This window comes from Erythrolamprus reginae, chromosome 7, assembly GCF_031021105.1.
Source record: "Erythrolamprus reginae isolate rEryReg1 chromosome 7, rEryReg1.hap1, whole genome shotgun sequence".
Taxonomy (NCBI): Eukaryota; Metazoa; Chordata; class Lepidosauria; order Squamata; family Dipsadidae; genus Erythrolamprus; species Erythrolamprus reginae.
In genome coordinates this window covers 43,305,249-43,449,427 of record NC_091956.1, presented here as the reverse complement: position 1 = coordinate 43,449,427, position 144,179 = coordinate 43,305,249, and the positions used below count along the sequence as shown (strand labels likewise).

General features: G+C 41.9%; 1 protein-coding gene across 8 annotated transcripts; it reads left to right on the top strand.

The window, feature by feature from the left end:
- The first annotated feature begins 53,870 nt into the window (after positions 1-53,870).
- On the top strand, positions 53,871-113,078 carry AADAT (aminoadipate aminotransferase). Of its 8 annotated transcripts, none has more exons than XM_070757435.1 (14): positions 53,871-53,961; positions 54,365-54,485; positions 55,026-55,194; positions 58,144-58,276; positions 59,681-59,755; positions 61,012-61,221; positions 64,366-64,431; positions 65,147-65,229; positions 67,293-67,389; positions 73,231-73,292; positions 74,592-74,656; positions 78,007-78,113; positions 78,228-78,329; positions 112,626-113,078. In XM_070757435.1, the coding sequence occupies exons 2-14, from the start codon at positions 54,419-54,421 to the stop codon at positions 112,635-112,637; spliced, it is 1,248 nt and encodes a 415-aa protein (XP_070613536.1). In that variant the 5' UTR covers positions 53,871-53,961; positions 54,365-54,418; the 3' UTR covers positions 112,638-113,078. The 8 variants fall into 8 exon arrangements, 7 of the variants coding, with proteins under 7 accessions (XP_070613536.1, XP_070613530.1, XP_070613533.1 ...); XM_070757429.1 differs by lacking the exon at positions 112,626-113,078 and adding an exon at positions 86,097-86,332; XM_070757432.1 differs by lacking the exon at positions 112,626-113,078 and adding an exon at positions 85,438-86,332.
- The last annotated feature ends 31,101 nt before the right edge of the window (positions 113,079-144,179 follow it).

The window sequence follows — 144,179 nt, the reverse complement described above, 5'->3', positions numbered from 1 at the left end:
ACATGTGTTTGTGTAGAGGGCCTTTATCAGGAATAGTAATCTGGGTTCCATGTTTAACTTGGCCAGCTTCTTCCATAAGATGTCTCTGTTTATAGAGTCAAATGCTGCGCTAAGGTCTATAAAAGAAGTAAATAAATGTTTGCCATCAGTTGTATATTTGGTAATAAGATGATGTAACACAAAGCAGTTATCTATTGTAGAATGTTCGTGTCTGAACCCGGCCTGTTCTTCCCCAATTATATTTTTCTCAATTACCCAGTCCTCTATTTTCCTCAAGAGATGTTTTGCATACATCTTAGCTGTTATATCGATCAGGCTTATGGGTCTATAGTTTTTTGGATCTTCCTTGTCTCCTTTTTTATGTATGGGAACTACAATGGAAAGTTCCCATCCTGCTGGGATGTGGCCGGTCTTGTCTATGTATGTAAACAGGCTTGCCAATAGTGGAGCCCACCAGTCACTATGTGTCTTAAAAAGTTCAGGAGGCAGGAAATCCTCACCTGGTGCCTTACTGGGTTTCAGTGACTGTATAATGCATTTAATTTCTGTCACTGTAACAGGTTTCCAGGTAGGAAGATTATCAAGGATCCGGGGCTGAGTCATCATCTTTCCTGAGTTATCTTGCTCAGGGGTAGCAAATAAGGTGGTATAGAAATCCTCCCAAATTGAGGCTGGGATGGGAATATCAAGTAGGAGCCTACGCTCGTTCAACAAGCCAGATGCAAGATTCCAAAATATAGCTGGGTTGGGCCCTTTTGCTGCATTTTCAAGCTTAGACCAGACTGCGGCTGTATATTGAGCTTTCTTATTAGCTATTAGTTTCTTGTAGTTGCGTCTGAGCTTTAACATCTTTGCATGTTTACTTGGTGTAGGATTTCTTTGGACCAAACGCATGACTGCTCTTAGTGACTTTTTTGAACGAGAACACTCGAGATCGTACCAATGTGATCTAATGGACTGTCGATTCCTGACTGGCAAGTTCTGTATAAAAAAGTTTCTTAGTGTGCTACACAAGTTAGAATATCCAATAAGGATTCTGTTTGGGTCTTGAGTGGGTGTAGCAACCATTTTCACCCAGGATTGGGCCCTCTCAGAGTTCATAAAACTAAAAATTGCCTTTGTATCCACCTTGCACCAATTGAGCCTCCTGGCTTGCCTCACTTCAAGGTTAGAAAGTAGTTTCTTGTCATGTGCTGTGGGTGGTCTTAAATCAGATTTGACATAAAAATTAACTGCAATTGGTTGATGATCACTATCTTCCCTTGTATAGATTTGGATATCTGAAAAGAAGTTTGATTTTTCCATTGAGACACATATATAATCCAAGACACTGCTAGACTTCCCAGCATGGAAGGTGAAGGGATATATAAAGCAGCTGCTTTTGCCTCCTAGTATGTGAAGGTTACATGTGTATGTCAAGGAGATCAGATTGGAGCCCGCCGCGTTCCTTTTAGAGTCTCTGGAGTGCCAGGGTGGGTCCTTTGTCAAATAGGTCTCCGGAATAATGCCCAAGTGTACATAGTCTTGCAAGGAGGCACCCACCCTAGCGTTAAAGTCTCCCAATAGGATCACAATGGCTTTGTGATATTTTATATTTATCTCCACGATTGTCTTTTCTAATTGCACCCAGATGTCAGGGGAAAAACATGGGGATGAAGATGGGGGTAAATATGCATTTAGCAGCACTACTTCAGTTGATTTGTATTTGAATTGAATAGCTTGGAAGTAGTAGGGGTCTTCTCTAAGGGCCAATTGGTGCCCTTGCCAGCCCATCTCTGCCTTAGCAAATACACATAATCCCCCAGAGGCCCGCCCTTTTGACTTAAATTTACGAGCGGGTGTAGACCAGGCTCTAAAGCCTGTTAACTGGGCTTCTTCATCACTGGTGGTTAACCATGTCTCTTGGAGTGCTATAATGTCAAATTTGGAGAGGAAATCCAATAGGTCTCCATCTGACATCCTGTTCTTCCAACCGGATATATTCCATGACAATATCCGAATAGAACTTTCTTGTTTTTTTTCTAGAGGGGTGATTAGCATTGTGTTGGGGTTCATAGATGAATGATGTGGCTTATATAGTCAATCTGCAGGTAAAATAAGGTCCAGCATTCCTTCAGTGTCTAAAAAGACACATTGATTAAAATTTTGTCTTCCTTTATCTTTCTCTTGCTGGTGAATGAGGCCAGAAACGCTGAGTAGAGGCTTACATGTGCCTGAGTTGTTGGAAAGGGCATCACTTTTTAAGTGAGCTTGGCTACAGGTGTCCATCTCATATTCCTGTTGTAGCCCACCGGCAGACTCTGATTTTGAGGCCCGGGTTATTAAGCAATCAGAGTCTTCCTCTTGTCTACCAGCAATATCTAATGTGGTCTGCATGCCTGAATTCATCCTAGCAAGGGAAGGGACATTAATGCCAGCAGGATCTTTCTCAGGACCGTTGCCATTACCTGTAGCAGTTGGTGACACTAGGTCAATTAGTGGATTGACTGTATTTTGTGTTGCCACTAGGGTCTCTCTCAAGGCATCTAATCTTCTAATAATATCCATTTGCTCCAAATCTGTCAAAGTACCAAATGTTTTGGTCAGACTTCCCTCCAATGGGTCCTCTGTATCTGGACCAACAACTCCCAAGGGAATAGTTGATAAAATACCCTTGTGATTGTCTGGGGTTGAATTGAATCTTTTATTCTTTAAAGTGACAGTACTCTCTGGGCTTGTTTGGTTTAGGAGTGGTCTGAGTTCCTCTGAGTGGAACACACGCTTTGGGAAGATTGAAAAATGACAGAGAAAGGGTCTCATTCTAAACAGCATACTAGAGATTGTGGGCTGCCTAAAGGTAAGTAAAATTCGCTTGCAATCTCTACTGGGTGAGAGCCATTCAGCCTTCTCCAGATCAATCAGCCTCCTTTCACAACGGAGTAACTGACTTAGGGATAGGATGATTGCTTTTTTTGTTCCCCAGCGTCCTCTGTTTATACTATTATTTGATATTTGTAGGGTGATTTGCTTGGGTTGTAAATAATAGTTGTAGTTCAAATGCCTCCCTTCCTTGTCTGTGTAACCTCTAAGCACCCTTTTCTCACCCTTAGCCATCTCCGTGGTCTGCAGTCTCCGCTCATCAAGTTGATTTTCAATAAACTTCACGAGGGCCTCTTTTAACGAATCAACCTTTGCTTTAACTGTGGTCAGCAGTTCAAAGATGGAGAATACGGTTTGTGCTGTTAGCAAGCTTTGTCTTGATAAGAAGTCAATTATACTCTCATTATTCAAGTTTGTCAAGTTTGGCTTCTCACCCCCCTCTTTTGAAAGCTCTGCAGCTGGGCATAGGACAGGAATCTGTTCAGAGGTGAAGGAGGGATCCTCCTCCTCTGCAGAAGAAGCGAGATCTATGAGATGTTGGCTTTCGATCTCTGCTTGTTCGTCCCATTCCAATGCCTCCTGTTCTCTTGAAGAGTTGAAAGGTGTTAGGTTACTCACAGGGAGGGGCTGCCTGCTTCTCAGATAGCTGTCGACCTTCTGTTGTTTCAAAGGCTTTGGTGAAGTTTGTGATGCAGAGTATGTGCGTTGCCTCTTCTTGCTTTTTCCCATGTTAGTTAATTGTGAAAACCTCCGGTGCCCAGCTCTCCTTTTCTCTGTCTTGCTTCTCGGCCTCTTTTTAAATTGTATAATTTATAAAAAATTATTTAAAAAAGCCAAGAGGAACTGCTGCAAACACATTCCACCCGGTATGGATTTTAAAAAGTTTTTTAAAAAATGAATTAAAAGTATAAAATATGTTGTTAAAATGTTAAAATGTAAAAATGAAGTTAAAAGTTTAAAATAAATTAAAATTAATTTAAAATTTAAAAATATAAATGAGTTAAAAAATAGAACCTGTTTACTTTTGGAGGAGCTCTTTGGAGTCAGTGCTGCCTGTCCTCCATCTTGGCTCCTCCTCGATGCACGTACCATGCCACCTTGATTGCATCAGCGGATCCCGCCCGGCTGCTCTGTTTAGGGTGACCCGCTCCCTTCTATATCAGGGGGGAGTTGGGGAACCCTTGCAGGGCAGTGCCGAGGAATTTAACTCGTTTTTCGCTGATAAAGTCGCTCGGATCCGAGCGGAACTCGACTCCAATTGCATAGCAGTATCGGCTGACAATGAGTCAGTCGAGGCGACTGGGGCTAAACGTCTTTGTCCATCTGTCTGGGAGGAGTTTGACTTGGTGACACCTGATGAAGTGGACAAGGCCATTGGAGCTGTGAGTTCCGCCACCTGTTTACTGGATCCGTGTCCCTCTTGGTTGGTTTCGGCCAGTCGAGAGGTGACACGGAGCTGGGTCCAGGAGATTGTCACCGCCTCCTTGGGGAGGGGGTCCTTTCTGGCTCCTTATAAGGAGACACTTGTGCGCCCCCTCCTCAAGAAGTCTTCCCTGGGCCCAGCTGTGCTTAATAACTACCGTCCAGTCTCCAACCTTCCCTTTATGGGGAAGGTTGTTGAGAAGGTGGTGGCGCTCCAACTCCAGCGGTCCTTGGAAGAAGCCGATTATCTAGGTCCTCAACAGTCGGGTTTCAGGCCCGGTTACAGCACGGAAACTGCTTTGGTTGCGTTGATGGATGATCTCTGGCAGGCCTGGGACAGGGGCTTGTCCTCTGTCCTGGTGCTTCTTGACCTCTCAGCGGCTTTCGATACCATCGACCATGGTATCCTTCTGCGCCGACTGGAGGGGCTGGGAGTGGGAGGCACTGTTCTCTAGTGGTTCTCCTCCTACCTCTCCGGTTGGTCGCAGTCGGTATTAGTGGGGGGTCAGAGGTCGACCTCTAGGTCTCTCCCTTGTGGGGTGCCTCAGGGTCGGTCCTCTCCACCCTGCTATTTAATATCTACATGAAACCGCTGGGTGAGATCATCCAAGGGCATGGGGTGAGGTATCATCAATATGCGGATGATACCCAGTTGTACATCTCCACCCCATGTCCAGTCAACGAAGCAGTGGAAGTGATGTGCCGGTGCCTGGAGGCTGTTGGGGACTGGATGGGTGTCAACAAACTCAAACTCAACCCAGACAAGACAGAGTGGCTGTGGGTCTTGCCTCCCAAGGACAATTCCATCTGTCCGTCCATTACCCTGGGGGGGAACTATTGACCCCCTCAGAGAGGGTGCGCAACTTGGGTGTCCTCCTCAATCCACAGCTGACATTGGAACATCATCTTTCAGCTGTGGCAAGGAGGGCGTTTACCCAGGTTCGCCTGGTGCACCAGTTGCAGCCCTATTTGGACAGGGAGTCATTGTTCACAGTCACTCATGCCCTTATCACCTCAAGGCTCGACTACTGTAACGCTCTCTACATGGGGCTTCCTTTGAAAAATGTTCGGAAATTCAAGATCGTGCAGAATGCGGCCGCGAGAGCCATCGTGGGGCTTCCCAGATTCGCCCACATATCTACAACACTCTGTGGCCTGCATTGGCTGCCGATCAGTTTCCGGTCACAATTCAAAGTGTTGGTAATGACCTTTAAAGCCCTACATGGCATTGGACCAGAGTACCTCCGGAACTGCCTGCTACCGCACGAATCCCAGCGGCCGATAAGGTCCCACAGAGTTGGCATTCTCCGGGTCCCGTCGACTAAACGATGTTGTCTGGCGGGCCCCAGGGGAAGAGCCTTCACTGTGGCGGCCACGGGCCTCTGGAATCAACTCTTCCCGGAGATTAGAACTGCTCCCACCCTCCTTGTCTTCCGTAAACTACTTTATACCCACCTGTACCGCCAGGCATGGGGGATTTGAGACATCTTTCCCCCAGGCTTATTATAATTTATGTTTGGTATGTATGTGCTGTTTGGTTTTTAATTATGATAGGGTTTTTAGCTTTTTAATATTAGATTTATGCCATTATAATATTGTTTTTATTGTTGTTGTGAGCCGCCCCGAGTCTTCGGAGAGGGGCGGCATACAAATCTAATAAATGATGATGATGATGATGATGATGATGTGAACACAAAGGTCATTTATATGGAGAGTGTTGGTCATAGTACACTGCCTTGAGGTACACCACTGTTAACAGGAAAAGGATTAGATAGGGCCACTTGTCTGTTTGATAGAAATGCAACTATCCAGTCATGTAAGAGTCCAGAGATGCCATAGTACTTGAGTTTTACAAGTAGTTTATCGCGAACCACAGAGTTGAAAGTTTTACAGAAGTCAATGCAAATTGCTTCTATTGATTTGCCCTGATCGAGATGTGTAGTCCATTTATTTATTTATTTATTTATTTATTTATTTAATTTATATGCCATCCCTCTCCAATGACTCAGGGCAGCTCACAACATGTCTAAACAATATACAGTATACATATCTAAAAATCGAATTAATATGGCTAAAATGTCTTTCAAAACCCTAACAACATTTAAAATCACTCATTCCCATTCACACAGCAAAGCATACTTACTCTCGTCAGCCAGGGGGCAAAGGTCTAATGGCCCCAAGCCTGGTGGGACCATTAAAGACCTAGATAGGTCTTTAAACTCTTACGGAAGGTGAGGAGAGTGGAGGCAGTGCGAATCTCTGGAGGGAGCTGATTCCAGAGGGACAGGGCGTCTGCAAGGAAGGCTCTTCCCCTAGGTCCCACCAAATTACATTGTCTAGTTGATGGGACCTGGAGAAGGCTGACTCTATGGGACCTAACCGGTCGCTGGGAGTCATGCGGCAGAAAGTGGTCCTGCAGGTAATCTGGTCCGATGCCCTGTAGGGCTTTATAGGTCTTAACTGACACTTTGAATTGCATCTGGAAACCAATTGGCAGCCAATGCAGTCCGCAGAGTGCTGGAGAAATATGGGTATGCCTTGGAATGCCCATAACAGCTCACGTGACTGCATTCTCTACGATTTGAAGTTTCCGAACACTCTTCAAAGGTAGCCCCACGTAGAGAGCATTGCAGTAGTCGAACCTCAAGGTGATAAGGGCATGAGCAGTGTTCCCTCTAATTTTTTTTCGGTGTGGGTGGAAAAGTATAGTGTCTGAGCATAGAAGTCTAAATAAATAAATAAGTAAATAAGTAAATAAGTAAGAAAAAAATTTCCCTTCTTTTTTATTAAATAAATTAATAATAAAACAAAAACAAAATATATTACTATTAAAACTAAAACAACCAGCAAAACCAAAAACACAACTATTAATAAATCCATGCTTTAAACTCTTCATTTCTTAAATATTTATCATAGTATTATAGTAACCTAATAATACTATGAAAATCTATCTGAACACCAATGCATCAATTAATATACAGTAATACCTCATGATACGAACTTAATTGGTGCAAGGAGGAGGTTCATATGACGAAAGGTTCGTAAGACGAAACATTGTTTCCCATAGGAAACAATGTAAAGTCAATTAATCCGTACAACCAAAAACCCCCCGCAAAAAAACGGCTTTCGGCGACTGCTGGGAAGCCGCACGGCTGTTTTAAAAGGTGATAGCCGGCCTGGGGGGCCCGGGTTCGGGGGGCTGCTGGGAAGCCCCCCAGGCCGGCTGCGACCTTTTAAAACAGCCGCGCCGCTTCCCAGCTGTCTCCTGAAGCCGAACGCCAAAGCCGAACTTCCGCGTTCAGCTTCGGGAGACAGCTGGGAAGCGGCGCGGCTGTTTTAAAAGGTGACAGCCGGGCTGAGGGGTTTCCCAGCAACCTCCCGAACCGAACCCGGGGTTCAGAAAAATTTTGCCTCTTCTTACGAACTTTATTCGAGTTACGAACCGGCGTTCGGGAGGCTTCTGGGAAGCCCCGCCGCCCGGCTGTCACCTTTTAAAACAGCCGCGCGGCTTCCCAGCAGTCTCCGAACGCCGGTTCGTAACTTGAAAAAAGTTCGTAAGAAGAGGCAAAAATTTTCTGAACCCCGAGTTCGTATCACGAGTTGTTCATAAGACGAGGGGTTCGTATCTTGAGGTACCACTGTATTTCCATATTTACTTTTCTATAATTTCATTCAATATTTCCAAGCTCAATTAATTTTCAGGCACTTAGCATTTACTATTATTAACTTTCATCAATATTCTTCATTTCCAAGTATATTTTAAATTCATAATGCAAAGTCATAAAATCATACAGTACATATCATAAACCCCTTATTTATCCTATGTATCTTCCATTAATTTTACCTATGTAATTCTATATAATTCTAAAATTCGAATCCAATTTTACGAATTAATACATCCTAATATTAAACAACAGCTAAATATATCTTTTACCATCATTCTGTAGTCAATCCATATTTAATCATCAATCATCCCTCCTCAAATTTTTACCACTCTTGCCAAAGGGAAAAAACCATGTTGTTTTTCAGTAGCCTGCATTTTTCTTTTGATATTTATTTTTCTTTCTAATTATAAGTTACCAAAGGTTTTTATGCAGCTGAGAGACATGACAATTAAAGTATATTAAGAAATTGGATGATTGATATTGTTTTGCTGATCTTAATCTGCAGTAAAGATATTTTGGTTTTTAAAAAACCCACCATATTTTGCCTCAGAGAATTTCAAAATAAATTACTGTGTGCCTATAACAGTGATCTCAGAATGGGGCAACTCTGCTAAGTATCAAAATGCCACTTAAATAGTTGTGTTAGTTTCAAACTAGATTTTGATTTTCTTTCTCTCTCTCTCCCTCCCTTCTTTTCTTTCCTTCTTCTCTCTTCCTTCCACTTTTTTCTCTCTTTCTCTCTCTCTCTCTCCCTTCTTTTCTTTCCTTCTCTCTTCCTTCCACTTTTTTCTCTCTTTCTCTCTCTCTTCCTTCCTCTCTTCCACTCCCTCTCACCCTCTTTCTTTTTCTCTTCCTCCCTCCATTTATATTTCTCTCTTCCTTCCTTCCTCTATTCCTCCCTTTCTCTCTCCCTCTCATTCTCTCTCTCTCTCCCTTCTTTTTTTCCCTTCTCTCTTCTTTCCACTTTTTTCTCTCTTTCTCTCTCTCTTCCTTCCTCTCTTCCCCTCTCTCTCACCCTCTTTCTTTCTCTCTTCCTCCCTCCCTTTATATTTCTCTCTTCCTTCCTTCCTCTATTCCTCCCTTTCTCTCTCCCTCTCATTCTCTCTCTCTCTCTCCCTTCCTTCCTTTCTTTCTCTCTTCCTTCCACTTTTTTCTCTTTCTCTCGCTTCCTTCCTTTCTTGCCTCTTTCCCTCCCTCTCACACTCTTCCTTCCTCTCTTCCTCCCTCCCTTTATATTTCTCTTCCTTCCTTCCTCTCTTCCTCCCTTTCTCTCTCCCTCTCTTCCTTCCTTTCCTTCTCTTCCTTCCTCTTTTTCTTTCTTTCTCTCTCTTCCTCCCTCTCTTCTCTCTTTCCCTCCCTCCCTCCCTCTCCCTCTCTTTCTTTCTCCCTCCCTCCCTTTATATTTCTCTCTTCTTTTCTCTCTTCCTCCCTTTCTCTCTCCCTCTCCCTCTTTCTCCCTTTTCTCTCTTCCCTTCCCTCCCTCTCTCCCCTCCCTCCTTCCTTTCTCTCCACTTCTCTTTCCCTCCCTTTCTTTCCCTTTTCTTTCTTTCTCTCCGCTTCTCTCTCTCTCCACTTCTTCAGTGGGCAGCCAGCTTTGCTGGCTGGTGCATGGCTTGAGGCTGGTGCCGCGGGGGGGGGGGAAGGAGGCAGCACCAGGCTCATTCACTAACAAGAAACAGATGACAGTCTGTTGTTCCACTCCACAGCTTCCTCGCCAGTACTACCTCAGACTAACTGGTCTCACCCCCCAGTCTTGGTAATGCCGGTAAATATTCATATATGGGGTGAGGGTGCACATGATATAGTTTGATATTTGATATTTATTGTATTAACCAAATTTATATGGCTGCCCATATATCTTGTGAATCTCTGGACAGGAAGAAAAATTTAAAATGCTGTAAACATCCCACCCCCACCCCCCAAAAAAATAAAATATGGAATGGCAACATTGCTTCATTTATTTGTTCTCTTCTTTGTCTGTTATGGAGGAGCTGCTGCTGGTTCTTGTGATTGGGATGTTACATCAGGTGTGCATCATTGGAAAGTGAAGTGTTGGTTTGGGAGGGCTTGTGTGGGTTGGTGGCAGGTGAGTACTATCTCTGGTTAGCTGTATGGTTGGTTTGGATTCTGAGGGGTGCATAGGCTGGTTGTAGTAAATGTGTCTGTTGATAGAGTTGCTTATGGTGTACCAGACTTTGATGAACTCATGAGCATGGTGAGTGGAATGATTTTTGTGTTGCTCAAATTGAACTGATGCTGTTTGGGTTCAGTGTGGGTAGAGATTAAAGATCTGGGATTGTGGTGTTTGATTGCCAGCTAGTGTTTGGATTCTGAGGGGTTCATAGGCTGGTTGTAGCTTAATGAGTCTGTTGATGGAATTGCTTGTGGGGTGCCAGGCTTCAATGAACTCATAAGCACGGAGGTGAGCTTACCAAAGACACCATCAACCCTCAACCAATCGCACAAGTCCCCATAACCAGCACTTCACCTCCCAATGACCCTCACCTGATGTAACCTCCCCATCACAAGACCTGTCAGAAGACTCCCATTGATGACTCACACATGACTAATCACAAACCTATTACAAGATCCTCATATGACACACCCACACCTGACTCAACACAGGAGCCATCACAGGATCCAAATTTGACATGCCCTCACCTAACCAATTGCCAAGACCTGCTGACCACACAAAGTCCTAAACATTCCCTAAACTCTGCTGAAGATGTTATCTAGCTTAGTAACAAAATATTCGGAATGAAACCCACAAGCTCAGAGAACAGATCTCGCCCAAATCCTACAGCTGAGTTACGGATATTTGCTACTATCAAAGATAATATACCTATTTTTCTTTTTCTTTTTTCATTAATTCATTTTGTTTATTATTTGTTACTTTTACATAATCTTCCACATGCCATGATCATTGCCAGACAGGCCTATAAATATTGACCTCCCATGACATCTTCAGGGAACTAAAGCTTTCATATAAATTCCAGCAAGATGGTGATGTCTAAAAGTCCAATTTATTTTACTCTAATTCCAAAGCTATGAAAGCAGTACTCTTGGATTTTTGAAGAGAGTCAATAAGTAAGCATTGTTCTTTGCACTTTTGCTCATATGCCCAAGAAGCAGGTTCTTTTCTTCTTCTTTTCCTAAGATACAGTTTCCTTGAATAGGATTCAATGTCAAATCTGGCTTTTGAAGAAGCAGTTACATCAATGGACATGACAACATCTGAGAAATTATTTAAACTTTTCATGGGGCATGAGAGAATAATCTACAACCCCCATTCAAATACAGAGAGCTATTTCAACCCTAAAAATTTCATCTGATGATGCTTGTAATTTTAAGATTCTTGTAATGTTAAAAGTAATAAATTGCAATTGATCATAACTTCCTGATAAAATTGATACCATGAAAAAACCCCCACTAAAATTAAGAGGTTAAATCAAGAAGAAGCTAAAGATAAGACAAATGAGAAATTGATTTCAGCTTAAGCTATTCAAGGCAAAACGAGATATAAAAGGCTGATGGACTGTCAAGGAAGCTTTCAAACTACTCAAGGACAAGCACACAAAAACCCCCACCCTCTATTTAATTTAATCTAGAACACAGAGTTTCTAAAAGAAGCCACATCAAAATGTGTTTGCTCCCTGTTTCAGATATACAGTGCTGAAGTTATTGAGGCATCTTCTAAATACAAATACTTTCAGTCTCCAGATCAAACCATGACTTACGAAGAGAGATTGTATGAACTGGGCATGGATAGCCTAGAGAAAAGGAGGTCCAGAGTGGACATGATAGCAGTATAGAGGTATATGAGGGGTTGCCACAGAGAGGAAGGGGTCACTCTATTCTCTAGGGTCCAAGAGCGCCGGACAAGGAACAACGACTGGAAGCTGACCAAGGAGAGATTCAACCTGGAAATAAGGAAGAACTTCCTGACGGTCAGAGCAATCAACCAGTGGAACAGCCTGCCTGCGGAGGCTGTGAACTTCCCAACTCTGGACACTTTCAAGAGGAGATTGGACTGCCATTTGGCTGGGGTGCTATAGGGTTTCCTGCTCAGGCAGGGGGTTGGACTTGATGACCTGCATGGTCCCTTTCAACTCTAACAATAAATTAAATAAAATAAATAAAAATCATATTATTATTTAATCCTTTTAGGATAAGATTGTGAAAAATAAATTGTAATTATATTTTAGAATTTCCTTTAAACCCTTTAACTTTTAATTTTGCATTGGAATGTACGGTCTATTTAGTATTGTTAAATTATTTTTAGAGGGTTTTTAGAAAATCTAATTACAATGCTTTTAAAATTCTATTTAAAAACTTAAAAAGAAATTTTCAGTTTTTTTCTCTGTGCAATAGAGAATGTGCAGACTGAGGTTTTGTTTTGTTTTTGCTTTTTTATTTGCAGGGGGGGGTCACTTTTGTTTTGTATCTTGATATCAGTCTTGAGTCAGGATGATTGTCTGAAAAAGTCCATGAAACTTTCTTGGAAAGATTTCAGAAATGATTTTCCAGTATCTGCTTTATAGGGCTGACAGTGACTGGCCATTGTCACTCAGCTAGCTTCCTGCCTAAGGTGGGACTAGAACTCATGATCTCCCAATAAACAATTTGCTGTAAACAGCTTTGCATCATTGCTTGCATGCCTGTCTTTTTGGAACATGTGTGTGATGGCATAGTGCATATACATATCGTGATGACTCATCACTGCTCTCATCAACTGATTGATTTTATGTCTTTCTGGAGTCTGCCATAATAAAAGCAATCAAACTCAATTTCCCCCATAAATTACAGCCTTATACTATGGTAAATTAATAGTGCTCAGTTACAAATTATCTTGTCAGCCAACATTCTATCATCCATATACTACCTATTAGGAAGCATATGCTGACACATTCTCAGGACAGTCCAATTTAATATATTTTGCATTACAGATTGGTTTGATTCTCTTTTCTTATTTATGCTGCCAGTAGTCACAATAATGAGATAGTCATAACTTATTAGAAACTATAACATCCTATTCAAATGCCACATATTGACTTCAATGATTTTTGCACAGGGAAGAATGACACAAACGAAGCAAATCCGTGGAATTGAAGTAATATTAAACCGGACTCTTGGGGGGGGAATGCCAGTCAGCATGAATTAGTCTGATGTAATATCTTTATTCTATAAACATTTTTTGATGCATAAATTAAAATGCAGGCTCCCAAGATCAGACCTGTCTTTTAAAAACCCTCCCAAAGTAAGCAAATATTTTAATTCATGGTCTAAAATTCAGTGCAGGATAAATTAGTCAACTTATATTTGTAGGGACATGCATATCTAATGCTTTCTAAATATCCCGAGCAATCAAATTTATCATGCCTTCAATACAAAATCCCAAAAACCCAGCCTCTTCTTAAAGGACAATGAAACTGCTGTAGTCATCCTCATTAGTGTTTAATGCTGTGCCAAACAATCAATTTTTAAAGATTCTGAGAGAACACAAAATTCTTTTCAAACAGCCAAATTACTCCACATTGGAAAACTTCCTTTAATCAAAAACAGCTAAATGCTATTTCATCAAGAACCATTGGCGGACATTCTTTATGAAAAAATAACTAAGGCCAGTCTTTAATATAGACCATCTGTCCTGTGTGTGAAGAAATATTACTGTTTAAAGTTGATAATAACCTTGCATTAAATCCTGAAGTGAGATGAGCATTTATAATTGCTAGCCATCTTATACACATTTCACAGAATGACAAGTTTGTCAATTGTTTATATTACTTAATGTCTGTTCATAAATCTATGCTTGGTCCCAAAGTCTTTTTTGGAATACAATGAGATATCAAATGCAATGCTGCACATCTTTTCATTATTGCCTAAAAAGGGACTGGTAAATTCAGAAACTCATTATTCAGAGATACATTTCCTAAATCTTATTTATTCCCAGCCTGTATTTTTCTTTTCTAATGGACAATCTGACAATTTTGAGTTTAGTATTTAAAGATTTATTTCTATTACATAAATGTGAAGCTGCTCAGTGGGACAGACATTACATGTTTAACTAGGAACTTAATGGTCATTGTTTCTTTCTCTACCCTATAAATAGGAAAGCACATCAAATAATAGTCACAAAACGTTGATAGGAAGGAATTACTGCAGTAGTGGATGCCATACAGTAGGGCAGTGGTCCCCAAACTATGGCCTGTGGGCTGCATGAGGCTGCTGAGGCATTTATCCGGCCCATGGGTGAGTGACAGCACACCAGATTTTACACCTCCTTCCAGTGCCGCTAACAGTCCTTTGCTGGGAGGCGGGGACCACGGCGGTCAGGAGATTGCTGTTGGGGCAGCAGGGGCTCACTGACGTCAATTTGAGGAGGGATGATTGATTATTAAATATGGATTGACTATGGAATATTGATAAACTATATATATTGAGGTGTTGTTTAATATTAGGATGTATTAATTTGTAAAATTGGATTCGAATTTTAGAACTATATAGAATTACATAGGTAAAATTAATGGAAGATACATATGATAAACAATACTTACTGTATGATTTTATGACTTTGCATTATGAATTTAAAATATACTTGGAAATGTAGAAGATTGATGAAAGTTAATAATAGTAAATGCTAAGTGCCTGAAAATTAATTGAGCTTGGAAATATTGAATGAAATTATAGAAAAGTATAATTTATGTAAATATGTGCAGTGTGCATAGGGATTTTTTCATATGTTTTTTTTATAGTCCAGCCCTCCAACAGTCTGTGGGACAGTGACCTGGCCCCCTGTGTAAAAAGTTTGGGGACTCCTGCAGTAGGGTATATAACATTTATTTGCTAGAAGACAAAATGATGAGGATGATAGTCATCAGTTTTCTAGCTTCCCATGATACTCTTTAACTAAGACTGTACACACTTTTAAAAGTAATTTGATTCAACAAATCTTTGTGGGAAACTTTGCTTTAAAATTCTTTGTGATGTCGGCTCTCACATCTAAATTAGCATGATCAACTTACCTCCCTTATAGGGGGAAGATTACAGGGTTATTTTAAGTTTAAATTGTACAGGGTGAAAAATATGTTTGCCCAGTGTGGAAAATTGAACATATTTTGTGAGTCAACTATATTTATCTAATTATACTGAGGTGTAAGATAAACAACATTCATAATTCAGTTATGCAATCTGGTTCCATAAGATATAATAAAGGAGCATTTGTCAGAATAGACAAATCATATAGAACATACCTACCAGTAGCTGCAATTCATGGAAATTACAAGATCAGAGCCAGAAAATACTCATAGCTACTAAGAAATAACAGCACAAGAAGAGTGTTCCATTTAACAACTTGGATAGGCTCTCCTTATCTTTTTAAATCTGTATACCTGTAACCCCTTTGAATCAACCATCTGAGGCTAAACAGACACATATGTTTCTAAATAAAGTCAGTTATAAAAACTCCATAGATTTAAGAATATTTGCACATGGCAATAGAAAAGAAAAGCCTCATCAATGTTTTCTTTTTTCCCCAAGGCCTAAATATTTCCCAGACAAATTAAGCTTTAAAAGAAAGAGTCTATTGAGAGGAAGTTGACATTCATTCAGATTAGCGAAGGGGCTTATAGTTGCTTATCTTAGATTTCATTGTTAGTAAAATGCAATAGATGGTAAAAAGCAATGAACCATAATGATTTCTCATTTATGGAAGGCTGATTACTGACAATTAATGTGTATTAAACAATAATTGGTATTACTGATGATTGCAAGAATTTTCACAAAGAAAACATGCAGCTTTCATTTTTATGAACATTTTTCATTCAATTATTTTGCCTTACATCACACACATTTCTAAAAGTTCTGATTTTTAGAAAGATCAATGGAGTACTGGCTATGTATTTTTTATTTCTAAGATATCGCCATTTATTCTTTATTATTTCATATATTTTTGTGGATTTAATAAGAAATATTTCAAAATTGTCCTTTTAATCCATCTAATAAGAATGTCTATTCATTTTTTAATAGTTGCTAGGTCAAAATTCATTCCAAAAGAAGTATGACCATATAAATATTATCTAAGAAGTTTTACACAATCAAATCATAAAGAGATTTACTTTTTTAAAAAAGTTATATTTAATGTAATCATATTTTTAAACACTAGGGGCACTTGTGTTCTAGGGAGCAGATTTCCTGTTTCACAGTTTCCAGTTCCCTTGTTTTTTGCTGGATTTTTCATTGGGAAGAAAATGTTTGCCCATTATGAAGATTTTGCCTAATCAATATTGAAAAAGAAAATAATAATTTCATATGGTACAAGTGAATCTTTTTACTCAAAAAGCAATCTGTAGCATTGATGCAAGGTGAACATTTGCTTTTGTGTATGAACAAAAGAGGGAGGAGAGAGTTAGCATAAGCAGAATTGGAGTAGGCAGCTCAGCTGAAGTCGGTATATTATTTCTGCCTCAATCCTCTTTGCAGCAATCAAATGACATTTGCCTATTAGACACCCTGCTTGATTGTTTATGAAAAAAACAATCAGAAAGCTCAAACTGCCCAAGGAGCTGCTGATACAGTTTTACAAAGGAATTACAGTATTCATTTTGTCATTTGAACTTTTGTTTGGCACAGCACCCAAACAAGATAAACACAGGCTTCAACGAATAGTTAGAACCATGGGTGAGTTCCTCCCAGTTTGGACTTGTTCACCTGAACCTATAGCGACTGGTGATGTCATGATGACATCACCGAACTGGATCAGTCGGTGCCAGTCTATGGGTGTCAACATCTTTGTGTGTTATTTATTTATTTATTCAATTTTTTCCGCTTTGTCTTCTTCTGCACATGAACAGAAGCCGAGTTTTGTTTCTGGCTTTTTTAAAAAAATGGTGGGATGTTGCACTGTGCATGCATGCATGCACAATACGCACATGTGACCACAAGACATGGCCACACAGCATGGGAGGTAGTGAACTGGCAGTAAGGCAGTAAGGTAAGTTGGAACCCACCACTGGTTACAACTGCAGTAAAAACAATTGCTATCCATCTGCCTTTCATTGAGGACCTGTATACTGCATGAGCCAAAAAGAGGGCTGCAAAAATATCTACAAAGATCTCACATCCTGGACATAAACAGTTTTAACTTCTTCTCCCAAGACAGCACTATAGAGCCATGATGGCAAATCTATGGCATGCATGCCACAGGTGGCACACAGAGCCATATCTGCCAGTACATAAGCAGTTGTTCTAGCTCAGTTCTAGTGTACATGTGCATGCCGGTCAGCTTACTTTTGGCTTGCACAGAGGCTCTGGGCGGGTATTTCCAGCCTCTGGAGGGGCATTTTTGCCCCTCCCCAGATTCCAAGAAAGCCTCTGGAGCATGGGGGGGCAAAAAACAGACCTACAGGGCCCAGCAGAAGTCACAAAACCGGGCAGTTGGGAGAGGGGTCATGCATGGGGAATGGGACAGCACGGGGAGGATGTGGAGGGCATTGAATTATGGGGTGTGGGCACGCATGTGGATGCAATAGCACGCACATGCATGCTTTTGGAACCCGTGCCAACTTTTCCCTCATGCCATCGCTCTGCTAAACAGCTCATTCCTACAACACTGTCTTATGCCCTGCAATGCCAAACCACCTAGCAGGGCTATATTTCTACTATCCTTCTCATCTTTCCTATTACATTTCCTTCCCTTCTTGTGACCATAACTTTGTTGTTTGTATCATATGATTTATGTTGCTTGCTTATTTAATAATCTATACTATTACTGAATGTTGTATCTTATGATTTATGATTATTGTATTTTATAGCAATAGCAAAAGCATTTAGACTTATATACTGCTTCACAGTACTTTACAGCCCTCTCTAAATGGTTTATAGAGAGTAAGCATATTGCCCCCAACAATCTGGGTCCTCATTTTACCAACCTTGAAAGGATGGAAGGCTGAGTCAGACTTGAGCCTACTGAGGTTTGATCTGCCAAACTGCTGGCAGATGATCAGAAGTAGCTTGCAGTACTGCACTCTAACCACTGCACAATCGAGGCTCATCTCTTATTATCATGATCATGATTTATCACTTGTTGCTTGAAGGTACTGTTACTGTTAAACCCCTCTACTGAAGAGGCAGGAGACGGTTACATAACAAATACATTGAGAGTTTATGCACTGGAGCCAAATTGCTTGTGTGTCCAATCAAATTGGGCAACAAAATCAAAATCAATTCCAACAATAAAGAAAGAAGCCTTTGGAAAACTCAGCGGTATAGAAAGTTTTCATCATATTATCATGGTGTGGTAAGAAATCTACAGTACTGTATATTAGATTGCTTTCTAGCATTCTTAATTCCTTTTGTGTCTTTTCATTGCTTCTTGTCCTCCTCCTCTTCCTCTTTCTTCACCAGCATGAGATAACAGAAGCCAACAAATCAATCAATCTAAAATCTATTTTAATGAGAAGCAACCAGCCAATAATATATTTTAAACAAAATTGCCTGCTTACTTTTCTTCATTATTTTAAAATTAACTAAAAAAAAACCATACTTCCTATTGCAAATTTTCCATAATTAACAGGGGGGAGGGGGGAAATGTGTCCCCCTGTTTCTCACTTTCCCTGGCACACATACACAATCTGAGTGGCTCTTGAGACCAAGAAAAGAAATGATACATTTGCTTACAAAAAGGAATATACAAAAGGAAAGGTAAATATGTGCCCCAGAATACTGTTACAGGGTCCAAGCTGGGTCAGTCACACAGACCAGAGGTTTAGTCTTCTGAGCTTTCTGACTTGTACTGGAGCCAATCCTCAGGGAACTTCTCTCTAGCAGAGTGTGTGCTTTGGCCTATTCTATGTATGGTATTTATATGATTCCTGTTGTATGTGGCTTTTTAGATGTTGATTGGGGTATTGATGGCTGTTTATTAAATCATTGATTGTTTTTCCCTTGTGCTGCAACAAACAACAGCCAATGAACTAATAGCCCACCATCAACACCCCAGTTAACTTATGAAAAGCCACATACAATAGACATCATAAATATCACATACAAAATAGCCTAAATCAGACATTCTGCTAGACATTCTGCTTGAAGATGGGCTCCAGCACATCCGAAAGCTCAGAAGACTAAACAGTCCTGGTAACTGACCAAGACTGGATCCAACAAAAGGATTATAATCCTTCAGTAGGGAAGGGAGAAAAAGGCAAAGGGGATCTGGAGCCAAGTGTTTTGCATATACTTGGCAGAAATCCTGTACCTTGCATTGTGTCAAAAATTCATAGGGGGAAAACATATTTCTAATAGGAAACATCATGGAAACACAAAAGTGACCTTTCAAGAATTCTTTAAGTTATAACAGAATATAGAGCTAGATATATTGACCGCCAAAGGTAAATGGATATGTTTCTTTCTTAATTACATTTTTCCTAAAAATCGATGTAGGGTGTAATTAATCAAGAGGTGTGATTATGGATCAATGGGATCCAACTACAGTGATCCCTCGATTAGCACGGTCTCGATTAGCGCGAAACGCTGCAACGCGGTTTTTCCAAAAAATATTAATTAAAAAATAAGTCCGCGCTAGTTCTCTCTCTCTTTCTCTCCCTGTTGCCGGCGTGGTATATGAGAGAGAAAGAGAGAGGCAGAGGTCGGGCGCATTACCGGGAGGTGGAGGCGGCGTGGGGACGCTGGGTGCCGGGGACACCGAGGAGGGGGTGGACGTGGCCTCTCAGCTGCAGAGCCAAACAAGGGCGGAGGCAACGGCGGAGTCCGGCGCTGGGGCCATGCGGGGCCGCTCATCCAGGGGGGCGTGGACTGGCAAGTCGCCCTCCTTTCTCTTTCTTTCTCTCTCTTATACCACACCGGTAACAGGGAGAGAAAGAGAGAGAGCGGAGGGCACCTTGCCGGTCCACGCCCCCCTAGATGAGCGGCTCCGCATGGCCCCAGCGCCGCCCAGGCAAAGGGGAAACCCCAAGATCGCTTGCCGCTTGCCGTATTGCAGCGAAGGAGGCGAAGCAAGGCTCCAAGCTGCAATACGGCAAGCGGCAAGCAGCAAGCGATCTTGGGGTTTCCCCTTTGCCTGGGCGGCGGGAAGACCAAGGGAAGGTTCCTTCAGCCGCCCAACACCTGATCCGCTCCGCAGCGCGGCAGCAGCGAGGAGCCGAAGATGGGGTTTCCCCTTTGCCTTTACCCCATCTTCGGCTCCTCGCTGCTTCCGCGCTGCGGAGCAGATCAGCTGTTGGGCGGCTGAAGGAACCTTCCCTTGGTCTTCCCCGCCGCCCACACGCAAACTCCACCATCTGCGCATGTGCGGCCATGAAAAAAATGGCGCGCATGCGTAGATGGTGTTTTTTACTTCCGCACCACTATAACGCGGAAATCGATTAGCGCGGGAGGTCTTGGAACGTAACCCCCGCGCTAATCGAGAGAGCGCTGTATTACATTATTAACCCATAGATTCATTACAGTGGTTTCAGAGACCAGCAGTTCCCTTCGTATTAACAATGGGCAGTTATTTAGAATCCAAAGCACCGCATAACACTTTTTTAATCTTTTGGTGCAATGCTGCCCTCCTGTGAGAGAGAAAAAACACATCTGGCACTGTACTAGTTTTCAAATTACATTTAGTTCAAAATTTTCTGCAGATACAAAAATTGAAAGCAAGTCAAATCAAATCTGCCTTTTTGACATAATGCTCTATCATTAAATGGTTATCATAGAGATACTAACAGATTTTCTGAATCTCTCTCCAGATTTGGAGTTTCTAAATTTGCTTAAGAATAATTTTGCACTCTAAGGTGAACCCAGCAACATTTATAAGCCTGGTTAAAACCCTGTGGAATTTACTGCTAAATAGTATGATTGCTTTGTTAAAACTTAGCAATGTGTCAGTTCCTCACTTTTTACGTATAATCATGTATATATATGTGTATGTATGTACAGTATGTATATATACATACATACATACATACATACACATATACAAAACATATACATATACATAGATATATAAAAAACTTACTTAATTTTCCTCTTTTCATTTTATTCGTTATGATTGGCGTTCACAATGTTATAGTGAAACAGCATTAATTAGTTCTTTCCCCTGTATAATGTGTAAATTGGACTAACATAATTATACTGGGAATGAAATTGATATAAACAGCATGGACAATTAGGCATCATTAAAGTCATATCAATTAACATTTAGACCAACAATATCAATTCATGACAATCACCATTAACTCTTATAAGGGTCAGGCGAACTATAAGAGTGATAAAGGTTATATACAAGTTGCAAAATATGTTCAATAAACTGGCTATATTAAGCCTAGAAATAAAAAAGAAACTCCATCAAATATCTTACAGAATGTCAGGTCATATCAGGATTTGTATACCAAACTGTGTACTTGAATATAGCTCAGAAAACCAGGATAACTGTTTCAACAACTCTACACACGGAGAAAGTGCAGATACTGAATGGGGAAAAATGCAACCAACATTTGTCCACTGTTTGCTTGCATGTTTATAGCAGCTCTCACATCCTCCAAATGAGAGCTGCTGTTTATAGCAGCTCTCCAATTCTTCCAAATCAAATGCATAGGATATTTTCAAATTTATCTTCCTAAAATGATATTGAACTTTCCCAGGACTTAAGAGAAGCCTAAACACTTCTCTGAAAAACTCATCACTCTCTTGTCTTCGATTTACAACAGTTTAGTCATTAACATTCAAAGTTACAAAAGTATTGAAAAAGTTACTTATAACAGTTTTTCAGTTATCACCTTGGCAGCATCCCTATGGTCGCATGATAAAAATTCAGAAGTTTGGCAATTGGTTCATACTTATGACTGTTGTTGTGTCCTAAAGTCATGTGATCTCCTTTTTTGACCTTCCGACAAGCAAAATGAGTGAGGAGACTGCATATTACTATAGGTCTTCATTGGACATTCTTTGCTACTACAGTTTCCTAGTGTTGGGTCATCACCATGTTAGACTGTGTGAATGTTCTCACCTAAAATATACATTGTCTTATTTCCCAAATACTGTTATGTTTCTAGAGAAATGAAGTTCATGGTACCAGTGTTCCCTCTAATTTTTTTTCGGGATGAGCGGAAAAATATAGTGTCTGAGCGGCAGTCCCTTTGGGACTGGGCGGCATATAAGTATAAATGAATGAATGAATGAATGAATGAATAAATAAATAAATAAAGTATGGGCATGCGCTATCACACATGAGCGAGTTCTTGCATCCATAATTGTATCCTTTCTATGTCTCCCTCCCTCTTTCCTCCCTCCCACTTTCCTTTCTATCTCTCCCTCCCTCTTTCCTTTCTATCTCTTCCTCCCTCTTTCCTTTCTATCTCTCCCTCCCTCTTTCCTCCATCCCTCTTTCCTTTCTATCTCTCCCTCCCTCTTTCCTTTCTATCTCTCCCTCCCTCTTTCCTTTCTATCTTTCTCCCCCCTGCCTTTCTCCAAGCCCTTCCTTTTCCCTCTCCCCATCCTACTACCCCCCTCTCCCTCCTTCCTATCTCTCCCTCCCTCTTTCCTTTCTATCTCTCCCTCCCTCTTTCCTCCCTCCCTCTTTCCTTTGTATCTCTCCCTGTCTCTTTTTTTGTATCTCTCCCTCCCTTTCCTTTCTATCTCTCCCTCCCTCTTTCCTCCCTCCCTCTTTTCTTTCTATCTCTCCCTCCCTCCCTCTTTCCTTTCTCCCTCTTTCCTTTCTATCTCTCCCTCCCTCTTTCCTTTCTACCTTTCTCTCCCCCTGCCTTTCTCCAAGCCCTTCCTTTTCCCTCTCCCTATCGTACTACCCCCTCTCCCTCCTTTCTATCTCTCCCTCCCTCTTTCCTTTCTATCTCTCCCTCCCTTTCCTTTGTATCTCTCCCTCCCTCTTTCCTCCCTCCCCCTTTCCTTTCTATCTCTCCCTCCCTTTCCTCCCTCCCTCTTTCCTTTCTATTTCTCCCTCCCTCCCTCCTTTCTATCTCTCCGTCCCTTTCTCTCTCCCTTCATCTTTCTTTCCCTCTCTCTCTCCATTCCTCTTCCTTTCTCTCTTCCTTCCTTCCTCTCTTTTTTGCTCTTTCTCTCCCCCTCCTTCCCTCCCTCTATGTCTTTCCCTCTCTCTCCTTCCCCCCTCTTTCTCTCTCTCTTGCTTTCTTTCCCTCTCTTTCTCTCTTGCTTTCTTTCTCTCTCATTCTCTCTCCCCTTCTTTTTCTCTCTCTCTCTTTCTCTCTCGTTCACCACGCCGGCAACAGAGAGAAAAAGAGAGAGAGCCGGAGAGAGAGTGGAGGGTGCCGTTGTCTTCGCCTCCGCCCGGCAGTTCTGCAGCGAAGAGGAAGCAGCCATGCACCCCCTCGCTCTCCCAGGCGTCCCCGGCGCCTGGCCACATGCCACCTCCGCCCGGCCGACTTTTACCTGCTCCGGAGCCGTTTGTCTTCATGGCGCAAAGCCACACAGTCCCGGATCCTGGATCGCTCACTTCTCCGGCCAGCAAGCCGGCTGCCCAGAAAGCATTGCACTTTTTCAATGCGTGGCGCTTTCCTGGGCAGATGGCTTTGCTGACTGGAGAAGGGAGCGATTTGGGAGTCTGGGACTGTGTGGCTTTGCACCATGAAAACAAAACGGCTCCAAAAGTCGGCCGGGCTACCGGGAGGCGGAGCGTGGCTGGGCGCCGTGTCTTCGCCTCCGCGCGGCTCTGCAGCGAAGAGGAAGCAGCCATGTACCCCCTCCCTCTCCTAGGCATCCTCGGCGCCTGGCCACGCACCGCCTCCGCCTCCGCCTCCGCCTCCACCAGCCTGGCCAACTTTTACCTGCTGCCGGAGCCGTTTTGTCTTCATGGCGCAAAGCCACACAGTCCCGGATCCCGGATCACTCGCTTCTCTGGCCAGCAAGCCAGCTGCCCAGGAAAGCATTGCGCTTTTTCAATGCACAGCGCTTTCCTGGGCAGATGGCTTTGCTGACCGGAGAAGAGAGCGATTTGGGAGTCTGGGATTGTGTGGCTTTGCGCCATGAAAACAAAACGGCTCCGGCAGCAGGTAAAAGTTGGCCGGGCGCCGTGGATGCCTGGGAGGGCGAGGGGGTGGATGGCTGCTGTCACCGTCGGGCCGGGCTCACGGCACACCTGACACGAGGGCCCCCACGGAGAAGAGGCCCGCTCATTGCACCCCACACCCCACCCCACGGAGGCTTAGAGGCCTAGCGGCAGGCCGTGCCACCAGCCCTTTTCGTGGGCACACACACACACGGAGGCTTAGAGGCCTAGCGGCAGGATGGCCGCCAGCCCTCTTTGTCGGCAACCCCCACCCACCCACGGAGGCTTACCTTACCCAGCTAGAAGCTAAACAACCATTTGGCTGCCAAGGGTCGGGGCCGGGGAGGAGAAAATCCGGAATTTAAGGGGCGGGAAGAAAGCGGGCCTGCAATTGGCCAGCCCCTTTCTTTCCCACCTTTCCTTAAGGAACTGTTGCTGCCCTATGTTGTAGAGCAGCAGCAGTTCTCATTTCAAATTTCAGCACGGAGGTTGGTCCTCCGCGCTAAATTTGAAATTCCCCGGCTGAGAGGTAAAAACCTCTGCGCTATAGTGCACTGCGCAGCTTAGAGGGAACTATGCATGGTACTCAGTGGACTTTCAACAGTGCTTAGTTGTTCCTAGAAATCCATGATCCATTCATTCCCTGATTACCAATTTCAAAGACAGGCCTTAAATGTTGGTTATGACCTATAAAGCCCTACATGGCATGGGAACAGAATACCTCTGAGACCGCCTTCTGCCGCATGAATCCCAGCGACTGGTCAGGTCCCAGAGAGTCGACCTCCTCCAGGTTCCATCAACCAGACAATGTCGTTTGGCAGGGCCCAGGGGAAGAGCCCTCTGTGGGGACCCCGACCCTCTGGAATCAGCTCCCTCCAAAGATTTGTACGGCCCCCACCCTGTTTGCCTTCCGTAAGAATCTAAAGACTCACTTATGCCACCAGGCCTGGGGCCATTAGATCTTTGCCCCCTGCCCAATGAATGTGTTGAGAGAATGTGGAGTGAATGGAATGATTGTTTTTTTTATGGTTTATGGGGGGGGGGGTTAGATTTTTAATTAGTTAATTGGATTAAGACATTGTGTATTGTATATTTTATATGTTGTGAGCTGCCCCAAGCCCTTGGAGAGAGGCAGCATAGAAATCCAATTAATAAATAAAATAAATAAATAAAATAAATGTGGTAAAAATACATACAATGTTTTCTTATTCAAGTAAAGCTATCATATTGCTTATCATATTACTTTATTCAGAAAACAAAATATTGGGCACATACACAGCAGGTCTAGCTTCTTAAACTCAGATTTAGAGCACTAAATATCAATAAACATTTTAGTGTGTTTTAAAAAATCTAAAAGCTTAGTATAATTTCACATACCTACATTTCCATGTTAATATATCATTCTCCATTCATAATACTCTTGTAATTCTGAATATCTGTCATACTATGAATATTTGCCAAAATTAATGAAAATCCAGTATTTTATAGCCTCACAGTTTTAATAGCAGTTTCCAAAATCTGCATAAATATTAATTGTTCCTTCCCTAATACTGTCATAAATATTTGGGAAAATCTAATAAAGTAGCTCATAGTGACAGTGTTACCTTCTATCGTGCATTGCTTTAATAACTTCCCCTAGGAGTATAGATTAGTTTTTGTTGATATTTTCCAGTAAAGTGATGGAGTCTGGCAGAGTTTTAAATCACAGGCACTGAAAGAACCAAGTAGAAGCAAGTTCCTTAATGAACCTAGCTCATTTGAAGGCTTGTTCAAATTATTGGGGAGTTATAATTGTAGTCTAGATTAAAGGGAATGGAATTGCTGAACCCAAAGGCTGTTCCATAATAAATAGAACAATAATGCCACAGTCATCTCTATATAGTATGTGCTGTAAATATCATTTACTGTTAGTATAGCTTTGATTTTTATACGTTTCATTCATTATCTGTGAAAATGTTTTCTTTAATCATTTTCCCTCCTCTTTCAGTTTATATATAACAGTGAATTTTGCCTTTAACAAGCATGAAATAGATTCAGTGTTCCCCAAGGTAGTGTAATGGAACCAACGCTCTTCATTCTCTAATGAATGACCTCTGCGATTACATCACAAGCAACTTTGTCCTCTTCGCTGATGATGTAAAACTCTTCAACACCACCGATAAAACAACTACTCTCCAAAAAGACCTGAACTTTGTTTCTGAGTGGTCTAACAGATGGCAACTCCAAATCTCAACTAGCAAATGCTCTGTCCTACACATTGGGAAGAAGAATCTCATCTCCAAATACGAACTAAATAATCAAATTATCACAGATAATCCCCACTTGGTTAAAGACCTCGGTATACTAATAACAAAAGATTTAAGTGCCAAAGCCCACTGCAACAACATAGCTAAGAAGGCTTCAAGAGTTGTAAACCTAATCCTACGTAGCTTCTGCTCTGGCAATCTCACACTACTTACCAGAGTTTACAAAACTTTTGCCAGACCCATCCTCGAATACAGCTCATCTGTTTGGAACCCATATCGCATCTCAGACATTAACATCCTTGAAAATGTCCAAATATACTTCACCAGAAGAGCCCTTCACTCCTCCACTCGAAATAGAATACCCTACGAGACTAGACTTTCAATCCTGGGCCTAGAAAGCTTAGAACTAAGACGCCTTAAACAAGATCTAAGTATTGCCCACAAGATCATATGCTGCAACGTCCTGCCTGTCAGTGACTACTTCAGCTTCAACCACAACAACGCAAGAGCACACAACAGATTTAAACTAAATATTAACCGCTCCAAACTTGACTGTAAAAAATATGACTTCAGTAACTGAGTTGTCAAAGCGTGGAACTCATTACCTGACTCCATAGTGTCATCCCCAAACCTCCAACACTTTACCCTTAGATTATCTATGGTTAACCCATCCAAATTCCTAAGAGGTCAGTAAGGGGCGAGTACAAGTGCACTAGAGTGCCTTCCATCCCCTGTCCTATTGCTCTCCTATATCTCCTATACCTTTCTTCTATTTCTATATCTCTTCTTCTATTCTTTCATTGATATGTTCTATTACTATATCTTCTTTTCTATTCTTTCTTAGATATATTTTACTATGAGTATCTCCTCTATAACCTTCATCTTGTATTTTACTATGACAATACATGGAAGATTATGAGGATGAATTTCCCAATGACCCAGCCCGGGTTAGGGTGGTGACCCAGGCGTTGGATGCGGAAGCCGCGAATTGGATGGTGTCATTGCATGAGAGGAAAGACCCTGTCCTCAGGAATTTTGATCAGTTTGTGATGTCCTTCAGAGCGCGCTTTGAGGATCTCCAGGCAGAGAGGAAAGCTAGAACAAAGCTGAAAACCCTGAAGCAGGGAGGGAGATCAGTTACCGAATACACACAGGAGTTTAGGGAACTAATGGCTTATGTGAGCTCGTACCCAATGAATATTCTGATGGAATACTACATGGATGGGTTGGATGATGAGGTTTACTGGCATTGCAGAGGCAGAGCAACCCCTAGAAACTTTAGCAGATGGTTCGAGCTGGCGGCAGAGGTGGAGAGAGATCTCCAGAGAAGCCAACAGGAGAAAAGCCCCCCCCCCAGGGGAGAGAGGGCCCTGAAGAAAACGCCCTGCAGCTTTCCAGAGAAGCCCAAATCTACAGCATGTTTCCGCTGTGGGAAAGGTCACCGGGCGGCGGAATGCTTTGCCAAACCTGTGCTAGGTTGACACCTAGTGGCGGGAGAAAGTCAGAGCAACGGATCAAGAAATCCCCAGAGGCTGGCAAAATTGGAAAGGAAACCGTAGAGGTCGCCCCCCCAAAAAGGGAGGAGTTGGGATCTTCAGATCGTCCTAACATCCTGGAAAGCGAGCCAGAAGAAGCTTTCTCGGTAAGTCCCCCCCCGGCTGTGTATACATTCCCCTAACTATAAGGGACCCTGCTGGATTCGGGCTGTACCAGAAATTTAATGTCCCCTGAGGTGGCGGAAAATTTGGGTCTCAAACTCAAGAATCTAAGGGACCCCATTTCTTTTACCCAGTTGGATGGATCAATAGCAGGGGGGAAGCCCTCCACTCAGGAGACAGGAAATTTAATTATGATAATGGGCTCCCACCAAGAGACTATACAATTCATTGTGGGACCTGTGTTTGATAGTGCAGTCATTTTGGGACTACCATGGTTACAAAAGTGGAATCCAGAAGTTAACTGGCGTACTGGGGCGGTCACTATCTCCTACAAGGGGAAAGAGGAACTGGGATTTGTACTGGCAGAATTGGGAAGCTCTGCCTCTGGTGGAAAAAATTGCAGGCGAGGAAAAAATTCCCAGGGAATATTGGGATCTTAAAGCAGTCTTCAGCGAAAGGGAAGCTGACAAACTGCCCCTGCATAGGACCATATGATATAGCACCTGGGGCGAAACTGCCCAAGCCCAGGATGTACTCTTTGACCCCTGGGGAACTGGGTGAGTTACGGCAATTCATTGACAAAAATTTGGAAAGGGGATTTATACAACCTGCCAGGCCTCAAACGGCGGCCCCCATTATGTTCAGAGAGAAGAAAAATGGCTCGCTACGCCTAGTGGTGGACTATAGAAATTTGAATGCCATTTGCATGCATAATGTGTACCCCCTGCCGCTTAAGAAGGACATGTTAACCTACCTGGCGAAGGGGAAGTTCTTCATAAAATTGGATTTACGTGAAGCGTACTATCGGGTGCGCATAAAAGAGGGAGATGAATGGAAAACCACTTTCAACATGCCATCGGGGTGTTTTCAATTCAGGGTACTCCCTTTTGGCCTACAGGGGGCGCAGGAGTCTTCATGCAACTAATCAATGAGGTGCTACATGAACATTTGTTTAAGGGATGCTTGATCTACTTAGATGACATTTTAATATTTTCAGAGTCCCTAGGGGAACACGTAACTCTGGTCAGGGAAGTCTTAAAGAAACTTAAAGCAGCTGAACTGTATGCTAACTTGGAAAAGTGCGAATTTCACCAGAGCAAAATTGACTATTTAGGGCAGCGGTCCCCAAACTACGGCCCACGGGCCGGATGCGGGCCGATGAGGTCTTTTAACCGGCCCAGGGCGGCTCACGAGATTTTACTGATCAATATAATAAGCTCCCGAATCTCCTGTCCACTCACTGCGGTCGGCTGCTGAGCGAAGAGAATTGGCCCATTTATTTCTCGCCTTTAGGGAGAGAAACTGCCCTATGGCAGAGCAGCAACAGTTCCTCTCCCTAAAGGCGAGAAATAAATTAGCCAATTGCAGGCCCGCTTTCCTCCCCGCCTCCTTGCCTCTCCACCTCCTCCCCTCCACCTCCGCGGTGAGTGGACGCGAAATTCAGGAAAAGGCGATGGCAATTGAAAAACTGTCCACTGAGGGGGGGGGAAGGCAGCTGCTTGAAAACCCCTGACCTCCATCGCCTCCCCCCCTCCACGGCACAAGGCAAGCACACCTCGCCGCTGACACAGGCGGTGGGGACCGCCCTGTCCCCCTTCAGGGCCTCTTTTTCTCCCCTTCCACCACCCCTGTCTGAATGTTGTTTGCCACTTAGGAGTGACCCCCTCTCGGGCTTGTTGTGGATGCGGCGCGGATGAGGGGGAAAGCCGTAAGCGCGAATTAGCAAAACCAGTTCAACCTCTTCTTCCCCTCCTTACCGACTACTGAAGAAAAAAGCTTCGTTGGGATTTTGGCTCTCCACAGAGACTTTCCAAATGTGCTTTTCCGGGCAGCCGGGCTTTTCCCCTCATCCACGCCGCATCCACAACAAGCCCGAGAGAGGGTCCCTCCTAAGCGGCAAACGACATTCAGACAGGGGTGGTGGAAGGGGAGAAAAAAAAAAAGCCCCAGAAAGCCAAGCAAACTTGCTGCAGCCCGCTCGGTTCTCCCCTCCGCCTTCCGCCAAGTTGGAACTCTTTTTTTCTTTCTTCCCCCCCCTCCCCTCTTTGGAGGCGCAGATTTTTTTCCCCTCTTCCCAATCAGCAGGCACGCGTGTAGATAAGTCCAACCACTTCCACCCCACCACCCGTTCCTGCAGGAAGAGGTCGGGCGCGCTACGCGGAGGCGGAGGTGGCATGGGGCTGGGCACTGGGCACCGTGGAGGGCGAAGGGGTGGACATGATTGCTGCCTCTTAGCTGGAAGTCCGGTACTCTCCGCTCTCTCTCTCTCTCTCTCTCAGCGCAGCTTAGAAGTAACAATGCCCAAGGGCAGCAGCGGAGTTTGGAGGCTGCAGCAAAGCAGCACCAAGAAGGACTGTATGTTGGTCCTTTGAAACCGCCGCCGCCTCCGTTCGGATGAATTCAGGGGATTAGCTGGAGAGCCGGACGGGGGCGGAGGCGACGGCGAAGTCCAGTGCTGGGGCCATGCAGAGCTGCTCATCCAGGGGGCCGTGGACTGGCAAGCCGCCCTCCGCTCTCTCTTTCGCTCTCTGTTGCCAGCATGGTGTATGAGAGAGAGAGAGAAAAAGGAGGGGGGGGGAGAGAGAAAGCAAGATAGAGAGAAAGTGAGAGAGAGAGCAAGCAAGAGAGAGAAAGAGGGAGAGATAGAGAGGGAGAGAGAAAGAGGGATAGAAATAGAGTGAGAAAGAAAGAGGGAGAGATAAAGAGGGAGAGATATAGAGTGGGAGAGAAAGAAAGAGGGAGAGGGAGGGAGAGAGAGAGGGAGAGAGGGAGAGAGGGAGAGATAGAAATAGAGTGAGAGATAAAGCAAGCAACAGAAAGAGGGTGAAAGAGGGAGAGAGAAAGGAAGAGGAAGAGATACAAAGAGGGAGAGAGAAAGAGGGAGCGATACAAAGAGGGAGAGAGAAAGAGGGAATGAAAGAGACAGTGAAAGAAAGAGAAAGAGAAGAAAGAGAGAGGGACAGAGAGAGAAAGAGGGAGAGATAGAGAGGGAGAGAGAAAGGGGGATAGATGGAAAGAGAGAGAGAAAAAGAGAAAGAGAAAAATGAGAAAATTATGGAGAGAAAACGAGGGAGAGGAAAATGAAACAAATGAGAGAGAAGGAAGAAAAGAGAGGGAAGAGAGAAGTAGAGAGGAAGGAGAGAGGGAGGGAAGGAAGGAAGGAGAAATGGAGGGAGTTTCTTGATTTAAGTTTAAATTTACTTGTTAATAAAAATGTATAAATACTTTATTACTTAATTACTTCTTATTTTAAATATTGTATTTGTTCCCATTTTGTTTTTTACTTTAAATAAGATATGTGCAGTGTGCATAGGAATTTGTTCATAGGGTTTTTTATAGTCCGGCCCTCCAACAGTCTGAGGGACAGTAAACTGGCCCCCTTTGTAAAAAGTTTGGGGACCCCTGATTTAGGGTATCGCATTTCACATGATGGGGTGGAAATGGATCCGGAGAAGGTAAAGGCAGTCTTGGAGTGGAAGGCTCCACAAAGCAACTGCAAAGCTTTCTGGGTTTCGCTAATTTTTATCAGCAATTTATCCCAGCGTTTTCTCAGATAGCACTACCGATTACCAGCCTACTGAAAACTAAAGGAGAAGGTAAACCCAGACCCAATGGGCCTCTGTCATGGTCCATGGAGTGCCAGGCAGCTTTTGAAAAGCTGAAAAAACTGTTCGCGAGTGAACCAATCCTCAAGCATCCTGATTTAGAAAGGCCGTTTGTGGTACAAGTGGATGCCAACGATGTGGCAATGGGTGCAGTGTTACTACAACGAGATGAGGGACAGATGTTACGTCCCTGTGCGTATACCTCTAGAAAGCTAAGCGACACCGAGCGGAGATGGGCACTGTGGGAAAAGGAAGTGTTTGCAGTACGCTGGGCACTACTTTCCTGGAGGCATTTCCTAGAAGGAGCAAAGCAACCTTTTGATGTGTGGACAGACCACAAAAACCTGGAAGCTTTGAAAACCCCTCGGAAATTATCCCCTAAACAAGCCAGATGGGCGCAACATTTCAGTCGGTTCAACTTCTCACTGCGCTATCTACCAGGGGGGGGAGCAATTTTATGGCAGATGCTCTGCCGAGAATGCCGCAGTACAACAGCGGGAGGCTAGAACTAATTCAATCAGTAATACAACCCTCACAAACTGCTTGCTCGGTGATAACTCGACACCAGAGCGCAAAGAAGACAGATCTTCCTGACGGTCTGATGGCAGACCTGCAAAAGTCATTGGAAACTGATGACTGGTTTCGGACTCATGAGGGTGACTGCACCAAGAGGAACGGCCTAGCTTGGCTGGGATCGCGGCTGTATATCCCACCTGCGTTGAGGCCTTAAATATTGGAAAGAGGGTATGACTCCAAGGTGGCAGGACATTTCACTTTCTTGAAAACCTTGCATTTATTAAGAAGGCAGTTCTGGTGGCCCTCCATGAAAAAGGACATTGAGGCTTATGTAGCAAGTTGCCCTGTGTGTGCAGCTGCTAAACGACCCCCAGGTCGCCCCCAATGACTTTTGCAGACAGTGGTGAGACCGGGGGCACTCTGGAAGGAAATATCTATGGACTTTATTGTGGACCTATCTGAGAGTGGGGGGAATACAGTGATTTGAGTTGTTACTGACCTTTTTTCCAAACAGGTGCACTTTGTGGCATGTTCAAAAATCCCCACCGCCAAAACACTGGCAAGATTGTTCATCATATCGGATCGTGGGGTGCAATTTACCTCTAATTTCTGGAAAGAGTTTATGGGGTTATTGGGTACCAAACAGGGGCTCAGCTCGAGCCACCATCCTCAAACCAATGGGGGGTGCGAGAGGACAAACTCCGTTCTAAAACAGTACCTGAGGTGTTATTTGAACTACCAACAGGATAATTGGAGTGATCTCTTGCCCTTCGCGGAAGTGGCCTATAATAACTCACTACACAGTAGTATAGGGTTCACTCATTTTAAGTTAGTGAGTGGACAAGACTTTGTACCAATTCCTGAACTACCCTAGTATGAGCCTCAGCACCCATCCTTAAAAGATTGGGTGTCGCAGCTCAAGGCGACTTGGCCCATAGTGCGGAAGGCGCTTGATGAGGCTCAAATTGCTCATAAGGCCCAAGCGGATAAGAAAAGGATAGCTGCAGAGTACAAGGTGGGAGATAGGGTCTATCTTTCAACAAAATTTTTGAGGACAACGCAGAAATCCAAGAAATTAGGAGCTAAGTACGTAGGTCTTTTCCCCATTATACAAGTGGTAAATTCGGTTGCAATGAAGTTAGAATTGGCAAAAGAACTGAGGAAAGTCCATCCGGTATTCCATATCAGTTTGCTGAAACTGGAATAGATAAGTGAGTTACGGCCACCACAACAAGACACACACACCCCGCTGCTCATTGAGGGTGAGCAACATTTTGAAGTAAAAGAGGTGTTGGACTCCCAGAAAACCAGGGGGGAAATTCAGTATCTGGTAGCTTGGAAACATTTCCCTGTGTCACATGCAGAATGGGTGGATGAAAAACATATGAATGCCCAGAGGGAAATTGACCGTTTTCGATTGAGATATCCTGATAAACCATAATGTAGTATTGTATATATTTGTGTTGTTTTGTTTTTGTCTTATAGGACTAAAGTCCCATTTCCAGGGAGGGCGAATGTCAACCTGTGCTTGCTGCTGCTGCATTCTTTGCTTGGTTGTCATGGAGAGGGGGAGGGGTAGATATCAAGGGGGGTTGGGATATCAAGGAGAAAAGTTTCAGTTAGGATAAGTTTCGATTTCCCAGGTGCCGGCGGAGACCGGGCAAATTCCTGAGAAGCCCGGGAGGAGCATCTCGGACCACCTGATGCGGCTGGACAGTGGAGATTGGGCGGATGTCCAACAGGGGGGGTGGAAAGGGTTTTTTTAGTATGTGGGTTACGCGCCATTTTCCTCAGACTTTGCTTTGCTTTCAATGCTTCAAGTTCTGATTTTGATAAATTCACTTTGAACCTTAAAAAAAGGACTCTGAGTTTTATTTGCCTGAATTCTGACTGGCAGCCTTGACACATATACTGTATGTATCCATCTATCCATCTATCTATCCATCTATCAATCATCCATCCATCCATCCATCCATCTATCTAGAAGGAATGGAGCTATGGAGGCAGCATCCCGGGTTCGGGGTTTCTGAGGGGAGGCTCAGAGAAACGGGGAGCCGCTGACTCAGCTTGGGGGCACCAAGGGAAAGCGACTCCAGACCCCGAGCCGGACATCCCTCCAAGCGCTTCGGCGCCCGCCGGGTAAGAGGGGAGGGAGGCAGGCGCGGCCAGGCTGGATTCGGAGGGTCCTGGCAGGCAGTATTTGCAGTTCAACCGGCCAATGGGTAGGAGGGGCAAGGAGGACTCAGAACAGTTTCTCCCATACGGACAAGCCACGCGACTTCCCGAAATGCAGCCGAATGAGAGCCGAATGGGTGCCAGACATCTTTTGCCCTCCCTTAACAGAAGGGGCTGACTTGCCTTGGCTTCCCCAGCGAGGAATCGGCCGAGATGCTGCCAAAAGTTTAAAAGAAAAGTTTTGGGGACTTTTAGGAGCTGTCATGGATGGATACCATCATTCCCAACCAGGAGGAGGAGGGTCTGCCTTCCCGCTTAGCATCCTAAGTCCCCTCCTCAAATAGCTCCCACTGCTTTATAGCCGCTAGAAAGCAAAGGGAAAATCCCAGGCACTTCGGCCGGCAACAATGTTCCCTCTAAGCTACGGGGGCACACCTGCGCAGGGATCAGAACCCCCTGCGCACTAACCTTTGAAATGGCGCAAAGCCGTGCCGTCCTGGATCGCTAACTCGCTCGCTCAACTCTTCCTGGCTGTGATCACTAAGATCGCGAAGAGGAAGTTTGGCCCCGTGCAGTTGCCATCCCAAGCAACATGGCGGCACCCATTAGGCACTTCTGGCTAGCTTCACTGTGTCCGGGCGGCATCGGATTGGAAGGAACGAGCCAACCAGCTGAGAGTGAGGTAGGCAAAAGCAGCCTGCTTTTTTCTGCCAGGGTGCCGGCTGTGCTCACTCCTGGCAATGGCCAGGAAGGCAGCTCTGCCCTTTTGATTTAATATTAACCACACTACCACAGAGATTTTTCTCTCTGTGAAAGTGTGGTTAATGTTAAACAAAAAGGGGAGAGCTGCCCTCCTGATCATTGCTGAGAGTGAGCGCAGCCGGACAGGAACCTGGGCAAGAGAGAGGAAGGAAGGAAGAGAGAAAATATATAGAGAAAAAGAGAGAGGGGGGAGAAAGAGAGGGAGAGAGAAAGGGAGGGAGGGAGGAAGAGAGAGAGAAAGAGAGAAAAAAGAGAGGAAGGAAAAGAGAAAGAAAGAGAGGGAGGGAGGAGAAATAGAGGGAACTAGGAAGGAAGTAAGGAAGGGAGGGAGGGAGGAAGGGAGGGAGGGAGGGAGGGAGGGAGGGAGGGAGGAAGGAAGGACAACACCAATTATATTTCTAACTTATTAACAATTATGCCAAAGTGCTTCCTTCTTTCTTTTTACATTTTTCTATAAACCAAGAAAACCTTGTATAGCCAATCAGATGTTAAGAAAGGAAAATTAAAAACATAACATAAACTTATATGAATTTGAGACCCCAAATAATACATTTACCTAATCCCAAATTTAAAAATTATTTCAGTCCATCTAACATTTAGCCAATTAATACTTATCTACATTTCTTACTTAATTATTAATCTTAAATTTCAGTCAATTTGAGAAAAGGAAAAAAAGGAAGAAAAATCTAAGTATTCTCTATTTTCAATCAATTAAAAATAATTAATATCATTAATCTCCCCAACAATTCTAAATTCAATTCCATTTATGCATTAATCCAAATCAGTATCACCTACTACATATCTTATTATAATCAATACTTCTAACATTATTAAAATAGATCAGCAATTCCTAAATTCATATATCTAAATAGAAAAATTTAAATTTAAAAAAAGAGCAAACAAAACAATACTCCAGGTTTAATCAACCCTTCTCAAACTCCAATTTTTTTAATCTAAGTAGAACTTTGAACCAACCCCTTTTCTTTTTTATTTTTTTGTATCCCCTTTTAATTCCCTTTTGCATTTTATTCTATTCTTCCTTCTAGGAAGGAAGGACTTTGTTAGAAAAGGGAAAGGGGTTATTGGATCAAACTTTGGACACTTGACAAATTAGTTATGATGGTGGCAATGTCCCAGGGTTATGTGAACATCTTTTGGGATCTTCTGACAAGCAACTGCAGGGATTCACTTAATGACTCTGGCAAGAAAGGTGGTAAAGTGAGGCAAAAGTCACTTAATAACCATCTTACTCAGGTGATAGAAACATTGGCCTCGACTTCCGGGTGGAGCCCGAAGGAGGATTTTGCGCCGGAGGATTTTGGATCTATCTTTCTTTTTTCTCCTTTTTTTCTGGATAATTTTATTAGAGCATAAGTTAGGCTCACTGTTTTTGGACTCAGTAGAAATTTTTGGACCCCTTTTTCTCTAAGAGTTTTTGATATATCTTTCTTTTTTAACAAAGAGTTTGTTCATTTCAATTACTTTTGGATTAATTTTTATTTTTTCATTTTATTTTATTATTCCATTCCTATACATACAAGTATATTTTTTGAATATTAGAAATAATCTCAAATATATTTTTTTTATAATTTTCTAAATATATAAAATATTTTCTTCCTTGCTCTCTTTTCTGTCCTCTTAAAAGAAACTACCTCTAGTTATTGTTTTTTCTTTATATTTGCCTTTCTTTGAAGAAACTCCTCTGTATCTTTCTCTCTTTTTATTTTTCTTCCTTTTTCTTTTCTTCTTTCCTTATTACCAAATAGTTATGTGCTAGAATATTGGTTTCTTCCTTTCCCCCACCTGATCCCCATTTAAGGAATTTAGGAACTCACCAAAATATTTTTTCTTTCTCTACCTTTACCCCTTTACTCTCTTTCTTTTCTACCTTCCTTTCAATTAAACTCAATAATTAATCACAGTATTAATTGAATTAAATCAATATATTCAATTTTTCTTTTCACCTTTCGCTGCCCCATTTTTCTATAAAGATACATAAGACTCAGATTAAAATATTTTTCTTTTTTAACATCAAATAAATAACAGTAAATTTTGGATTATGAAAGGTTCCCACAGGGCACAGAGTGTGACTTCAGTGACTACAATAACAACGCGAAAACAACCAACTACTCCTGCCCCAACTTCTACACCCAGGACCTCCCCAACCTCATCACCGTTACAACAAAGGACCATACCCACAATGTTAGCCAAAGAGAAAGAAAAAGACAAGCCTACGATGGACCTTGGTCTTCAGACTATCCAAGAAGCACTAGCAGGCATCAAGGCTTTACAAACCCAGGCAAAAACCCAAAGTAACACAGATAAAGAAGAAATGAAAACCTACCTACAAGAACTGAGGCAAGAGATGAAGGAGATGAAAGATGAAATTAAAAAAGAAATTGCAGAACTTCGAACTGAATTAACTGAAGTAAAAGGGAATGTTGCCGAAATGGATGGAAATATAAAAGTTATTCAACAAAAATTACAAGACAGTGAAAAGAGAATACAAGTGACAAAAGGGAAAATTCAAGATGTGGGACAGAGAGTAGAAGAATACGAAGATCGTAACTACGCCGCCTGCAGAGACTTTGACATAGCAATAACCAATCTAGAACTCCACTCCGCACAACATGGCCTGAGGTTTCAAAACATCGAAGAAGAAAAAGACGAAGATCTGCCTGCAAAAATGGCAGAAGTTATGGGAGCTATTTTGCAGTTAGACCCAACAGACCTGGTAAAAGAGATCGACGAAGTCTACCGAGTTCAGACTGGATACGTTAGACGCCACAATTTACCCAGAGAAGTCCATATCAAGTTCACAAGAAGAATTGTCAAAGATACGATACTGAGATACACAAAAAACGAGTCTTACCAACGTAATGGAAAAGAAATTGCGATTCTGAAACAAGTTCCGAGGAGAGTCCGAGAGGCTAGAAGACAATATTATTTTCTTACAAGTATTCTAATCAGAAAGAGCATAGCTTTCAGATGGCTGATACCAGAAGGTTTGACCCTAACATGGCAATCAACGAGAGCGAAAATAGAAAGCGTAGAACAAGCACGATCCTTCCTAGCACGTAGTGGACTGGACAGTACTGCACAAATTCAGATTCAACCAAAGCCTAGCGACGAAGTGTTGGGGGCCACAGGTGGTGGAGGGGAAGAAGCGTTGGTGGTAAGGCAGAAACAACTACAGATCTCACAAGACCTAATTTTAGATACCCAACTTCGAGAACCAAAAGAACCCAAAAGGTACTATAAATAAAGATGATACATGATCTGAAAATATTTTCAGTCAATGTAAATGGATTAAATAACCCAAGGAAGAGAAACTAAGTATTAACTAAACTTATGAAACAAAAAGCCCAGATAAGCATCCTACAAGAAGTCCATATCAAAAAATCAAAAAGAAGTCTCCTTAAGAACTCAAAATTGGGAAAATTATACCCAAGTTTGGCCAATCAAAAGAAAAGAGGTGTAGTAATGTATATTGATGATTATATTGAATCCAAAGAAATATATAATGATGGTGATGGAAGGATTTTGATAGTACAATTAGATTTAGAAATAAAACCTTTAACAATTGTCTCAATTTATGCACCAAATGATAATCAAAAACAATTTTATAAAGACCTACATGAGAAAATTAATGAGTTATCAATTGAAAATATGATAATAATAGGAGACTTTAATGCAATATCAGATGACCAAATGGATTATAATGAGAAAAGAAAAGAAAAGAAAAAAAAGGTAATATTACCGGCATCATTTTGGAAAATGAGAACAGAATTGGCATTAAAAGACGTATGGCGAGAACAGCATTTAAAAGATAAACAGTATACTTTTTATTCCAATCCACATAAGACATGGTCTAGAATTGATATGGCATGGGCCCCTACTCATATAATGGAACAAATAAGTGAAATAGAAATAGAAACAAACACTTGGGCCGACCATAACCCTCTATCCATATATTGGAAAGGTAAAAGGATAATAAAGAATTGGTCAATGAATAGAATTATAATGAAAGATCCTGAATATAAGAAATGGATAGAGAAGGAATTAAAGATTTTCTTAAAAATAAATAAAAATGCAGATACTATCCCACAAAATTTATGGGATACAACCAAAGCATATATACGTGGATTAACAATAGCATTCATAGCAAAAAACAATAAAGAAAAGAAAGAATACCAAGAAACATTAGTAGAAGAATTAAGAAAATTAGAAATTTTAATGCAAAAAGAGGATAAGGACGACAAATTAAAAAATCAGAGAGAATTAATAAGACATAAATTGAGATTAATAGAACAAGAATCAATTGCAGAAAAGATAAAAAGAGCAAAACAAGATTATTTTGAATATGCAAATAAACCTGGAAGATGGCTGGCATACAAACTTAGAAAAGAGAGAGAAAATAAAATTATAAAAAATCTGATGGATTCAAAAGGTACAATAAAACATAGAATAGAAGACAAAAAGGAAATAGCTTCGGAATTCTATAAACTATTATACAAGAAAGAAGAGATAAGCGAGGATTTAATTTTTAAATATTTGGAACAAATAAAACTTCCAGTTCTAACGGAAGCCCAACAGCAAAGACTAAATAGACCCGTTACAGATATAGAATTAAAACAATCTATAAAGAATAAAAAAAATAATAAAGCGACTGGTCCAGACGCAATACCAGCTGAATTTTACAAATTAGATTTAGAAATATTCTTTTCCAACATGCTAGAGATATATAATCAAATATTGACAACAGGTAAATTACCAAAAACCTGGTCAGAAACTTTAATAACCTTAATACATAAGGCTGATACCAAGAAAGAAAAAATTGAAAATTATAGACCTATCTCATTGTTGAACGTAGACTATAAAATTTTTATATCAATATTTGCCAATAAACTTAAAAGTATTATAAACAACATGATACATAGTGACCAAAATGGATTTTTACCAGGAAGACAAATAAAAATAATTTAAGAATAATTGTTAATACTTTGGAATACTATGAACAGCACCCTGAAAAGCAAATGGCACTTGTATTTCTAGATGCTCAAAAAGCATTTGACAACGTGGACTGGAATTTTATGAAAATACAATTAAATAAGATGGAAGTAGGAACAAAGTTTTTTAACATAATAGACGCTATATATTCTGAACAAACTGCGAAAATTATAATAAACAGTGAACAAACAGAAAAAGTAGTTATACAAAGAGGAGTAAGACAAGGTTGCCCAATATCACCATTGTTATTTATTTTGACTTTAGAAGTATTGCTGATAAAAATAAGAGCAGATCAGAAAATAAAAGGATTGAAAATCAGAAAAGAAGTTTATAAAACACAAGCATTTGCAGATGACGTAGTCTTTATTTTAGATGACCCAACAGAATCTATCCTAAATTTAATAAATGTGATTGAAGAATATGGGAAAGTCGCAGGATTAAAAATAAATAAGGAAAAGACACAGATACTAACAAAAAATATGACTGAAATACAGAGAAAACACTTAGGAGACTTATCAAACATGAAGATCACGAAAAAAGTGAAATACTTAGGGATATGGATGACCTCCAAAGCCCTATCTTTAAAAAACGACAATTATTTAAAATTATTAAGTCAGATTAAAAAAGACTTAGAAATATGGAGCAATTTACAATTATCATTCGTAGGAAGAATCTCCACAGTTAAAATGAATATCCTTCCAAAAATATTATTCCTTTTTCAAGTGATTCCAATAAATCCAGGAGCGAAATTCTTTGCCGAATTGAATAAGATAATAAGAAAATTTATTTGGCAAGGTAAAAAATCAAGAATAAAACAAAATTCATTAGAAGACCGTAAGGAGAGAGGGGGCCTGGGGCTCCCAAATTGGAAACTATATTATCATGCCACGGCTCTGACATGGATAAAAGAATGGCTTACACTAGAAAATCAAAGATTGCTTAACCTAGAAGGCCACGACTTGATGGTCGGGTGGCATGCATTTGTATGGTATGATAAGTTAAGAACCCACTCATATTTTAAAAATAATGTTATTAGAAAAGCATTGATAGAAGTGTGGAATGAAATAAAGAAAAATCATTTTTTAGTAATGCCAGAATGGGTTTCACCCCTCGAAGCCATAGTACACCCAAATCTTAAAGGAAAAGGTAAGATTTGGAAATATAGTGATCTGTTAAATAATCAATTAAAATTAAGAACAAAACAAGAGTTATACGAGTTAGGTATAGATTTAGATTGGTGGCATTATATGCAGATTAGTTCTAGATATTAAATAGACGTAAAGACTTACATTTTTAAAAAAGAAAATAATGTCCTGGGCAAATTATTATTCCAAAATCAAACAAAGACAATTGGAAATGTTTATAAATATTTACTAAATCATAGAACGATAGGTTGGATATTGAAAGAGTGGGCCTCCTCCGGGTCCCGTCAACTAAACAATGCCGGTTGGCGGGCCCCAGGGGGAGAGCCTTCTCTGTGGCGGCACCGGCTCTCTGGAACCAACTCCCCCCGGAGATCAGGACTGCCCCTACTCTTCCTGCCTTCCGTAAACTCCTCAAAACCCACCTTTGCCGTCAGGCATGGGGAAACTAAACATCTTCCCCTGGGCACGTTGAATTTATATATGGTATGCTTGTGTGTGTGTGTATGTTAGTATAGGGGTTTTTCTTAAATTTATAATATTTTAATTAATTGGATTAATGTATTGGATTGTCTTTTCACTTGTTGTGAGCCGCCCCGAGTTTTCGGAGAGGGGCGGCATACAAATCCAAATAATAAATAAATAAATAAATAAATAATAAATAAATAAAATATGATCAGTTGGTGCAAAAATTTTGGCAAAGAGATTGATTTAGATACTTGGGAAAAGATATGGATGTATAATTGGAAAATAACAAAATCAATCTCTTTCAAAGAAAATCAAATTAAGATGTTTTATAGATGGCACCTTCCACCATATAGAATCTCTAAAATGTTTCCTTCGGTATCGCCCATTTGTTGGAAATGCAAAAAAGAAGTTGGTACATATTACCATGCATGGTGGACCTGTCCGGAGACAAAAATATTTTGGAATAAAGTAGAGAATTGGATAAATGAAATAACAAAGGAGAAGATTAAAAAATCTCCTGAATTTTTTCTATTGGGTATTTCAAATATAAAGTATAAAAAAGAAATTTACTATTTAATAATACATATATTGACGGCGGCACGAATAACATTCGCGCAGAAATGGAAAGAAAAGACGATACCGAAAGACTCTGAGGTGTTTAAAAAAATTATAGAGTGTGCAGAACTAGATATGATGACTAAAAGGTTGAACAATCAAACTGAAACAGAATTTTATAAAATTTGGGATAAAGTATATGATTGGTGGAATGTTAAAAATAGTATTAAAAATTAAACATATAAGAATAAATGACTACTTAAAAATCATAAGATAGAATTATATAGTTCATATAGTTTATATTATAACTAACTCAGAAGTGTTTATATTATTTTCTTTTTGTATTACTAATAATTTGTTGATTGCTTTTTGATATATATATATATATACATATAAGTATATTATTATTTTTTGTTCAAAAAAAAAATATATATAAAGAAACTCAATCAACAATCTTAATTTTAAAAATCTATAATTAAATTTAATGATAATGTAATCTTCAAGTGTGGCTTTTCTGCTTAGATCTTGTAACAGTTAGAGCTTTTTATATTTTGTATTAGTTAAACTTCTATGATAAGCGGAGCAATAGTAGCTCCTTAAATGTTCAATGTTGTATGTCTTTGTTCGTTTTACTTTGAAAATAATAAAAAAAAATTTTAAAAAAAGAAACATTGGCCTCCATTGGGGTCAGAACAGAAGTCGAGGATTATCTGTCTGACCAGTGCACTCTTTTAGAAGCAGATCAGCAGATCAGGAGTCCATTTTGAAGCTCCATAGAAAACATCTGGGGGGAAGATTGTCCTCGACTTACAATGGTTCATTTACTGACCATTCAAAGTCGCAACAGCCCTGAAAAAAGTGACTTATGCACCCTTTTCACACTTAGGACCTTCACAGCAGCCCAATGATCGCAGGATCAAAACTTTGCTGCCGTTTCATATTTATGCCCATTGCTGTGTGTCCTGAGGTCACGTGACTCACTTTTGTTTCTAACCGATCGATGCCCAGGCATGAAAATGTGGTGCTCAAACTTTGTTTGTTTGTTTGTTTGTTTGTTTGTTTATCTATTTATCTATTTATCTATTTATCTATTTATCTATTTATCTATTTATCTATTTATCTATTTATCTATTTATCTATTTATCTATTTATCTATCTATCTATCTATCTATCTATTTATCTATTTATCTATTTATTTATTTATTGGATTTGTATGCCGCCCCTCTCCGTAGACTCAGGGTGGCTAACAACAGTAATAAAAAACATCATATAAATCCAATACTAAACAACTAAAAAACCCTTATTGTAAAACCAAACATCCCTACAAACAAACATAACATGCATAAATTGTAAAGGCCTAGGGGGAAAGAATATCTCAGTTCCCCCATGCCTGACGGCAGAGGTGGGTTTTAAGGAGCTTACGAAAGGCAAGGAGGGTGGGGGCAATTCTCATCTCCGGGGGAGTTGGTTCCAGAGGGCCGGGGCCACCACAAAGAAGGCTTTTCCCCTGGGCCCCGCCAAACAACATTGTTTTGTTGACGGGAGCCGGAGAAGGCCCACTCTGTGGGACCTAACCGGTCGCTGGGATTCATGTGGCAGAAGGCAGTCTCGTAGATACCCTGGTCCGGTGCCATGAAGGGCTTTATAGGTGATGACCAACACTTTGAATTGTGCCTGGAAACTGATCGGCAACCAATGCAGACTGCGGAGTGTTGTTGTTACATGGGCATTTTTGGGAAAGCCCATGATAGCTCTCGCAGCTGCATTCTGCACGATCTAAAGTTTCCGAACACTATTATACTTTTCCGCCCACACCAGAAAAAAATTAGAGGGAACATTGACAGGAAGTGCATTTTTCTATGTGATTTTATTTGCCTCAGGGCTTCAGGGAAGCTTCCCTGAAACATCTGGAGAAGAAACTGCCTTCCAAAGGCCAAAATCAGTTGCCCAGTGCACACATTTGCACTGAAGCTGAAACATAGAAGTCCAATGTGCCCTCCCATATGGCTCCAAATGCCACCTGTGGCATGCTTGCCATAGGTTTGCCATCACAGACCTAGATGCTAAACCCTGTGCCAAACTATCCAAATATGATTTCATAAATCTAGCCTGGATTATTTAGATTACCAGATGTCAAGTGAAGGAATAGAAATGAACCCTGAGAAGGTGAAAGCATGAAAGCAATACAGGAATGGGACACACAGAGAGAGGGGGGGAGGGAGAGAGGGAGAGAACAAGAACTATAAAGCAGTTGCAGTTTCCTGGGCTTTGCCAATTTCTACAGGCAGTTTATTCTGTCATTTGCCCAAATCGCTCTGCCAATCACAAAGTTGCTAAAAACAGTTGGAAGGGTAGTGAAGCCCAGACCCAGTCAGTCCCTGTATTGGACCATGGAGTGCCAAGTGGCCTTTAAGAAGCTCAAGCAGCTGATTGCATCAGAGCCAGTCCTTAAGCACCCAAACATTGATGAATTGTTTGTCATCCAAGCCAATTCCAGCGTTGTCATGGTAGGAGCTGTTCTACTTCACAAGAATGCTAAAGACTGCAGCCAAAAGCCTATACATCACATAACTCACTGGCACAGAAAGACAATGGGCAGTGTGAAAGGAGGCTTCCATAGTCCAATTGGCAATGCTGACTGAGAGGCAGTTCAATTTAAATTTTATTCGATTTTTATGCCGCCTTCCCCTTAGACTCAGGGCGGCTTACAACATGTTAGCAATAGTACTTTTTAACAGAACCAGCATATTGCCCCCACAATCCGAGTCCTCATTTTACCCATCTCGGAAGGATGGAAGGCTGAGTCAAGCTTGAGCTGGTGATGAGATTTGAACTGCTGACCTACAGATCTAGTCAGCTTCAGTGGCCTGCAGTACAGCACTCTACCTGCTGTGCCACCCTGGCTCTCTAGTTCCTAGAAGGGAGTAAGATGCCACTTGAAGTATGGATGAAACACAAGAACTTAGGGTCCCTAAAGACCCCAAGGAAGCATTCTCTGAAGCAAGTAGGGGCTAAATACTTATAACTCATTCATCTTTATACTTTACACTTGCCTGGAAAGAACTTTTTGGCAGATGCACTCTCCTGGATGCCCCAGTAGAAAAGCACTGGGAAGGAAAGAGTTAAATCTATCATCCCCTCTGAGCAATTGGTAGCCAAAATCTCCAATAGGTGGGAATCACAGGGCAACCTCACCCCCCTTTCAGTGCCTGATGAGGATTTGACTTTTCAACTAAGAGAAGCCCTATAGGAATTTACTCCTGAAAAAGAGCTTTTTTCCATGTCCATATGACTGTTAAGTTGAAGGACAAGAGATGTGAAACAGATATCCAAATTATTGTTTACTAAGGTCAAATTCTTTATAGTCAAAATTAGCCTAACTCTTATGAATCCTACTAGAAAGAGGTACCAGTGTTATAAAACTAATTATTTTGATTTTTAATGTTTTAAAGGGCACGTAGATTTATTTGAAATACCTGCACAAGTGCCAACAATATCGCTGCAGGAGGTGAAAAGGCAAACAGTGAAGGAAGACAGGAATAGGGGGAAAGAAAATTTGCTCCATGCTATTTTAAAATGAGATACGGTTCACTATGCATAACAGAACAGTCTGCACACATTCAGTAATTCAGCTTTTAGTATTGGTTAATTGCCACACCTTGGACTGATATTGTTGTGTTCTTTTAAAAGAAATATGAGAAAATTGCTGATTGGTTAAGACGCAGCTAGTTCTGATTGCCGCCAAAAATAAACGGTTGTCAGTAAGAAATTCCCGCGTGTAAGAAAAGTATAAATAGGGCAACGGATTAGCCCTTGCCCTTGTTGGGAGTTACTGTCGAGAGGATCAGTTGGTTGTTATGTCTTTGGAAATAAATATGCCTTAAACAGCAAGTCTCCGGTGCAGTGATTTAACAGTGGCGATGAGGAGGTCGAACTCCCGCTAAACAACCATGAGCTCGGTCATGGCTCCACCATCGCCTTTCTTCAATCCAGACACAGAATCATGGACATCTTACATGTCCAAATTTCACATTTTCTTGCAAGCGAGTAACCTGCAAGACGCTGATGACGAGAGAAAGCGAGCTATATTTTTAAGTTATTGCGGACCGACGATTTATAGCTTAGCCTCCACTCTGGTCGGCCCAGACACTTTAGAAACCGTCGCTTGGTCCACCTTACAAACCAAGCTTGCAGCACACTTCCAACCAACAACTCCGGTTCAAGTCTACCGCCACCAATTCACACTGATGCGCCAATCTGAAGGCGAATCGACAAACGATTTTGCCACTCGCCTATGCTCCGTCCTAGCCAAGTGCAAATTCAAGGATCCAGAAGAACAATTGGTCGACCAGTTGATTTTTGGTATGAACAATATTACTCTTCAAAAGAAATATCTCGTCGATGTCCTGAAAGCGGCCAAAGCTTCCGAAATCTCGGAAACATCGGTGGCTGAAATCAAACGCTCTACCCCTACCGTCAACCTCATACCGGACGACACAGAATGGCCTGCCAATCCAGCTGACAACAAACAACTGGATTCCGACCCATCCGATGACTCCTGTCTTCAAATCTGCCGAACTCCCGAACGAGACCCCAGGGACCCACGACGCCAAGAGAAGTGTGCCGGCTGCAATGGCAACCATCCCTGTTTTCGCTGCCATTTCAAGGACGCCTACTGTTGCCGATGCCAAAGACGAGGCCACATCACAGAGGTTTGCCGCGCGTCTTGTCCCATTGATCCAACATCGGCGAGCGGTCGTCCCTTCACCGCCTCAAGGACCCGCAGACCACCTTCATTCCGCACCTCTCCTAGACCAACCGACGGCCCGCGCCCCTTTAACTGCAGAGGTAACTGCCCCTCATCTATTAACTCAAACTCTTCCTTTCCTGAGGACAAAATATTTGTGTCCCTATTCATAAACAAACTGCCCTGCGAAATGGAACTGGACACCGGCTCAAGGCATTCCATAATGCCTTGGCATAAATTAAGACTGTATTTGCCACATGTAAAAAAATCTAATTTGAAACCTTGGGATGCGGGGTTAAATGATTTTCAGGGGCGGAAAATTCCTGTTTTGGGCTGTATGCATGTGCCAGTTATGTTTTAAAAGTTTAAGGGTTTGTTACCCCTCATTGTCGTAGATGGCCCCAAACACACCTTACTTGGGCTCAAATGGATGCAACCCTTAGGTATTACTATATCTGGGATTCACAATGTGTCTGAAACTGCCTATGATCCTGCCAGTTTATTATGTGAATTCCCTGAGGTTTTTTCAAATGACTTAGGGCGATATAAGGGAAATCCAATTTCTTTTAATCTTGACCCAACCATTGCTCCCATACGATTAAAACCCCGCCGAGTACCAATACCCCTATTGCCAAAAGTTGATGAACAAATTGATAAACTATTGGCGCAGGGCATTTTGATACCAACTGACCATGCAAGGTGGGAGACACAGATAGTCACCCCCCTCAAGCCCGATGGCTCTGTAAGGATTTGTGCCGATTATAAAGCTACCATCAATAGAGCATTACAGCACAACACTTACCCTATTCCAGTGGTCCAACAGCTGTTACACTTTGGGAAACGGCTCCATTTTTGCCAAATTCGACCTTGCGCAAGCTTACCAACAACTCCCCGTTGACCCAGATACAGCGGAAGCTCAAACAATTGTTACACATAGAGGCGCGTTTAAATGTTCAAGGCTCCAATTTGGGGTTTCCATAGCCCCGGGTATCTTCCAGGGCCTCATGGAACGCCTCCTACATCAAATTCCCAGGGTCGTCCCATACTTTGATGACATGCTTATTTCCGCCAAATCAAAAACAGAACTATGGGACAGAATTAGAGCCATTCTAACTAAATTTAAAGAGACAGGCCTCCATTTAAAAGCTGACAAATGTTCCTGGGCCGTTCCCAGTGTTGAATTTCTCGGTTTTAAAATTGACAAATCCAGCATTCATCCCACCAACGAGAAAGTTGAAGCTATTAAGAACACCCCCAACCCCACTAACAAAACCGAATTGCAAGCTTTCTTAGGATTACTGAACTTTTATTCCATCTTCTTCAAACAGAAAGCAACAGTGGTGGAACCTCTTCATAATCTCCTCAAAAAAGACAGTGCCTGGACGTGGGGACCTAAAGAACACACCGCATTTAATTCCATAAAAAACTTGTTGTCTTCCGAAAGTGTTCTGGTACACACAATGTCACTATGCCGGTAACATTAACTTGTGACGCTTCCCCGTTTGGCATAGGCACCGTATTAAGCCACGTATTCCCAGACGGAACTGAAACCTCAATTGCATTTTATTCAAAAACACTTTCCTCTGCCGAATGAACTATTCCCAGCTTGACAAAGAGGCTCTAGTCACCGTAGCAGGTGCCAAGCGGTTTCACTATTATCTGTGTGGCCGGTCTTTCACATTAATAACCAACCACAAGCCTCTCCTGGGTATTTTGGCTGGAGACAAGCAAACCTCCGCATTTCTCTCCCCACGTATGACCCGCTGGACTATTTTTCTAGCCAATTACAGCTAAACGCTTAAGCACAGGGGGGGGGGGAGACATAGGTAATGCTGACGCTTTAAGCAGATGTCCACAAAAAGAGTTAGTAATTGATCCTGCTCCAGCTTCAAGCACACTTCTTATTGAAATAAATAATCAGAAATAGCAGAACAAACAAAAATAGACCCAGTCTTAAAAAATGTTAAACAATGGATTTTAAAAGGATGGCCAACAGAGAGACCTTTGGAAGAATTTAAACATTTTAAAAATAGACAAATGGAGCTCAGCGTATTAAAAGACTGTATTCTATGGGGAGATCGGGTAGTGATTCCAAAAAACCTCCAAAAAAGAGCTTTAAAATTATTGCATCAGGGCCACCCTGGTATAGTCAAAATGAAGAACCTAGCAAGGAGCCATTTGTGGTGGCCAGGTCTGGACAAGGACATAGAAATGTGGGTGGCTGGTTGTTCCCCATGCCAAATGTCTAGATCTAATCCTCCGAAAACCAAACCATCTGAGTGGCCTACACCAAGGGACCCCTGGTCACGAATACACATTGACTTTGCTGGCCCAATCAGAGGCCAATCCTTTCTAATAGTAGTTGATGCTTACTCCAAATGGCTCAAAGTTGAATTAATGACATCCACTACAATAAGCACCACAATTAAAGTTTTAAGGAAATTGTTTGCCACACACGGTATTCCGGACATATTAGTTTCAGACAACGGTCCACAATTAATGGCACGCCAGATGGAAGTATTCCTGGCAGACCTAGGCATTAAACATACACTCATTCCGCCTCACTTTCCGCAAGCGAATGGTCAAGCGGAACGAATGGTTAGAATAACAAAAAAAGCATTAAACAAATCACCACTGGGAGACTGGCAACAACAAATCGACGAATTTCTTATAATACAACATATAACTCCATCAGCATCAACCCAAAAAAGCCCGGCGGAACTACTTATGGGAAGAAACATGCGATCTAAGTTAGACCATAAACACCCGGACTATCAAATTGAACAAAATGAACCAAAACCACAAACAGAAAGAAGTTTTAACTTCGGCAATCCAGTATTCGTAAAAGACTTTGATTCAGAAAACAAATGGAAAGAAGGAACAGTAAAAGAAAAAATTGGTCTTAAAACTTATCTTATTTTATTAAAAGACCGCCGAATTTGGCATCGTCACATAGACCAAGTAAGAAAAAGAATCCAAACTAGTACTAACATTTTACCCACTTTAGAAAATCAAAAAGAACACTTACCAGCAATGTTCCCTCTAATTTTTTTCGGGGTGGGCGGAAAAGTATAGTGTCTGATAAATAAATAAATAAATAAATAAATAAATAAATAAATAATCCCTTCTTTTTTATTAAAAGAAATTAATAATAAATCAAAACCAAACACTATTACAGTGATCCCTCGATTTTCGTGATCTCGATCTTCGCGAAACGCTATATAGCAATTTTTCCCACCCGATGATGTCACTCTCTTCCTTTCTTTCTCATCTTTCTTTCTCTCTCTCTTTCTCTATCTTGCTTCTTCCTCTCTCACACTCTTCCTCCCTCTCTCATCTCTTTCTTTCCTTCTCTCTCTTTCTCTATCTCTCCCCCTCTTGCTGGCGGGCGGCGGGCGGGCGGGCGAGCGGGGGCATCAGCGAGGAGCCGGGGTTTCCCCTTTGCGTGGGCGGCGGGGAAACCCCGATCTTCGTCTGCTCGCTGCTGCTGCGCTGCCGAGCAGATCAGCTGCTGGGCGGCCGCAGCAGCAGCGAGCAGACGAAGATCGGGGTTTCCCCGCCGCCCACGCAAAGGGGAAAGCCCGATTCGGCTCCTAGCTGCTGCCGCCGAGCAGATCAGCTGCTGGGCGGCCGCAGCAGCAGCGAGCAGACGAAGATCGGGGTTTCCCCGCCGCCCACGCAAACTCCACCATCTGCGCATGCGCGGCCATGGAAAAAGGGCGCACATGCGCAGATGTTTTTACTTCCGCAACCCTACATCGCGAAAAATTGATTATCGCGAGGGGTCTTGGAACGGAACCCTCGCGATAATCGAGGGATCACTGTACTATTAAAACTAAAACAACCAGCAAATCCAAAACATAACTATTAATATAAACAGGTGAGGGCTGGGTTTTTTTTTCTCTGTTATTATTTAAGTGCTTTTACCATATGCTTTAAATCAAGAGTCACTTCTCTCTGTTTCTCTCTTTCCTGTCATTCTCTGCTTCAATCGTTTTCTCATTTCTCTTTTTTTCTCCCCTTTATTCTATCATCTCTCTCTCTTCCTTCCACTCCTCTCTTGCTTTCTTCCTCTCTCTCTCTCTTCCTCTCTCTCTTTCTTGCTCTCTCTCACTCTCTCTTCCTTCCTATCTTCTCTCTTTCTCCCTTCCTTTCTTTCCTTCTCTCTTCCTTCCACTTTTTTCTTTCTCTTTTCCTTCCTTCCCCTCTTCCCCTCCCTCTTTCTCCCTCTCTCCCTTTATATTTATCTCTTCCTTCCTTCCTCTTTCCCTCTCGTTCACTTTTCTCTCCCTTCCTTCCCTCCCTCCTTCCTCTCCACTTCTCTTTCCCTCCCTCTTTCCCTTCTTTCTCTCCACGTCTCTGGCGGGCAGCCGGCTTTGCTGACCGACACCAGGCTCAAGCCAGCTGCCCGGGAAAGCCCTGTGCCGGCCAGGAAAGCTGGCTTTCCGGGAAAGCAGCGCACTTTTCAAATGCGCTGCTTTCCTGCAACTCTTTCCTGGGCAGGGGGGGGAGGAGGCTACTTCCCCCCCCAGGAAAGAGGTGCAGGAAAGGAGCGTGTCTGAAAGGCGTGCTGCTTTCCCAGAAAGCCGGCTTTCCTGGCCAGCACAGGGCTTTCCCGCCGCTCCCCCCCGAAAACACAACGGAGGTCCAGGATGACAGGCAGGGCGAAACGGGGTGGAGCAAGGGGAGGCTCAAGCTGGTGGCGGCAGACCTCCGTTGTGTTTTCGGCTGAGAGGGGCAGGAGGACCTTCCTGACTCCCTCATTCAGCCCTTCACCCAGGATGACAGACAGGGCGAAGCTGCATGGAGCAACGGGAGGCTCAAGCAGGAAGCCTCCGCACTTTTCTTTCGGTGGAGGAGAGGGGGCGGATCAGGCGGGTGGGCGGGAGGCAGAGCCGAGAGGCCAGGGGCGCAAGGGAGCCGGAGGCACAGTGGTGAGGCAGGGGCGGCCGCGGCTCCCTTTCCTTCTACTGCCGGCGCCCCCCCAAGGGTGCGCGGGTGGGTATTTTGGGACGCGCACGTGCGCACGCGCACAGCTTACAGTGAACACTGCTTACCAGAACCTGTTTAGGACTTCAGCGACGGCTACCTGGTGCCCCTAGAGGCCAGCGAGGATCCAACTGCACCATCGCAAACAGGCCAGTCAGATACCGGCCTTAGCGGAGCAGAAAAGCCGCTGGTCGTCCAGGGAGATAGCTCTCAGGAAAATGAACTGCGCAGGTCCCAACGAACCGTAAGACCACCAATCCGGTTATAGGATTACATCACTTGGATAAACATGTAACACCCAATCACTTAACTAAAAGGGGAGGGATGTTGTGTTCATTTAAAAGAAATATGAGAAAATTGCTGATTGGTTAAGACTGGCTAGTTCTGATTGCTGCCAAAAATAAACGGTTGTCAGTAAGAAATTCCCACGCATAAGAAAAGTATAAATAGGGCAACGGATTAGCCGTTGCCCTTGTTGGGAGTTACTGTTGAGAGGATCAGTTGGTTGTTATGTCTTTGGAAATAAATATGCCTTAAACAGCAAGAGTCCCCGGTGCAGTGATTTAACAGATATCCAATCACTAATATTTCATTACTCTTTGATGTTTGCTTTCTTTTAACTGTTGAATCCATTTTGACCATTTTTTAGTGAAAAGTTATACATATTAGAACTTTGGAAAGTGATACAGAAGAGAGCAATAGCAGCAATTTTATTCTATGTGGTTCATGCATACTCGTGTACTGCAACTTTGCACACAAAAAGCACCTGTAACAGACACATATGCATACATGCATGCATGCTTATAAACATCAGTGCACATCCCCAGAATATGTCAATCACTTCAGCGAGACAAGATTCGCTTTTCTGCAATCTTAAAATAAATTCCTGAATTCCAGGAGTCCCGGGAAGCCAGCGGAGTCATAAAAGCTGAACAAAGAAGCATTTCTGCAGCCCTGAGTCTGAGAATTCGCCAGGGGAAGGCTTGAGTAATTTCAAGGGCTCATTCTGAGCAGCAGCAACAACAGGCCCCACAATCACCATGCTTCCTTAGAGCTTTTGTCTGCCGGAGGGCCATAACGCTTGAAATATGACCAGTACCCTCGATACACCTTCCCTTCCTACACCTTTCTTGGGCAAGCCTTGTCCAGCCAAGTGGGGCTATGTTTCATGGAGGCTTTTCCATTTGATTGCCTGACTCATTGCTTTTTTGTTGTCTTCTTTAAATTAAATGCAGTGGGCGAAGTAGAGGAGTGTGGCTTTGCTTAATTTTCTTCCTCCAGCAACATCAAAAACTGCAGTTGGAACCACAGGTAGGGAAACCTAAAGCTATGCTTTCTGCCCACAAACGGTGTTCCAACAGTTCATTTTCTAGAATAATCTCCCTAATCCTGGGTAGCGGAGAAAGAATGAGAGCACAAGCTGGAAAGTGATTGAAGAGAAACATTCAGCGCCTGTTCAAGAAAACAAATATTTAGGCTACTTCTGAGAATTCTTCCTCACTGATGCATGGGCTACCTTACAAGGATTACTGTATTTAATAAACTGACACTAGATTGCAGCATAGAGCTACAGAAAATATTCTTTGTCACTTTATAGCATTCAACCGGACGTTTCAGAGCAGATATGGTAAATAATAACCGCGTCATCCTCCCTGAAAATCCTGGGTCTCCTGGAGGAGTCAGTGCGGGCGTCAAGCAAGTAATGGGGGTGTGGGCAGGCTACCCTAGTGCAAAGGCAGCGGCCCATTAACATTAGACTGGGCTGCAGTTAGTGGGCGAGTGTTCTACTAGGAGGAAGAATCGTCTAGCTCTCGCCGAGCCGCGGAGACCTGCTCGCACATGGCCACGCTGCGACGGATCCTCGTCGGCCTGCAACGGAGGCCGACGAGTCCAAAGTTGGAAAGGGGGCGGAGAGCAGCAGCCCGTCGCCTTATACGTGGGCTCTCCGCCCCGTTCTCTGCGCCCCCCCCCCAACATGCCTGGCACCGAGTGCAAGGCCTCCTGGGTGATCGCTCGCGCTATCGCCCCTTTCAAATGCCTCCGGCGGAAGTGGGCATGTGCATCCGGCCCCTCGGAAATGTTGGCCCCTTTAAGGGGTGGCCTTTCATTTGTAGGGAACATGAGGTATTTCAGTAGGTCGGGAGAGACCTTGGGTGGTCTGTAGCAGGTGGCTTATTTCCTCCCTAGGCTTTCAACTCTATGATAAACAGCATGAAAATTCATTTTAATATTTCATGTTGTATATCTTACATTGAATGTTTACTATTTTATGTATGAATGTATACTATTTTACTATTTTATGCTGTGTGTTTTGACATTGAATATTTCATAATATTTTTCCAAAATATTATATCTCTTAACAGGAATATTTTTGAGAAAAATAATTTGAACAAATTAATTAATTAATGATAGATGCGACCCATTCTATTTTGAATGTTACCATATGATTTCTTTAAATGCTTGTTGCAGATAATAGTATTTTAAAGCATGCACTTTGTCTGTTTGTGTTTATTTGTCTTGATTTTAGCTATTATTATCCAGTTTATTTTGAAGATTGACTTTGCTGCTTGATGCATTAAGCATGAATTATTCACGATTTATTACTGCAGTAAGTGCAGCAAGAAAAGCATCTCCAATAAGAATTCTCAGTAAGTTTGTATTTTGCAATTAATTCTTCAGACAAGTTCTAGTTAGGGATTGTCGTAGACATGATTATTAAGAAGAGGTGGGCATTTCTGGTAACGTAAGAGAGGTTTCTATTCAGAAGAAAGGGTGTCATGGCCACTTATTTCCAAGAGAACTAATTTGGGGATTGGAATATCAATGCTCAGAAATTACATAGGAAGCAGTTATTTGCGCTCCGAGTCTTCTTGGAATTTTTGTTCCAAAATTTGTTTTATATAAAGTGCAGAAATTCATTATTTCTGAAAATGTGTCATTGGAGGATGGTACTTGGCAAATATCAGAATTCTAGATAAATAAGTGAATAAATAAAGTAGTGCAGAAAACTAGACAGATATTTTAAAGAATGTCCACCCAAGCTACCAGATTTGGCAAAAATCTAGATGACACCTGGGGGGAGGGGTTGTTGCTATGTCATAATAGTCTGGATTTTACAACTCACCCCAGTAGCATTAATCATATCAGGTATGATTTAAGTTTTGTTTTTGTGTATTTTTTTACTCTAGCTGAATTGATGCAGCAATCTCCCCCATCATTAATTTCTCTGGCTGGAGGAGCACCAAATCCCAACACGTTTCCTTTCAAAACTGCTACCATTATCATTAAAGATGAAACAAGAGTTGAAATCAAAGAAGAGCTGATGAAGAGAGCTCTCCAGTATTCTGCTTCAGCAGGGTATTTTAATGCCAAATAAAAGTTGTGATTTTGAAACCACAGATTCTATTAAAAAAACTTCCAAGTGTGGGGGGCAGGAGAGATAGTCTCCTTTATCTACTGCAGAGCTTTCTTTCCATTGTTGACCTCCCTGAAAATGTTTAATGTAGGTAAGATAAGGAAACAGGGCAAGAATGGATACTTTACTTATCCAGAAAGCAACAGATTGTCTTATGTTCCTTACTTGACAAAACTGCATTCTCTTGGAACATCAGGTCCACAATTTTGTCTACGGAGAGGGGCGGCATACAAATCTAATAAATAATAATAATAATAATAATAATAACAACAACAACTTGAGGAATCATTTTAAACCAAAGTGGGAAATGTGGAAAATGTAGTTATAGAGAGTTTTTGTCCAGCATAAGCTAATATACTAGTTGCAGATGTCTTTAGAATGGAAGGTTTTAATGATAATCATTAGCAGTAGAATACTCCATTTCGCAAAATGGGATTAGACACACAAGCAGTTTGTCTTCAATGCAGAAGCTCTGTGTATATGCAAAGCAACAGAGTAATAGTAATCAAAATAATACCTATAGGAGGGGGTATTTAAAAAGATAAGGATAATAATAATGCTACGGCCATACAACATATACATATAAATGTACATAGACATTAGATAGTACTGTAAAAATCAGATTTAGATGTTCAGCAGAGTGATTGTACAAGGGAAGAAACTGTCTCTGTGTCTAGTAGTTTTGGCATGCAATGCCCTATAACAGTGATGACGAACCTTTTTTGGTTCGTGTGCCAAAAGGGTATGTGTGTGTGTGTGCTACCATGTATTAATGTGCCCACACCCCTTCCCTCCCCTTCATGTGCACACACACTCTTGCTGCCCCTGCACATGTGCACAATCTCTCCCATCCCTGTGCATGTGCACGGGCCTCATTGAAGCCGGGGATGGTGAAAAAACAGGCCAAAGAGCAAACCGGAAGTTCAGAAAAACGGACTTCTAGTTTGTCTATTATGCTGCTTTTTGCACTTTGGAAGGTTCAGAGAAGTTTCCTGAAGCCCCGGAGTGCAAAAAACAGCCCAACAGGCAAACCAGAAATCCATTTTCCGAACTTCTGTTTTGCCCATTTTTTTGCATTCCGGGGCTTAAGGGAAATGTCCGGAGGGTGAAACGGCCTTCTCCAAGGCCAAAAATCAGCTCACGCATGCACGCTGATGCTCACATCGGGCAATGTCTCGCCTGCCCTCCTATATGGCTCCGCGTGCCACAGGTTCGCCATCAATGCCCTATAACATTCTGACCATTCAAGTATAGATGTATTCTATGGAAGGCAGGCTGATTGTAATTGTTCTTTCTGCAGTTTTATCTGTACCCATTGCATTTGTACCCATCCTGTTCGTTGCAATATCAAACTAGACAAGTATAAAACTACAAATGACAAACTCAATAATTTTTCTGAAAAACTGTATCAACAGCTCCTGGAGCAGTCTGAACTTTCTGGGCTAATACAGGAAGAACATTCTTTGTTGTGGTTTTTAAATAATGGTTCTAATGTTGGGTGTCCATTCAAATTCTTGGACATTATTGAACCCCCAAACTTCAAGGATTCTACTGCTGATACTGTTTTGTTGAATAGAGTAAGAGGTGGTAGAATAAGAGAGTTCCTTCTAAAATACACTCTCATCTCATTTATTCTCTTGTTAATTCAAACATGAACAGTTGCAACCTACCCTGATTAAATTTGCTCTTGAAGACTACTCAAGTGATAGAAGGGCAATGACCTATAGTAGCAGGTGAAAATCACTATAGCAGAGCTACACCAATATTATAAAAGTTGCATTAGTTATGAGGATTACTTAGGTTCAGACTGATGTGGGCTGCTGTCAGAATGCCTAATTGTGCACAGGTCCGCGGCTCTGGAACGAGTGTGGGATCGAGTGCAATTATGCTTCCTGCATGTGTGCATGTAGCAAAACTCTGCACAGGGACGTTTGTGTAGGCATATTTTGGCAAGTTTTTTTACTTCACTGCATGCGGAGAAGCAAAAAAACTCAACAAAATTACCCGCATGCGTGTCCCTGTTTGCAATTTTGCTACCTGCACAGGTGCAGGAAGCGTAATTGTGCTCGATTTCACACTCAAGTTCCAGAGCTGTGGAGCTGCACATAATTAGGCATTCCGGCAGCAACCCACCACTGGGTTCAGGGTATATGTAGGGCTACCTGCACCAGAGCCATTCTACTCATCCTATTTGATCAGTCGTGAAGGCAATGTTCCAGCTTCTTGAACAAATCAAGTCAGAATGGCTCCAAAGGGCTTCAATCTGTCTCAATAGAACATTCTTCTCCTGAAATCCACAGTGTCCCTGTAGACTTATTTTTCAAAGAGCAACTAAGACTTTATACTTTCAAAGAACATTTGGAAATTAAGAGATGTTTTTAACCATCCGATTTTTGCTATCACTAAATAGTTATAATAAAGGTAATAGTAATGATAACTGCAAGCTAGGATGTATTTAAAGTAAGTAGCAAAAGTTGGTGGTAAATCAGAGTGTTTTAACCAAGATCTATACTTGTTAAGATTAATGACTACATAATAAAATAATTAAAAGGTAGATTTGGCTAAGAAATGCAAAAAGAATAAAAATCTTGTGAATGAATGCATGATCTCGTAAATTACTCAAGACTCACCTGTATCGCCGGGCATGGGGGAACTGGGACACCTCCCCCAGGCTTTTATATTTTATGTTTATTATGTATGTGTTGTTTGGTTTTAAATGATGGGGTTTTATATGTTTTTTTCCCTTTTAATATTAGATTTGTTCCACTGCAACATTGTTTTTAATGTTGTTGTGAGCCGCCCCGAGTCTTCAGAGAGGGGCAGCATACAAATCTAATAAATTATTAAATGATGATGATGATGATACACCTTACTAATGTAATCATGTTTAGCATTCCAGAACTGTTGTCCTGGTTGAAAGATTTGCAGAAGAATGTCCATAACCCTCCAACAGTTGACTACAGTCCTCAGGAAGGACAAATGGAAATGTGTATCACTACTGGAAGCCAAGAAGGGCTATGTAAAGTAAGAAAAATGAACTATAATGTACAATGAGCATAAATATATAATTTCTGTGAATCTTTAAAAAGTTGCAGTGGTCTTATCTTCCAGATATGTAGGGCTTGTAGGAATTATGCAGACATAATCCTAAACATTGGGGAGACCTCAGATTGCTTGCTGCTGCAGATAGCTTGCCTATAGTTCCAGGTTATCCCATTTTCTTCTTCCTATTCCAGATATCACTAGTATTTTTTATAAACTTTACAAACATATCTGTTTAATCTCTTCTTTCTCAGCTCACATATTTATTAATTAATGCAATAGTAGGAAGGGACACTTCAGTAAAGCCATTGTAGATCCTACTTTCTTCAATAAGATCTTCCCCTAGAGTGGTGGTTCCCAACGTGGGCCCCCATGCCCCACAGGGGGGCAATTTGATTTTTAATGGGGGCAATTGGAACCTTATTTCAGTGATTTTCAACCTTTTTTAAGCCGCGGTACATTTTTTACATTTACGAAACCTTGGGACACATTGAGCGGGAGGGCAGCTAAAAAAAGTTTGGATAAAAAAAATTCCCCCTCTCTCTCTTCCTCCCCTTCACTCTATTTCTCCCTCTTTCTCTCCCTTCCTTCCTCTTTCTTTCTCTCTCTCTCCATCCCTCTTTATTTCTCTTCCTTTCTTCCTCTCTCTTTTGCTCTCTTTCTCCCTCCCTCCCTCTATGTCTTTCTCTCTCTCTCCTACCCTCCCTCTCTTTCTCTCTCTCTTGCGCTCTTTCTCTCTCTCTCTCTCTCTCTTTCTCTCTCTTGTTTTCTCTCTCTCTCTTGCTTTCTCTCTCTCTGAGCTTCACGGCACACCTGACCATGTCTCGCGGCACACTAGTGTGCCACGGCACACTGGTTGAAAAACACTGCCTTATTTAACCAAGTTAATGGCCTTTTAGGCTTCTTCCACATGAGTAGGAGTTCACTTTTTGAATAGTAAGAATTATATATCACGGGGAGGGGGAGCAGGATTTTAGAGAGGCTTAAATGGGGCATGGCCAAAAAAATGTTGGGAACCACTGCCTTAGAGAGATGTGCCTTTTCACAAACTTGTGCAGAAAATAAAAGTTTATTACATATAATCACATAAAAAAATTAAAGTATGAAGTAAACAGTTGTATAGATAAATGATGAAGCAATTTGCCAAATTTATTTGCATTCTTAACCAAAAATGAATCGTAATGGAACAATGTTTTAAAATTCTTTAACTTTGGTATGTACTAATTGGTTTTGGGTTTTAAACAGCTTACTACAAAGATCAAAGTTTTCTTGACTCTTTATGCTTCCCCTTTCCCTTGTGTTTTGTATTATTGTATACCAAGCTTTTTTTAAAAAACTTTTTGTTTATCTGCAGCAGGAAAAATTACTGTCCTGTATATTTTTTAGGTGTTTGAAATGCTTATTAATCCTGGAGATAACATTCTTTTAGATGCCCCCACTTATCCTGGGACTTTAGCTGCTGTGAGTATTCCATAGATCTAGAAGGTTGTAATGTAAAAATATATATTTTTGCTTATACATATTTAGGTCTGGCTTCCATTTATACCAGGCTTCCATTTCTTAGATTTTTGCTAAACTAGGAAAGAAGGGGGATAAATTATTTCCAGTAAAATTTAATCTGCATTTTCTGAACTAACCTTCAAAGTGATGAACAATTGTCCTTCAGTTTTGTAGCTTTTCAGATTCTGTAACATGATTTTCCAAGAAAAAAAAAATCAGTAAAGAGGTTTGTAATTTGGTAAAACATTTAGTAATAGGAAAGAACATGCAGAAATCAGAAAATGTTGGCAATACATTTCTTGCAGAGTTTTTTCATTATACAATTCAAATAAAATATAACGTTCATTTATAACTTAATAAATGGATGGCTATCTGGTACAGAAAGAGAAAAAGTTGTCTTTAAACTTTTGCTGTGATTATTTACACATTCTATTAATCTTTAATCCTCCATTAATATTATTGAAATTATGATCTTATTAGATATATGAGACAGATGTCATTTCTTTTATTGAGGTAAATCATTCATGTTTCACCCGATTAGAGATGAGAGGAAGATAGTAACAGCCTTCCCTAATACTTCTACCACTGCTTCCGACCAGTATTGCTACATTTTAACGGAAAAGCCTGGGAATTGTAGTCTGAGCATACTGGGAAATTACCAGAATGAACAAATTTGAATAGTTGTGCATTGATATCTAATCCTGATTCAATCCAATTATCTAGTGACAGTTCAGATAATGTTATAATTTACATAATTACATCTTTAATACACTTTATGCTTCAGTGTATCATATAATATGAAATATGATGTAGGAAACAGACAATCCATTTAACATAACAGAGCAGCAAATATAATGTGACCAGCTTACATTGACATTGCATATAAATAAAAACAGGGAGATTTTAGCTGCAAGTGCCACAATTTCCATCTTGTTTTGAACTGCCCCTGCAGATAACATTATTTGCATATAATGAAATTCTCAAAATCAAAAAGCTGACCTGCTGCATATAAACAATGAATACCACCACGCAGATTTCAGTTCCAGAATTCCTACTCGGCAATCTCAACATATTTGGAGAAGGCTAAATATATAACCAGATGATTTAGTTTACAGGAATATGAGCATGTTATAGCAAGTTTAGACATTAATTTATCAAAAACTGAATAGAATGCATATGTATAATAAATGCTTGTGTCACTTCTTTTGTTAAAATAGCTTAGACCGTTGGGGTGTAATATTATTAATGTGCCCAGTGATCAGCATGGTATGATTCCAAAAGCTTTGAAAGAAGTTCTTTCTGGATGGGGTCCAGAAGATGTAAAAAAGCTGAAGAATGATACCCCAAAATTTCTATATACAATTCCTAATGGTGGTAATCCAACAGGAGCCTCATTGACAACAGAACGGAAGAAAGAAATCTATCAGGTATAACCATTCAAAAAATAATATGGTCTCTGTGCACAATTTTATATCATTTAATCTAAGCTGCAATTAGGCTTCAGTCTAAAATAAATGACTGTTTATTATCAGCCACATGGGAAAGGCTTGCTCTGAAAGTCAGAATAATATATAAACTAAAATATACACATTTCAAAAGGCAATCTGTAATGTTAGTATATGTTAGATATAAAATAATGTTTTCTTGCTTATTTGAGTACTCAATGAGTACTATAAATCTATTCCATAAGATTACTTATTTGTCCAATTTATACTATTTTAAAATCTGGTATTAAATATTGGATAATTAAACATGTAATTGAAATATGATATCCTACACTGGTCCGTTACACTTTTGGGCCAAGGAATTTATAAATATTATTACAGTAGTCCCTTGCTATACCGCACTTCACCTACTGCGGCTTCACTTCATCGCGGGTTTCTGAGGAAGTCGATCGGCAGATTTAAACAGCCCGCCGAACTCGATCGGCAGGTTTTTAAAAAAAAAAAAACTAAAATTGTAAATACTGTATTTAAATACTGTATCTAAAATAAATACTGTGTGGGAAGGGTTTATAAACACTTAAAACAATGAAAACTTACCAAACAATTACAATATAAATACTTAAATAAGTACTATCAGTCGATAAATTCCCCATCGCGGATTTCACCTATCGCGGCCAGGTCTGGAACGTAACACCAGCGATAGGTGAGGGACTACTGTATATATATAGTGTATATATATGTCACATGTTTTTTTGCTGAATTAAAACATTAAATATACATATATATTTGTTTGTCTGTATCTGCCTATATATAACATTTATTTATTTATTAATTATTTAATTCCCCCATGCCTGATGGCAGAGGTGGGTTTTAAGTAGCTTACGAAAGGCTTAAGTAGCTTACGAATCGCTGGGATTCGTGCAGCAGAAGGCGGTCCCTGATATAATCTGGTCCGGTGCCATGAAGGGCTTTATAGGTCATAACCAACACTTTGAATTGTGACCGGAAACTGATCAGCAACCAATGCAGACTGTGGAGTGTTGGTGTAACATGGGCATATTTGGGAAAGCCCATGATTGCTCTCGCAGCTGCATTCTGCACGATCTGAAGTTTCTGAACACTTTTCAAAGGTAGCCCCATGTAGAGAGCGTTACAGTAGTCGAGCCTCGAGGTGATGAGGGCATGAGTGACTGTGAGCAGTGACTCCCGGTCCAAATAGGGTCAAAACTGGTGCACCAGGCGAACCTGGGCGAATGCCCCCTCGCCACAGCTGAAAGATGTTTCTCTAATGTGAGCTGTGGATCGAGGAGGACGCCCAAGTTGCGAGCCCACTCTGAGGGTAACAGACAGATGGAATTGTCCTTGGGAGGCAAGACCCACAGCCACTCCGTCTTGTCTTGGTTGAGTTTGAGTTTGTTGACACCCATCCAGGCCCCAACAGCCTCCAGGCACCAGCACATCACTTCCACTGCTTCGTTGACTGGACATGGGGTAGAGATGTATAACTGGGTATCATCGGCATATTGATGATACCTCACCCCATGCCCTTGAATGATCTCACCCAGCGGTTTCATGTAGATATTAAATAGCAGGGGGGAGAGACCTAGAGGTCGACCTCTGACCCCCCACTAACACCAACTGCGACTGACCAGAGAGGTAGGAGGAGAACCACTGAAGAACAGTGCCTCCCACTCCCAACCCCTCCAGCCGGCGCAGAAGGATGCCATGGTCAATGGTATCGAAAGCCGCTGAGAGGTCAAGAAGCACCAGGACAGAGGACAAGCCCCTTTCCTGGGCCCACCAGAGATCATCCATCAGTGTGACCAAAGCAGGGGCGCACAGGGAAGGGAGAAGGCGGCGGCTCAAGCCCTTCCCCGTGCGCCCCTCCGGAGGAGCCCCATCCCGGGCAGAGGTGGCCTGGGAGGCCGGTGCTGCGTCGCCTCCGCCTCCTCCCGCGCCCCACCCCCGCTTGGCAACCGGCCCGGCGGCTTTGCTGGCATTCCAGGGGGGCCACCCGACATGAGCAGCGGTTTCGGGCCGGGCAGACAAGAGGTGCGGTGCTCCCATGGGGAAGGGAGAAGGCGGCAGCTCAAGCTCTTCCCCGTGTGCCCCTCCGGAGGAGCCCCTCTGGCGGTTGTCCGGGCGGGTGAAGGTGGCTGGGCCGCTGACAGGGACAGGCGGTGAGCGCTCGGAGGGAGCACAGCCCAGAGCGAGACTTGGCCTCCGCCGCGGCTGCTGCCCGCCTGCTTCTCTCTCCCTCCTTCTCTGCGGTGCTTGGCGAGCGGAGAGGCGGTCGCCTCGCCTGCCGCCCCGCTCTGCTTCCCTCCCTCCCTCCGCAGACCCAGAGACAAAACAAACAGAAAGGAGGCGCGGAGCAGGGGGGAGCCGCCTGGCAGAGCGCGTACTGCGGCGCACACAAGGTAACCAGGCGAGCAGGAGGACCTTCCTAACGCAATCCACCCAGCACTTCGCCCAGGACAACAGGCATGGCAAAGCAGCATGCAGCAAAGGGAGGCTCAAACCGCCGCCGGCTTCAGCTTCCCATTGCTCCGCGGGCGGCGGCAGACAGCCTTTGTGTTTTTGGCTGGGGGGGGAGCAGGATGACCTTCCTGACTGCATGGCATCCTGCATGCAGGATGACATGCATGGCAAAGGGGTGGGGAGGATCGGGAGGCTCAAGCCTTCTTCGGTGGTGGCGGCTGGTTTCTGATTTTTGGGCTTGGACGCATTAATCGCTTTTCCATTGATTCCTATGGGAAACAATGTTTCGTCATACGAGCTTTTCACCTTACGAGCCTCCTCCCCACACCAATTAAATTCGTAAGTCGAGGTATTACTGTATTTGGATTTGAATTTCTTTTCTAATTTGTAGAATAATGTGCTTTGCCACTAATGGGAATCTCCATGGGATTCCCATTGTATGCATTGACTGAGGTTTTCAGAACAATGTTGATGTCAGTAAGAAAATTGAAACAGACTTCAGAATTTCCCCTACTGAAAACAACTGAATATTTTAACAATAGAAAAGAGCTAATTGGTAACAATAATATATCATTATGAAACAATTGTTTTGTTTTTTGTTATTTTGTTTGTATGTATGAATATAGGTGTATATATTTCTTTCAGCTTGCAAGACAATATGATTTCCTTATAATAGAAGATGATCCATATTATTTCCTTCAATTTGGTAAGGTATGTCAATTGTTTTTGAACCAGAAGCCACAGCAAAGAGTACATAAATTTGTATTTTTTTGATACTTCTTTATAAATTGTGTTATGATTTGTCACTACTATTTCCACAGTCAGTAGAATATTTTTCCCCATTACTTATGATGCTACAGACATGCAGGAATACCATAGACTTCTTGCACATATGTATTTCAAGTCACAACAGTATCCATAAAAGAGTAGCCGCCCTGAGTCTGCGGAGAGGGGCAGCATACAAATCTAATAAATAAATAAAATCATTATGTTTATAGATTTACACAGTGAGCAATATCACAGTTTTTATCAGTTATTAACATATGAGTGGCATACCTGTGATACCATTTCAATTTAAGAAAAAAATAGTAGTCCAAATCATTATGTTTAGACTTTGTGTGGTCAAGAGGCATATTTTATAATGGTAATTCTCCAGTGGCAAATATGCCACTTCTTGTATATATGTGGTTACACTTTAAATAGTTGATGGGACTTACAGAGTAAATTTGTGACACGTATTGATAGTAGTATAATGGGAAATCCTGTTACTGGAACGGAAATGTTGGACGCAGACCAGTTTTGATTCATTAATAGCTTTCATAATGCATGTACACCTTTTTTTAAAAAACATATTCCACAACATGTTGTGAGCCACCATGTGCAAGTATTAGTTACTAACAGCAAACCTTTACTTTCTTTCCTGAAGCCTCGGGCACCAACTTTTCTTTCAATGGACATTGATGGGCGAGTTATCAGAACTGACTCCTTTTCTAAGATCCTCTCATCTGGGTAAATTCAATTGCACCATAGCTGGACATTCAATTGTTTGGCCAAGCACAAAGTTGAAAATCCCTAAGGCTACTGGTATAAATTTAATTTGAAAAAGACATATTTATTGTAGTCTTCCTTGAAATTAACTTATATGGTTTTAACTGTCAAGTGCTGTTCCATGTATACGTCTGTCCTTCAATTTTCATGATACTAATCTTTCCTGAAACAGTATCAGATATTTCCTTTATCTTAGTTGTTCCATAATACCTAGATTCCTATTTCTTTTACTTTTATAAAATTGGTTTGTTTTTCTCTTTCTCATACTTTTATAATTCCCTTTTGTTGCCTCAAAATCAATAAAATGTTTCCCCAAAAATAAAACCCTGTCTTATATTTTTATAACCCTGAAATAAGCGCTTGGCCTTATTGCCAATTGGGCTTATTATCAGGGAATGTATTATTTTGGGGAAAATAGTTTTTTTCCTCCATAATTTTAGACATGACAGCTTATATGTATGTAAAGAGGTATTTTAAGTACCATATTTTTCAGAGTATAAGACAAACCTTTAACCACCCCCAAAGAGGGTGAAATCTTGGGTGAATGTAACCCCACCCAACCGCCCTCATCCTTTGGCCTTTGCCTCCCAGCAGTTTACCTCCTTGTAGCAAACAGATCAGAGCCTGTTAAGCCAGGCAACTGATTATCAGCTTCCCGACCCTCAGTTGATTGATGCTGCAGGCAGGCCATGCACTGAAACTGAAATTGAAAGTAAAGCTGCAAGGAGGCAAATTGATGAGAGTCAAAGGCAGAATTTTATTTTCTTGTGCTAATCAGACTGCTGAAACGATACAAGATAAGTCAATAACTAAATGTCTGTAGAATGTTCAAGTTATTACACCTATTTTTTAAAAGACTGCTTTATTATTATTTTAGACAACAAAATGAAGAAGCTTTTCAAAATAAATGCTTGATCTGAAGAGGCCCAGTTCTTTTGTAACTTCTTTTAAATAGCAGAAAGCCACATCAGTTTTAGCAACATCTGTACGAGTATAGTCTTAAATATAACTGTTGTGATTCAGCCTGAGGCTCCTCAGGGAGCAGCTGCGTCTCTGCTGGATCCATGCCCAGAGGAGGAGGACAGTGAACAGGAGGGGGAGGACCAGGCAGATGGGGGAGAGGAAAGTCAGGAAGAGGAGGAGGGAGAGCAGCCTGAGAGCCCCGGGGGGGGGGCTCTCCCCAGCTAGTAGCCTGGACTCATTGGATGAAGGAGCACAGGCTATAATTGACATGAGACAGCGACGTGCAGCTCAGAGACGGGACCAATTAGAAAGGTATTTGCATCACTGAATTGGCAACAGCTGGGTTTGGGTGTGGTTCTCCTCAGCAGGGTTTAAAAGGCAGGCCCGCCCTTGCAGCCTTGTGGAGCGTTATCAACTGGAAGTTCTGTGACCCTGCTTTGCTTCTCGGCATCTCTGATCTTGGCTTGTGGCCTAGAAGTCTGGAAGACTTGGGGGAGGCATGGGTTTGTTATCTCCAGTGTTGTTTTTGACAGCAAGAATCCTGTTTTCTTTCATGGCCTTCATGAAACCTGTGTGAAGTTCCAGCGTGTTCCTGTCTGTAAGAACAGTTTCTGTTAACTGTGTTTGCTTTGAATTATATAAACTGCCTTTGCTTTTTACCAGTGTGTCTGTATTCTCTTTTTGGTTGGTGTTGACTTCTGGAGGGACCCAGACAGAACAATAACAGTGTCCTGTTTTAGTATTAAGATAAGGCAGCTGAGTTAAACCCTGACTTAGTCATGTTTGGAGTAGATCTATTTAAATAATTGGGAGGAGTTAGTGTGATTACATTTAAGAAAACTTTCTGACATTAATATACTGCCATAATGTACATTTCTCCAATTCTTTGATATTTCTATGGGTCAGGCACACATGCCCAGAAATACACAGCAAACAGTGCATATCAATTGATGTTTGCTGGGAGGCAAATTGCTGGAAGACAGAGGCAGAATTTTTTTCTTCCCCAAAAATAAGGTGCATCTTATACTCCGGATAATGCCGTATATTTTTATTTTTGACAGGCTACGAATTGGATTTCTAACTGGTCCCAAACCATTAATTGATAGAGTTATTCTACATATACAGGTTTCTACAATGCACACCAGTACCTTCACCCAGGTAAGAATTATGGATCTAATTATATATAAAGGTACACTATCTTAATTTTTACACACAAACATCAATGCAACATCCATGTATTTACAGAATCATCTAAAACTGAACTTACTGAAGAATAGTTCTTCATTATTTATAATTCCTCCATCATATATATATATATGGTTGGCATTGTTTTCATAAAAATTAAATTTTTCATATGGAAAAGAAATACCAACAGGATGAAAAGTTAGGCCATTTTAAAAAGAAAATATTACCTTACTGATTTTATTTAAAAGCATGTTAAAGTACTTAATAACTTGTTTACAGTTGTGAGCATTTGAAAACTCGTATAGATATTGTTATGCCGGGCTTCACGTTACGAGCCCCAGTTAAGTCAGAAATGTAAATTCAAACACACACGCTGTTGTAAAGTAAACAGAAAAGCCGTTTACCCAAAATAAAGCTTTACACACATACTTTAAACTGAGCAAATTACAGATAACAGTCCTTGAATGTTGCGAGAACAAAAACAAGCAAAGCAGATAGGAGCAGCTGTGGAAGCGTCGCAGCCAGACCTCTTCCAATCAGTACACAAGTTTTTACTTAGCTGTGAAATATCCCCAAGAGTCTGTGAAAAACCAGGAGCAAAACGCAAACACAACGTCTCCTTCTCCAAACATATAATCTCCCACATGTGCTTCCTGCAATGCTGGGCAAGTTATCAGCAGCCCCACTAGCCTAATTGCCTCAGCCACAGGAGTTCTTCCTTATCTCCAATGATACCTACGCAGTTGGTCCCTCCTAGCCATGAGCCTGCGCATTCTGGCATCTATCCACCGATCTTCCTCCTCCGAGTCCGATGACCCACTAATGGGGTCATTAATTAATGGGCTGGCTGCATCCATCTCTCTATCTGATCCTTCTTCTTCCCCAGCGTCTAACCTTGGCAAGGAATCCTCACTGTCCAAAGCTGATGCCGGTAAGACAAGTCTCTGGGAACCTGAGGACTCTCCTAAGCCAACATCCAAATTCCCCGTTGCAGGAGCTGGCCCAGAACCAACCACAACACCACCACTACCCCTGAAAGGCCCTGAAGCCTACCCAAGGGACGGGGCTTGTGCAGGAACTGCATGTGAAAAGCCTGAATGAGCGCAGGAGCATCCACCAAAGCGGCTTCCACCCAAGAACAATAATCCAGATCATCCTCAACCCATTGAACTAAATATTGAAAGTAATCCTCCACCCATAGTGAATGCCGAATGGCATGATCTCGAACACAGGGTGCAGGCAGAGTGGGTACATTATGACGAAGTGGACAGTCAGTACGAACAGGAACCAATAGGGAGCGATGAAACACCGGGTGAATTCTCTTGTTGGCAGGCAGGGTCAAACGATAAGCCACAGGTTTGATGACCTGCTCAATGGGGAAAGGGCCCATGAACCGTGGATCCAGCTTCTAACGGGGCAGCTCCGATGCAATGTATTTTGTGGACAGCCACACCTGATCTCCAACAGCCAACAGGGGAACATCCCGACGGGACCAGTCAGCCTGCCTCTTATAGTCCTTCTTGGCTTTATTGAGGTATCTTTTCACCATCTCATGCACCCCGTGAAGTTCCGATAGAAAGTCCTCTGCAGCTGGGACTGGGGAATGGAAGCAATAATTTGCATAGAAGGGTATAATTCTCTTGGGCGTATGACGGGAGTTGTTGAAGGCAAACTCGGCCACCGGAAGACACCGTGACCGGTTGGACTGCCGGTCCGACACAAAACATCTTGCCTGGGTCCATGGCTATGCCCCCTGGAGAAATAACGTGCCGCAGGAATTTGATGGTGGTATAAAAAAACTGGCACTTCTTCAACTTGGCATATAATCTCTGCTCACGCAAACGTTGCAGGACCCGGCGCAAGTGCCACAAATGACTGGACTGTGATGGAGAGTACACAAGAATGTCATCGAGGTAAATGACCACAAAATGGTCTAACATATCCCGGAACACATCGTTCATCAGGTGTTGGAAGTTCGCGTGGGCGTTGGTAAGACCGAAAGGCATAACGGTGTACTCAAAATGCCCATGCCTGGTGCCGAACGCTGTTTTCCACTCATCCCCCGGTCATATCCGTACCAAATTATACGCGCTGCGTAGATCGATTTTGGAAAACACTGGCGGCTCGCAGATGTCCATTAACTTAGGAATCAACGGCAACGGGTACCGGTTGCGCACCGTGATGGCATTCAGGCGTCGGTAATCACAACACAAACACAAATCCCCAGTCTTTTTCTTTACAAACAAAATGGGCACAGAAAGGGGTGAAGTCGAGGGCCGGATGAACCCTTTAGCAAGATTCTTTTCACCAAAGTCCTTCAGGGCCACGAGTTCGGGTTCCGACATGGAATACAGCCGACCTGCAGGAAGCTTGGCGTCAGGGAAAAGTCCAATGGCACAATCATGGCCGATGAGGCGGCAGCCGATCCGCCTCCTTTTTATTGAAGACATTGGCGAATTCTGTGAGGCACTCAGGTAAAACAACCTCGGGAATCCCGGGCCCTTGAGCAGTGCAAACATGATGGAGATCATCCACATACTTGAAAAGGTGACTAAGTTCTGGGACCACAACACGTGAGGATCATGCACACATAGCCACGACAATCCCAAAACAACAGGAAAATGGAGGCCTCGGGTGACATAGAACTGGAGAGCCTCCTTGTGGGTCCTGATGACCATCCGGACCGGCGAGGTCTGGACCCGAATGGGCTTGGACAACAAAACTCGCCCATCGATAGTCTCCACAGTTAACGGGGGATTCACAGGACACAATGGCAAATAATGACTCTGTGCAAAAGCCTCGTCCAAGAAGTTCGTGGTGGTCCCCAAATCCACAAGGGGACGAGCTGCGAGATGCTGGGTACAACGGTCTGCATGGAGTTGAACAGCAAGTGTTAAATGGCGTACGAGCCAGGGTCATGAGCCAAAGAGTCCGGAGGGGGTTGGATACCGGCCCAACCTAGCATTGCCATCAGGCTGGGCTCCCCTTGTTTCCCGACAGAGACTCCAGCGGAGGGGTCATGGTCATGGGAGCTGACATAGAGGAATCAGGAACTGTGGTTGGAACACAGGGTGCAGACTCACGGATCAGTTCCTGAATAGTCAGGTTGGCGGCAGTCGGTACAGGAGTTATCAGGACAGCGGCAGCTGCCATGTTCTTCCGTTTGTGAGGACAGAAGTTCGTGGAATGACATGCCGCCCCGCAATAGTAACAAAGACCTGCCGCGTGCCGTTGAGCCCTCTCCGCAGTGGACACTCAGGATCTGGCATATCTCACGTCCATCGGCTCCTCCGGAGATGCATGATCCGCCAGATGTGGAGGCAGGGCTGGCTTGAAACAGAGGGGCGCAGGAACCAGGTACTGGATTGGCAAAGGTGGCATCCCCCAACGTAGAGCAGGCACAGGCGTGACACTAGAAACATGGGGGGAGGACCGCACGGCCCGACACACCTCTCGGGCCAGCAGCCGGGTTTTGATGTCCAGACAATGCTGCTCCAGCCCATCCAGGGTGTGCAGCAGGGCCTCGTGAACCAGTTCATCCAGCATAGCCTCAGACAAGCCATCCTGGAAAGCCTCCACCAGTCTGGCCTCATTCCACTGCACCTGCGTCTTGAGGCCGTAGAAGTCACTCATATGTTCTGCCAATGGGCATGAACCTTGTTTTAGTTGCTTCAACGCCCTTGTGGCTGTCTACTCCTGCACTGGATCCGCAAACTGCCGCCACAACTGAGTGCAAAAAACGGTGTAGTTCTGCAACAGTGGATCATCACAGTCCAGCAATGGTGACACCTATGCTGCAGCGGGGGCAGCCAACAAGCTGCAGCAGAAATCCACCTTCTCTGCATCCCTGGGAAAATGTATCAGTTGGGCATTGATAAACAGCTGCACCTGGCTGAGGAAGGCAGGAAACAGACTACGGTCACCCAAAACTTCACAGGCATAGCCACAAAACACTTCCTCTGTGGCAGAGGCTGTGGAGCAGGAACCACCGGCTGCACCAGGGGAGGGGCTGGCTGCTGAGTTAAATAGTCCACCTGGTTCTGCAGAGCAGCCACTGTCTGTGTCAGGTTTTGTATTCCAAACGGAGGGCCCAAAAAACAGCCTGCATCTCAGCCATACCATCAGCCATTTCCAAATAAATGCAAGAAAACAAAAACAAGAACAAGCCCCAAAACATGGTCGGTGTGTGTCTGAAGGGTGGGAGATTATTCTGTTATGCCGGGCTTCACGTTACGAGCCCCAGTTAAGTCAGAAATGCAAATTCAAAAACACACGCTGTTGTAAAGTAAACAGAAAAGCCGTTTACCCAAAATAAAGCTGTGCACACACTCTTTAAACTGAGCAAATTACAGATAACAGTCCTTGAATGTTGCGAGAACAAAAACAAGCAAAGCAGATAGGAGCAGCAGTGGAAGCGTCACAGCCAGACCTCTTCCAGTCAGTACACAAGTTTTTACTTAGCTGTGAAATATCCCCAAGAGTCTGTGAAAAACCAGGAACAAAACGCAAACATGATGTTTCCTTCTCCAAACATATAATCTCCTACATGCGCTTCCTGCAACACTGGCAATTTATCAGCAGCCCCACTAGCCTAATTGCCTCAGCCACAGGTGTTCTCCCTTATCTCCGATGATATCTACGCAGTTGGTCCCTTCTAGCCATGAGCCTGTGCATTCTGGCATCTATCCACCGATCCTCCTCCTCCAAGTCTGATGACCCACTAATGGGGTCATTAACTAATGGGCTGGCTGCATCCATTTCTCTATCTGATCTTCTTCTTCCCCAGCGTCTAACCTTGGCAAGGAATCCTCACTGTCCAAAGCTGATGCCAGTAAGACAAGTCTCTGGGAACCTGAGGACTCTCCTAAGCCAACATCCAAATTCCCCGTTGCAGGAGCTGGCCCACAACAGATATAGTGGTAGATTTTCTACAGTGAGCCCTTTCTCTGTTCCACTTCTGTAGTTGTATTAATAAGGCTGAGAAGAAGCCTGAATTAAGCAATGTTTTGAAAGTCATCTAAAAATACACAACACCAAACTACTATTACTAATACTACAGTATTAGCAGATTAGTATTGGTGCCTTGCATATCTATTTATAAAAAATGATTGTAGCGTTTCAAATAAATCTGACAAGACTGAAGTTGTGTATAGATTTGTTTAATTCTTTGAGTCAGTCACAGCAATTACCTAAACAAGGACCTGCAGTCATAGTTCCCTCTAAGCTGAGCAGTGAGCAATCGCTCACTTAAAAATCATCATCAACTCAGAGTTTTCCAAACCTGCCCAGAAGCCGAGAGGGAAAGAGTGAGAGGGAAGGAGAGAGAGAGGAAGAGAGGAAGAGAGAGAAACAGAAAAAAGAGAGGAAGGAAAAGAGAAAGAAAAAGAATGGGAGTAAGGAAGAGAGAAAGAAAATCAAAATCTAGTTTGAAACTAGCTCAACTATTTAAGTGGCATTTTGATATTGATAGAGTTGCCCTATTATGAGCTCACTGTTATAGACACACAGTACAGTATTTTATTTTGAAATTCTCTGAGGCAAAACAGGGTGGGTTTTTTGTTTGTTTGTTTGTTTGTTTATTTATTTATTTATTATTTCTGTGCCGCCCAGTGTCGCTCAGACACTATACTTTTCCGCCCACCCCCCAAAAAAATTAGAGGGAACACTGCCTGCAGTAGCTTATTGAGAATTATCATTCTATTAATAGAATTGTCTTACATGGTCTTTTTTTCCCTTTTAAGCCATTTTAATTTTTTTACTAGGGTCTGTTGTTAAGCAAATAGCATACTGACTATAACCCCACTATTTCTATAGCTTATGATAACCCAGCTTCTTCAACAATGGGGACTGAAGGGTTTCCTGGACCATGTAGACAGGTAAATAGTATCTTTCATTTTTGGCATATTTTACAGGGTTTTTTTATAATTACTACATGTACATGTATCCTGTTAAACATTGTGATGCTACTACATGTATATGTATCCTGTTAAACATGGTGATGCTAACTTCTAATCAAAATATTTAGAATAAAATTTCTAACAGTATCAAAAAATACCTACTGTACATGTTTTGTATTTTATATGCTGGCTTTTGGAAATTGTAGAAATAAATAAATTACAAAGTGGGGAAACTGGAAAACTTGTAAGCAAAATTGGTACTTCTGGATTGTTTATATCAAATGGATAAGTTCACAAGAAATTAATATAAAATGATTAAAGCTTATCACTGTACTGATATCAGTTGCAATCTGTCCTGTGCATTTAAAAGGAGATGAAAAAAGGAATGCTTTCTCATGAACTCTGTTCAGAGGCCAACCCTGTTTAAATTCCTGCTGCCAAAGTGTTTTTATTGATAATAGTTACTATAACTATAAATTAAGCTTCTATTTGATTTGATGAGGGTTTTTTCCTCTCCTATCCCATATTGTTTTCCTTTTGGGTCACAGTTTTAGTTGTAGCATGCATATGTTGTTTTATATAAGAATGCCACAGTCTACATTATTTGGGCATCCTTTTCCACCAGGTATACAATCTATAAATATTTTGTGGTAGAAAAGAGCCATGAGACAGAGTTGTGCTGCAGTCACTGAAAATTGAAATCCAGTACTGAACATTCACATTGATATCGTCATCTGAACAATAAATGGTCCTAATAATGATACACAGATCAGTTTTTTGTTCTTCAATTATTCTGAAATCATTAATGAACAAAAAAATCTGTCTATCGTTAATAGGAATGATGTATCCAAGTGCATCCAAATCAATACAGTTTGGATGCATCAAAAAGATATACACAAAGCAACCATGTAGGGGAAGTATGCTTTGCCTGGTAGTTATATATACAATATTCCTCCTGGCAGATTTTTATTTAAAAATTTCTTGCAATAATGAAAAATAGTCTTAATCTTGAGAATATCTACAAATTGTCTTTTAAGGCACAGAAGTCTTTATAACCACTTTCTATGAAGTCCACAAAATGTTCTCTAAACCAGGGAGTTGACAATCTGTGGACTTCAACTCAGAGTTTCTCAGCCAGCCATGCTGAATCTTCAAGTTGCCATGGTTGGACTTCTCTGTCCTAAATGACCTTCCTTGTTTTCAGCATCAGAACTGTTAATTTGAAAGACTTTCTTTGTCATTATGCTTTTCTCTTTCCCTTTTTTCATCTTCTGCTAGTGTGGTGGATTTTTATAAACAACAGCGAGATGTGATGCTTAGTTCAGCAGACAAATGGCTAAAAGGTTGGAGTCAATAATGAACATTTAAACTATATATGACCGAAATATACTACAAAGAGATTATTAAAAAGGGACAGGTATAACTTTTCTCTTTGTCTTGAGAAGTATGTGGTAAAAATAATGTATCCCACTTTAGGGGTAGTAAAAGAAACAATTTTATATAAATAAGCAATTATAGTGGCCATTTTAAAATATTAGTTTGTTTGATAAAGCTAAAGTTCAGCTATATATGTAGAAGTTTACTCAAAAGGAAATTCTGTTTCTTCATTTGAACAGATTTTTAAATTCAGCCACTGAATGAAGAAAATAAGTTGAATTCATTTTATCAGCAGTTATTTAAAATGAAAACATACATATGACATACATAGACTATAGTGTTTAGTATGTACCAAGAAAGGATTTTGTATTTTGCATCAATCAGTCAGAATAGAGTTGGAAGGGACCTTGGAAGTCTTCTGTCCAACCCCCTGCTCAAGCTCGAGACCCTATTCCAGTGATGGCAAACCTTTTTCTGTTTGCGTGCCAAAACTGTGTGTGTGTGCCTGTGATATTGAGTATGTGTGCTGGCACCCACAATGCAATGCGCATCCCACTGGTGCATCAGCACATGCATGCTTTCACATGCCACCCGCACATGTCCCCTCCCCCCCCCCCATTTTGGGCCTGGGAAGCCTCCTGCACCAAACTTCGCCTGCTTGAACACTCTACCACTACTTCTCATCCTCCTGCCAGCCTCACGCTCCAGGCAGCATTTATCATGGTTGTTCACGCTTGCAAATGGTTCTATAGGCTTCTAAGGGAGCATTCCCAGCCAACATGCCTCTTACCACTTACTGCAACCATTGCAGAAGCAGTAGCACGAGAACTGCCGGTGCCAGGCATGTAAAGGTGGAGCCAGCAGGAACAGAAGATTGAGGTTTCCCCACCAGAGACTTTTTTCCTTTTGAGACCAGCTCCAAGCAAGCTGTGCACAAACTTCAGCCCCACTGCCTGCACTACTTCCTTGGAACTGATCTGGAAACGAAACCCCCCCCCCCCCCCCGCAGCTGAATTAGGCGAGACTCGCCCCACCCAGGTCCCTCTGAATGGGTTTCCCTAAGTAGTTTCCACACGGAATTATGCAACCTGACATTGATCGCCCATCCAAAAAGAGCTCACCCTCCGAGCTCTTGCAAGCACCCGCTTTCTGCAGCGAACAAGCTGCAGAGAATGAAAATCTCTACCTGCATGCTGTTTATTACCGGCTCTTCACACACACACACACACACACACACACACACACACACACACACCCTCTGCAACCAGGTAGCGCCAGTGGGCCGTGTCTTGCTGGTCTTGGGAGGATTGCAGAGCCAGTAACAACATGCAAGTAGAGGGCTATGACCTGCATGTCTTTCGGATTTCACCCTTCTCTCCCCACCATTCCAGGAAGGAAACAGCAGCAAATCTCTTTGCACCTGCAGCGGCGGGCAATGGCTGGAAAATGCTGGGAGACTCAGCTCAGGCTCCTTTCCTCCCTTTTCCTGCTTGGGGTTTAGGACACCTTCATGGAAACCCCGCCAGTGGCCCGCTCACTTGCTTGCCCACACTCCTGATCTTTCCTTTTCTTGGCAGCCCCAGCAGCTTACATGGGGCACGGGGTGTGTGTGTGGGGTAAGTGAACAAGCACCCTGAGGGGTGGGAGGTGGCGCTCACCAGGCTGCCTTGCACCCCACTGGAGCCACCAGCTGGATGGAGCCTCCAGTCTTACCATCAACTACCTCCAGGATTGTTAAAAATAGATGATAGTGGAGGCAAGGAGGGTCTTGGCCACCCCGCCCGAAGGGCCTGGCTGAGCTCTGTTGGAGGGTGGTCCCTTTGAGCTCTTGACTGCTCTGCCAGCTGTCGGGCCCCATTGTCCTCTGCGGCACTGCTGCCACGCGCTCCCAGCCACTTTTCTCCCACCCGCCAAACCAGGGCCCTGGTCCTCATGTCCCTTTGATTGCTCCAGGGGCTTGCCATTTCTAGGAAAGTAATGGAATCTCTTTGTTGGCAAATCTGTCCCCCTGCCAGGCTGGGGAGAGCTGGGGGAAGCTGCAACAAGTTGTGCACAAACATCAGCAGCTCTTGCGCTGCTTCTTGCACCACTTGCTGGGAGCTGGTCTGGAAGGAAAAAACCACAGCTTAATTAGGCGGGATTCTCTGTACCCAGGTCCCTATGTAGCCTCCTTACTGAACTACCCCAGTGTTCACCCACCCAAAAGGAGCCCATTCTCCAATCTCTTCCGAGCTCCCACTCTTTCCTGCACGAACGAGTCGGGGGTTTGAAAAGCACTTTCCCTGTTCTAGAGGTTTCTCTGTGGTAGTTTGTGCTCCCTACATATGGGGGGGTAGGGTACTAGGAGGAAAGGAAAGGAGGAAAAGAAAGAAGGAGGGGAGGAGTGCAGAGGAGAGGAAAGAAAAAAGGAAAGGAAAGGAATGGAACGGTGAAGGAAAGAGAGGAGAGGGAGGAAATGGAAAGGAAAGGAGGAATGGAATAGGAAAAGAAAGGGAGGAAAGGGAAGAGAGGGTAAGAAATAGAATGAAAGGAATGTAACGGAAAAGGAAAGGAGAAGGGAAGGGAATACAGCTCTGGAATATGGGACTGACTTTCCCACCAACATCAGCAAGCCACTGTAAGTTTGCCCATTTTTATTTTCCTTCACTCAGATGGATCAAGTTTCTTGAGAAAAAGAACACAAAAGAGGTGTCCAGGCTGTAGGCCTGGAACAGGCACTTTCTCTGGGGCCTCCCATCCGGAGGCCTCACAGAAGCAGACAGACCTGAAAGGCGGCTGAGTTCATTTCTTTCCCCCCCCCCACCGCCAGTGGTCCATGGGATTTAAAATTATGAATTTGGTTTTCCCTGGAGTCTGTCACACTCTTGGGCAAAACATGTGAGCCATTTACTCCTTTCAGTATCCATGAAAGTACATCTATAGTATGCTGATAATGAATATGAAATAAGGTGAACAATATTTTTACATAACTATAGATACCTTGAGGCTGGGTGTGACAAGGAATGGCTGGGAGGGGAGGGGCCAAGCGAGGTACCTCTTGACATGAGTGACATTCAGTTGGCCACACACACCCAGTCACAAGATGTTGAAGCCACTCCCACCCAGTCAAATGACTGCCAAGCCATTCCCACCCAGTCACATGACTGCCAACTCACTCCCATTTGGTCACATGGCCATCAAGCCACTCCCACCCAGCCACAATCGTCAAACCACTTTAAGCATTAAGCTATGCCACAGAGCGGTAGTTTAAAAAAATGGAACCCACCCCTGGTAGGCATGTTTTTCACTTTGCTATTTCCTTTCTCCCATTTTTAAGGTCTGGCAGACTGGCATGTCCCTGCTGCTGGAATGTTTCTATGGATTAAGATTAAGGGAGTTCCTGATACCCAAGAACTGATCATGAAAAAAGCTTTGGAGAAACAAGTATGAAAAATAAAATATTGAACCTAAAACAAAATGGGGAGTGAGGGCTAATAAAATGTGTAATAGTTTCTAATATTAAAAGCTTATGACTGACTGAGAAGGGTTCTGCTTTAGGTGTTGCTGGTTCCTGGATGTTCATTTAACATTAACAGTTCTGACCCCAGTTCTCATGTCAGAGCCTCCTTCTCTCTCTCTTCTCCAAGTCAGATTGATCAGGTGAGTGAAGTTTGCCTTGTCTCCACATCTACCATTTTGTAAAACTCACAGTCATTATGTTATAGTTGATAAGATAGTTATAAGCTGCCCAGAGTCCCTAGGGAATTGGGTGGCATAAAAATCAAATGAATGAATGAATGAACGAACGAACGAACAATCAAACAAACAAACCATGTTCTATTCAATTAGACTTTCACTCTTTCTGTGAGAAACTGGCTGGATTTGAATCTTTTATCTATGTTACATTACATTTCATGTATATATTGACAGGATGATTTAGTTATTTGCTGTAAATTTTTTAAGAACTAAAAAGTTAACTCAGTCTTATAAAGTAGGATATATAGGCAGTCATAGGATCCTGCTTTTATGTAACATTAGAATAATCTCCATGTAACTAATGGAATATTGCTCTGAATTTCTGAATACTATGTACATTTAAATATATCCATGAAATATTGTAGGCATTTGCAAATATTTAGTTATCAAGTCAATTTGCCTAGGAAAAGTACAAATATAGTTAATATAAGTTTGTTTGTTTGTTTATTTGTTGCATTTATATGCCACTCACTCCGAAATGGACTCTGAGTGGCTAACAACAATTGTAGTACTGATAAAAAGAGTAATAAAAAACATCAATAAAATCTACAATACAAAAACTACTATATAAAAAAACCATACATACTAATATTCTTAAAAAAAAGATTTATTTATACTCAAATTCATGAATAGTGTTAATACATAGAAGAATGATTTATTTTCATCTAAATCTTAATTCCATTTAGACAATGAGAAATATACATGTGTGTGTGTGTGTGTGTGTGTGTGTTCTGTTGAATTTTCAAATTCAGCAAAAATATGTGACATATATATACAGTGATACCTTGTCTTATGAACTTAATTGGTTCCGGGACAAGGTTCTTAAGGTGAAAAGTTTGTAAGACAAAACAATGCTTCCCATAGGAATCAATGGAAAAGCAATTAATGCGTGCAAGCCCAAAATTCACCCCTTTTGCCAGCCGAAGCACCCGTTTTTGTGCTTCTGGGATTCCCCTGAGGTTCCCCTCCATAGGAAACCCCACCTCCGGACTTCTGTGTTTTTGCGATGCTGCAGGGGAATCCCAGCAGGGGGATCCCAGCATCGCAAAAACAAGTGCTTTGCTGGCAATGGAAGTCTGGAGGTGGGGTTTCCCATGGAGGGGAGCCTCAGGGAAATCCCAGCAGCACAAAAACGGGTGCTTCGCTGGCAATGGAAGTCTGGAGGCGGGGCATCCCAGCGGCAGTGGTGGGTTTGTAAGATGAAAATAGTTTGTAAGAAGAGGCAAAAAAATCTTAAACCCCGGGTTTGTATCTCGAAAAGTTTGTATTATGAGGCGTTTGTAAGATGAGGTATCACTGTATGTGTGTGTGTGTGTGTGTGTGTATATACAGTAATAACTCGTCTTACAAACTTAATTGGTGCCAGGAGGAGGTTCGTAAGGTGAAAAGTTCGTAAGACGAAACATTGTTTCCCAAACATATAGCCTCTCCCTGGTACAGAGCTGGAGGGATCAAGGTCTGGTGGCTCAACTGCTAATTCTCTACCTTACAAGGCAGAGGCTGCCAGATCAAATCCCAGTAAGGAAGGGTGTGGCTAGCTGATGAGGCCAGAACAAGGCCGAAATGGTACCATCCTAGTCTCCCTTAATTTTAAAATTTCAGCTAAAAATATTTGATACATACAGAATATAGTTGTTGGCTATGAATAAATTAACTGCCTTGAAATGGTCCTGGGTTGGGCCTAGAGGCAAAAAGGAGTTGTGACGTTCCTTCAATATACCAGGGTGATCCGACATAAAAAAACATATAGCCCCTCCCTGGTACAGAGCTGGAGGGATCAAGGTCTGGTGGCTCAACTGCTAATTCTCTGCCTTACAAGGCAGAGGCTGCCAGATCGAATCCCAGTAAGGAAGGGTGTGGCTAGCTGATGAGGCCAGAACAAGGCCGAAATGGTACCATCCTAGTCTCCCTTAATTTTAAAATTTCAGCTAAAAATATTTGATACATACATACATACATACATACATACATACATACATACATACATATGTAGATTGTTCTGAGTTCGGGTTTTGCCCCGTGTAATATTTTGAGTGTCTATGCGACGTTTTGGTGAAATCACATTCACCATCATCAGGCTGAAGTTATAAGCTTCGTGCTGCTGTAAATTTAGTTTGTTTGCAACTGCCATTTGTTCCTTATATATAGTGGTGGGGGTGGAGTTTTGGTTTGAATGTAGCAAATAGATTGGGTAGCTATGTTTTAATGATTTGATTGGTTGGTGGAATCACATTTAGTTGAAGGATTGACATCGTGATGATTATGATATGTTTTTTTGTTTAAGGCTGGTTTCCAAATCTCTGGTAGGCGGGACGTGTCATCTCGTTTGTTCATGCTAAGGGGGTGTTTTTCTATCTCTATGGCTTCCATAATAATTCTTTTGTATACATTTTCTGTTTTGGAAAGTAATTTAGTTTTTTCAAAGTCATGCCGTTTTTTTAATGTGCTAGACAAGGGAGGAAGTTTTTTCTTCTTTTTTGACTGCATTCTTATGTTCTGCAATGCGTGCGTTTACTCTTCGATTAGTTTGTCCAATGTATGTGGCTGCACATGTTTTGCAAGGGATTTCATAGATTCCTTGGTTTTCGAGTTGGATTTTATCTTGTGGGTTTCTTAGGATGTTTGATATTTGTTGGTTAGTGACAAATGAAGTTTTGATATTATGTTTGTGTAGAATTTTACTAATTTTGTCTGTGGTGCCCTTGATGTAAGGGAGGAGGGTGGTGCCATTATCCTGTTCTTGGTCTTGATTTTTGGGGGATGTCTCTTTTTTGATTAGGTTTGTAATTGTTTTTCTTTCGAATCCATTAGACATTAATACATCTTTGAGTTTGTTCAATTCAGTTTTTAAGTGCTCATGGTCAGCTAGGTGTTTGGTTCTGGTGATGAGAGTTTTGGCTACTAAGGTGATCTGTGCAGGGTGGTGGTGGGAGTGTGCATTTAAATAACGGTTGGTGTGGGTTTTCTTTTGGTAGATGGTGTGTCCTAGGGTGCCATTGGGTTTTTTATAGATTAGGACATCCAGAAAGGGAAGCTTAAACATGTGACACACACACACATACACACACACACACACACACACACACACACACATATATATATATATATATATATGTCACATGTTTTTTTGCTGAATTTGAAAATTAAGGGAGACTAGGATAGATCTATTTCGGCCTTATTTTGGCCTCATCAGCTAGCCATATCCACTGGGACTTGAACCTGCAACCTTTGCCTTGTAAGGCAGAGAATTATCCTCTAGACTACAGTATCCAATTCCTTCAGCTCTGCACCAGGGAAGGGTTACATATTTTTGTGTCGAATCACCCTGGTGTATTGAAGGAACATCACAGCTCCTTATTTGCCTCTCGGCCCAACCCAGGGCCATTTCCAAGGAAGTTAATTTTATTGATAGCCGACAATTCTATCTGTATGTGTCACATGTTTTTTTGCTGAATTTGAAAATTAAGGGAGACTAGGATAGATCTATTTCGGCCTTATTTTGGCCTCATCAGCTAATCATACCCACTGGGATATGTATATTCATGAAACAATTCAATGCACATTCAAGGTGGAACCTTATGGTATTGATCTTGAGAAATGTGTGGATATCTAATATGTGGCATTGATCATGAGAAATGTGGTAACTTGGAAAAAAATTGGGTAACATGGATCATCTATCTAGTTTTTTCATATCTTAGAATTCCAATTTATGTTTCTGCATTTCTACTGATGAAACTACATTGGAGAGAATCTTCATTTCTTTTTCATGAACCCGGTGCACTCCTTGAGCCATATAAGGTTCAAAATATTATTGGTTTTATTTTGTTACTATATTAATTAATAATACTATTCTTATTATAATTATATACCCACTTATTTTTTGAGTTAAACAATATTATACAAAATAAAATTACAAAATAATAAGATACACAAATTAAATGCATCAGATAAAAGAAAATACAGTGATACCTCATCTTACAAACTTAATTGGTTCTGTGACCAGGTTCGTAAGATGAAAAGATTGTAAGATGAAGCAATTTTCCCCATAGGAATCAATGTAAAAGCGAATAATGCATGCAAGCCCAAAACTCAGAAACCCGGAAGCCGGGACCTCGCCACCGAAGGATGCTTGAGTCTCCCAGTCCTTCCCAACCCTCCCACACATTGCTCTCCGCTGGAAGGATCCCCCATAGCAGGCTGGCAGAACTGCCTCCCAAGCCCTCTTGCCCAGAGGGAGGCGAAGCGCTGGGGCGAGGGGTGTCAGGCCGGCTCTCCCGCCTCCCCCCCCAGCCAAAAACGCAAAGACTCGTTGCCGCAGCAGCCACTGAAGCAGGCTTAAGCCTCCCGGTCCTCTCCACCCCTCAGTCCTGCCCATTGCCCGTGGCGGCAGAACTGCCTCCTGAGCCCTCTTGCCCGGCGGGAGGCGAAGCATTGGGGTGGGGTGTCAGGCCGGCCCTCCTGCCTCCACCGCAGCCAAAAATGCAAAGCCTCGCAGCCGCTGAAGCAGGCTTAAGCCTCCAGGTCCTCCCCGTCCCTTTGTCCCGCGCATCGGCCATGGCCGGCAGAACTGCCTCCCGAGCCCTCTTGTCTGGTGTAAGGCGAAGTGCTGGGGTGGGGGGTATCAGGGCGGCCCTCCTGCCTCCCCCCCTGCCAAAAATGCAAAGCCTGGCCACCGCTGCAGCAGCCTTAAGCCTCCCAGTCCTTCCCAACCCTCCCGCAAATTGCTCTCCGCTGGAAGGATTCCCCACAGCAGGTCGGCAGAACTGCTCTTCAAGCCCTCTTGCCCGGAGGGAGGCAAAGCGCTGGGTTGGGGGGTGTCAGGCCAGCCCTCCTGCCTCCCCCCAGCCAAAAATGCAAAAACTCTTCGCCGCAGCAGCCGCCGAAGCAGGCTTAAGCCCCTCAGTCTTGCCCATTGCTCGTGGCTGGCAGAAGCTGCTTCCCGAGCCCTCTTGCCCAGCGGGAGGCAAAGTGCTGGGGTGGGGGGTGTCAGGACAGCACTCCTGCTACCCCCCCAGCCCAAAACGCAAAGCTTTGCCGCAGCTGCCAAAGAAGGCTTAAGCCTTTTGGTCCTACCCACCCCTCTGACCCGCCCATCACCTGTGGCCGGCAGGAACTGCCTCCCAAGCCCTCTTGCCCGGTGGGAGGCGAAGCACTGGGGTATGGGTTCTCATGCCAGCCCCTCCTGCAACCCCCCCAGCCAACAACGCAAAGCCTCGCCGCCGCCGAAGCAAGCTTTAGCCTCCCAGTCCTCCCCACCACTCAGTCCCTCCCATCACCCGTGTCCGGCAGAAGTTGCCTTTTGAGCCCACTTGCCCGGTGGGAGGCGAAGCGCTGCGGTGGGGGGTGTCAGGCCGGCCCTCCTGCCTATCCCCCAGCCAATAACACAAAGCCTGGCCGCAGCCACCGAACAAGGCTTAAGCCTCCCAGTCCTCCATGCTTCTCAGTTCCACCCGTGGCCGGCAGAAGCTGCCTCCTGAGCCCTCTTGCCCGGCGGGAGGCAAAGCGCTGTGGTGGTGGGTGTCAGGCTACCCCCCAACCAAAAATGCAAAGCCTCGGTTCCACCGCAGCCGCCAAAGGAGGCTTAAGCCTCCCGGTCCTCCCCACCCCTCTGTGCTGCCCATCACCTGTGGTCGACAGAACCTGCCTCCCAAGCCCTCTTGCCCAGTGCAAGGCGAAGCGCTGGAGTGGGGGGTGTCAGGTCGGCCCTCCTGCCCCCGCCGCCCCCCCCAAGCCGGGGCAGGGAGGACTGGGAGGCTTAAGTCTCCTTCGGCGGCTGCGGCAGTGGCGAGGCTTTGCGTTCTTAGCTGGGGGGAGGCAGGAGGGCCAGCCTGACACCCCCCACCCCAGCGCTTTGCCTCCCGCTGGGCAAGAGGGCTTGGGAGGAAGTTCTGCCGGCCACAGGTGATGGCCATGACTGAGGGGCGGGGAGGACCGGGAGGCTTAAGCCTGCTTCGGTGGCTGCGGGGGCGGCCCGGCTTTGCCTTTTTTGGCGGGGGGGGGAGCAGGAGGGCTGGCCTGACACCCCCCACCCCAGCGCTTCGCCTCCTGCCGGGCAAGAGGGCTCGGGAGGCAGCTTCTGCCGGCCACAGGCAATGGGCAGGACTGAGGGGCAGGGAGGACCGGGAGGCTTAAGCCTGCTTCGGCCGCTGCGAGGCTTTGCATTGTTGGCTGGGGGGGGGCAGGAGGGCCAGCCTGACACCCCCCACCCCAGCACTTCACCTCCCCGGACAAGAGGGCTCGGGAGGGAGTTCTGCCGGCCACGGTCGATGGGCGGGATTGAGGGGCGGGGAGGACTGGGAGGTTTAAGCCTCCTTTAGCGGCTGCGGCAGAGACGAGGCTTTGGGGTTTTGGCTGGGGGGGAGGCAGGAGGGCCGGCCTGACACCCCCCACCCCAGCGCTTCGCCTCCCACCGGGCAAGAAGGCTCTGGAGGATGTTCTGCTGGCCACGGGCGATGGGCGGGACTGTGGAGCGGGGAGGACCAGGTGGTTTAAGCTCCTGCGGCGGCAGGGAGGCTTTGAATTTTTGGCTGGGGGGGCAGGAGGGCCGGCCTCACCCCCCCTCCAGCGCTTCACCTCCCACCATGCAGATGGATGAGGAAGGGGGGCATTTGGACCAGGCGCTTCAGCTGGCAGTTGGGAGGCGAGGAATCCCAGTGGGCGTGGAAACGAATGGAAAATCCCATTGGGGGCAGTCACAGGGCAGGGGAATCCCTCCGTCAGTAAGAGCGCACGCGCAGTAAGAGAACCCACAAACCTGGGCTCAGGTTTGTAAGACGGAAAGGCTTTTTAAGACAAGGCAAAGAAATTTTAAACCCCGGGTTTGTATCTCAAAACGTTCGTATGACAAGGGGTTCGTAAGACGAGGTATCACTGTACAGCTATATTTTGTTAACTATATCATCAGCATTCAATACATCTTTCAAGCTTTCTAGTTTTGCAAACTAGCTTTATTTATACTGCACCTTTTTACTGATTTGTGCCATATAAATAGTGGTTCTTCCTCTTGTTATAGGGTTTCCAAAGATTGGCTGACCTCATTAAAGAAGCTGCATGATTTTATTAAATGAAAAAACTTTAAGATGCTAGAGGATTTCAAGATAAAATAACTTTTAAAAAATGTTTCTCCAGCTGTAAAGATTATACAATGAAACAGAATATATGTGATAAAGAATTGCTACCGGTATGCACTTTAAAAATGTGCATTAATATCTTAAAACATTGTATGAATATGTGCAAAACAGAGTGAAATCATCAGTTTTTAATACTTTTCAGATTACATAGAGATGCATTTATTGTGTCTTAGTATTCTCCCTGAAACTATATACATTTTAAAATCAGGTTTATTTGTGCAGAATTGATTTAATTCCTGTTTGCCTTAATAATGTGCTGTATCTTCTAATACTCATGGCTCAGTCAGAAATTCTCTAAATCTACTTTGTTGTATTAATACATTATTTTGAAGTTTAAAACAAAATTAAGTGGAAATTTTTTTTCTGCAAATGAAAACTTGTAATTCAAGAAAACCATATTTTACAGGTAGGAATGAGCAGAATTTGAGAAAAGATTCTCTAATATGAACAACTTTATTTTTGGCCCGTTTAAGTTAAATATTCCATTCTATAATGGTATGTATCTCTTATAAATTAAATGCTATATTTTATGTTATTATAGGGATTCTTTCACAGCAATGTTTTCCATGGAAATCCTGATCTCCTACACTTGTTGAATTAAGAAAGTAGATCATCTTCATTTCAATGTGTAAAATTCCAGTTTGTACAAGCAGGATATTTTACATTTATTAAAAAAAAAACTATTTATATTTTATAGAATTTCCTTCTACTCACTCATCTATAAGATTCCTATCCTCTAGTTTTAAAAAAACAAATAAAAAAAACTATATCAATAAACAACATTGTGCCTATTTCTTCTGAGAGTAGGTAACTTTATTTTCAGAATGCATGTTTTAACTACCCAATAATTGAATTATAGAAGACAGGTCATATAATACTTATGAGAAGAGAAATACTTCCTCCACGTGGTTATTGGCCAAGCAAAACTGGCCTACCTGAAGAGCTGAGAAAAGTAAAAAAATACTTTGCACACAGTGTATTTATTTGTCATATTTTTAGTACTTTAAAATAGAAATGAGGATCCTTTTTTTTAATTATTATGCTTTTTATTCTAGGCTTAACTAATTGACAATTCCTAAAGCTGGAATATTGATATAGATTAAAAATAAACAGATCTGAAACTATAAGATAGTGGTGGGAAAAGTATTGAAGAAGAAAAAATTAATTTCTTCTCCAATTTACTTCTGTTATTCAGTATGTCACTAGAGCTCACTCTACCCTGTCATGCCTAGCATCGGTTTATCTATTCATGTTATTGGCTTCAGTCAACTTCACAATCACTTTAATCCTTCGTCATTAAGCCATTCCTGGGTGCAAATTGATACAGAAAGATTTAAGTTTTTTGATATCTTAGAAATCCTGCATTACAAGATAAGATTGCTAGGCACCAACAGCTGCCTGATAGGCGGCTATAGGGATGGATGTAAACATCTGCAAGATGGCAGACAGTATTTCAATCCAATTCTTGTGCTTTTCTGTGTGTGTATGATATTGAAACATACAACTGGAGTGACACTTGGATTACAATGCTATGCCCAGGACCTCCATGCATATGGACATTGCTGCTTCAAAGCAACACACAAAAAAGAGGAAGGAATTGTGCCTGAGTAAGTTAGTTAGATGGTAACTGCCATGATTAATTTTTGTAGTTTTCTTGTCCACATTTTGAATTTTGCCCTAACTTTCTTCTAGCCCAAAGTCACCCTACTGATTTGTGTCTTAAGCCTACCTTTATGCTCTTTACCATCTGCTGTATTTTTTGGAGTACAAGATGCACCTTTTCCCCCCAAACTCTGGTTGCGTCTTATACACCGAATGTAGCCCTGCCCACACTCTTCACGCATTGCATTTTTGGGTAGTTCCAGGCAAGGGAACTACCACATGGAGTCTGATTTTGGAAGTGTCCCAGGAAAGCTGGGCATCCTCTCAGAAAGTCCCAATAAGCAGTACATCAGTCCTCCTGGACCTGCCATTTTGTAAACATGCTATGAGGCTTTCCAGCAAGCCCCTGCAGCTTGGCTGCCTCGGTCGGAGCCTGAATTCCGAAGGAGCCCAGGGAACTGTGTTGAGAGTCCTTTAAATGAAGTGTTTTCAGGCACTAGATTCCCTTTTTCAAACTGCAAAAAGAGTGCCTGAAACGTGAAGATCGTAGAGGAAATCATTTCTAGCTGAAGATTTTCCTTCCCCCAAAATGGAGGGGAGTCCTTCAGCTTGAGACACTTTCTTTTACAATCCTCACATTTCAAGCACCCTTTTTGCAATTGGAAAAGAGAATCTGCCACCTGAAAATGCTTTCAACGCAGTTCCCTGGGCAGCTTCAGGATTCAGCCTTGACTGAGGCAGCCAAGCCACAGGGGCTTGCTGGAAATCCCGGTAGCATGAGTAGGGAATGCCAGGTCCAGGAGGACTCATGTGGTGCCTCTCTATTGGGCCTTGCTGTGAGGCCTGACTTTCAATGCCTATGGCTATAGGTAACAGGATTGGGGCATTTTGGGAGTGGAGCCAAGTCTGTCTTCTGCCCCCATGAAAATCATACTCCACCCCATTCACGCCAGTTAACTTCCATCCCAATTTCTGCATTAGAAACTGTCAACAGATGCATAAAACAGAAGGTCTGATTAAAGATTTGAGGAATATGTGCTTTAAAGAAATCTCATTCTTCTAAGTTTTCCTAATATTACCTGAGGAGGCTTTTCTTGGAAAATGTAATCAGTCACCTTATACAAGTAAACTGACCACTTCCGTAGCAGGAATCTGAGATTTACCTTATGCAACAAAAGTGGATTCTGAAAAATCAAGGAATATCTGCTACTAATATATTTAATTAATAATACAAAAATGCAGAAGATTATACAATCTTATGACTACTTGTAATTTTTTATTCTCTTTGCATCTAATCTTAGAAAACAAATTTTTTATTTATTTATTTATTTTGGATTTTGATGGGAAAGAAAAGGGAAGGGAATACCTGCAATATAGCAGGCGTTATTAGTTTAACGACTTATTGGTTTCTGATGTATGGTAGGTGTATATGGTAAAGATGAAAGAAAATTAAATTGTTAGTGATTATATCAAAAGAATTGAATTCAGACAGTATATGCGACTAATGTCTATTTAGTATTTTGAATTGTATGTGGATGGTATTGAATTTTATTTTTATTTATTTTTTATTTTTTTAATTTTTAATTACCATGTGTTGTAGTGTGAGATGGAAACTTGTGTTTAGATGATTTAGCAGTTGCTTTCTTTTTTGTTATTGTTAGTGTTGGATAACCATCGATACCACTTCTCCCAAGCTTTGTAGAACTCTAAGTCGTTTTTATTTTGTATCTCCATCGTCAATTTAGATAATTCAGCATATTCCATAATTTTGGTGATGATATTTAGAGTAGTCAGGATATTTTCCTGTTTCCACTGTTGGGCATAAGTTATTCTAGCAGCGGTCAATATTTGTATAATAAGATATCTATCTTCTTTTGTGACTTTTTGTCAGAAGATGCCTAGCAAGAATAATTCAGGTTTAAGTATAATCGTTATCGATATGGCTTGGTCTATGATTTTTTTGACATCTGCCCAAAAATTTTTAACATATATACCATAGATGATAGTCCACCATAGATGATAGTAGGTTCCTTGTTTTTTTTTACATTTCCAACAGAAAGGAGATATATTAGGGTACATCTTTGAAAGTCTAGCCGGTGGAAGATGCCACCTATAGACCATTTTGCATAAATTTTCTTTGTAAGATGCCGCGAGCATCGTTTTATAGTTAATTGTGTATATTTTTCCCATTCTGAGAGATTTATTATATATCCAAAATTTTGTACCCATGCAATCATACATCCCTTAACTTGTTCTTCTATAGTGTCTTGTCTTAGTAAGTAGCTATATATTTTTGAAATCATTTTTAAATTAGATCCAAATAAAATTACATCAAGGGGATTAGTATTTTGAAAGCCAAGAGTGTTCTTATGTTGTTTATATTTGGCGTTTATCTGCATGTAAGTAAACCAATCTAAAGTTATTCCATTTTCTTCTAGGTGTTGCTTTGTAAGGATATTGTCATTAAGATGAAGTAGTTTTGAGTAAGTTATGATTTTCAATGAAGAGAAGACGGTCAGTTAGGTGAGGAATTCGTTGGGAGATGTCCATTTCGGAATTGCTAGATAGTATTTTTTTAAAAAATCTGGTACCATGTTGATATTAAAGCATTTCTTATGTAGTGGTTTTTAAAATATTTTGGAATTTTACTCAGTTCCATCGTTAAAAATGAGTGCCACCCCAACTGCAAGTCAAATCCCTCTAAAGTAAGTAATTGTGTGTTTTGGAGGGTTATCCAGTCTTTAATTTTAGTCAGGATGGCGGCTTGATAGTACAAATGAAAGTTAGGGAGGCCGAAGCCTCCTTTAGATCAATGATCCTGTAAATTTTTCAATTTTATTCTTGCCTCTTTTTTTTGACCAAATAAATTTTTGAATTATCTTATGCAAATGTTCAAAAAATAATTTGTTTAGTTTGATTGGGGCTACCTGGAATAGATATAGGTCTCTAGGGAGAATGTTTGATTTGATTGCAGCAATCTTCCCCATCAAAGATAGTTTTAGCTTTGTCCATCTTACTAAGTCTTTTTGTATATCTTGTGTAAGTTTATCAAAGTTGTCTTTTTTTAAACTACTACAGTTTGTTGAAATCCAGATACCTAGATATTTAATTTTTTTGACTATTTTTAGATTCAGGGTTTGTTCTAATAAGGAATTTTGTTCTTTTGTCATATTTTTAGTTATAATTTTAGTTTTGTCTACATTGATTTTAAGACCGGTTATTTCTCAGAATTTATGAAATAGTAAAATATGAGCTGATTCGAGTGGGTCTTGAATTATGAATACAATATAATCTGCAAAAGCTTGTAATTTAAAGTGTTCCCTTTTTATTTTGATTCCGTGAATTTGTGGGTTGTTTCTTATATTCTTTAATAGAGTTTCTATTGCAAGTATAAAAATTAGGGGTGCTAGGGGGCACCTCACATTATTGCTATTTTTTCAGTAATGCATTTATTGAAGTGTATTTTGGCTGACTGTTGTGAATAGATAGATTTAATTAAGTTAAGAAAATTATCTCCAAATTTCATGTGTTCTATTTGTGCCATAAAATATTCCCAGTATAGATAATCAAAAGCCTTTCTTAGATCTATGAATATAAGGGCCATTAATTTATCAGAGTTTTTTTCATAGTACTCAAGAGTATTAAGTATGGTCCTTGTGTTATTACTGATATTTCTTGCTAGTAAAAATCCATTTTGGTCTGAATGGATAATGTTATTCAAAATCTTTTTGGGACTTTCTGCAATTATTGTAGAAAATATTTTATAATCAGTGTTTAATAAAGAGATAGGTCTGTAATTTTCAAGGTATTTTTTGTCTTTATTTTCTTTCGGGATAATAGTTATGTAGGCTTCAGATCAAGTTTTGGGGAGTTTGCCTTGTGTTAGGGCTTCATTATAAATATCTAACATGATAGGTTCTAATAGATCCTGATGATATTTATAAAATTCTGTGGGAATACCGTCAAGTCCTAGAGTGAATTCATCATTTCCTCAGCTAGCCTTTGGCAAAAAAAACTTACTTTGGATTGAGTTAAAAATCTGTTAAATAGGACTAAAATGGATTTTATAACACCCAATTACAATTTTATTAAACATAGTATCAAAATCAATCAAATTTATTTATTGGAGAAACTACTTTCTGTACTCTATATCCTAAAGCTAAACAAGCTTATGTACGTGCTGCCCTCCCCTAATATAACAAACAATAGTAAATCTGTAGTGACTTCATAGTTTAGCAAAGCTGCTCTAATAGGGGAGAAAGTAAATTCAGTCATTCAGATAATGATTTTTTTAATAAAAAATACTATTTAGTATTTATACACAGTTTGATTTTTAAACCTTTTTTCTAGGCTTTATGTATTTACTATATTTTAAGATCATGGATTTTTAGGTGACACCTTTTATATGTGTAGAACTTAGGTCCGCCGTATCTGTCCAATTGCTTTAATGAAGGACTATCAAACTGGTGGCCCACTACCAGAAACAGCCTGCACAGGCCACACTCACTCCAGCAAAGGCAAAAAACATACCAAAATGTTATGTTACAGCCAGAAATGCAATCAAGCTAAACACCCCTGCTTTAATGACTTTGAACCAAGCATTTGCTTTAACTGAAAATAGATTGCCTTATTTAAAGTTTCAGTGAGCAATTGTATTTACAAAACTTTATTCTAGAAAATTATGTGGCATGGAAAATTCATTCTAGCCATTTTCCCTTTGAACTTCCAGCTAAAACTAAGCTTTTTCCATATGGTGATATTTATTTATTTATTTATTTATTTATTTATTTATTTATTTATTTATCAAAACATGTACAAGGTAATAGTTACGATATAAACATAAACAAAAGCAAAGTAGATATAGGTAAATTTGGACAGTAGGACAGGGACAGTAGGTATAATGGGGCACTTATGCACACCCCTTACAGACCTTAGGAATGAGGTGAGATTAACTAGACAGTCTAAGGTTAAAGTATTTGTGGTTTGGGGAAGAAACCATAGTCAAGTAATGCATTCCATGCATTGGCCACTCTTGCTGAAGTAGTATTTTCTGCAGTCAAATTTCGAGTGGTTTACATTGAGTTTGAATCTATTTTGTGTGTGTGTGTTGTTGCAGTTGAAGCTGAAGTATTCATTGTGGTAGAGGATTGTGGTAGAGGATTTTATGAACTACATTTAGATCAGATCAAAGGCAATGTAGCTCTAGGTTTTGTAAGCCCAAAATTTCAAGTCTGGTGGAATAAGGTATTCTGTTGCAAGCAGAGGAGTGGAGTATTGTGAAATATTTCTGGACTCTCTCAATTGTATTAATATCCAATTTGCAGCATAAATTCGAAATGGATGAGCTATATTTGAGGATTGGTCTGGCAAATGTTTTGTATGCTCTGGTTAGCAATTTAATATTGCCAGAGAAGAAGCTACGCAAGATTAAGTTACTAACTCTTAGTGCCTTTTTGGCAATGTTGTTACAATGGGCTCTGGCACTTAGGTCATTTGATATGAGTACTCCAAGGTCCTTAACAGAGTGAGGGTTGTCTACAAGGTTGTGTCCTCCAAGTTTGTATTTTGTGTTCTGATTCTTTTTGCCAATGTGTAAGACAGAGCATTTATTGGTTGAGATTTTAAGTTGCCAGCTATCACACCAGTGTGATATATGGTCTAGGTCTTTTTGAAGAGTAGAAGTATTTTTGGTGGTGTTGAACAGTTTAATGCCCTGAGGGCAGCATATAAGTGTAATTTTTTTAAAAAAGAATGAATAGTATTGGTCCTAGAAGGCTGCCTTGAGGGAAACCATTGTTGACAAGTGCCGGATTTGATAGGGCACTCCCTATTTTAACCATTTGTTATCTGTTTGACAAGAATGCAGTTATCCAATCGTGAATGGGACCAGAGATGCCATTAGATTTTAGTTTTCAAAGTAGTTTGTCATGAACTAGTGAATCAAATGCTTTACAAAAATGTATGTAAATTGCATCTATTGATTTACCTTGATCAAACTGTAATGTCCATGTTTTTGCAGTATAGGAGTTGCAGGTTAGTGGATAATTTTTTTCTGAAACCAAATTGTTTGTTAGAGAGTAGGTTGTTAGTTTCTAAGTGAAAGGTGATGCAACATAAAGAGATTGGTCTGTAATTTTCAATGTTACTTGGATCTCTCTCTTTTTGAAGATAGAAATGACTGTGGCTAGTACCATAAGCTGGGTAAGAGGCTAGTCCTGAAGGATTTTTCAAAAAATATGCTCAGAGGTTCTGCTATGGTTGTGAAGAGATTTTTTAAAGAAATATGCACATAGAGCATCAGGACCAATGAAGAGATATGGTTTTAGGTTGTGTGATGCTTTTCCAACATTATCTTCTGTAAAATCGATTTGTGTTAGATTGTTGCAATTGTTGGGGTGCGACTAGGAAATATTAGGTATGAGCTATTACTGTTTACAAAGACAGAGCCAAAGACTGTGTTAAAGAGTTGCCTTTAACAGCTTCATCATTCCTTATTTTTATGGGTAGTTTGTTTTTCTTGGTTTTGGTGATAATTAGTGGTACGTATAATTTAATGATTCTTTGCATTTTGAGCAAAAAGATATTGAACCAGTCTTCAGCAGTATTACAATCAGAGAATAATGTTTGCCAATCAAGAGATGAAAGGTCAGTATCTATGATATCATAGTTGAAGTTTTTTTTATTGTGGTGTTTTTGTAAGAATGTACAGTGGTACCTCAAGATACAAACCCCTCGTCTTACGAACAACTCGTGATACAAACCCGGGGTTCAGAAAAATTTTGCCTCTTCTTACAAACTTTTTTCGAGTTACGAACCGGCGTTTGGAGACTGCTGGGAAGCCGCGCGGCTGTTTTAAAAGGTGACAGCCGGGCAGCAGGGCTTCCCAGCAGCCTCCCGAACGCCGGTTCGTAACTCGAAAAAAGTTCGTAAGAAGAGGCAAAATTTTTCTGAACCCCGGGTTCGGTTCGGGAGGTTGCTGGGAAGCCCCCCAGCCCGGCTGTCACCTTTTAAAACAGCCGCGCGGCTTCCCAGCAGTCTCCGAACGCCGAATGCGGAAGTTCGGGTTTGGCGTTCGGCTTCGGGAAGCTGCTGGGAAGCCGCGCGGCTGTTTTAAAAGGTGACAGCCGGCCTGGGGGGCTTCCCAGCAACCTCCCGAACCCCGAACTTTTGCCGAACTTCGGGGTTCGGGAGGTTGCTGGGAAGCCCCCCAGGCCGGCTGTCACCTTTTAAAACAGCCGCGCGGCTTCCCAGCAGTCGCCGAAAGCCGAATGCAGAAGTTCGGGTTTGGTGTTCGGCTTCGGGAAGCTGCTGGGAAGCCGCGCGGCTGTTTTAAAAGGTAACAGCCGGCCTGGGGGGCTTCCCAGCAACCTCTCGAACCCCAAACTTTTGCCGAACTTCCGGGTTCGGGGTTCGGGAGGTTGCTGGGAAGCCCCCCAGGCTGGCTGTCACCTTTTAAAACAGCCGCGTGGCTTCCCAGCAGTCGCCGAACGCCGTTTTTTTGCGGATTTTTTTGTTGGTTGCACGGATTAATTGACTTTACATTGTTTCCTATGGGAAACAATGTTTTGTCTTATGAACCTCCCCCTGGAACCAATTAGGTTCGTAAGACGAGGTATGACTGTATATTGAGACAAAAGTCAATAATGCTATAGTCACTGCTGAAAAAAGGGCTCTATTATTTGCAGTTCATAAATTTAGGGTAAACTGTTGCAGAAGATGAGATCAAGACAATTGCCGAATCTAGTATTTGTTGCGGTTTGTGTGTGATTAAAATACGTTAAGATCTTAACCCCGCGGAGCCGATGGATAAAAGCCTTAGTCATTTGTTCAAACAAGATATTTTTATTATAAAAACAGAAAATAAAACATGTCTCGAGGGACAACTCAAAAATACGTCTTTACATGATGGAGGATAGAAAGAAGAATGGAGAATGATGAGAAAGAAGAAGGAAGTGTTAGATTTGGCAGAATATTACATCATAATAGGAGGATCTTAGTAAGGCACACACAGTTAGCTCTTTCATTACTAAAATGTCTGAGGACTGGCAAATATTCAGCGTGACACCCCTTCTTTGGCAGTCATCAATGACATTGTTCACATAAGGCACATTTTCTTGCAGAGGTATTCGTGTTGATCAGCTGGCAGTGGTTTATTCAGCACATCAGCAATTTGTTCAGATGTGGGCACAATGTAATTTCACGAATCCTTGTTTCACATATTGTCTAGCATTCTTATATCTTATGTCAATGTGCCGTGAACGAGCTCCAACATATTCAGTTTCAGATATGAAGGTAACTGAAACATTGTCCTCCATAATAACAATTGGTTTCATAGGATCACTCCAAATACTATCAACGAGAGCAGAAACACAGGTTAAAGCATTGCAACAGTTGGAAACACAAGCATATTCTGACTCAGTAGAAGAACAAGAAATAAAATTCTGCTTTCTAACTTTCCAATAAATTGGATAACCATTTAAAAACACACTATAACCTGAAGTACTTTTTCGTGTTTCTTTGTCACCTGCCCAATCAGAATCTGCATAACAAATTAACTCAGGAAAAATGTTGTGTTCTGGTTCTAAGAACAATTTCATGTCTTTTGTGTGCTTCATGTATCTCAGCAATCTCTTTATGCATGTCCAATGAAATGCAGTTGCTTTGCCAACGTACCGTGACAAAAGATTGACACTAAGTGAAATGTCAGGTCTTGTCCAACTGCTAATATATAACAGTGACCCAATGACTGAACAATAAAGTGTTTGATCTTTAAATTCAGGACTAGTCTGTTGTGTCAACTTGTAAAAATCTGTTTGCATTGGAGAGCGACATGGATGTGCGTCAGTCATGTTGCAGTTTTGCAAAAGTTGATCAATTTTGTTTTCTTGTGAGAGGTTAAACCCCTTCTGAGTTTTTTCAATCTGAACACCTAGATAATCATGAATGTGCCCTAAGCTTTTGTAAAATGTCTTTCTAAACCTTTTGCAAAAACTTCATTCATACGTTTGTTTGGATCAATGTAAACAATGTCATCAACGTAAACAAGTATAATTTCATAAACATTACCTTGCCCTTTTGTAAACACGCATTCATCAGAGTCGGACTTAATAAAGCCCATTGAATTTAGCTTGTCAACTAGACACCTGTGCCACATTAAAGCAGATTGTTTCAGACCATAGAGACTCTTTTGCAGGTACCAGACATCTCCTTCTCGATCTTGGAAACCGGGTGCACCCTTCACGTAGATCTCTTCATTTAAATCAGCATTCAGATAAGCAGTTTCAACATCAAATTGGTAAACTTCTAAATTCAATAGCTGTGGTTAAGGCAATTTTGACACTTTCATTTTTAACTGTAGGTGAAAATGTATCTGTAATCTTCAGGATAAACTTGGGAGTAGCCTTGGGCTACTAATCTTGCTTTGTATATTTTCTCACCGTTTGGTTTTTGTTTAATTCTGTAGACACATCGTGTGCCAATAATTTTCTTGTTCGTTGGAGACTCAACATATTTAAACACTTTAAGTTTCTTTAAACTATCCAGTTCAATTTCCACTGCTTCATACCATTTTTCTTGTTCAGACTCAGGTAAATGTCTTATTTGAGAAAAATTCTCAGGAGGAAGTGTAACATTGTTGCAAAGAAAAGGAAAAGATTTTTGTTTTTGCTGTTGGTATCTCTTTGGAGGAATTCCTTGTGTGGTTCTCTTGGAACGTCTTGGAGCTGTAGTCCAATCTTCATCTTGGTCATCTCCGTCTCCAACTTCATTGCTAGTAACATCATCTGCGACTTGTGAAGACTGTGCATCATCTTTTGGAGAAACAACATCTGGAACAGCTGCCTGAGGATCAGGTTGCGCTGTACCTTCAACATCACCTTTTGGAAAATAAACTGAAGTATCATTACTATGTATTCTGGACCAATCTGTATCTTCTTCAAATTTAGCTGAATTAGAAATAACAACTGCATGATTAAAGTCAGCAAATTTATAATACTTAGAATTTTGATCAAAACCTATAAATCTCAGTCTTTCCGCTACTGGACCTCCTTTCTTTCTCTGGACCAGTGGAATGTTAACCATGGCATATGAGCCAAAAAATGTGGAGGTTTTGGATATCAGGCTTCTTTCCGTGCAGCATGTAAAAAGGAGTTTGATTTATAACACTGCTCCAAATATGGTTAACAATGTAATTGGCATACCTTAGTGCTTCACCCCAATAGAAGTTGTTGAGATTAGCATCTTCTAGAACAGTGTTTCCCAACCAGTGTGCCGTGGCACACTAGTGTGCCGTGGACATGGTCAGGTGTGCCGCGAGCCCGGCCTGGCTGGAGCTTCCCTGGCGGTGACGGGAAGTGAACTTTTGGGGCTCGGTGGGAGGGCGCCAGCCACTGTTGTTTCTAAGCTGCGTGGGCGTGCACCCGCACAGTCATTAGCCCCCCCCCCCCCGCAGAAATTTTTGAAGTGGCACAAAGCCACGCAGTCCTGAATCGCTCCCTTCTCCGGCCAGCAAAGTCGGCTGCCCGGGAAAGCACCGCCTTTGAAAAGCGCGCGTTTAAAAAGCGCGGCGTTTTCCCAGGCAGCCGGCTTGCTGGCCGGAGAAGCGAGCGATCCGGGACTGCGTGGCTTTGCGCCGTGATGACAACGGTGCCATGGTGGCCTCCAAGTGCCGTCCTTCGTGGCGCCCCACCACCCGTTACTGCAGGTAGAAGTCGGGCGGGGTACCGGGAGGCGGTGCGTGGCCAGGCGCTGAGCGCCATAGACACCTGGGAGGGCAAAGGGTTGGATGTGGCTGCTGCCTCTTAGACGGAGGCGAAGGCAACGGTGGAGTTTGCACTGGGGCCATGCGGGGCCGCTGATCCAGGGGGCCGCGGACCGGCAAGCCGCCCTCCACTCTCTCTCCGCTCTCTCTCTCTATGTTGCCGGCGTGGTGCACGAGAGAGAAAGAGAGAGAGAAAGAATGCAAGAGAGAGAAAGCGAGAAAGAAGGAGGGAAGGACGGTGAGAGAAAGCAAAAAAGAGGAAGGAAGGAAGAAAGAAAGAGGGATGGAGAGAGAAGGAAAGAAAGAGATGGGGGAGAAATAGGGCGAAAGGGAGGAAGAGAGGGTTTTTTTGTCCAAACATTTTTAGCCCCTCCCCTTTCACCCACCCCCCCGCTCAGTGTTCCCCAGGATTTTGTAAGTGTGAATAATGTGCCGCGGCTTAAAAAAGGTTGGGAAACACTGTTCTAGAAGACAATGAAACATAGTCTGTAAAACACCTTGGCGTCGTTCTACCACTCCGTTATGAGGTGGCATGTAAGGCGCTGAAGTTTGGTGATGGATTCCATTTCGTCTCATCCATCCTTGGAATTGCTGGGACATGAATTCTCCACCACTATCACTTTGTATTCTTATGTGGACACCATGTTGATTGTAGACGTGTGCAGCAAAGTCTTTAAAGATCTGAAAGGTCTCTGATTTCTGTTGCATTAAGTACACAATCTAGAATAATTATCAACAATAGTTAAAAATATTTACAATTACCTTTAGTAGGCCGAAATGGACCAACAATGTTGGTATGAACCAAATCAAAAATGCATGTAGACAAACGTGTGGCATGTTTAGCAATAGGTGCTGCTTTGGATTTTGATTTGTTACAAACAGAACAATCTAAATAAATTTTGCAATTACTATTAACCTTAAAACCATTGACAAATTCTGGCATCTTGGATAAAACTGCAAAGGATGCATGGCCCAAATGACGGTGCTAACGGTGAACACACCTGGAATGAAAAGATTTTTTTGTTAGTACAGGTTTAACATTTGCAACATTATGCGGAACCTCAGATTTGTTTTGATTAACCTTTTGAACTTCATTGGCTTTAGGAGTCTTTGTTTCTGGAGTAGCAACAGGTTTTCTCTCTGAGCCTTTGCTTTCATTTTCTGGAACTTTTATACTTACTTCAACTTGCACTTGGGGTTTTGGCTTTAAGTAGTAGACACCTCCAATTGGAAAAGCATGAGCAACAATTGTCCCATTCTTTATAATGTGAATTTCATTTTCTAAAAGCATAACTTTGTAGCTTAGATCTTTGTTTAGGTGATACAGACTGAGTAAGTTGCTTGTAGCTTTTGGAATGTATAAAACACGTGGAATCATTTGGTCTAATTCTTTTATGTAAACAGTTCCTTCTCCTTCAACTTTGCATAAGTGATTTGACACTGAATACAGTTCTTTTATGTCAGTCTTATGTAGTTCTGTGAAAAGTTCTCTTTGGTAAGTAATGTGAAAAACTGCTCCGCTATCTAAAGTCCATAAACGTTTAGTATTGTACTCGGGATTTGAATCTGGAACATTGTTTAGGATCAAAGAACTGATGTAAGGACGTGGTTCACCTCTGGAACCTCGTTGAGTTGATCTGTAGTTGCTGGAGCTTCTACGTCTGCCACCCCTGGGATCTGTTCCTCTGGGCTGGACAGGATATTGAGAGCGTTGAAATTCAGCATATTGAGAACATTGCGAATCAGAATATTGAGTGTGTTGAAAATCTGTTCTGGGCTGGTTATACTGTGGATATCTAGGAGCGTAGCCCCTTGGTTGGTAACTGCAACTCATTGGAGCTCTGGAAGCAGTTGCTCTGGATTTAAGTCTTCCTTGCATAATAACTTCTTCTGTTAAAAGTGTGTAAACTCTGGATGTCGTGCATTGAGCTAAAGGTATGTTGTTATACTTTGAAATGGCATCTTTCCAATCATCGTTTAGAGATGTAATTATGGCGCTTTTCATTTGAATATCATCTATATTATAACCTCTTTCAATAAATTCCTTTTGCATTGCTAAAAGTTTAGACAAGTGTGCAGCAATTTTCTCTCCTGGCTTTAATTTTGTAGTGAAAAATTCAGAAAACAATAAGCATGTCCCTTCAGTTGAAATTGGTCTATAAAGTTCATCTAGAGCTGTGATCAAGGCATTTGCAGTGATATGTGAAAATCTAACTGATAAATCTGTATCCATTGACATTAACATTAGTGTACTAGCTCTTGTGTTTAAAGCCCTTTGCTCTTCAGTCCACGGTCTATTTGGTGGATTAAATGCCATGTGATGAGTACCTTCACTGTGTAATATTACTCTAATTTCATGTAACCAAGCCATATAATTTTGTCCATTATTCTTTAATCTTGACTCACCTTTCAATGGTGATGAAGCAAGAACTTGCCTTTGAACTGCAGCTTGCACCGCTACTGGTTGTTGCATTTGAGGAACTGGAGCCCACGGTTGTTGTATTTGAGAAACTGGAACTCACGGTTGTTGTACCTGAAAAGGTGGGACCCACGGTTGTTGTACTTGTTGAGTTGGGACCCATGGTTGTTGGTCCTGTTGCATCTGCGCACTTTGGCTTCTTTGTGGTATTTGCGGTTTATCTGCAGGGTAGTAGTGCACTACATGGTCCCTTTGTCTCGTTGGAACATCTGAAACAAAATCTCTTTGACACTGAGTAACGTATTCTTCATCGTATATATAATCTGGTGGTGGCAATTGCTTAAAACGGTCACTGGACTGAGTTGCAATATCAGTTTTAATCATTTGAGGTAAATAAGAAATCTCAGGCTGCGTTTGCTTAATTTGGCCACCAGATGATGGTGCAACATCACTTTTGCTCATTTGAAGGTGATCATGTTTTTCTGGCTGCATTTGCTTAATTTGGCCAGCAGATGCCACTGCAGCATTTTCATAATGATGTACTTGTAATTCTCTGACTCTATTAAACTTCTGTTCCTTTTGAATAAGTTGTGCGGAATAAAAGTCTACTAAATCTTTTTCACTCGTGGTAAGGTCACCTGACCCCCTTTGTGCATAAAAACAAGTAAAGAAATTTCTAGTGTCTTTTATTTCTTCTTGCAGATTTGCAACAAGGGAATTTAAAGTGAATATATCAATATCTGAAGTTATACTTGGTGAGGAGGAGTTTCGATCACCTTTTGAGGGCATTTCAGAGTCTTTTAAAAACTCCTGTTGTTCATCAAAATGTCTAACTTTCGGTCTTGCTCCTAGGCAGGAGCCATGTTTTTCTGCATCACACTTAGTAATGGCTTCTGTATGAGGCTTAGAAGAGTACAAACAAAAATCTTCTATCTGGCTGGAGGCATAAATTGACTGAATAGGAGCTTTTTCTGATAATTTTATAGATTCTGTAAGATTAGCTAACTGTTCAACATCAAAGTTTAAAGGAGAAGTTGACTTACTTACAGTTTCTTTATCAACTGGAATTTCTTTCTCTGCATGAGGCAAGGGTGCTTGTTCCACTGCTTGTTCCATCTGTAATTCAGTGCTCCCAATTTCTTGTGCCATTGTTAGCTTTGAGAGCGCATCTTTTATCTCTCTGTCAGACATCGTAAATATCAAAGTGTCTGAAAGATGAAATTTTCGTTTCTTGCCAGGCATATCAAGCCTTTAGAAAATGATTTATTTTTCAGGCTTAATTAAGAGAACCATCCTCTGCTACCATGTCGCGGTTTGTGAGTGATTAAATCCGTTAAGATTAGATTAGATTAGATTAGATTTATTGGATTTATATGCCGCCCCTCTCCGCAAACTCGGGGCGGCTCACAACAACAATAAAACAGTACATAATAACAAATCCAATGCCCACCAATCTAATTACAGTTTAAAATTAATAAATTTATAAAACAATCCCAATGTATATAAAAACAGACACACAGTCAATCAATCAATGGCAAAACAACATGGGCAAGGGGGAGATGTTTAGTTCCCCCATGCCTGACGGCAGAGGTGGGTCTTAAGGAGTTTACGAAAGGCAGGGAGGGTGGGGGCAATCCTAATCTCAGGGGGGAGCTGGTTCCAGAGGGTCGGGGCCCCCACAGAGAAGGCTCTTCCCCTGGGTCCCGCCAGACGGCATTGTTTGGTCGACGGGACCCGGAGAAGGCCAACTCTGTGGGACCTAACCGGTCGCTGGGATTCGTGTGGCAGGAGACGGTCCCGAAGATATTCTGGTCCGGTGCCATGAAGGGCTTTATAGGTCATAACCAACACTTTGAATTGTGACCGGAAACTGATCGGCAACCAATGCAGACTGCGGAGTGTTGGAGTGATATGGGCATACTTAGAGACGCCCATAATTGCTCTCGCAGCTGCATTCTGCACGATCTGAAGTTTCCGAACACTTTTCAAAGGTAGCCCCATGTAGAGAGCGTTACAGTAGTCGAGCCTCGAGGTGATGAGGGCATGAGTGACTGTGAGCAATGACTCCCGGTCCAAATAGGGCCGCAACTGTCGCACCAGGCGAACCTGGGCAAACGCCCCCCTCGCCACAGCTGAAAGATGTTTCTCTAATGAGAGCTGTGGATCGAGGAGGACGCCCAAGTTGCGGACCCTCTCTGAGGGGGTCAATAATTCCCCCCCCCAGGGTAATGGACAGACAGATAGAATTGTCCTTGGGAGGCAAAACCCACAGCCACTCCGTCTTGTCTGGGTTGAGTTTGAGTTGTTGACCACCCATCCAGGCCCCAACAGCCTCCAGGCACCGGCACATCACTTCCACTGCTTCGTTGACTGGACATGGGGTGGAGATGTACAATTGGGTATCATCAGCGTATTGATGATACCTCACCCCATGCCCTTGGATGATCTCACCCAGCGGTTTCATGTAGATATTAAATAGCAGGGGGGAGAGGATCGACCCCCTGAGGCACTCCACAAGGGAGAAACCTAGAGGTCGACCTCTGACCCCCCACTAACACCGACTGTGACCGACCAGAGAGGTAGGAGGAGAACCACTGAAGGACAGTGCCTCCCACTCCCAACCCCTCCAGCCGGCGCAGAAGGATACCATGGTCGATGGTATCGAAAGCCGCTGAGAGGTCAAGGAGCACCAGGACAGAGGACAAGCCCCTGTCCCGGGCCCGCCAGAAATCATCCATCAACGCGACCAAAGCAGTTTCCGTGCTGTAGCCGGGCCTGAATCCAGACTGCTGGGGACCTAGATAATCGGCTTCTTCCAAGGACCGCTGGAGTTGGAGTGCCACCACCTTCTCAACAACCTTCCCCATGAAGGGAAGGTTGGAGACTGGACAGTAGTTATTAAGCACGGCTGGGTCCAGGGAGGGCTTCTTGAGGAGGGGGCGCACAAGCGCTTCTTTATAGAGTGATGGAAAAACTCCCCTCCCCAAGGAAGCGTTGGTAATCTCCTGGGCCCAGCTCCGTGTCACCTCCCTGCTGGCCGAACCAACCAGGAGGGACACGGATCCAGTAAACAGGTGGCGGAACTCACAGCTCCAATGGCCTTGTCCACTTCATCAGGTGTCACCAAGTCAAACTCCTCCCAGACAGATGGACAAAGACGTTTAGCCCCAGTCACCTCGACTGACTCGTTGTCAGTCGACTCTGTTTTACAATTGGAGTCGAGGTCCGCTCGGATCCGAGCGATTTTATCAGCGAAAAACGTGTTAAAATCCTCGGCACTACTCTGCAAGGGCTCCCCAACCCCCCTCTGATTAAGAAGGGAGCGGGTCACCCTAAACAGAGCGGCCGGGCGGGATTCCGCTGACGCAATCAAGGCGGAATGATACGCGCATCTTGCCGCCTTGAGCGCCACTTTGTAAGTCTTAATATGAGCTCTTACAAGTGTTCGGTCGGATTCGGACTTATTCTTCCTCCATCGCTTCTCTAGACGTCTCTTCTGGCGTTTCAACACCCGGAGCTCCTCGTTGAACCATGGAGCTCTACGGGGTCTAGTGCCACGGAGAGGTCGCAACGGCGCAATCCGGTCAAGAGCCTCCACTGCAGCCTTGTTCCAGGCCTCAGCAAGAGACTCTGCCGAACTGTGGACGAGTATATCTGGAATAACCCCAAGCGCCGTCTGGAAACCTTCTGGATCCATCAGGCGTCTGGGGCGGAACCTCCTAATTGGTTCCGCCTCCCTGCGGGGAAGGATTGGAGCCAGGAAGTTAAGCCGCAGTAGGAAATGATCTGACCACGACACAGGCAACATTTCTAAGCCCCTTAATCTCAGATCATTACTCAGTTGCTCAGAGAGGAATATCATATCGGGTGCGTGTCCACCCTCGTGAGTCGGACCCTGAACTACTTGAGTCAGGTCCATGGCTGTCATGGTGGCCATGAACTCCTGTGCCAGTCCAGAGGAACCGCCGAGTGACGGTAGATTGAAGTCCCCCAGGACGATAAGATCTTAACCCCGTGGAGCCGATGGATAAAAGCTTTAGTCATTTGTTCAAACAAGATATTTTTATTATAAAAACAGAAAATAAAATATGTCACGAGGGACAACTCAAAAATACGTCTTTACATGAAGGAGGATAGAAAGAAGAATGGAGAATGATGAGGAAGAAGAAGGAAGTGATGTTAGATTTGGCAGGATATTACCTCATAATAGAAGGATCTTAGTAAGGCACACACAGTTAACTCTTTCATTACTAAAATGTCTCTGAGGACTGGCAAATATTCAGCGTGACAGTATTGTTTGTTACTAGCTGTTCAAGCCCTAGGTTAGTAATAGCATTGTAAAGGGTGGAGTATTGGGTTCAGTTGAACATTCATTTAGGGTCCAGTTAGTATGAGGTAGGTTGAGGTCGCCAAGAAAAATAAGAGTGTGTGGGTAGGAGGCTGCCCATGTTTGTAATCAGGTTAACTTGTTCGCATGCGTGATGTTCCCAAGAGGACGTTCCCAACCTCTTTTATCCAGGTTATACAGAGCCAATTTTCCTAATCAGGCTCTCTACTTAGCTGCAACTATTCCTTTCAGGTTTTCACCCACTAACTGCATCTTTATTTATACTAAAAGGGCACATGCAAAAATGGGATGCAAAGTGGGGGGAGAAGCAATTCAACATGTGGGGTCTACATGTTGCACAACCATTGGAAGTTTAATGGGATTCTCCTTAGAGGTATTTCTTCCTGAGTGCCTTCTTCCTAAATGTTTCTTTAGTATATATTGAGTATAAAGAAATTTATTTTTATTTTCTCCAACTTAAAAACATACATAAATGAAACACATATACCATCAATACCTAACATACATAGATAAGAACACATATAACATGTATGCCTAACCATATGTTTATAAAATCTTCTTATATAGAAAATTAATAAGTTGATGGCAGCAAGATTACTTTATGCACAAAACTGGAAGGACATTTTTATTCCTACAATGAACAAACAGCTGCAAAAATTGATAGTTTAGCAGAAATGGCTAAATTGATAGTTTTGATTAAAGAAAAAAACACAACTACTTTTGTTAGTTTGTTAGATTACCCTAACCCTAACTAGCAGCCAGCTTGGGTTTGTTAAAAAAAGATCATGCCAAACTAATCTTATTTAATTCTTTGATAAAGTCACTAATTTAGTAGACCAGCGAAATGCTGTGGACATACTGTACTTAGATTTCAGTAAGGCATTTGATAAAGTAGACCACAACTTATTTCTTGGTAAGCTAAAAAAATGTGGAATACACAACATCTCCACCAGATGAATTTGTAGCTGGTTAACAAACCTTACTTAATGGTATTACATCTACATGGAGAGAAGTCAGTAGTGGGGTACCACAAGACTCTGTCTTAGGCCCAGTATTCTTCAATGTTTTCATAAACGACTTAGATGAAGGAATAGAAGGTGAACTCATCAAATTTGCAGATGATACAAAACTGACAGGAATAGCTAACATCAGTTTCCAAAAAGATCTTGACAAACTTGAACAATGAGTCCTATCCAACAAAATGAATTTTAATTGGAGAAAAACATTTTTACATTTAGGTAGGAAAAAATCAAAAGTATAAGTACAGATTAGATGAGATCTGTCTCAAAAAACATTAACTGTGAGAGGGACCTTGGAGTCCTAGGAGATGATCATTTGAATATGAGCCAGCAATATGCAGCAGCAGCCAAAAAAGCTAATTGTCAGGCCCAAAGTCATTATGTGAAGTCAAAGGTTGGCCTGACACAGTTTGGTAGTGATAGAGGAACGGGGGGGAAGTGAGTGAGAGAGATATATGCCACCACACATTCTGCAGATGCCATAGTAACGAACACAGGAAGGAATCAGGAATTCTACATAGGATTGGTCCTCATGACTACACTTATGGGTGTGGGGATGTGATATGGGGTTTTGATCTGGATGTAATCTAAAGCAGTGTTTTTCAACCAGTGTGCTGTGGCATACTAGTATGCCGTGAGACATGGTCAGGCGTGCCATGGGGAAATTAAACATGGGTCCCCAAATTACAGCCCATGGGCTGGATACGGCCCACGGAGGTCATTAACCGGTCCATCGCCAGCCGCCTCCATCTGAACATAAACATTCCCCTCACAACCCCTCCAGCTATCAGTGACAGGAAGAGTGGAGGCACAAGGAATGCTCACTGACCAATCACCTTCTAGGATTCATCCCGACCACTAGCGATGAACCCATAGCAGGCCGTCTCTCATCCACACCCAGGAAGGTCCCCGCTCGGGCTGCCATGCACTTGTCATTGTATGGCCGCGACGAGTAGTTGAAGCTGCTACTCCTCCCCATGGTCCCGATTTTGAATCCTGGTCAGGAGTGGAGGTAAATATCATTTTGTGTCATTTTGGTTGGTGATGTGCCCCAGGATTTTGTAAATGTAAAAAGTGTGCCATGGCTCAAAAAAAGGTTGAAAATCACTGATCTAAGGGACTCAGAGTTGGAATGATTCAAGTCGAATCCAGATATGGCTGTTAATAAATCGTACCATGTGAGAAGCACAGGTGTGGAATTGATTTATTTCTCAGATGCTATTTGGTTCGCTGACCACAATTCCAACTCTGCTTTATCCAAAGAATAGAACAGAGGGAGTTAAATAAGAATTTGGAGGTGGAAGGGCTTGGAATTTTCTAACCCCCTCTCCGGGAGGAACCAGACAGAGTTCAACAATACGAAGGTAAAGAGGGGAGGAATAGGCTTGGGTCTGAGATGAACAAGCCAGAAACAATCTATCTTCCTGAGTGAGGGTGGCTGAGACGCCCATGGGTTTCTGAAGATCCCCTTCCCCATGGCCCCCTGAAGTTACCTCTACACGGCAACAATGAATAATATAGCCTCCCCTTCCACCCCAGTCACTGACTCCCTAGGTAAATTGCGAGATAGGTGCAAGCCGCTATTATATCAAAGGAATCCCTTTGTGGGGGAATTTCAAAGCCTGCTCAGCCCCCCTTCTCCTGTTCCTCTGATCGCAAACAGCAACTGCTTCCTAAATTGCATCATGAGAGAACTCCTGAGCCGAATGGTGTAGAAAGGCAGATAGAAGCTGAGATTTTTCAGTTGAAACAGGCAGGCAAGCCTGTGAAGAATTTTATGGAAGAATTTCAAATGATTGCCTATAACCTGAAGGGGTGGCCAGAAAACTGTTTGGTCCATATTTTCAAAAGTGCCCTTGATCCAAAGTTGAAAGAGGCGTGTGAACTGCAGGTAGGAGACAGCTGGACCATTCAAGACTGGTATGCCACGGCAATTGCTTTGGGTGACGTAATTCTTGCTGAGAAGGGACCTTCCCCGCCCCATGCAACAAAGGATCTTTTAAGAGGCCACCTTTTCTCTTGTCAGCTGGGCTCCCTTTGCTCAGTGGTTATGAGGGGAACAAATTGCTACAGATGTGACCAGACTGGCCATAAGGATACAGACTGCTTAACGCCCCTCTCTCCCCCAAAACTCAAGCCATGCCTGGTAGCAGAAAGAGGATCTGAAGAAGCCCCTCTGTAGGGTTGCTGGGCCTTTCAAATTACAGATCTGTGGGACTTCTGGTTTGACATCATGTCGCAGTGGAGCAGCCTCCAGGGAGCTCCCAGGGTTGTTCTCCATTTTCGGGATTTTTTGGTTGCCATTAGGGCAGTTGCAGCCTGGAGGGATTTGCAGCTTGAAAAGGAAATTCCTGTGTATCTGTGGTGGTAAGGCAACCCCCCGGGGAGCGGGCAATACCCTAAAGGCCAGAGCCAGAGCCAAAGACATCTGCTTGTGCTGATCCAGGGACGTGGCCGCCCGACATTTAAAGGGGAAGCGAGAATAGCAGCTAAAATCAAGCTTGATATAAGACAGTAACTGCTGAGATTGTGAATTGGTGGAAGGGCACGGATTGTGTTTTGGCAATGGCAGAGAGAATTTGAGAAGAACCCTTGTTGCTACCTGATTGGGACAATCTGTTGAATATTATTAAGTTTTGAAAGATATCTCAGCAGCCATTGCATGAGGACTGTTAAACATGGCGGAAGGGTTGTATTGGCGGTTGGCGGATGAATCAGAGATTGGAGATTGGAGCTTGGCGATAGGAGACAGACCATAGACCATAGACCCTTTCCCCTTAACATCAACATCGGATTTGGATTGGTTTGGTTAATAACATCGGACAACAGATTGTGCAGTGAAGGGCAAGGTGGATCTCTTTTGAATGTGTATCGTGGTTTGCGGAAGTTGAAAAAAAAAAGGAAGCGGCCTAGAAGTGACTTTGCAAATCGGAAGCATGCGCTGAGGATAAATAAGAATAAGGAGAATATTGCAAACCCAGCACACTTAATAACTTAATAATTTGGATTTATATTATGAGACAAGTGGAATACGTAAATTTGAACAACCAATGAAGGAAATATCTGCAAGAAAAGAAGAGACGAGTAGCACCACGCAGGGGAAGGAGGAAAAACTAGGAGCAAGAAGAAAACAACCACAGCACGGATCTAAAGACACCAAGAAACACTATAAATAACTATGTCAGAAGATCTGAAAATATTTTCAGTAAATGTAAACAGACTAAAGGAACCGAGAAAAAGAAACCAAATATTTTCTAAACTTAGAAAACAAAAAGCACAAATAGTGATACTACAAGAAGTGCACATCAAAAAGACTAATAGAAAATTATTATTGAATTCTAAAATTGGAAACATGTGCACTAGTTTGGCAAACCAAAGAAAAAGAGGCATAGCAATTTATATTGAAAATTCAATAAACTCCAAACAATTATATGCAGACCAGGAGGGTAGAATATTAATTGTACAGATAAATATAGACAAGAAACTTCTTGTTATTGTCTCTATCTATGCCCCAAATGAAAATCAAATGATATTCTATAAACAATTACATCAAAAGATAAATGAGTTAAATATTCAAAATATGATTATAATTGGTGATTTTAATGCAATTTCTAATAGATCACTAGATCATTCTGGGGGGGGGGGGGGAAGACAAGAAAAAGAAAAATATATTGCCAACTACTTTTCAGAAAATGAGATCTGAGCTACTATTAAATGACATTTGGAGGGAAAGACACCCTTTAACCAGGCAATACACGTTTTATTCTAACCCCCATAAAACTTGGACAAGAATAGATATGGTTTGGTCCTCAAAAACAACTTCAGAATAAATTAGAGAAATTGAGATTGACACAAATACATGGGCCGATCATAGCCCTATAGTGATATACTGGAAAAATTATAAGAAACATATGAATTGGCAGATGAATAGGAATATTATAAGAGACAATCAATATAAGGAATGGATAGAAAAAAAACTAGAATTTTTTTAAAAAAATTAATAAAAACTCAGAAATCTCTTTTCAAAACGTATGGGACACCGCCAAGGCATATATTAGAGGATTAACGATTTCCTATACAGCTAAGAAAAGTAAAGAAAAGAAGATACAATATGAACAATTAGTTTGAGAATTAAAACAGTTAGAGCTAGTATTGCAACATAATTCTAAAGGTATGAAAAAATATAGAATTGATGAAAAAGCAAAAATAGTACAAGATTTTTATAAAGAATTATATAAGAAAGAGGAAATAAAAGAAGATGAGATTTTTAAGTATTTGGACTCTAGACTTACCGCAATTAACGGAAGAACCACAAGCAGGACTAGATAGCCCAATGACAATAAAATAATTGCAAATAACTATTAAAAAGCAAAAAAACAACAAAGCAACTGGACCTGACGGCATACCGGCGGAATGGTACAAAATAGAAAGTGAAGTAATAATATGTTGGAAATTTTTAATGAAAGTTTAATGGATGGTAAAATTCCAAAATCCTGGTCTGAGTGTTTAATAACATTAATTCATAAATCTGGAACAGATAAGACAAGATACAAAACTACAGACCTATATCATTATTAAATGTGGATTATAAAATATTTACTTCTATTCACGCAGAAAGACTCAAAAATATTTTAGAAGAGAAAATACACCAAGACCAAAACAGGTTTCTACCGGGTAGACAAATAAAAAACAACCTTAGAATGATCATTAACTCACTAGAATACTATGAACAATATCCAGGAAAACAAATGTCATTAATGTTTTTAGACGCAAAAAAAGCTTTTGATAATGTAGACTGGACATTTATTAAAATGCAATTGAATAAAATGAGATTCGGTACAAAATTTGTGAATTTAATTGATGCTATATATTCAAAACAAACAACAAAAATTATATTAAATAATGAACAATTGGAAAAAATTGAAATTTTTAAAGGAGTAAGACAGGGATGTCCGATATCACCTTTACTGTTTATTTTATCCCTGGAAGCTTTATTGATAAAGATAAGAGCAAATAGTAAAATACAGGGACTAACTAAATAATAAAAAATATTAAAAAAAAAAAAAGTAAAATACAGGGACTAACTATTGGGAAAGAGACATACAAAGTACAAGCATATGCAGACGATTTGACTTTTATAATAGAAAATCCTATGATAGAAACATAGAAACATAGAAGTCTGACGGCAGAAAAAGACCCCATGGTCCATCTAGTCTGCCCTTATACTATTTTCTGTATTTTATCTTAGGATGGATATATGTTTATCCCAGGCATGTTTAAATTCAGTTACTGTGGATTTACCAACCACGTCTGCTGGAAGTTTGTTCCAAGGATCTACTACTCTTTCAGTGAAATAACATTTCCTCATGTTGCTTTTGATCTTTCCCCCAACTAACTTCAGATTGTGTCCCCTTGTTCTTGTGTTCACTTTCCTATTAAAAACACTTCCCTCCTGGACCTTATTTAACCCTTTAATATATTTAAATGTTTCGATCATGTCCCCCCTTTTCCTTCTGTCCTCCATAATGATAACATTACCAATTTTGATTGAAACAATAGAAGAATACGGTAAAGTAGAAGGTTTAAAAATAAATAGAAGTAAGACACAACATAGTTAAAAACATGACAGAATTGCCGGAAACACGACTAGAAAGTATCACAGACATGAAGATAGTAAAGAAAGTAAAGTACCTGGGAATTTGGATTACATCTAAAACTATATCATTAAAAAATGATAATTACACAAAAGTGATTAAAGAAATTAAAAAAGACTTAGAAATTTGGAATAATTTAAAATTATCTTTTATGGGGAGAATAGCAACCATCAAGATGAATGTTTTACCTAAGATGCTGTTCCTATTTCAGGTTTTACCTATAAATCCGGGGGGGGATTTTTTAAGGATCTAACAACAATAGTTAGTAAATTTTTATGGCGGGGTAAGAAGGCAAGTATATTAGAAGACACAAAGGGAAGAGGAGGGTTTGCACTACCCAATTGGAAACTATATTATCAGGCAGCCGCCTTAACTTGGATTAAAGAATGGATAACATTAGAAAATAGAAGAATATTAAACTTGGAAGGTCACGATTTGATACTTGGATGGCATGCCTTTATTTGGTATGACAAAGATAAAACACATTCTTATTTTAAAAAACACACAATAAGAAAGTATCTATTAGAAGTTTGGAAAGATATAAAGAAAGATCATTTTTTAACTATTCCAGACTGAATCTCTCCATTAGAGGCAATTTGCCACCCCAATTTGATGCAGGAAAGAAAGATACCAAAATATTATTAGATGAGCAAATGAAATTAAAATCAAGATACAATCTACAAGAAGGAGGGATCAAAATAGATTGGTGGCAATATATTCAGATACAGACTAAATTCCAAAGAGATAGTAAAATATACACATTTAATAAGAGTAAAAACTTTTTAGGTAGCTTATTAACCACAAATCAAAAGAAACTAATAGGGAAAGCATACAAATATATGATTGAATACAAAAATATAGATTTGATTTTAAAAGACAATATGATAAGTTGGTGCAAAAATATAGGTAGAGAAATTGATGTTGAAACCTGGAGAAAGTTTGAATCACAAATTGGAAAATGACGAAATCAATTTCATTAAAAGAAAACCAAATTAAGATGTTTTATAGGTGGCACCTCCCACCAAATAGAATTGCCAAAATGTTCCCTAATATGTCCCCAAAATGTTGGAAATGTAAAAAGGAAATAGATTCTTATTATCATCAATGGTGGACTTGTAATAAAGCTAAGATATATTGGAAAATGATAGAAAAAATGTTTTAAAAGATCGTATCACAAGAAATAGAAAACCCAGAATTTTATCTGTTAGGTATAACTAAGCAGAAATATTAAAAATATTTTTTTTTATTTAACTATTCATATTTTAACAGCAGCCAGGATAGTTTATGCACAAAATTGGAAGGGAGAAAATACTCCCAAGGAAGAAGGTGTAATAAAGAAAATTCTAGACTGTGCAGAGATGGCTATGATGTCAAGACCATTGAATAATCAAGAAGAATCTGAATTTTATATTATTTGGAATAAAGTTTATATATGGATAAATAAAAATAAAATTAAATGTCATGATAAAGTATGAATACATTAGAATGATTTTTTATTTTCTTTTTTTTCATTTTATTAAATTAATTTTTTGTTATAATGTTTGAACAAAATTCTTTTCACTTAGATTAATATGTTGATTTAGTGAATTAAGAATGCATTCTTTTTCTGTATTAAAAATTGACTTCTAAGATGAGAGGGGTAATTGTAACCCCAACTACATGTTAAGTGTTTGTATGTTTGTGTGTACTTTTTATGAAAAATTAATAAAGTTTATATAAAAATAATAATAATTTGGATTTATTTGGTTCAGAACTTCGAAAACCTCAGAAGATTGTGTGAAGATCATTTGAGCTCTTAAAAAGGACCTGGGATTTTTGATCTTACAAATTATTTAACTCTTAATAAACTCTGTAAACACCATGAGCTTAGATGTTGGACTCTGGATACAGGACATTCTGGACATTCTGACATCTGATTCATATAGGAGATAGAAGACTGCAGAAAAATCTACGGAGGTATAAAAGCTATACACTGACTACTTGAAATATTTATACACTTGAAAAGCCTATTAATCTTTTGACTTCTTTTCTCTTTCTCACTCTGAAATAATATTTACCGTATTTTCTGCTCATTTAGCAATATTACAACTCTATATTACAATTCTATATTTTATATTTAATACGTTACAATATTATATTTGTAATGTTTATTATTCATTACTTCAGACTTAAACAATTTTTAAGATATTTAACATAGATTTATTTGAGATAAATGACACCTAGATATTCTGATACTTGTTCCTTAAAATAGATTAGGGAAACTTATACTCTCAGACTAGCTGTCAACTGTTCAATTGATCAATACTTTCTATATTAAGTGATGAATTATATATGAACCTTTACTAATTGTTATTGATTGATCTCTTAATTTGATTTCCATTAATATCTCCTTTTTTACTTATCTTATTGAATTGTTAGCATTATTGATTGATTAATACTACTACTGAGTACTGTTATTTTGTAACTGATAATACTGTCTATCATCTTGATTAGAATTCCAACCAATCCCAATCAATCAACTTATTAATTTAATTTATCAATTTATCAACTTGTTAATGTATTAACTAATTAACTTGCAAATTATGGTAAATTATAGTAAATTTATGGTGAATTGGAGATTTAGGGACTCAAGATGTTGAGACTCCCAACGACCACATCCCAATCTAAAACTGGTAATAAGTCAGCAACAACACCCCAACAATCAACTCCACAAAATACTAGAGGAACAGAAAATATGACAACAACAACCTCCCAAGCATCAAATATAACACTGGCGTCATTACAAGAGTTGATGCTAAAGATGCAAGAATCAATTGACCGAAATTATGAAAAGCTGACAGGAAACATGGAAAATATGAGGGATGATATTCAAAGAGATATTCAAAGAGTAGAGTATAGAGTAGGTAGAATGGATGAAAAAATTGAGTCCATCCAAGATACACTCTCTAAAAATGTACAAAAAATACAAGAGATAGAACAGAAGAGTGAAAAGTTGGAAATAAAAATACAGGAAACAGAAACCAATATGATGTCAGCCATTAAAAACATGGAGGAAGCCCTACTCAACATGGAACTCGAGAAAGCTGTCTTTTTCTTGAGGTTCCAAAATATACAGGAAAATAAAGAAGAAAACATTGCAGACACAATGGCTGAGATAATAGCGGGCATTACAGGTTCAACACCAAACAGAGCCTTGAAAGAAATCAACAAAATATACTGTGTTTATACCAGTTATGCCTGCAGAAACAAATTACCAAGGGAGGTATACGTCAGGTTTCTGAAAAAAACAGCAAGGGATGAGGTATACCATTTAGTAAGGGAAAATACAATAACAAAGGAAGTTATTGTTTTAAAACAAGTCCCTAGACGGATTATGGAAAAAAAGAAGACCTTATCAATTTCTCACATCAAAACTGAACCGGCACAGAGTTGGTTCCAGAAGACCTCTTAGTCACTTTTCTGGGGGGGAAGCCCATAAAATAAACACTGTAGAGGAGGCCAAAAACTTCTATGACAAGTATATCAAAGAGATAGAGACATAGGAGATAAGAGAAACAAAGAGAAAAGAAGGGGAGAGCAGAGAAGAACTGACCTCTGAGGAGAACCTGCAAGAACCAGAGATTAGATATAAGCAGAATGACAATGACAGAGAAGGAGCAATTACAAGATCCCAGGCAGGAGCAAGAGAGCGGAGCTAAAAAAAACAATCTTACGCGACGAAATAAGATTACTCTCTATAACCATTAATGGTATAAATGCACCTTTAAAAAGAAGTAAAATATGTTACAAATTAGTGAAACATAATCCAGACATCACCTGTCTCCAAGAGGTACATATTAAAAAGGCTCAACATCAAGTCTTAGAATGCCCAAAGTTGGGGAAGCCTTTTGTAGCCATGGCCCCAATTAAAAAGCGTGGGATTGCAATCTATGTCAAAGCATGGCTGGAACCCAAACTACTATACTCAGATGAGGAAGGAAGGATCTTGATTGTACAAATAAATAAAGGAACTACCACCACAGTAATAGTTTCAATATGCACTCCCAACGCAAATCAAAGTAAATTCTATGCAACGGTACATAAAATATTACTAGAAATAGAACCAGTAAAAGTAGTGATTGTTGGTGATTATAACTCAATAGTAGACAGGAAAAAAGATTATAAAAGTAATAATAGGAAAAAATTAGGAAAATACTGCCTCCTACTCAAATGGCAGAAGAACTTTATTTGAAAGATACCTGGAGATACTTTTATCCAGACAATAGATATTATACCTTTTTTTCATATCTGCACAAATCATGGTCCAGGATACATATGGCTGGGCCAATCAAGAATTTATAAAAAATTTAACAGAATCCAAGATAGTGCCCAATACATGGGCAGACCATAATCCCATCTGGATTAAATGGAGGGAGCAAGAGACAAATATTTAAAAAGATGGACATTAAATCAATCTATAATTAAAGAAAAGAAATACATAACAATGATGAAGAAAGAATTAGATTTTTTTTTAAAAAAATAAACGATAACAATGAAACAACTAAAGACAATCTATGGGATACCACCAAGGCTTACATCAGAGGCCTATCCATAGCTCACTTAGCAGCAAGTAATAAAGAAAAGCGGAGTAACAAGCCCTAAATCAAAAAGTAATTTTATTGAAAGAAGAATTACATTAAAATCCATCTGATAAAAACATCTTAGAAGAATTAAATTTGATTAAACATAAAATTGTCCTCCAAAACCAAGAACTGGCTGAAAAATTAAAAGGCTTAAAACAAAAAACTTTTGAATGTGCTAATAAGCCTGGAAGGTGGCTAACATGGAAATTGGCAAATCAAAAATCTGAAAGATACATTGAAGCACTGGTTGACCTAACAGGTGAAAGGCAAACAAATAAAGTGTTTAAAAAAGTAATAGTGGAACAATTTTATTCTGATTTGTACAATCAGGAAGAGGTAGAGGAAGATAAAATTATAGATTACTTAGAACAAATTAATCTACCAACAATTTCTGAAGAAGATAGGGGGAAATTAAATGCAAATATCACAATAACAGAATTAAGATCAGTCATGGGCAGACAGAAAAATAACAAATCCCTGGGGCCAGATGGAATCCCATTCGAATTATGTAAAGCTCTACAAAATACCTTAAAACTGTCTATGTTAGACCTATTTAATGATATAATGAAGGGAGGAAAGTTACCAGAATCATGGAAACATGCATATATAAGTTTAATACCCAAAAATGAAGCACATAAACACTTAATTCAAAATTACAGACCAATCACACTCTTGAACACTGATTATAAAATTATAGCAGCAATTATAGCAGAAAGTTTAAAACCAGTACTAAATCAAATTATTCACACAGACCAAAGCGGCTTCCAACCTCATAGACAAATCAGAAATAATACTAGAACCATACTAAATACAATTGAATATTATGATCTACATATAGAAAAACAAGCAGCCCTAATATTTGTAGATGCAGAGAAAGCCTTAGATAAAGTAGTCTGGAAATACCTCACATTGCAATTAAGAAAAATGAATTTTGGTGAGAAATTTACGGGATTAATTAGTGCAATATATACCCATCAGAAAGCCAGGGTGATAGTCAATACAGACCTGACCGAAGAAATACAAATAAAGGGGTACGACAAGGGTGCCCTTTAGCACCGTTAACTTTTATCTTGGCACTAGAACCATTATTAATTAATATAAGAAATAACAAAAAGATAAAAGGTCTAAGAGTAAAAAAAGGAATTTAAAGTCCAAGCCTATGCCGACAATATGGTCTTTATCTTGGAGAATCTATTAGAAACCAGCAAACCCCTATTAGAAGAGATTGAGGACTTTGGAACCATTGCCAGATTAAAAATAAATAAAAATAAAAATAAGATAATAACTAAAAACATGACATCCAAACAAGGCTCGGAACTAGAAGACAAGTTAGGTATTAGTATCGCAAAAAAGGTTAAATATTTAGGAATAATACTTTCTGCAAAATGTAGTTCAATATTCAAGGACAACTACGATAACCTTTTACAAATAACTAAGATAAACTTGGACAAATGGTCCAAACTCCAATTATCCCTTCTACATAAGATTGCTGTAATTAAAATGAATGTATCAGACTTCCGGTTGTGACGTCACGCTACTGCTGGGCAATTACCGATTCTCCTGCATTGTTTTTGGCATTTTGAGAGTTATGATTGCCAAATCAGGCGACCGTGGACCCGTAGAGCCCAGGGTTTCAAAGAGGAAACTTCAGCGCACCAGGGGGTGGCTGGCGGGCCCCTCAGGAAGTGGGGAACCCTTCCTGATCATCTCTCAAAGGGGAAGCGCGGTGTTCCTGATCCATTAGAGGAAGCCACGGTAGTGAGGAGCACCTTTGGGGATTATGATTTGAAGGACTGCAAGTGGTACTTGAGATTTGAAAGTTAAAGAAAGTAACCCCTTTGTGGTTTGAAAATTGGTTTCATTTTTCCTAAATTTTAAGCAGTAGGAGGCAGCGATTGTGATCTTTTTTTTCCTTGGAGAAACATGGCGGTAGTGACTCTGCAATAAATAGCCGGAGTAGGCGTAAAATACATTTCGCTGGATCCAGGCTTTTCATAACATCAGATTGTTGGATACTGACTACAAAGGGAGAAAGACTTTAGAACGTGTTGAAGGTAGGAGAAAGGAGCTTCCATAAGATGCTGTCATCATTTGGAACAACAGCTTGAACGGAATGAATCAGACCGCAACTCTCCTGCATTTCCCGTATGTGTTTACTTTATACCATTCCTCCCTACTCTTGGAATCTGTGTTTTTGTTGATTTGTTTTCCTTTTTGTTGGTGACTTAATTATTTTGCAGAACTACGTGATCTCACTTTCAGATACTCAGATGACATTACTCCGAGTCTGCGGAGAGGGGCGGCATACAAATCTAAATAAAGATAAAGATTAACTGGACCTGCCTTAGACATTTTACTTAATTTTTCCTATAACAAACTGTTCAATTGATTAACTGTTTGTTTGATTAATTAGCTCTCTTGAATATACAGTGGTACCTCAAGATACGAACCCCTCGTCTCATGAACAACTCGTGATACGAACCCGGGGTTCAGAAAAATTTTGCCTCTTCTTACGAACTTTTTTCGAGTTACGAACCGGCGTTCGGAGACTGCTGGGAAGCCGTGCGGCTGTTTTAAAAGGTGACAGCCGGGCGGCGGGGCTTCCCAGCAGCCTCCCGAACGCCGGTTCGTAACTCGAAAAAAGTTCGTAAGAAGAGGCAAAATTTTTCTGAACCCCGGGTTCGGTTCGGGAGGTTGCTGGGAAGCCCCCCAGCCCGGCTGTCACCTTTTAAAACAGCCACGCGGCTTCCCAGCTGTCTCCGAACGCCGAATGCGGAAGTTCGGGTTTGGCGTTCGGCTTCGGGAGACAGCTGGGAAGCCGCACGGCTGTTTTAAAAGGTCACAGCCGGCCTGGGGGGCTTCCCAGCACCCCCCCGAACCCCGAACTTTTGCTGAACTTCCGGGTTCGGGGTTCGGGGGGGTGCTGGGAAGCCCCCCAGCCCGGCTGTCACCTTTTAAAACAGCCGCGCGGCTTCCCAGCTGTCTCCGAACGCCGAACGTGGAAGTTCGGGTTTGGCGTTCGGCTTCGGGAGACAGCTGGGAAGCCGCGCGGCTGTTTTAAAAGGTCACAGCCGGCCTGGGGGGCTTCCCAGCACCCCCCCGAACCCCGAACTTTTGCTGAACTTCCGGGTTCGGGGTTCGGGGGGGTGCTGGGAAGCCCCCCAGCCCAGCTGTGACCTTTTAAAACAGCCGCGCGGCTTCCCAGCTGTCTCCCGAAGCCGAACGCCAAACCCGAACTTCCACGTTCGGCGTTCGGAGACAGCTGGGAAGCCGCGCGGCTGTTTTAAAAGGTGACAGCCGGGCTGGGGGGCTTCCCAGCACCCCCCCGAACCCCGAACTTTTGCCGAACCTCCGGAAGTTCGGGGTTCGGGAGGTTGCTGGGAAGCCCCCCAGGCCGGCTGTCACCTTTTAAAACAGCCGCGCGGCTTCCCAGCAGTTGCCGAATGCCGTTTTTTTGTGGGGGGTTTTTTTGGTTGCACGGATTAATTGACTTTACATTGTTTCCTATGGGAAACAATGTTTCGTCTTACAAACCTTTCGTCTTACGAACCTCCCCCTGGAACCAATTAGGTTCGTAAGATGAGGTATGACTGTACTTAGAAGTCTTGTACACATTTGAACTACAGTCACTTCACCTCTTGAACTTATTTGATCTGCCTACCGGGATTACTCCATTTATTGAACTATTTATTGAACTATTGCATCACTTTTTCGATTAACTTATCTGTTGAACTTACTACATCTACAGGACTTTCTTCAATTAAAACAACGCTACAAGTATCTAATGAGGAATTCAATATATTCTTGTCCTTATCATCTTTTATATTTTTAGATATATACTACTTTAACTTTTAAATTTATATTAAACTTAGATTAAATTTAAATAAATTTATATTAATTTAGATTAAGTTGAAATAGACATTAAGCATTTTTCATATAGACATTTTTGATAAATTAATCTTACATTTATAAGCTTAATAAATTTGTATTTATTCTTATATACTTACAACTTACTTTAGTAATTAAATAGCTTATTTTTATATTTAAATAACTGATTTTCTAATTAACCTTGAACTTCCTGAGGAATTGATTATATATAGTAAATTATTTCTATAGAATGAACTGTTTGCATCTTTCTGCTTAAATAACTGACATTTTGACCAATTTCTGATCCTTTTTTTCCTTTTTTCTTCTTTCTTGATGAATTGATTACTCATATTATAACTGTTATTACTGAATGAATTGCCTATATACTATTATCTAGATTGATTATATGCTTATTATATATTTATATATTCATACTCTATATTCTAGACATTGTATTTGATACCTGATCCTTGAAATTTCTGAACCTTTTCCCTTATCTTAGTATTCCAGCTTTCCTGATATTCTTATACTCACATCTGTTCTTACTCTATCTTACCTTTTTCAATTTTCTTTCAACTTACTAATATCAATTATTAATCAACTTTACAAACTCTTTATCGTAACTAATAATGCTTAATAATACCTAAAACTGTATGATCACATTGGACTTCATCTGGAACAGACTTGGGATGTCCTTGTCAACCCAATCTACTATAACCAAATCTTGGAAGAAGAACACAAATCAACCATCAGTACCGGCCTTGCAATGCAGTACAGAAATGGCCTCATCGAAAAAATTACCCACGACGCAACCTTCCCAACCAACACTGACTATTACATTAAATTCACTCTTCGACATGATGACCAAAATGCAGAAGTCGATTGATCGGAATTATGACATCTTAACAGGAACTATGGGAGTGATGAAAGACAATATAAAAAAAATAGAAGACCACATGGGCCATCTTGATGAGTGCATGGAAAAACTAGATGAACGAATAGAAGGCGTCCAGGGGATATTAATACATAATGTTCAAAGAATAAAAAACATAGAAGAAATTAATGACAGGATGGATACGTGTTTACAATTTGCCGAAGCAAGAACTGAATATATTATAAAACATTAGAAGAATCAATAATTAATCTTGATCTAGAAAAATCGGCGTTTTTTCTCTGTTTTCAAAACATCACTGAATCTGAACACCAAGATCTCCCGCATACAATGGCCAAGATACTTGCGAATATCACTGGTAAGACTCCCCAAGAAATGATTGACCATACAGATGAAATATACCGAATCTCGACCTCCTACACAAGACGCCATAGACTTCCAAAAGAAGTGCATATCAGATTTCTTAAAAGAAGTATCCGAGACTAGGTATATAATATGTCTAAAGAAAACATGGTATCCTACAAAGGCAGAGAAATTGTCGTCCTTCGTCAAATCCCAAGACGTGTCAAAGACAAAAGAAAACCATATCAAATGATAGTCAACAAATTAAATAAGAATAATATCCAGTTTAGATGGCTTATCCCTGAAGGTATTAGGGTGACCCTGATTGACAAAAAGTATAAAATTACCTCACCTAACAAAGCAAAGGAATTTCACAACCAAATCCTTAAATCAGTCGAAGACACAAAGCCAAAAGAAAGTAACAGTAGAGATAAGCTTACAACAGAAGAGCTCAGTTTGGATGACAACTTACTAGATAAAGACCTGGAAACAAAACAATTGGATGATGAATACACAAGATGAGGTCCAATCACTCGAGCAAAGACTGAGGCCCGAAAAGAGAAGTCAAAAAAACTCATACCCCAACATTCGACATAACGAGATCATTCTATTCTCTATTAATATCAATGGCTTAAACTCACACAAAAAGAGAAAAAAAATTCCATAAACTGACTAACCATAATTATGACAGTATGCTTGGATGAAACTCACATCCCAAAAAATGAGGTTCATTTATTACACTTTCCCAATCTTGGAGAATCTTTTACCACATTAGCGTCTGTTAAAAAAGGAGGCATAGTTATATACGTTAAAAAGACCTTTTTTCCAAAGCTCATTTATGCTGATCAAAGCGGTCAAATATTGATAGTCCAATTAAATTTAGGACCCAACAAAATCACTATTACAGTAATATATGCTCCTTCCATTAACCAATCCACTTTTTTAAAGAACTTGCATAAAAAAATACAGTGATACCTCATGTTACGAACTTAATTGGTTTCAGGAGGAGGTTCATAAGGTGAAAAGTTCGTAAGACGAAACAATATTTCCCATAGGAATCAATGGAAAAGCGATTAATGCATGCAAGCCCAAAATTCACCCCTTTTGCCTCATTGCTGCCGGCATTCGGATCCTTGTTGGAGGGGGCGGGTGGAGGGGGGAGACAGCACAGGCTGCCTGGAGGGAGCCTCGTGGGTGCATTGACATGTGAGGGAAGCTGCCTTGCGGCTTGTCAACCGGCGGCGCTCCCACCCTCCTTGAAAGTTTTCTGCGATGAAGCGCTGGGGGAGGTGTCAATTCTCCAGTTCCGGATGCCCCTCCTGCCCCCCCAAGCTTCGTACAAAGCCAAGCTTCCAAGCCAGCAGAAGCTGCTGTGGTGGCGAGGGGGGTGTCAGGAGTTTCTCCCCCCAGTGTCCTTGCCCTCCCGATCGATGGGGAGAAGCTCGGGGAGAAGCTCCTGACGCCGTACCCCCCTCACCTCCACAGCAGCCGGCTGGGAAGTGAAGAGCTGGGGTGGGGGGTGTCCTGATACCCACCCCGCCAGCACTTTGCCTTCCGCCGGGCAAGAGCACTCTTCTGCTGGCCACGGGCGAGGGGCAGGGAAGCCTCCTGCAGCGGAGACATTTGGGTTTCTGGCTGGGGGGGAGGCAGGAAGTCCGACCTGACACCCCCTACCCCAGCGCTTCACCTCCCCTTTCAGCCAAAAAGGCAAAGCTGGGCAGCTCCCCAGCCGCCGAAGGAGGCTTAACCCTGCCCCTCTGTTCCATCCATCACCCGTATCCAGCAGAACTGCCTCCCGAGCGCTCTTGCCTAGCAGGAGGTGAAGAGCTGGGGTGGGGGGGTGTCCTGACACCCCTCCCAGTGCTTTGCCTCCCACCAGGCAAGAGCGCTCTTCTGCTGGCCACGGGCGAGGGGCAGGGAAGCCTCCTGCAGTAGCTGCTGCGGTGAAGACATTTGGGTTTTTGGCTGGGGGGGGAGGCAGGAGGTCCAGCCACCCCACCCCAGTGCATCACTTTCCCCCCCCCAGCCAAAAACCCAAAGGTCCCCACCGCAGCAGCCGCTGCAGGAGACTTAGCCTCCCGATCCTCCCCGTCCCTCACCCGTGGCCTCCTGAGCGCTTTTGCCCGATGGGGGCAAAAACACCCCCCACCCCAGTGCTTTGCCTCCTGCCGGGCAAGAGTGCTCTTCTGCTGGCCACGGGCGAGGGGCGGGGAAGCCTCTTGCAGCAGCTGCTACAGCGGAGACATTTGGGTTTTTGGCTTGGGGGGAGGCAGGAGGTCTGGCCTAACACCCACCACCCCAGAGCTCCGCCTCCCCCCCCCAGCCAAAAACCCAAAGGTCCCCACCACAGCACCCGCTGCAGGAGACTTAAGCCTCCCGATCCTCCTTGCCCATGGCCAGCAAAACTGCCTCCCGAGTGCTCTTGCCCAGCGGCAGGCAAAGCGCTGGGGGGGGGGGGTTAACAATGTTCAAGCTACAACAAACTTATTACTAATAACCACATGGAGTTAAAGACAGACATATCTAGACTGGAGAATAGGTTGGAATCAATTCAAGCTGACACATGAAGGAACAAGTTAAAAATAACAATAGAAAGAAGATAGAACAGAATGAAAAGAGCATTGAGCAAGTAGACCAGAGAATCATGAAAACCCACAAAGACTTGGAAAACTCCCTGATCCAGTTGAAAATGGAGCAATCTTCTTATTTCCTCAGATTTCAAAATATAGTCAAAACAGAAAATGAAAATTTAGGGGAGGTCATGATAACGATTGTTGGAGGAATCCTTCAACTTAGTCAAGAAGAAGTGTTAACAGAGATAGATGAAACCTATAGAATACAAATACGCCTGCAGACACCAATTGCCGCAAAAAGTTCATTTGAGATTTTCCAGGAAAAGCACCAGAGATAAAGTGTATGTGGCCTCTAGGGAGGGTAAGCTTACCTACAAAGGTAGGGAGTTAAATATCTTGAAACAAATCCCCCGAAGGGTACAGGAAAGGAGAAGAGACTATAAGACATTAGCAACCTTTCTAAACAAGAAAGACATCACGTTCAGATGGTCCATACCGGAAGGCATGGATATAAACCTGGAAGGAAGGAAGATCAAAGTTGACACCCCAGAAAGTGCACAAGAGATCTACGAAAAAATTACAGGCTTAGAGTTGGAATCTGAAAGCGGAGAAAGGCTGGAACCAAGTAAAGAGGAAGAAACAGAATCAAACACACAAAATGAAAAAGGATGAAAAGAAACAAAACCAGTAGAGGAGGGGAGAAACAAGATAAAAGAAGAGAGAACTAAGACCAGAGCACAAGCAGCAGCAGCTGCGAGCAATTGAATAAGAAAAAGAAAGGAGAGTAGAGGAAAAGATGACATCTGAACCCAAATTAATATAGATAAATATTAAGGTCTAAACAACAAATACAAACAGAAAATAATATTTGTGAAATTACTAAGACAAAAGGCATAAATAATTTGCTTACAGGAAGTCCACATTAAACAACCACATATAAAATACTTGGAATGTCATAAGCTAGGGGAACTGTATGCGTCACTAGATGGAAAAAAGAAAAGGGGTGGCCACCTATGTGAAAAAAGAATTCAAACACAAAGCAATAGAGACGGATACAAGAGCCAAATATGTAATAGTAGAAATTGAACTTAATGGAGAGAAGTTAATCATAGTGAACATTTATGCCCCAAACCAAAATCAGAAACAATTTTACAAAAAGTTACATGAAACTCTTCTCAAAATAGATTTTAAAAATATTTGCATTATTGGGGATTTTAACGGCATAGTAGTTCCAAAAATTGATTTTATGATGGGAGGTACTAAAAGACAAAGATAACAACTTTACCTGTTTCATTTATTAACATGGTGGATGAATTAGACTTAATGGATGTGTGGAGAACTAAACACCCCAAAGAAAAACAATTGACATTCTATTCCAATGCTTATAACTCATTCTCTAGATTTGACATGATATGGACAAGCAAAACAATGTACAAAAAATTAAAATCAGCCAATATAGAACCCAACATGTGGGCCGACCACAATCCCCTCAAGATTACATGGCAGGGAGAAAGGAAGGAATTTAGGAGGTGGACAATAAATACAGATTTACTACAGGATGAAAAATATATAAAAATGATTAATAAGGAAACAGAACTCTTCCTCACAGAAAATAAAAAACAACCAACAACAGCCCAAAATCTCTGGGACACATTAAAGGCATACGTTAGAGGCTTAACAATAGCCTACATGGTTAATAAGAAAAAACAAGATAAGGAAGTTTATAATTCATATATAAAGGATATCATGAGATTAGAAAGGAATCTTCAACACAATCCATCAGACTCTATGATACTTAACCAGTTGAGGGAAACAAGACATAAAGTGAATGTCATAGAACAACAGGAAAGCATCAGAAACATAAAACAAACAAAACAGATATATTTCGAGACAGCTAACAAACCAGGGAGATGGCTGGCCCAAAAGATTAAAAAGATCAAAAGTGACAGACCAATTTATCAATTAGTAGATAAAAATGGAGTAACACTATCCTCAGAACAACAAAAAAAAGAAATAATATTAGATTTCTATAAAAACCTATATATGCAGGACTCCGTAGAAAATTCAAATATGATAAAATGCCTACAGGAAAATAATAAAAATAAAAATAAAAAAAATAATGAAACCCTCGAACCCATTTTACTAGAAACTTTCAATAAAATCTTAGTAGAAGCTAAAATCCCTGAGACTTGGAGGGAATCATACATAACTGTTATTCCAAAAGAAGGGCAAGAAAAAGATAAAATTGAAAACTACAGGCCAATCTCGCTATTAAATGTGGACTATAAAATATTTATTATTATTATTTAATATTAGCGGAAAGACTTACATTTTTTAAAAAGAAAATTAGTAATATTCATCAATGTGGCTTCCTACCATACAGACAAACTAAGCACTGCACCAGATTGACATTTGACATTTTGGAATTCTGTGAGGCCCATCCACATCACTCTAGCCTTTCTGGATGCACAGAAGGCCTTTGATAATATAACCTGGCAATACTTATTGGAATTGATTAGGGAACTTAAATTTGGAAGCAGATTTGAAAATCTAATCCAAAATTTATACACCACCCAAGCGGCCAGAGTGATAATTAATAATAGAAGCATTTAAGATTGGGAAAGGAGTACGTCAGGGTTGCCGGATGTCCCTCCTCTTGTTCATTCTTACACAAGAAATATTACTTAACAAAATACGAAATAATAACAAAATAAAAGGAATCAAAATTAAACAGGATTCAAATTACAGGCCTATGCAGACGATGTAGTGCTTTTCCTAAAGGACCCAATAAATTCAAGTAGAGAAGTTATTAAAGAATTAGAGATTTTGGGGAAATTTTCCAGCCTCAAGATTAACAAACAAAAAACCAAATTATTGGTAAAAAACATGACCCCCAAAACAGATTGGAAGAGATTACAAATTTTCAAACGGCAAAAAAGATTAAATATCTTGGAATAAATATAACGAATAAGACCTTAACTATTAAGAAATATAATTATGATAAGATCACACAGGAAATCAAAACAAAACTGGAAAAATGGGGGGACCTATAAATATCACTTCTAGGCAGGATAGCAGTAATTAAAATGAATATTCCTCCGAAATTATTATATCTTTTTCAAATGGCCCCTATTAGCATAAATCAAAAATATTTTAAGAAAATTGAAGAACCATTTCAAAATTTATTTGGAACCAAAAAAACCCCCCGGAATTAAATTCTCTTATCTTCAAGATAGGAGAAAAAGAGGAGGATTAGGACTCCCAGACATAAATTGTATTATAAAGCAACCAGTCTAACCTGGATTAAGGAATGGATTGACCTTAAAAATAAAATGATCCTAACATTAGAGGGCCATGATTTACAGCAGGGGTGGCATGCGTACCTTTGGAAAGAAAATACTAAAGCACAATCCCTCTTTAGCAATCACCTGATTAGAAAATCATTATTAAAAGCCTGGGCTGACATTAGAAGGAGATATTATATACAAATTCCTAGATGGCTGTCCACCATGGAAGCAATTGTCTATCCCAACTTAATCGACCCTACCAAAACCTTAAGTGATAAAGATATTCTGCACCCTAATGGAGAATTGAAAACTAGACAAGAATTAGAACTACAGAATATAAAACTTGATTGGTGGATATATTTACAAATTAAATCTAGATATAATAAGGACCAAGAAACCGCTGGGATTAATATAACGATCCATATATTTGGATAAAATACTTACAGGACAAGACGATAAATCAGGAAATTATATCAATATATGTTAGAAACAGACAAGATAGAAGACACTGTCAAAGAACCTATGATTGCATGGGCCAAGAATGTGCAACATAATATACACTTAATTGACTGGGAGAGAGCATGGAGCAACATTTGTAAAATCACATTGTCAGCAGCTTACAAAGAAAATTTTTATAAACTTTATAAGTGGTATCTGCCCCCGCAAAGACTCGCCAAAATGTATCCCAACCTTAAAGACACATGTTGGAAATGCAAGAAACACCCAGGAACATTTTTTCATATGTGGTGGTCGTGCCCCAAAATTCAAATTATATGGAAAACCACGCATAGGTGGCTTAGAGATATACTGGAAGAGGAAATTGAATACTCCCCAGAAAGCATGCTGCTGGGCATTTGGAAATGATGTTACCCCAGACAAAAGCTCTATCTGATGATGCACATAGTTACCGCGGTCAGAATTTCAATAGCACAATTATGGAAGAAAGAAAATACCCCATCTGAAAATTTAATAATTGATTAAATTATTGATTGATAATAATAATTTTCAGTTGTGCTGAAATGACAAATGAAATTAAAGGAGTTAGAAATAAAGAAACTAAAGAGATATGGGGAAAATGGTATAGATGGATCCACAATAAAAAACAAAACTGACAATATAGAATATAGGTGTAAGTGCAAAAGACTTGGAAATATTAACATTCCATTTTATATTGATATAATGACTTTATTTGTATTGGATTTTTGTTTGCTCAAGATACAATTAAATGAATTATAATAATGATGTGGTAACAGAAACGGTACTAGATCTGTAAGAACAATGATTTGACTTTTTTTTATTTTAAGAACAAAAGCTTAAATAAACTTTTTTTAAAAAGAAAAGTTGTGCCACCTGTCCCACCAGAAAGCATAGGCCTGGAAAAATCCCCGAATTGCTGCAGCAAGTAGCCAACTCTACTAGGCCCTGGGAAAAAATAGCGATGAATTTCATAGTGGAGCTCTGGAACCAGCTCTCCCCGGAGATTAGAACTGCCCCCACCCTCCTTGCCTTCCGTAAGCTCCTTAAAACTCACCTCTGCTGTCAGGCATGGGGGAATTGAGGCATTCCCCCTCCCTCCCCCAGGCCTATATAATTTATGTATGGTGTGACTGTGTGTATGACTGGTTTAATAATGGGTTTTTTTTAATGTTTTTTAAATTTATTAGATTTGTTGTGAATTGTCTTATTGTATGCCGCGAGCCGCCCCGAGTCTGCAGAGAGGGGTGGCATACAAATCTAATAAATAAATAAATAAATAAATAAATAAGCTCCCCGAGAGGAAGGAAAACACTGTTATTTGGACTGTCATCAATTTGTTGTACAAACAAGCCCATTTCATTTTTGTTTGGGGCTACCCAAAGCCAGACACTTGGCTAAGTTATTCTTAAAACACATTTACAGATTGCATGGAGTCCCATGCAGAATCATATCAGACCGGGGGGGGGGGGGGGGGCAATTCACAGCCAGATTCTGGAGATAATTCATCTGCACCATTGGTTCCAGCCAAGGACTCCGTTTTGCGTTCCACCCTTCCACAAATGGAGTAGTAGAAAGAGCTAATGCCATAGTGGAACAGTACCTTTGATGTTATGTGAGTTACTAGCAGAACAATTGGGCTGAATTGCTGCCCTTTGCAGAAGTAGCATACAATAATTCTATACACAGCAGCACGAGAGTAACCACTTTCCAGGTTACCAGTGGTCAAGATTTCATTCCCATGCCGGAACTACCTACAGAACCTCCCTCATCTATCACGTTGGTGGAGTGGATGGAGAAGCTGAAGAGAGAATGGGGGGATACCAAGAAGGCACTGACGGAGGCAGCGCAAGCCTACAAGAAACAAGCAGATAAGCACCGATCTCCCCAACCCCCTTTTCAAGTGGGAGATAAAGTTTTCCTGTCTACCAAGTCCATTCAGTTAAGGCTGCCTAGCAAAAAGCTAGGCCCAAAATTCCTGGGCCCTTTCCCAATAGTGAAAATAATAATCAACCCAGTCACGGTGCAACTTGCGCTGCCTAGTATCCTAGGGAGGATCCACCCTGTATTTCACTGTAGCCTGCTTAAGCCGGTGATCGGGTCCAACATTAGGCCACACGCACAGCAATTCAGGGAGAACCCTACTATGAAGTGAATTTTTTTTTGGATTCCTGCATTTTCCGGGGAAATTTGCAGTACCTAATTCATTGGAAGGGGTACCCTCTGTCGGAGGCTACCTGGGTAAAGAGCCGGGATGTCAGTGCTGATAGGTTAGTCAAGCAATTCCATGAGAATTATCCGAACAAGCCAAAAGGGTCCTGGAGGGGGAAGGTAGGATGGTCTGGAACGGTACTAACTCTTATACTTATTCTATCATTCCAGGAGACGGGTTTTGCGGAACGGGAGGCCGCCTGTCAGGCCTAAAATCATTATGTGAAGTCAAAGGTTGGCCTCACACAGTTTGGTAGTGATAGAGGAACGGGGATGGAGTGATATATATATGATATATATATGAAAATCTTCTGGCGATGTTTCAATGAGGTCCCACTCATCATCTTCAGGCTGGTGCTTCTGTCCGTGTTCTAGGGTGAACACAGCGAGACCTGAGCTGCCTTCCTTCTATAAATACTGGTGGCTGGATGTGGTTTGATGGCTCAGCAATTGCCTGCTGTGTAGAAACTTCCTGGTGAGTCAGTGGGGTAACACCTGGGGTCATTGATGTAGCTGAGGTATGCTGATTAGTTAATGGTTGTGGATTAGGTGTGATATCCTGAGTAGTTGGAGCTACCTTCTATTTATAGAAGGAAGGAGCTACCTTCTATTTATAGAAGGAAGGCAGCTCAGGTCTCGCTGTGTTCGCCCTAACCCTAATCTACAAAAAACCCGATGGCTCCCTAGGACATACCGTCTACCAGAAGAAGACACACACCAACCGCTACTTGAACGCAAAATCCCACCACCACCCTGCACAGATCAATTCCGTAGCCAAGACCCTCATTTCCAGAACCAAACGCCTAGCCGACAAAGACCACCTGGAACCTGAATTACACAGTCTCACAAATGTATTAATTTCCAATGGATTCCAAAGAGAGGCAATCAACAACTTAATCCAAAAAGAGACACCCCCAAGAACCAAGACACAGAACAGGACAATGGCATCGCCCTCCTCCCTTACATCAAAGGCACCACAGATAAAATCAGTAAAATTCTCCACAAACACAACATCAAGACAGCCTTTGGTACAGATAAAAAAATAGCCAACATCCTAAGAAACCCGAAAGACAATATCCAACTAGAAAACCAGGGAGTTTATCAAATACCGTGTAAAATCTGCCCAGCCACATATATTGGACAAACTAACAGGAGAGTAAATGCACGTGTTGCAGAACATAAGAATGCATTAAAGAAAAAAGAAAAAACCTCCTCCTTTTTCCAACACTTCAAAACTACAGGACATGAAATTGATTTGGACAGTACCAAATTAATTTCCAAAACAGAACACTACAGCAAAAGAATAATCATGGAAGCCATCGAGATAGAAAAACATCCCCAAAATATGAACAAGCGGGATGATACCTCCCGCTTACCAGACATCTGGAAACCAGCCCTCAAACATATCCCAGCGATAGAAACCAGACTCAGAACACACATTGTAAAACAATCAAGTAGCCTGCAAGTTCCAACTACTCAGGATATCACGCCTAATCTACAACCATTAACTAATCATCATACCTCAGCTACATCAACGACCCCAGATGTTACCCCACTGACTCACCAGGAAGTTTCTACACAGCAGGCAATTGCTGAGCCATCAAACCACACCCAGCCACCAGTATTTATAGAAGGAAGGCAGCTCAGGTCTCGCGGTGTTCGCCTTAGACAGAAACACCAGCCTGAAGATGATGAGTGAGACCTCATCGAAACGTCGCCAGAAATTTCTAAATCCTACACGGGAAGAAACCCGAATATACCAAGACCGTCATACCTGTACCCGTGAAAATCTACGAAAACAAATATATATATATATTTATATATATTTGTAGATTGTTCTGAGTTCGGGTTTTGCCCCGTGTAATATTTTGAGTGTCTATGCGACGTTTCGGTGAAATCACATTCACCATCATCAGGCTGAAGTTATAAGCTTCGTGCTGCTGTAAATAACTTCAGCCTGATGATGGTGAATGTGATTTCACCGAAACGTCGCATAGACACTCAAAATATTACACGGGGCAAAACCTGAACTCATAACAATCTACATACATATACCCGTGAAAATCTACGAAAACAAATATGTATATATATATGCCACCACACATTCCTTTCTACAGATACCATAGTAATGAACAGAGGAAGGAATCAGGAATTCTGCATAGGATTGGTCCTCATGACTGCATTTGTTGGTGTGGGGATGTGATATGTTTTGACCCGGATGTAATCTAAGGGACTCAGAGTTGGAATGATTCAAATTGAATCCAGATATGGCTGTTAATAAATCGTACCCTGCGAGAAGCACAGGCATGGAATTGATTTATTTCTCAGATGCTATTTGGTTCGCTGACACTAATACAATTCTGGTTTGTATAAACAGAGGCATAGAATCAAGATCACATGAAGTACTAGTACCACTTTATAAAACCCTAGAATACTACAACCAATTTTGATCACATTGCAAAAAAGATTTTGAGACCTTGGAAAAAGTTCCGAGAAGAGCAACAAAGATGATCAAAGGCCTGGAGACTAAAATATATGAAGAACACCTGCAGGATTTAGGTTTGGCTAGTCTAAAGAAAATAAGAATAAGGGGTGACATGATAACAGTATTCCAGTATTTGAGAGGCTGCTGCAAAGAAAAGGAGGTCAAATTATCATTTATTATCAAAAGTACCAGAGGGCAGTACAAGAAACAATGGTTGGAAGCCAGAGGTGGGTTGCTCCCAGTTTGGACTGGTTCTATTAAAAACATAAAAAAACTGGACAGAGTCATTAATTATTTCATTTCCCCCCACTGCATTTTAAAAACATCATGCAAGTACTGGAATATGTTTTTCTTTATTTTGTTCTGTCTGTGCCAGCAATTAGAACAGTTTGGACATTGTTTGAGGCAAAGCAACATATAATTATACAGTCAAAATCATATCCATTTACAATTTCATGACATCCCTATTACCAGTACATATAGTTTTAATAAACTATTATGCATCAAAAATATATTTTCACCACCAGATGGCACAACACATCAATGAAAAGGTTTTTTTAAATTAATGGCAACTTACTGACTGATTATAGAAACTTATTTAATGAACTTTTTTGCCATCTGCTGGTGAAGCTACCGTATATATTTGGGAAAGTCACTTTTAACTGTAATGAAACTTTTGACAAAGAAATACAAGTTATTTTCAAAATTGTACAATATAGTTTTTGCATACTTTGAAAAAACATTTACATCAGATAAATAACAAAAAAAAATCTGACTACAGTACAATTAAATTAGAAAAAGCAATGGCATAATAAAACCTCAGAAAGTTGGAATCCAACTAAGACCTGCTGCTGTGCCCTAGAGGTGGAGTGTTTGCCTCTAGGTTGTGAGTTTGATTCTAGGTAGATTCAGATGTACAGTCTCCTGCTTGGGCAGGAGTAAATAACCTGAAAGGTCCCTTCCAACTCTGTGAATCTGAATCTATTTATTTACTGAATATAAATACCATTTTACAATAGTTCAAATGAAGAGGTTCTTTTTTTTGTAAATTCCAGTTTGCAATTGTTTTAGCTATTTCTTCAAGAATGACAGCAGCATGACTGTACTGTTCCTAATGTAACTCTTTTCTCTCACCTTTTTTATTAGTTTATAATATAAAAAATAAAATAAAAAAGCAAATACAGTAATATGAAAATAGGGAATGGAAAAGAGGGGAAATGTAGAAAAGAAAGAAAAAAGGAAGAAAAGGTTTTGACTTCTGACTTAGAATAAGATAATACTATAAAATCCTTTTACTTTGAAAAGTGTTCAGAAACTTCAGATCGTGCAGAATGCGGCTGCAAGAGCAATCATGGGCTTTCCTAGATATGCCCATGTGTCGTCAACACTCCGCAGCCTGCACTGGCTGCCGATCAGTTTCCGGTCACAATTCAAAGTGTTGGTTATGACCTATAAAGCCCTACATGGCATCGGACCAGAATACCTTCAGGACCGCCTTCTGCTGCATGAATCCCAGCGACCGATTAGGTCCCACAAAGTTGGCCTTCTCTGGGTTCCATCGACAAAACAATGTCATCTGGCGGGACCCAGGGGAAGAGCCTTCTCTGTGGCGGCCCTGGCCCTCTGGAATCAACTCCACCTGGAAATTAGGACTGCCCCCACTCTCCTTGCCTTTCCCAAACTCCTGAAAACCCACCTATGTTGCTAGGCATGGGGAAATTGATATATCTCTAGCTTTTCCATTTTATGTATGGTTTGTCTGGATTGTATGACTGTTTTTTTTTATAATGGTTTTTTTTAAAAAAAAAAGTTTTTAATATTGGATTTGTACATTATGTATTGCTTATTGTGAGCCGCTCCAAGTCCTCGGAGAGGGGCGGCATACAAACCCAATGAATTATTATTATTATTGTTGGTGATGGTGGTGGTTGTTGTTGTTATTATTATTAAACTAGCTCTTTCTGTAACAACAAATCTATCTAATCAGTAAAGTCCCAAATCAATGTTTCATTTTTTTCACCTGAAGCACAAATCCAGAAGCCATTGCGAGGTGGGTAAAATGAGGACCCAGATTGTGGGGGCAATAGGCTGGCTCTGTTAAACAGTGCTATTGCTAACATGTTGTGAGCCGCCCTGAGTCTGAGAAGAAGGGCGGCATAAAAATCAAATAAATAAATAAATTTATGAATAGAATGGAAACAAAACAAAACAGAAACAAAACAGAAACTGTAAGGTACCTTGAAGGTCTTTTAGTCAAATCCCCTACTCAAGCAAAAGAACCTATACTATTTCAGATAAGTGGCTGTCTATTTCCTTCTTTAAAATCTCCAGTAATGTAGTGCCCACAATTTCTGAATGCAAGCTATTCCACTGGTTAATTGTCCTCATCATTAGGAAGTTTCTCCTTAATTTCAGGTTGCTTCTGTCTTTGGTTAATTTCCAACAAGGGTGGGTTCTAACGTACTTCACCGCCGGTTTGCTTCCTCCCATGCCACGTGGGGACACACATGGACAGTACAAAAACCCCAGCTTCTATGCATGCGGAGAGGCAAAAAAGAAAAAAGAGTCTTCGGAGAGGGGCGGCATACAAATCTAATAAATTTAATTAAATAATTTTTTTTTAAAGATGTGCATGCACAGAAGCAAAAAAACCAAGATGGTGCTGCCTACATTGCCTCTGAGAGAGCTGGTTTGGGAACATGGTCAGTCGCTCAATTGTACATAAAAGTGAAGAATAAAATAGTAACAATCTAGGTTCTTTTATTATTATTATTATTATTTATTAGATAATCTCAGAGCAGCTCACAACAACAATACACAATACAAATCCAATGATTAAGAAAAAAAGAACAGTTAAAACCCTTAATATAAAAACAATCATACAATCCAGCAAACCATACATCAAACAGGACAGCCAGGGGGAATCAATTTCCCCATGCCTGGAGGGAGAGGTGGGTTTTTAGGAGTTTGTGAAAGGCAAGGAGGGTGGGGGCAGTCCTAATCTCCGGGGGGAGTTGATTCCAAAGGGTCAGGACCGCCACAGAGAAGGTTCTTCCTCTGGGTCCTGCCAGATGGCATTGTTTCATCGACGAGACCCGGAGAAGGCCAACTTTGTGGGACTTAATCGGTCGCTGGGATTCGTGCGGCAGAAGGCGGTATTCTGGTCCGATGCCATGAAGGGCTTTATAGGTCATAACTAGTGTTGGGCGAACCGAACTTGCATAGTTCGGGTCTGTGCAGAACTTTGTGGTGTTTGGCATAATGAACCTGAACCCGGACTTTTTCAAAAGTCCATGTTCAAGTTCAGCATTCAAATGAACACCATGATACGCCAATCAACAGACGTGTTGTAAACCGAAGCCATGCTGTATCCAGGCAGGAAATGCAAGGACTGCCTGTGATTGTCCATGCATCCTTCTTGCCAGTGATTGGCCAGCCGGATGCATGGCTGTGATTGGCCCGGCGGGACACCTGACCATACCTGTATAAAAGGCAGGACTATGCGTTCCAGCGCCATTAAACAAGCGTCGGAATAACTAGGGGTAGTGCTGCTGCTGCTGCTGACAGGGAGAGGTAGATTGGGGAGATTTCTAAGGGCAGATAACCTAGGCTGCATCTGGTGGTGGCTGACACTGAAAGGGGACATATCCCAACTATGCCATTGTCTTCCTAAGGGCAGATCACCTAGGCATCCCAGACAAAAAAAAGGAAAATTTTGTGGGGTGGCTGTCTCCCTGCATCTGGTGGCTGCCACTGAAAGGGGACATATCCCAACTGTGCCATTGTCTTCCTAAGGGCAGATCACATAGGCATCCAAGACGAAAAAAGGGGGAAATTTGGGGGGGGCTGTCTCCCTGCATCTGGTGGCTGCCACTGAAAGGGGAAGCAAACTTACATAGTTCTGGTCAGTGTTCCCTCTAATTTTTTTTTGGGGGTGCGCGGAAAAGTATAGTGTCTGAGCGGCAGTCCCTTTGGGACTGGGCGGCACAGAAATAATAAATAAATAAACAAACAAACAAACAAACAAACAAACAAATAAAAAACCCACCCTGTTTTGCCTCAGAGAATTTCAAAATAAAATACTGTACTGTGTGTCTATAACAGTGAGCTCATAATAGGGCAACTCTATCAATATCAAAATGCCACTTAAATAGTTGAGCTAGTTTCAAACTAGATTATGATTTTCTTTCTCTCTTCCTTACTCCCATTCTTTTTCTTTCTTTTTCTTCCTCTCTTTTTTCTATCTCTCTCTCTTCCTCTCTCTCTCCCTCCCTCTCACTCTTTCCCTCTCGGCTTCTGGGCAGGTTTGGAAAACTCTGAGTTGATGATGATTTTTAAGTGAGCGATTGCTCACTGCTCAGCTTAGAGGGAACTATGGTTCTGGTACGTGCTGGATATATTTCACTACCTTTACATTTTCTGTGAAATACAGTGCTACTAGTGCTGTCTGCACATTTATGTTTTCTGTCAAATAGAGGCCCACTTCCTTTATCTGTGATTTTACAAGGCCTCTACTGCTGTCTGGGCATTTAATTTAATTCCAGAGATTAAAACTGGGGGGTCATTTTTATCTGGCTGCTACTGCTCTCTGGCAATTTAATTTTGGGTCAAACACAGGGCCACTTTCTTTATCTGTGATTTTACTTTTTCTGTATAATACAGAGCCACTAGTGCTGTCTGAGCATTTAGGGCGTTTAATTTTTGAAGTCTAGGTCCACCTGAATGCCACACCTTCTTCTGTTCCAAAATTTCTTGGGCCAGTGTCATTGCAGGGCTTTAACTATGAAGAAAGCCGCTAAAAAGGGATGTGGCTGTGCTGGTGGTGGTGATGGTGGTGATGGAGCTGGTGCTGCAGGGGCAGGGAGAGGATGTGTAACATCTGCGCCTCATACGCCTTCCTGTGATACAAGCAGGCGCCTGGGTTTGGGACCTATATTGGCAGGCCCCAAAACTGCTTCCAGAGTAGTGAGGCAAGAAGAAGTCAAGGCAGTTGTAGATAATATGGCATGCAGTACTATCAGTTCCATGGGATTGCCTTCCACCCACTCCACCTCAGCCGCGAGTTCGGAGCCCTCCTTATCACCCCCTTCAAAGCAACAAGACTGTCTCAGCCACAAGCAGTGGAGTCTTTAATGCTCTTCGATGACATTTCTAACTGGGATGTCAGGGACCGTCCACCTGTCCCATCCCCAGTTGCAGACCTTGGGCTTCCGGATGCCCAAGAGCTTCTTCTGGAGAATGAGGTGTCCAGAGCATCATCGGGGAAGACCACGATAGAGGAAGATGAGACCCTAATCCCCGCTCTTGCAGCTTACCACAATGTTGAGGCTGAGAGGGAGGCTAGCGGGGAGAAGTGGGTGGAAGAAGATGCCAGGGATGATGATGAGGTGCTAGATCTGACGTGGACCAAAAGCCGGCAGAGTTCAGAGGAGGAAGAGGCTGTGGTGGTCCCACAGTCCCAGGCAGCCAACAGAAGAGTGATAAGGGTGCAAACCCTCAGTGATCAGTCTTCTGGTACTACTGCCCACCATGGCTAGGGACCGAGCACGCCATATGTGCCACAAAGAATCTCACCAGCATGGCATTTTTTTCAAACAGTTTACAGATGACAAGACAAAGGTCATTTTCATGCTCTGCCACCAGTCCCTGAAGTGAGGGAGAGGTGTTAATAATCTCAGCACCACCTGCATGACCAAGCACCTGAATAAAAGTATTAAAATGCCTGGGTCTTCCTCTTCTGCTTTGGCTGCCTCAGCCCCTGCCACCGCCTCCCCAACAACAAGGCCACCTGTCTCTCCCCAAAGGGACAATGTAGGATCACCACCACCACCACTATCCCCAAGCCTGTCCATACCATCCCAGGGAAGCTTTCAGCTGTCTATCCCTCAAACTTTGGAGAGAAAGCGGACATTCGACCCATTTTACCCATGAGCCCAGGCCCTTAATGCCAGCATTTCAAAGCTGCTGGCATTTGAAATGCTCCCCTACCGCCTGGTCGAGACAGAAAGCTTCAAAAATTTTATAGAAGTGGCTGTCCTATAATACGCCGTTCCCAGCCGCTATTACTTTTCATGCCAGGCCATCCCTGCCCTGCACCAACATGTAGTGGAGAAAGTTAGGTGTGCACTGCGCAATATTGTCAGTTCTCGCGTCCACATCACTGCTGACACATAGACCAGTAAACATGGCCAGGGCTGGTACATATCTCTCATTGCCCACTGGTGAATATAATGGCGGCTGGGAATGAGGCGGGAAGCAATTTAGCACATATCCTTCCACCACCCAGGATTGCTGAACATCAGTCGGTGCCTCCTGTTGCCTCCTACTCCTCCTCTGCTTCCTCCTCTTCATCCTCCACATGCAGTAAGCACAGCACAGCAACCACTGATTTGATCACGGCCATGGGGAAATGGCAACAGGCGGTGCTAAAACTCATTTGCTTGGGCGACAGACCACACACCGTCCAGGAGCTGTGGACCGGCATCCAAGGGCAGACAGACGAGTGGTTGCTGCTATGCGACAACGGGCGGAACCTTGTGGCGGCCTTGGGTTGAGCGGGGTTGATGCACATCCCTTGCCTGGTGCATGTGCTCAACTTGGTGGTGCAGAGGTTCCTGGCCCATTATCCAGACATGTAGGCACTGCTGAATAAAGTGCATGCCATGTGTGCGCACTATCGCTGTTCTCACCCTGCTGCTGCTCACCTATCTTCCCTGCAGAGGAACTTTGGCCTTCCCACCCACCGCCTCAAATGCGATTTGCCAACCAGGTGGAATTCCATGCTGCATATGCTGGAAAAGGTGTGTGAGCAGTAGCAGGCAATAGTGGAGTTCCAGCTTCAAAATGCCCAGGTGAGTAGAAGTGCAGACCAACAGCATCTTAGCACCAATGGCTGAGCCTCCATGAGGGACATTTGTGCTGTGCTGCAGTGCTCCCAGTACGCCACTGATATGGTCAGTGCTGATAATGCCATCGTCAGTGCTACCATCCCCACCCTTTGCCTACTGGAAAAAACCCTTCAGGCCATTTTGGAGGATGTGATGGTGTCACAGAAGGAAACAGAGGAGGAGGAGGAGGAGTAAAGCCCGTTTTCCCAGGCAGCAGGGGAGCGTATACGTGGCTCGCAGGGTGGCTGGCTGGGCCAACAGCAGTCAGGTACTCTGTTGTCCAGCCAGTGGAGTTTTTTGGGGGGAGGAGGAGGACTTGCAGCAGGGCGGCCCCCAGTGCAGCTCACGGGCATCAATGGAGTATGGCTGGAGGGAGGAGCAGGAGGAAGAGGAGGAGGAGAAACCTGTTACTGATAACCTCTCCTTGACTCAGGGCAGCCTGGCTCACATGACCCACTACATGCTCCAGTGCCTGCACAATGACCCCGGAGTAGCTGAACGCCAAACCTGAACTTCCGGGTTCAATGTTTGGGAGGCTGCTGGGAAGCTCCCCGGCTGTTTTAAAAGGTGACAGCCAGGCGGCGCGGCTTCCCAGCGGCCTCCCGAACCCGAATTTTTGCCGAACTTCTGGGTTTGGCGTTCGGGAGGCCGCTGGGAAGCCCCGCCGCCCGGCTGTCACCTTTTAAAACAGCTGGGGGGCTTCCCAGCAGCCTCCCAAACGCCGAACCCGGAAGTTCGGGTTTGGCGTTCGTAAGATGAAAAAAGTTCGTAAGAAGAGGCAAAATTTTTCTGAACCCCGGGTTCATATCTCAGGTTGTTCGTAAGACGAGGGGTTCGTATCTTGAGGTACCACTGTATATATTTAGGTTTATTTTTATGTAAATATTTGTGTATATTTTGGGTTTAAATTCTGACAATTGGATAACTGCAGCTGCCCATCAATAAAATTAATTTTGGCAGAGATGGTTTCTAAGAGCCAAAATGCATGTTCCTTCCCAGGGAGGGGTCACCTTGAAATAAGCTGAAATAATTACACCAGGCCATGGCAATGCCTGGGCGCTATGATTGAATTGTCAGAAGCCCACACCCTGTTCATGATATGAAGCTGGCAATGGCCTGGTGCAAACCACCACCTGAGTATTTGCTACCACCACGACCACTTCCTCCTCCTCCTCTGCCACTTCCACCTACATCACCTCCCCCCACCCGACAACTGTAAAATTCGTGTATGTATGTATATATTTAGGTTTAATTTTATGCAAATATTTGTGTATAGTTTGGGTTCAAATTCTGACAATTGGATAACTACAGCTACCCATCAATAAAATTAATTTTGGCAGAGATGGTTTCTAAGAGCTAAAATGCATGTTCCTTCCCAGGGGGGGTCTCCTTGAAATAAGCTGAAATAATTTGCACCAGGCAAATGGGGTTCGGGTTTGGTTTCAGCGAACCTACCCGAATTCCGACGCCAAGTTCCGCTGACCCCACTGAACCCGAACTTCGACAGGTTCGCCCAACATTAGCCATAACCAACACTTTGAATTGTGACCAGAAACTGATTGGCAACCAATGCAGACTGCGGAGTGCTGATGTGACATGGGCATATCTGGGAACGCCCATGATTGCTCTCGCAGCTGCTTTCTGCACGATCTGAAGTTTCTGAACACTCTTCAAAGGTATGTAGAGAGCATTACAGTATTCGAACCTCGAGGTGATGAGGGCATGAGTGATTGTGAGCATTGACTCCCGGTCCAGGTAGGGCCGCAACTGGTACACCAGGCGAACCTGGGCAAACGCCCTCCTTTCCACAGCCAAAAGATGGTTCTCTAATGTTAGCTGTGGATCGGGGAGGATGCCCAAGTTGCGGACCCTCTCCAAGGGGGTCAGTAATTCCCCCCCCAAAGGTAATGGACGGACACAATTGTCCTTGGGAGGCAAAACCCACAGCCACTCCGTCTTGTCAGAGTTGAGTTTGAGCCTGTTGACACCCATCCAGATCCCAACAGCTTCCAGGCACCGGCACATCACTTCCACTGCTTCATTGACTGGACTATGCTTCCAGTGATCTGCAGCATGGATTTATTAAAATGCCTAATATAAACAAACAAATAAAAAGATAAGCACTTAAGTCTTAAAATATGATATAATAATTAGGTCTAGTGGAGATATTTAGGAAAAGGCTAAATGGAGTAAGAAAATCTTGAAAAACAAATGGCTGGAAAAAAGCACCACCACAGGGAAGACATAGCTTGCTCCAAATTCCAACCATATTGTATTTCTAAAAAAATATTTTTGTCAAACCAAAGCGCACTGGATGTATATGTACTATTTTTCCTACTGTGTTAATATCCATCTGTATTGGGATCCTTACATGTTAGTGACTGTATTTCCAAATGGCATCATGCCTCTCCTGGGTTTCTTCCAACTCATTGCCTAATGATCTGGCCTTTTCCCACTTGGTGAATTTCCCCCTTGGTATTTGCCCCAATTCAGTACATCAGCAGCCAGCAGTAAAAAGACCCCTTATTTAGGATATCTCAGCAGGAGTGGGGACGTTTTGACTGCAGGAATCTACCTCAATTTCACTAACTTGTAAGTCTCCCTTTTGCATCCCATTTTTGCCTCCCCAAATTAGTATAAAATAACTAAAATGTTAGGAAGATGGCATTCAGGAAGAAATAGCTCCAAAGAGAATTGAGATTAATGTCCCATTGATTGTGCAACTAGGTGACTGGGGCCCGTACTTGTCCACCTGTCTGGGAAGAGTTTGATCTGGTGACCCCTGATGAAGTGGACAAGGCCATTGGAGCTGTGAGTTCCACCACCTGTTTACTGGATCCGTGTCCCTCCTGGCTAGCATCGGCCAGCAGGGAGGTGACGCGGAGCTGGGTCCAGGAGATTGTCAACGCTTCTTTGGGGAGGGGGTCCTTTCCGGCTCCCTACAAAGAGGCACTTATGCACCCCCTCCTCAAGAAGCTGTCCCTGGACCTAGCCGTACTTAATAACTATCGCCCAGTCTCCAGCCTTCCCTTTATGGGGAAGGTTGTTGAGAAGGTGATGGTGCTCCAGCGGTCCTTGGAAGAAGCCCATTATCTAGATCCTCAAAAGTTGAGTTTCAGGCCCAGTTACAGCACGGAAATTGCTTTGGTCGCGTTGATGGATGATCTCTGGCGGGCCCAGGACAGGGGTTTATCCTCTGTTCTGTTGCTTCTTGACCTCTCAGCGGCTTTCGATACCATTGACCATGGTATCCTTCTGCACTGGCTGGAGGGGTTGGGAGTAGGAGGCACTGTTCTTCAGTGGTTCTCCTCCTATCTCTCCGGTCGGTCACAGTCGGTGTTAGTGGGGGGTCAGAGGTTGACCCCAAGGTCTCTCCCTTGTGGGTTGCCTCAGGGGTCGGTCCTCTCCCCCTTGCTATTTAATATCCACATGAAACTGCTGGGTGAGATCATCCAAGGGCATGGGGTGAGGTATCATCAGTACGCAGATGATACCCAGCTTTACATCTCCACCCCATGTCCAGTCAATGAAGCAGTGAAAGTGATGTGCCGGTGTCTGGAGGCTATTGGGGCCTGGATGGGTATCAACAGACTCAAACTCAACCCGGATAAGACGGAGTGGCTGTGGGTTTTGCCTCCCAAGGACAACTCCATCTGTCCGTCCATTCCCCTTGGGGGGGAAATTATTGACCCCCTCAGAGAGGGTCCGCAACTTGGGCATCCTCCTCGATCCACAGCTCACATTAGAGAAACATCTTTCAGCTGCGGCGAGGGGGGCGTTTGCCCAGGTTTGCCTGGTGCACCAGTTGCGGCCCTATCTGGACCGGGAGTCACTGCTCACAGTCACTCATGCCCTCATCACCTCGAGGTTCGACTATTGTAACGCTCTCTACATGTGGCTACCTTTGAAAAGTGTTCGGAAACTTCAGATCGTGCAGAATGCAGTTGCGAGAGCAATCATGGGATTTCCTAAGTACAGTGTTCCAAGACCGCCCGCGAAAGTCGAATTTCCGCGAAGTAGAGAGGCAGAAGTAAATACACTATTTTTGACTATGAACAGTATCACAAGCCATCCCTTAACATTTTAAACCCCTAAATTGCAATTTCCCATTCCCTTAGCAACCATTTAGGTTATTGCTCACCATGTTTCTTTATTAAAGTTTATTTAAAAAAAATATTTATTAAAGGTGGACGGAAGTTTAGTGATGACATGTGATGTCATCGGGCAGGAAAAACCGTGGTATAGGGGGGGAAACTGCAAAGTATTTTTTAATTAATATTTTTGAAAAACCGTGGTATAGACTTTTCGCAAAGTTCGAACCCGCGAAAATCGAGGGAACACTGTATGCCCATGTTACTCCAAAACTCGGCAGTCTGCATCGGTTGCCGATCAATTTCCGGTCACAATTCAAAGTGTTGGTTATGACCTATAAAGCCCTTCATGGCACCGGACCAGGTTATCTGCGAGACCGCCTTCTGCCGCACAAATCCCAGTGGCCAGTTAGGTCCCACAGAGTTGGTCTTCTCCGGGTCCCGTCGACTAAACAATGTCATCTGGTGGGACCCAGGGGAAGAGCCTTCTCTGTGGCAGCTCCGACCCTCTGGAATCAACTCCCTCCAGAGATTAGGACTGCCCCCCACCCTCCTTGCCTTTCGTAAACTCCTTAAAACCCACCTCTGTCATCAGGCTTGGGGGAACTGAGATATCCCCCCCTTGCCTATGTAGTTTTGGACATGATAACTAAAACCCTATCATATTAAAACCAGACAAAACATACATACCAAACATAAATTATAAGGAGCCTGGGGAAAAGATGTCTCAAATCCCCCATGCCTGGCGGTATAGGTGGTTCTTGAGTAGTTTACGGAAGACAAGGAGGGTGGGAGCAGTTCTAATCTCCAGGGGGAGTTGATTCCAGAGGGCCGGGCCCACCACAGAGAAGGCTCTTCCCCTGGGGCCCGCCAGACGACATTGTTTAGTCGACAGGACCCAGAGAAGGCCAACTCTGTGGGACCTTATCGGTCGCTGGGATTCATGCAGTTCCGGATGTACTCTGGTCCAATGCCATGTTGGGCTTTAAAGGTCATAACCAACACTTTGAATTGTGACCGGAAACTGATCGGCAGTCAATGCAGGCCACAGAGTGTTGTAGATACGTGGGCAAGCCCCACGATGGCTCTCGC

What these genes read in the sequence shown, in the direction of transcription:
- AADAT (XM_070757429.1), top strand. Translation starts at nt 54,419, where the DNA reads ATGAATTATTCACGATTTATTACTGCAGTAAGTGCAGCAAGAAAAGCA. An exon ending in ATCTCCAATAAGAATTCTCA is followed by an intron (nt 54,486 to 55,025) that starts GTAAGTTTGTAT and finishes TTTTTACTCTAG; the next exon opens with CTGAATTGATGCAGCAATCT. An exon ending in ATCCTGGGACTTTAGCTGCT is followed by an intron (nt 59,756 to 61,011) that starts GTGAGTATTCCA and finishes TTGTTAAAATAG; the next exon opens with CTTAGACCGTTGGGGTGTAA.